This window comes from Neoarius graeffei, chromosome 13 (assembly GCF_027579695.1).
Source record: "Neoarius graeffei isolate fNeoGra1 chromosome 13, fNeoGra1.pri, whole genome shotgun sequence".
Taxonomy (NCBI): Eukaryota; Metazoa; Chordata; class Actinopteri; order Siluriformes; family Ariidae; genus Neoarius; species Neoarius graeffei.
Genome location: NC_083581.1, coordinates 55,785,362 through 55,916,003, shown reverse-complemented (window position 1 = coordinate 55,916,003; position 130,642 = coordinate 55,785,362). Strand labels below are relative to the sequence as shown.

Below are 130,642 nucleotides of genomic sequence, written 5' to 3'. Positions count from 1 at the left end.
CCCCCCCCCCATGCAAAAAAAAAAATTAGTATTGCAGATACCGAGATATGCCCGCCTTTTTAAATTTAATTTATAAGGTTTAAAAACATAAACAAAATATTTCTTTATGAGGGATTGAGCTGAAGAGTTTATGGTATAAATTTATATTTAATTCGAGGTCCTTGCTTAGGTTTTTTTGCTTGTGACATGAATGCAATAAAAAGCAAGCTGGGCAAGTCCTGTTGGATTTTAATAGGGTGCGGAAACTTCATGCATCTACATGATAACAGTGTGGGAAATAAGGCTGGACTGATGGACATTGACTGGTAATTTTTACATGTGTCCGTTTGTATTTCAAAAGCATTGGACTCGATGGCCGATAAAAAATAACTCAAATGTGTCTGTATTTAAAAAGCATCAAACCGGATGGCCCATGAAAAATTGTAAAGATATGGGTCTAATCTATTTCTAATTTTCTTCCAAATGTTACACTGGATGAATACATTATGTTGTAACATGGCCTATGATTGGCTGATCACAGACTCTCTCAATGAATGACAAGTCACCTCTCATCAGTGAGTAGGCGTGCATTCTGGCCTGACACCACACGATGCTGTTATCAGCTGGGTAGGTGTATCACTAACGTTAAAAGAAAAATAGACTACTACAGGTTTTGGACCCTAACTGTTTTTTCCATCATATATTAACCCTCTGGAGTCAAGAGCTTCTCTGGCGAGGCTTGGCAGGTTTAGAATGAGTAGGTCATGTATTTAGATAAATATTGCCGCTTTTCCACTACAAATGCGGCTGAGTCGGGCTGAGCCGTGCCGTGCTGAGTCGGGCTGAGCGGGGCTGTTGGAGTTGCATTTCGACTACAACCACGCTGAACCGTGCTGGCTGGAAGTGGGTGGACACATTGGGTGGAGTTAGCGAAAGTGGGTGGACGTCAGGTGATGTCGTTAAGCAGCGCAAACAGTGACATCAGTGAGCTTTTAAGCGGTAGTCTCACGACCCGAATAGTAAACAATAAACATGGAGGACATGGAGTCGTTAGTGTTGCTGGTCTTGGTGCTGTGGCTTGTTGTCACCGACAACGCGGACAGATACTGGCAAGAGCGTATAGATGAGGCGAGGCGCATAAGGCTTCAGAAATTCTCGTAATTCTTCTTCTTCTGGGTTTGTGGTGTTTACAGATCCCAGCGCGCTCGCGGGGCATGTGTGGGCATGTGAGGACACTCCTCCTCACCAATCAGTGCACAGGGGAGTGTCTGCTCACGCCCCCAACCTCACTCGGCTCGCTTTGGCTCGCTTCAGCCCTACTCCAAAACGGTGCGAGTTTTAGGGGCTAAGCAGGGCTGAAGCGAGCCGAGTCGTGCTGGTTTTTGGTAGTCGAAACGCGAGCCGTGTCGGGCTGAAGTGAGCTGAAGCGAGCTAAAGTGAGCTGAAAAAGGGTAGTGGAAAAGGGCCATATCTTTTTGTTTTTATGTGGCTGCATTTTTTTTATAATCTAGCCACTGGGGCTGCATAAGCATACTCTTGGTGCCGGTCCGAAGCCCAGATAAATTGGAGAGGGTTGCCTCAGGAAGGGCATCCGGCATAAAACTGTGCCAAATCTAACATGTGGATTGAAAAGAGAAATACCATACTGGATCGGTCGGGGCCCGGGTTAACAACAGCTGCCTCTGGTACTGTTGGTCAACAGGGTGCTGGTAGAAAGTATGCTACTGTTGCGCCAAAATGGAGAAGGAGAAAGAGAGGGGGGAGGCATGTTAGGAGAGAGCATGAAAGATGGAAGGGAAGGAGCTTAGAACTGAGGGTAGGAACACTGAATGTGGGAACACTGACTGGCAGAGCGAGAGAGTTAGCAGGTATGATGGAAAGAAGTTGGACATTTTGTGTGTGCAGGAGACAAGGTGGAAGGGAAGCAAGGCCAAGAACATTGGAGATGGATGCAAGTTGGTTCATTATGGAGTCGATGGAAAGAGAAATGGTGTTGGTATTGTTTTGAGGGGAGAGTTGGTCAGCAGTGTGATTGATGTGAAGAGGGTGTCAGATAGAATGATAGGCATGAAGTTGGAGATTCAAGGAGTGGTAATCAATGTTGTGTGTGCATATGCCCCACAGGTTGGATGTGAGAATGAAGAGAAAGAGTCTTTCTGGGAAAAGATGGATGAAGTGGTAGAAAGTATACCGAGGGAGGAGCGTGTGCTGATAGGAGCAGGTTTCAACAGACACGTTGGTGAGAGGGCTCTTGCTGTTGTTTGTGCCTACGGGCCAAATAGCAGTATAGAGTATCCGGCCTTCTTGGAGTCCCTGGGAGAGGTACTGAGGGGTGCTCAGACTGGGGACTCCATTGTGCTACTGGGGGACTTCAATGCTCATGTGGGCGACGACAGTGTCACCTGGAGGGGCGTGGTTGGGAGGAACGGCCTCCCCGATCTGAACCCGAGTGGTGTTTTGTTATTGGACTTCTGTGCTAGTCACGGTTTGTCCATAACGAACACCATGTTCGAGCATAGGGGTGTCCATAAGTGCACGTGGCACCAGGACACCTTAGGTCGGAGGTCGATGATCGACTTTGTAGTCGTTTCATCTGATCTCCGGCCCTATGTCTTGGACACTCGGGTGAAGAGAGGGGCTGAGCTGTCAACTGATCACCACCTGGTGGTGAGTTGGATCCGCTGGCAGAGGAGGAAGTTGGACAGACCTGGCAGGCCTAAACGTATGGTGAGGGTCTGCTGGGAACGTCTGGCCGAGCACTCTGTTGGGGAGGTCTTTAACTCCCACCTCCGGGAGAGCTTTTCCGAGCTTCCGAGGGAGGCGGGGGACATTGAGTCTGAGTGGACCATGTTCTCTACCTCCATTGTGGACGCAGCTGTTCGGAGCTGTGGCCGCAAGGTCTCCGGTGCCTGTCGTGGCGGCAATCCCCGAACCCGGTGGTGGACACCGGAAGTAAGGGATGCCGTCAAGCTGAAGAAGGAATCCTATCGGGCCATGTTGACCTCCGGGACTCCTGAGGCAGCCGACGGGTATTGGCAGGCCAGGCGTGCTGCAGCTCGGGCAGTTGCGGAGGCAAAAACTCGGAACTGGGAGGAGTTCGGGGAGGCCATGGAGAAGGACTATCGGTCGGCCTCGAAGAAATTCTGGCAAACCGTCCGGCGCCTCAGGAGGGGGAAGCAGTACTCTGCCAACACTGTTTACAGTGCGGGTGGGGAGCTGTTGACCTCGACTGGGGACATTGTCGGGCGGTGGAAGGAATACTTTGAGGATCTCCTCAATCCCACCATCATGTCTTCCACTGAGGAGACTGAGGCTGATGACTCAGAGGTGGACTCGTCCATTACCCAAGCCGAAGTCACTGAGGTGGTTTGCAAGCTCCTCGGTGGCAAGGCACCGGGGGTGGATGAGATCCGCCCTGAGTATCTCAAGTCTCTGGATGTTGTGGGGCTGTCTTGGTTGACACGCCTCTGCAACATCGCGTGGCGGTCGGGGACAGTGCCTCTGGAGTGGCAGACTGGGGTGGTGGTCCCTCTTTTTAAGAAAGGGGACCGGAGAGTGTGCTCCAATTATAGGGGAATCACACTTCTCAGCCTCCCAGGGAAAGTTTACTCCAGGGTACTGGAGAGGAGAATTCGACCAATAGTCGAACCTCGGATCCAGGAGGAACAATGCGGTTTTCGTCCTGGTCGCGGAACACTGGACCAGCTCTATACCCTTCATAGGGTGCTCGAGGGTTCATGGGAGTTTGCCCAACCAGTCCACATGTGCTTTGTGGATCTGGAGAAGGCATTCGACCGTGTCCCCCGTGGTATTCTGTGGGGGGTGCTTCGGGAGTATGGGGTTCGGGGCTCTTTGCTAAGGGCTGTCCGGTCCCTGTACGAACAGAGCAGGAGTCTGGTTCGCATTGCCGGCAGTAAGTCAGACCTGTTCCCAGTGCATGTTGGACTCCGGCAGGGCTGCCCTTTGTCACCGGTTCTGTTCATAATTTTTATGGACAGAATTTCTAGGCGCAGCCAGGGGCCGGAAGGAATCCTGTTTGGGAACCACAGGATTTCATCTCTGCTTTTTGCGGATGATGTTGTCCTGTTGGCTTCTTCAACCCAGGACCTTCAGCATGCACTGGGGCGGTTTGCAGTCGAGTGTGAAGCGGCTGGGATGAGAATCAGCACCTCCAAGTCCGAGGCCATGGTTCTCGACCGGAAAAGGGTGGCTTGCCCTCTCCAGGTTGGTGGAGAAGTCCTGCCTCAAGTGGAGGAGTTTAAGTATCTCGGGATCTTGTTCACGAGTGAGGGAAGGATGGAGCGTGAGATCAACAGGCGGATCGGTGCAGCCTCCGCAGTGATGCGGTCGCTTTACCGGTCCGTCGTGGTGAAGAAGGAGCTGAGCCAAAAGGCGAAGCTCTCAATTTACCGGTCGATCTACGTTCCGACTCTCACCTATGGTCATGAGCTTTGGGTAATGACAGAAAGAACAAGATCGCGGATACAAGCGGCTGAAATGAGTTTCCTTCGCAGGGTGGCTGGGCGCTCCCTTAGAGATAGGGTGAGGAGCACAGTCACTCGGGAGGAGCTCGGAGTAGAGCCGCTGCTCCTCCACATCGAGAGGAACCAGCTGAGGTGGCTCGGGCATCTTTTTCGGATGCCTCCTGGACGCCTCCCTGGGGAGGTGTTCCAGGCATGTCCCCCCGGGAGGAGGCCCCGGGGAAGACCCAGGACACGCTGGAGGGACTATGTCTCTCGGCTGGCCTGGGAACGCCTCGGTGTTCTTCCCGAGGAGCTGGCCGAGGTGTCTGGGGAAAGGGAAGTTTGGGCTTCCATGCTTAGACTGCTGCCTCCGCGACCCGGTCCCGGATAAGCGGAAGGAGACGAGACGAGACGAGACGTTGGTGAGGAAACGGAGGAGATGAGGATGTGATGGGCAGATATGGTGTAAGAGAGAGAAATGTGGAAGGGCAAATGGTGGTTGATTTTTCAAAGAGGATGAATTTGGTAATAGTCAATACATATTTCAAGAAGAAAGAGCAGCACAGGGTGACGTTTAAGAGTGGAGGAAGATCGACACAGGTGGACTACATACTCTGCAGAAGGGGTAACCTGAAGGAGATTGGAGACTGTAAAGTGATGGCAGGGGAGAGTGTAGCTAGACAACATCGAGTGGTTGTGTGCAGGATGAGCTTGAAAGTGAAAAAGAGGAAGCGTGAAATAGTGCAGCTGAAGATTAAATGGTGGAAACTAAAAGAAGTTGAACATCAGAAGGAGTTTAGGGAAGAAATGAGACGAGCATTGAGTGGTAATGGAAGTCTGCCAGAAGATTGGGATACTACTGCTATACTAGTAAGAGAGACAGCAAGGAAGGTGCTAGGGTGGTCATCGGGAAGGAGGAAGGAAGACAAGGAGACGTGGTGGAACAAAGAAGTGCAGGAAATTATAAAAGAGAAGAAGCTAGCAAAGAAGAATTGGGACGACCAGAGAGACGAGGAAAGCAGGCGGTTATACAGAGAGACGAGACAGAAGGCAAAAAGAGCAGTAGCGAAGGCGAAAGCAGATGCATACCAGGAGTTGTATGAAAGACTGGAGACCAAAGAAGGAGAGAAAGACCTGTACAGACTAGCTAGGCAGAGAAACAGGGAAGCGAGGGATGTACAGCAGGTAAGAGTGATGAAAGATGTAAATGGAAATGTGCTGACAAACAAAGAGAGTGTATTAAGAAGGTGGAAAGAGTACTTTGAGGATTTATTAAATGAGGAGAATCCAAGAGAGAAAAGGTCAGATTCGTTGGAGACAGCAAATCAGGAAGCAGAGTTGGTTAGTAAGGATGAGGTGAGGGCAGCCATGAAAAGAACAAAGACGGGGAAAGCAGTCGGACCAGATGGTATCCTGATTGGGGCTTGGAGATGTTTGGGTGAGACGTCTGTGGAGTTCCTAACGAGATTGTTTAATAAGATCCTAGAGAATGAGAAAATGCCGACTGAATGGAGAAAGAGTATGCTAGTCCCAATATACAAGAATAAGGGAGATGTACAGAGCTGCAGTAATTACGGAGAAATAAAATTGATGAGCCACACCATGAAGTTATGGGAAAGAGTATTGGAGGCGAGATTGAGAAGAGAGGTAGCAATCTGTGAACAGCAGCCAAGGAAGAGCATGTCAGATGCAAACTTTGCTTTAAGAATGTTAATGGAGAAGTACAGGAAAGGCCAGATGTAGCCCTATGAGAATTTGATATTCATTAATAATACTTTGAATAAATAGAGTTCATAATTAGAATAAATAAGGTCTAGTTAAAAGGTTAAAAAGGTTAAAAACATTTGAGAGCTTTGATAATGAGAGTTCATTACATTGAGTATGTGGTGACGTCATGTTTGAAACATGTAAGGTAATACAATATGCATGCAGGATTTCTGGACATGTATATTTTTGTTTGCTTAATTATTATTTTCTGGAGGATATGAATAGCGGAAACATTATTCTATTAATGTCAAGAAAGTTTCTGGAGAAGTATATATTTCGTTATGCTTTAATTTCTGTAACCAATCAGAAGCTTGAGAGTTGAGAGGTTGCAGGAAGTGAGTAGCAACTCGGGAGAAGACAAGGGAGAAAAACGCGAGACTGATGTGTGCGTGCAAAGTTGGAAACGGCGAAGATAAGTTAAAATAGAAATGTGTAACCCATGTATTTCTGACCTGTAAACATAGTAGTAACACAAGTGAACGACTAGTGAACTTATTTCGTTGCTACAATGACTTTGGGACTGTTTAAGAAGACCTACTGCTACTCGTGGTAAAAGTTCGGGCAGTCGCCATTCATGTGTATGTAAACTTTCATTGTGAGGTAGCTATGTCGAGTGCTTCAGAAAACGGACAGTGTTCGCCGGTCAGGAGAACAGAAATGTCGCGGAGGGAGTCAGAGGACAATGTCTAGCTACGGCTGAAGTTTACTCCGCTGAAAACAACGTTAGCTGACCAAAGGAGCCGAGGTGCTGTGGAACACGCGTTGTTCACACCTGCAGCTCGTGGATGCTGTGCTTGCTGGAGCGGGGAACTTTTCCTCTCTCATACATCATCTCGTCTTGACTCGCTCATCGCCTACTTGGACTGCTACGCACTCAAGCACTTCTACTTCGTCAAAAGCGCTGACTTTTGGGGTATTTGAAAGTAGTTTGCTGGCTTATAAGTTTCCTTTTCTATTTTTGAAAGAGTATTACTATGAAGGGATTATTTGAATGTGAATTGAAAGCTATACCAGGGGTATAGGATATTTTTTGTTGATAACTGAAAGAGTGAACAATTAATAATTCATTTAAATTTATGTGTGTATGTCTTAAGTGTGTGAATTTAAAGTAAACTAACATTTTGTTTTAAAACTGCCTGACCTATTACTTATTACTAGCCCATCTAATAACTAATAGTTATAAAGAACCTAGGGTAGCTAAACCCCTATGTAATTCCCTGAAAGGAGCAAAGGGGCCCTACATAAAATTGGAGGCACCGCTGGGATTAGATTAGGTTGGGATTAGGTAAACCTATAGTTATTTTTGTGCATTTTAGTGTAATTTAAGCTGCATTAAAGGTGCACTAGGTAAAATACTTTATCGCTTAAAAAATTGCAGTTTGCCTTATTACTGCTTTCTAATTATTTTATTAATAAGTATTTACTATGGACACTCAGTTCAGTCAGAGCTGATTACAGAGCTCAGAGAGTGGTGTCAAGGTGAGTTTCTCAATGAAGACAATGCCTTGCTTGTGCTGGTGCCAAAAGGCTATGAAGTTGACGAGATAGAGAAGACTCTTGAAACTGTGAAAGCTTTTGGACGTGTACGAGTAAGAGGAAGAAGATTTAACACCAAATTGAACAGATTGAGTGTGCTTTGTGAAACAAAAGAGAAAATTGACCCCACTAAGGTTCCTTCTGAAGTGAAAAGCCTGACAGTGGAAGAATATTGGCCTGTCATCATTGCAGGTGAGCGTCCTGTTCCTGATGCAGATAGCCAGACCCCATTGAAAGTTCTGCTTGATGCTTCAGCATCCAATGGCTCTGCAGAGTCCATTATTTGGGCTGTTGGGGAGGTGTTGTCGAAAATGGAGAAGCTTGAAGATAATTAGCTTAGAGAGCTAATTAGAGAGAAGGCAAAAAACCCCAAAGTTCTTAGAGCTTCTAGCTGAGATCCGGGCTGAAGAGGAGTACACTGCTGCTAGAGTCAAGCTTAGTACATCCGTCCACAAAGTTCATGCCAACAAGGAAGTGGACAGTCATCAGACGGAAATACTGACCTTGAAAGCAGAGATGAAGGAGCTTAAGTCATTGTTTGCCACTATGAACACCAAGCCGTGCCAAGAAGTGACTGATGATGACAATGAGCTTGTTCCAGTACCAGTTTCTGTGGCTGAGAGCAGTGGAAATGCTGAGGTTGCAGCGTTGAAGAAGCAGGTGCGCAGGTTGCAGAATAAATTGACCAAAGGCGCTAAAGTCTCTGATTCGCCAGCTAATGCATTGAGGGTACAACCCTCAAAACCTGCTCAGTACAGTCAAAAGCCACAGAAAGCCAAAGTCCCTGATGATAGCATCTGCTATCGTTGTGGCGAGCAGGGGCACTTCGCCAATAAGTGCCATAATGCAGAAAATCAGAGCAAAGTCATTCAAAAGCTCATACAGTCTCTCAAGAGAGCAAAGACAGGGCAATCACCTAGCCAAGGAGGTAAAAGCCCAGAGACTGTCTGTCTCAGTAACAAAAGTGAAGTTACTGAAGTAGGAGGTACACACCTGCCCAAAGGCCTTATAGGTCCCCCTTCTGTTGTACACGTGCATGTAAATGGCCATCCATGTGAAGCTGTCCTAGACAGTGGATCACAAGTGACCATTATTTTCGAGAAATGGTACAAGCAGCACTTGACAGACGTACCAATCAACCCTGTCTCAGGCCTGGCCATATGGGGGTTAAGTGAGAACAGCTATCCCTATCTGGGCTATGTTGTTGTAGACATGGAGTTCCCTGAATGTATCAGTGGTTCCAAAGAAACCATCTCTGTCTTAGCACTGATATGTCCTGGCCCTAGAACACCTGACCAGATTCCAGTCATCCTGGGGACCAACGCCAGTCTCTTCAAGCGTCTGGCCAAGATCTGCAAAGAGACTGCCGGCGTGGACATAGCCAAGACCCTGGGGATAAGAACTGAGGAAGCTGTCCAGTCCAGTCCAGTGACCAGTGAGGGAGAAGAAGACGTTGGATGCCTCCAATGGATGGGTCCCGGGCCCCTGACCTTACCTGCTGGCCGGGCGTGTCAAGCCATTTGCCAGGTGACTACAGAGAAGTCATTCAACCAAGAGGTGCTGATGGTGGACGCTTCACCCACAGTTCCACTTCCAGCTGGTGTGCTGCTGCAGCCAATGGTCGTACCTAGTTCAGAGGTGAACGTGAAACATTTCTGTGTGGTAGTACGCAACGAATCAGTAGGCGATACAGTCCTCCCTGTTGGAACAGTGATGGGGAATTTGTGTCCTGCTGATCTGGTGGTGCCTGCTCTGCAGTCAAAGAAGACGTCAAGCACTGAGGTGAAAGCAAAGTTTGACCCTAGCCTCATTGACTTTGGCGACTCACCCATCCCAGAGCGCTGGAAATCCAGACTCAGGAAAAAGCTGTCAGAACGAGCAAGCGCCTTCTCTTTGCACGAATGGGATGTGGGGCTGGCAAGAGGAGTAGAGCATCACATCAGGCTGTCTGACACCCGACCTTTCCAAGAAAGGTCACGGCGTTTAGCACCCGCAGACATTGAAGATGTACGCAGACATCTACAAGATCTTCTGAAAGCTGGCATTATCAAGGAGTCCCGTAGCCCATATGCTTCTCTGATAGTTGTCGCTAGGAAGAAGAATGGTAGTGTCAGAATGTGCATCGACTACAGAACATTGAATACCAGAACTGTACCTGACCAGTACACCACTCCTCGCATTGACGATGCGCTGGACTGCCTCACAGGAAGTAGGTGGTTCTCAGTGTTAGATCTACGGTCAGGGTACTATCAGATTGCAATGGCAGAACCTGATAAAGAGAAAACGGCATTCATCTGTCCGTTAGGGTTCTATGAGTTCGAAAGGATGGCGCAGGGTATCACCGGAGCCCCTGCGACATTCCAACAATTAATGGAACGTGCAGTAGGTGATATGAACCTGCTACAGGTACTAGTGTACCTAGATGATTTAATCGTGTTTGGGAAGTCCTTAGAGGAGCACGAAGAGCGGCTTCTCAAAGTGCTCGACCGACTCGAGGAAGTTGGACTTAAGCTTTCTCTTGACAAGTGCCAGTTTTGCCAACCCAAGGTGAAGTACGTTGGGCACATAATATCTGCAGATGGCATTGCCACAGATCCTGATAAGGTGCAGGCAGTCACCAACTGGCCTCGGCCGACAGACCTGAAATCCTTGAGGTCATTCTTAGGATTCTGCGGATATTATAGGAGGTTCATGGCCAACTATTCAGCAGTTGTCAGACCCCTCACTGAACTCACCAAAGGGTATGCACCAACTCAGAAAGGCAAGAGGCATGTCAAGGAGAAGGATAAGACCTACCTGAAAGAGTCAGAACTGTTTGGAGATCGATGGGACCGAGCATGTACCGATGCGTTCCATCGCATCATCCAATGCCTCACTCATGCACCAGTCCTTGCGTTTGCAGACGCCAACAAGCCATACATATTACACACCGATGCCAGCTTGAAAGGACTAGGTGCTGTGCTGTACCAAGAACACCCAGAAGGGCTCAGGCCAGTTGCCTTCGCAAGCAGAAGAGTGAGTGCTACTGAACAACGTTATCCCGTGCACCAACTTGAATTCTTAGCACTCAAGTGGGCGATTGTGGATAAATTCCATGATTACCTGTATGGAGCTAAATTCACAGTTCGAACACATAATAACCCCTTAACCTATGTGCTGATGACAGCTAAGCTAAATGCAACAGGACATCGCTGGCTGGCGGCCTTAGCCACATATGACTTTGACATCAAGTATTGGCCCGGCAAGACCAACATTGATGCCGACCTGCTTTCCCGAAACATGGCTAATGAGGCAGAGAGAGGAAAGGGGGTGGAGATACCCCAGAGTGGAGTGAAGTCCATCTGCCAAAGGGTTAGTGCGACCGAGGATGCTGGCTCACCACCCAGATATGTGGACCAGTTAGGTGCATCCCCTGAGTGTGTCCCTGAGGTGTTTGCGTTCCCCACTCACCTTAATCTGTGCTCATTGAAGCAGCTGTCCAAATCTGAACTGATGGAAGCTCAGCAGAAGGATGACATCATCCGCCGAGTGATGGAAGCCATGAGAGAAGGAAAATGGCCGAATGACAAGGAGAATGCTCCTGAAATGATATTGTTCAAGAGAGAGAGAGACCGTCTTGTGCTGAAAGATGGGCTGCTACAGAGAACAAGCAAGCGACCTTCCGGAGAACAGGTGACACAGCTTGTGCTGCCTGTTGAGTTCCGAGGGGCTGTCCTGCGATCCCTACATGATGACATGGGACATCTGGGAGTGGAGCGGACAATTGACTTGTTACGTAGTAGGTTCTATTGGCCCAAGATGGCAGCGGATGCTGAACAGTACGTCAAGGACTGTGGAGAGTGTGTCTTACGAAAAACACCTTGCAAGAAGGCGGCACCCCTACACCAGATCGTGAGCAGTGGGCCGATGGACCTTGTTTGCATAGATTTCCTCTCCATGGAACCAGACTCGAAAGGAATCAGTAATGTGTTGGTCGTGACAGATCATTTCACGCGGTACGCCCAGGCATTTCTGACGAGGAACCAGAAAGCCCTCACTGTTACCAAAATCCTGGTAGAGAAGTACTTTGTGCATTATGGCCTGCCATGCTGAATACATTCTGACCAAGGCAGGGACTTTGAAAGTAGGTTGATACGAGAGCTCCTGATGATCCTTGGGGTGAGGAAATCCAGGACTATGCCCTATCATCCTCAAGGGGATCCACAGCCCGAGAGGTTCAACCGAACTTTATTGTCTATGTTAGCGACCTTGGGGCATGAAAAGAAACGATCGTGGAGTCAGCACATTCCATACGTCGTCCATGCCTACAACAGTACGAAATGTGATTCAACTGGATTTTCACCGTATCTACTGATGTTCGGCCGAGAAGCTAGGTTGCCAGTAGATCTGTGTTTCGGTACTTCAGTTGATGGAGCTGGAGACAGACATCATTCCAGATACGTTGAGAAACTGAAGGAAGATCTACAGAAAGCCTACGAACTCGCGAGCAAGTCAGCTGACAAGACGCATCAAAGAAATAAAAGAGCGTATGATCAGAAAGTTCGTTTCCAGACTATTGACATTGGTGACAGAGTGCTTCTGAGAAACAGGGTTAAAAGGAAAACACAAACTCGAAAGCCGCTGGAACTCAGTGCCCTTTGTCGTGGTCGGGAGATTACCCAACTTACCCGTTTACAAAGTGAGGCCTGAAGATGGGAAAGGTGGCGTGAAGACCATGCACCGAGATCATCTCTTGCCCATAAGTCAGTCTCTGAGGATGCCAGATGTCGGAGGACATGAACCGTTGCCTGCCAGACCCAAGACAAGGCTACAGAGGACAAGAACCAAAGGCAGATCCAAAAGAAACGTGGAAAGAACACCGGACATGGATAATGATGACACGGATTCATCTTCAGACATGGAGTATGGACAGACTCGTAGATCCTACTGGAAAGGTCTGCGTGAGCTCTTACCAAGAGAGACCTACAGAGAGCCCAATGTAGCAGATACCGGAGGGGATGAGGAGCCGGAGGTCCAGGAATCCGTTGAAGAGGATGAAAGAGTCTCAAGTCACCATGAAGAGGAGACGTCAGTCAACGAATAGCCAGAGGAAGTCTCTGAACATGATGAATCTCCTAGACATGATCCAGACCAAGATGAGGAGTCATCTCAGGCAGAAGATGATGTCAGCGAACACACCTCTGATGCTGATCACTCTGACTCTGAGCCAGCTCAAGAAGTTAAAATACCTGTTAAAACTCCTAGAGGAAAATCTAGTACTCCATTTAAGATTGAGCATAATCTTAGGTCTAGCTCAAGATCTAAAAGACATGTGAAACCTGTAATTCGTTTGACTTACGATGAACCTGGAAAAGCTAGTGATAAGCCAATCACTATTGTCCATAAGGGCATTATTATTAAACTAGGTTGTTGAAGACAAAAGTAGTTAAATAATCTTTCCTTACTTTGTGTGTCTCATGAGGACATGCAGACAGTTAGAAGGGGGAGGATGTAGCCCTATGAGAATTTGATATTCATTAATAATAAATAGTTGGTATAATAAATACTTTGAATAAATAGAGTTCATAATTAGAATAAATAAGGTCTAGTTAAAAGGTTAAAAAGGTTAAAAACATTTGAGAGCTTTGATAATGAGAGTTCATTACATTGAGTATGTGGTGACATCATGTTAGAAACGTGTAAGGTAATACAATATGCATGCAGGATTTCTGGACATGTATATTTTTGTTTGCTTAATTATTATTTTCTGGAGGATATGAATAGCGGAAACATTATTCTATTAATGTCAAGAAAGTTTCTGGAGAAGTATATATTTCGTTATGCTTTAATGTCTGTAACCAATCAGAAGCTTGAGAGTTGAGAGGTCGCAGGAAGTGAGTAGCAACTCGGGAGAAGATGAGGGAGAAAAACGCGAGACTGATGTGTGCGTGCAAAGTTGGAAACGGCGAAGATAAGTTAAAATAGAAATGTGTAACCCATGTATTTCTGACCTGTAAACATAGTAGTAACACAAGCGAACGACTAGTGAACTTATTTCATTGCTACAATGACTTTGGGACTGTTTGAGAAGACCTACTGCTACTCGTGGTAAAAGTTCGGGCAGTCGCCATTCATGTGTATGTAAACTTTCATTGTGAGGTAGCTATGTCGAGTGCTTCGGAAAACGGACAGTGTTCGCCGGTCAGGAGAACAGAAATGTCGCGGAGGGAGTCAGAGGACAATGTCTAGCTACGGCTGAAGTTTACTCCGCTGAAAACAACGTTAGCTGACCAAAGGAGCCAAGGTGCTGTGGAACACGCGTTGTTCACGCCTGCAGCTCATGGATGCTGTGCTTGCTGGAGCGGGGAACTTTTCCTCTCTCATACATCATCTCGTCTTGACTCGCTCATCGCCTACTTGGACTGCTACGCACTCAAGCACTTCTACTTCGTCAAAAGCGCTGACTTTTGGGGTATTTGAAAGTAGTTTGCCAGCTTATAAGTTTCCTTTTCTATTTTTGAAAGAGTATTACTATGAAGGGATTATTTGAATGTGAATTGAAAGCTATACCAGGGGTATAGGATATTTTTTGTTGATAACTAAAAGAGTGAACAATTAATAATTCATTTAAATTTATGTGTGTATGTCTAAAGTGTGTGAATTTAAAGTAAACTAACATTTTGTTTTAAAACTGCCTGACCTATTACTTATTACTAGCCCATCTAATAACTAATAGTTATAAAGAACCTAGGGTAGCTAAACCCCTATGTAATTCCCTGAAAGGAGCAAAGGGGCCCTACACAGAGAAAGCTACATTGTGTGTTTGTAGACCTGGAGAAGGCATACGATAGAGTGCCGAGAGATGAGTTATGGTATTGTATGAGAAAGTGTGGAATGAATAGGAACTATATTAGAGTGGTGCAAGACATGTATGAGAACAGTGAAACAGAAATGAGATGTGCAGTTGGAATGACTGAATAATTCAAGGTGAAGGTGGGACTTCATCAAGGATCTGCTTTGAGTCCTTTCTTGTTTGCCATAGTGATGGATAGCTTGACGGATGAAGTGAGGCAAGAGTCATCATGGAACATGATGTTTGCGGATGATATTGTGATATGTGGTGAAAGTAGAAAGGAGGTTGAGTTGGGTTTGGAGAGATGGAGGTATGCATTGGAACGAAGAGGAATAAAGGTGAGCAGTAGCAAAACAGAATACATGCGCATCAATGAGAATGGGGATGAGAGTGTAATGAATATGCAAGGAGTAGACATAAAGAAAATTGGTGAATTCAAATACCTGGGGTCAACTGTGTAGGAAAATGGGGGCTGTGATAGTGAGGTGAGAAAGAGAGTGCAGGTAGGGTGGAGCAGTTGGGGAAGGATTTCGGGAGTCATTTGTGATCGGAAAGTCCCAGCAAAAGTGAAAGGTAAGATGTATAAGACAGTAGTGAGACCAGCTATGATGTATGGATTGGAGACCGTACCCTTAACGAAGGGACAGGAGGCAAAGTTGGAGGTGGCGGAGTTGAGGATGTTAAGGTTTGCGATGGGAGTGACAAGGTTGGACAGGATAAGGAACGAGCACATTAGAGGGACAGCACATGTGGAGAGCTTGGGAATTAAGCTAAGAGAGATGAGACTGAGATGGTATGGGCACATCCTGAGAAGAGATGCAGAGCATGTTGGAAGGAGAATGTTGAGGATGGAGCTGCCAGGCACACGAAAATGGGGAAAGCCAAAGAACAGATACATGGATGTGGTGAGAGAGGACATGAAAGTGGCAGGTGTGTTAGAGAAGGATGCGGAAGACAGGGAACAATGGAGACGAAAGATCCACTGTGGCAACCCCTAATCGGGAGCAGGCAAAAGAAGAAGAAGATCTTCAAGTTTTTATCGTGCAAGCATGATAAATATATTGACAAACTTTATACTTTACCCGTTCCTCTTTGCTCACTGCCAAATAGTATAATTTTTTTAAATTACCTAAATTCGGGTGGCACGGTGGTGTAGTGGTTAGCGCTGTCGCCTCACGGCAAGAAGGTCCTGGGTTCAAACCCCGTGGCCGCCGAGAGCCTTTCTGTGCAGAGTTTGCATGTTCTCCCCGTGTCCGTGTGGGTTTCCTCTGGGTGCTCCGGTTTCCCCCACAGTCCAAAGACATGCAGGTTAGGTTAACTGGTGACTCTAAATTGACTATAGGTGTGAATGTGAGTGTAAATGGTTGTCTGTGTCTATGTGTCAGCCCTGTGATGACCTGACGACTTGTCCAGGGTGTACCCCGCCTTTCGCCCGTAGTCAGCTGGGATAGGCTCCAGCTTTCCTGCGACCCTGTAGAAGGATAAAGCGGCTAGAGATAATGAGATGAATGAGACCTAAATTCGATGAAACATAAAACTTGTCACTTTACTCAGTCACACTGGAGATGGAGCGCTGAGCACGCACTTACACATTCATAAAAGACTATTCACACGATAATGACATGATAATCATGTTCACTCTTTCGGTTTTGATTGGTTTCTCTTTCATGGTCTTTTCTTCTATTTTCTAAGTTCTAGTTCAGCAGATTTTAGTCTGAGTACCATGTCTAGTTTTGAGTCATTTCAAAAGTCATTTTGTTACAAAGCTTCTTGGAATCTTGTATTCAAAATTTTAACTCTGTTATGTCAGAAGAGTTGTATTGTATTGACATGGAACTGGCCTGTGTGTACTACTGTTTTCTTGGCTATAACTTTAAATATATTTTTCTTGAATCTTCTGACATTTTCTTGTAAATTACAGTGGTGCTTGAAAGTTTGTGAACCCTTTAGAATTTTCGATATTTCTGCATAAATATGACCTAAAACATCATCAGATTTTCACACAAGTTCTAAAAGTAGATAAAGAAAACCCAGTTAAACAAATGAGACAAAAATATTATACTTGGCCATTTATTTACTGAGGAAAATGATCCAATATTACATATCTGTGAGTGGCAAAAGTATGTGAACCTCTAGGATTAGCAGTTAATTTGAAGGTGAAATTAGAGTCAGGTGTTTTCAATCAATGGGATGACAATCAGGTGTGAGTGGGCACCCTGTTTTATTTAAAGAACAGGGATCTATCAAAGTCTGATCTTCACCTCATGTTTGTGGAAGTGGATCATGGCACGAACAAAGGAGATTTCTGAGGACCTCAGAAAAAGTGTTGTTGATGCTCATCAGGCTGGAAAAGGTTACAAAACCATCTCTAAAGAGTTTGAACTCCACCAATCCACAGTCAGACATATTGTGTACAACTGGAGGAAATTCAAGACCATTGTTACCCTCCCCCAGGAGTGGTCGACCAACAAAGATCACTCCAAGAGCAAGGCATATAATAGTCAGCAAGGTCACAAAGGACCCCAGGATAACTTCTAAACAACTGAAGGCTTCTCTTACATTGGCTAATGTTAATGTTCATGAGTCCACCATCAGGAGAACACTGAACAACAAATGGTGTGCATGGCAGGGTTGCAAGGAGAAAGCCACTGCTCTCCAAAAAGAACATTGCTGCTCATCTGCAGTTTGCTAAAGATCACATGGACAGGCCAGAAGGCTATTGGAAAAATCTTTTGTGGACGGATGAGACCAAAATAGAACTTTTTGGTTTAAATGAGAAGTGTTATGTTTGGAGAAAGGAAAACACTGCATTCCAGTATAAAAACCTTATCCCATCTGTGAAACATGGTGGTGGTAGTATCATGGTTTGGGCCTGTTTTGCTGCATCTGGAACAGGACGGCTTGCTTGATGGAACAATGAATTCTGAATTATACCAGCGAATTCTAAAGGAAAATGTTAGGACATCTGTCCATGAACTGAGTCTCAAGAGAAGGTGGGTCATGCAGCAAGACAACCACCCTAAGCACACAAGTCGTTCTACCAAGGAATGGTTAAAGAAGAATAAAGTTAATGTTTTGGAATGGTCAAATCAATGCCCTGACCTTAATCCAATGGAAATGTTGTGGAAGAACCTGAAGTGAGCAGTTCATGTGAGGAAACCCACCAACATCCCAGAGTTGAAGCTGTTCTGTATGGAGGAATGGGCTAAAATTCCTCAAAGCCGGTGTGCAGGACTGATCAACAGTTACCGGAAATGTTTAGTTGCAGTTATTGCTGCACAAGGGGGTCACACCAGATTCTGAAAACAAAGGTTCACATACTTTTGCCACTCACAGATATGTAATATTGGATCATTTTCCTCAATAAATAAATGACCAAGTATAATATTTTTGTCTCATTTGTTTAACTGGGTTCTCTTTATCTACTTTTAGGACTTGTGTGAAAATATGATGTTTTAGGTCACATTTATGCAGAAATATAGAAAATTCAAAAGGGTTCACAAACTTTCAAGCACCACTGTATATTCAATTTATAGTGTAATTAGCAATTAATGTTGAGTGTAATTTGGCCTTTGAAGATCACAAAAATGTGCCTGGAAATAGCTGAGAAGCCATCTCCAGGCATCTCAAGCCATTCAGCTTCTGGAGCCCTAAGGCAGGCCCCGGACCTCTGGCCGCATTGCTCCAGGCCTTTAGCCCGTCATTCAGACAGGCTGAAATTTGGATTGATAGACAACATTTCAGACTTGTCTGTCCTGTGACAGTCTGCTTAAAATTCCCCAGTGAGCTCAGATTGCAGTTGCTAAAAACATTAATAATTTATTGATATAAGGTGTTTTGTTGTCAGTGTACTACACTGTAGTGTGTCATGTGGTAATGCATGATATGACAGTGCAACTTTCATAAACATTAACATATATCAGTTGTAATTATGTTCTGTGCATATACCTGCAACTCTGACAATATCATTTTCAGTGACTTATAAAATGGTTTTGAAAGTTCCTAGTTTTAAAACATTTTTGGTATGGTAATTTTCTTTTAGAGATTTCATTTACAACATGTCTCTGACAGCTTAAAATGCATATCTGGGCCTTTAAAAACTGCTGAGTTTCCAGGGGACTCTAGCGGCCTCCCAGACCCATGGCCTTACTGGGTTGAGCCCCCCCCCATTTTCTTGGATCTGCCCCTGCAAAGGTTAGTGTATTGTGTAACTATTCTGCTCTGAATATAGTACATTTTGTTTATACCAGAGCTCAGATTATATTCAAGATTACATTCAGTATTGTTTACCTACAAACAGAAGATGACCATAGAGAATTTATAATTTTTTAGTTTTAGTTTAGAACATGATGTTATCATAGAATACACTTGTAGGAAAAATTATTATTAGTTAAAAATTATTTAAAAAATAAAAAAAAATTCAAAATACAGAAAAAACTATGAATGAGTGGACGTGTCCAACACCAAAAAAGTTTTTACTCACATTTTAATGATATTTATGAACTCTGGACAAGACAAAATCATTAGAGATAATGAAATTCATCATGGCGGCACGGTGGTGTAGTGGTTAGCACTGTCGCCTCACAGCAAGAAGGTCCGGGTTCGAGCCCTGTGGCCGGCAAGGACCTTTCTGTGTGGAGTTTGCATTTTCTCCCCGTGTCCGCGTGGGTTTCCTCTGGCTGCTCCGGTTTCCCCCACAGTCCAAAGACATGCAGGTTAGGTTAACTGGCGACTCTAAATTGACTGTAGGTGTGAATGTGAGTGTGAATGATTGCCTGTGCCTATGTGTCAACCCTGTGATGACCTGGCGACTTGTCCAGGGTGTACCTTTCGCCTGTAGTCAGCTGGGATAGGCTCCAGCTCGCCTGCGACCCTGTAGAATAGGATAAAGCAGCTAGAGATAATGAGATGAGATGAGAAATTCATCATTTAGTATGAGAGATAAAAGATGGGACTAAAACTATGCACACCCATGTCTTGTAAAAGCCTCATTAAAGCATTGGCTGTTTCTAAAACCCTGGGAAGCCTGTGGCATAAAGGTCAATGTATTGTGTTCTGCTCTAATTATTTTGTTTACACCAAAGCTGGAATTTCATATGAAATTATATTCAGAAGTATTTCTGGACATACAGAAGGTGGAGAAATTGATCATACACAACATCACTTTGTTGCAGAATACACTTTGGAAAATCATGTAGAAATGTGACTGAAGTTAAATCTTGGACACTGTCACACATTCACAGCACTATTTGTATATTGTACTAGACTCCCAGGTAGTTTTATTTCCTAAATGATAATCAGCACAACAAATCAGTTTTCCTTCATTCTACTATCATACACTGGCTAAACTGGGTTTATATCAATACCTGGTGAATTGCTGCTTTGCTGCAGTATGTCAAAAGGACACATTATTTAGTTATTTTTTTTATTTGTTTATTTTTGCCTAAACCACAGCATGGTGGTGTAGTGGTTAGCACTGTCACCTCACAGCAAGAAGGTTCTGGGTTCGAGCCCAGCGGCCAACGGGGGCCTTTCTGTGTGGAGTTTGCATGTTCTCCCTGTGTCTGCATGGGTTTCCTCCGGGTGCTCTGGTTTCCCCCACAGTTCAAAGCTCAAAGACATGCGGCTAGGCTAACATGAGGCAGCCTTGGGCTGAAATGCCCTTGAGCAAAGCACCTAACCCCCAACTGCTCCCCGGGTGCTGTAGCATGGCTGCCCACTGCTCTGTGTTTGTGCTCATTGCTCACTTGTGTGTGTGTGTGCATGCGTGTGTTCACTGCTTCAGATGAGTTAAATGCAGAGGATAAATTTCACTGTGCTTGAGTGTGCATGTGACAAATAAAGCCTTCTTCTTCGTCTAAAGGTCTTGACAGCACAGATACAATATTTACAGCACAGACGCAATATTTATAGTAGTGGGGGGGGGGGGGACAAACCTGCAGTACATCTCTTCACAGGTTTGTGCTAGACTGGTGTCCTCCATGCCAAGGAGGCTTCAATATGTTATCAGCAAGAAAGGTGGGCACACAAAATGCTTGAAAAAAACAACAACTGAACTCTCATGGTGTAGGGTGTACTGACTTGTTTCAGTTTATTTTAATGTACAGACCTTTCATTACACTTTAAGCAGTTGAACATTTTTAAGATGTTCAACTGGCCACACACAGGCACCACAGACAGGCCATCATAAGCCTGGCCTGTGTGTGGTGGGTTTTTTTTTTTTGGTCGTCCTTGCACGTGTTTTCTTTTAAAGCTAGACGACCTTTTGATTTCATAAAATCAGTGAAATTTAGTTCCCTCTGAAATTTGGTCATTGTGATATATGTTTATTTCTCATCTCATCTCATTATCTCTAGCTGCTTTATCCTGTTCTACAGGGTCGCAGGCAAGCTGGAGCCTATCCCAGCTGACTACGGGCGAAAGGCGGGGTACACCCTGGACAAGTCGCCAGGTCATCACAGGGCTGACACATAGACACAGACAACCATTCATACTCACATTCACACCTATGGTCAATTTAGAGTCACCAGTTAACCTAACCTGCATGTCTTTGGATTGTGGGGGAAACCGGAGCACCCGGAGGAAACCCACGCGGACACGGGGAGAACATGCAAAACTCCACACAGAAAGGCCCTCGCCGGCCACGGGACTCGAACCCAGACCTTCTTGCTGTGAGGCGACAGCGCTAACCACTACACCACCGTCCCGCCCTTATGTTTATTTCTGTAATAACTAAAAAAAAAAAAAACTACAAAATAACCCCCAGGTCATTCTGTGGCTGGGAAGTTATTTAATTTGAGGGGATTCCCTAGCAAATAATGTGCATGAAATTGCTCACTTAACACAGTCAGGCAGACAGAGGAAGTCCGTGTACGCATGCACAGGTTTACCTCCTCCTTCTTCTTCTTCTTCTTTTGGGTTTTACAGCAGCTGGCATCCACAGTGTTGCATTACTGCCATCTACAGGTTTACCTTGACTGTACACTGACATTTACATCATTCTGTCGCTAAACGAACAGCTGATCACACCGAGGTGTTCACTGACCACCAATATTTATTAGTTTGGTCATGCATTTCCTTTCCTTTGCAACATAACATCTTTTCGCTTTCCATTACTGTAGTCAGTCTTTCATGTTTCATTCATACACTCATATCCTCCATTTTTCTCTCCTGTTTCAAATTTATAGCCCACAATGCCTTGCGCGAACGGGGAAAGCCCACCATGTGATGCATGACATAGTATCTTGAATTGGGTCATGGTGAAGCAGGAAAAAATAGTGGAGAATTTATGGCCACATGGCCCTAAATTCATTAATTGTTCTATTAAAAAAAACCTCATAAAATTGGAAGTATGTGATTCAAATTCAGTAGCTTTCAGTCCACTCAACAAAAATAATTGGGTATCAGGGAAAATTCTTTTCATGACCTACACTTGAAAAATCTGAAAGGCAGTCTACCTTTAAACTGTCCTTTGTTCTATCCAATTTTATTTTATGTAACTGTAATAATGGAGAAAAAAAGAATAGCATGGAAAATCAAAACACTTTTTTAGAATATGACAATATAAAATCCAATATCTATATTTGTATTATGACAGTAAAAATAAAGTTATGCCTTTGTTAATTAGGGTAACTGCTGTAAGCAGACATCCAAATGTTATGCATTCTTATCCTAGCAACTACCTGTTGTACCAACAAGAAAATCCCAGCAACACCACACCATCTAGAAACACATTAGCAACCACCGATAGACACCCCAGTACCCACTCAGTACATCCTAACAATCACCTAAACAGCCTAACAACCACCAGGAACATCCTAGTAACCACTCAGTACACCATAGCAACACATTAACAACCACCCAATATGCGATAGTAGCCAGCTAGAACACCCTAGCAATCACCTAGCAACAACGTCAGCCTCCACATACACATTGAAGTTGACTGTACTTCAAAATAAATGACAAATAAATTGGTTAAAACATTATATTGTTATAGAACTTTGAACCATATATAAAATCAGAATAACGTGTTGTTTAAATGATGTGGCAGCGGGGGCATGGTCAAGCGCCGGTCTGTGACAGGAGGGCGGAGTCAGGGAAGGTAAGTGGCAGAATCACTACACCTGACATCAATTAACCTGTGTTTGTGTGTCTTCCCAGTGACCGCACCCTATTTAAAGAGGGAGAGGTGAGAGCAGAGGAGAGCTCATCCCCGGAACAAGACGCCAGTCGTGTGTGTGTGTCTATTCGAGTTTCAATTGTTAAACTGAAAAGTGTAGCAATAAACACTATTTTGAACCTGATCTCTGTCCTGCCATCCTCTGTGCTCCACCCACCAATACTGACCCGCTACAGTGGTGCCGAAACCCAGGACATTGTGGAGCACAGCAGCCGATCAGCCCCATGGAGTCCTCCCCGTTCGCCGACCTGGTCCACGCCCTCGCCACGGCCCAGCAAAGCCAGCACCAGGCGCTAGTCACCCTCCGCAAGGAACAAGAACGGCGCTTCGAGGCCCTGGTGCTGACCCAGCAAGAAGATCAGGAGGCGTTCCGGCACCTCCTCGTGTCGACAGGGTCCACCAGCGCTCCCACCGCGGGCCCGTCCCCCCTCACCATAACCAAGATGGGTCCGCAGGACGACCCCGAGGCTTTTATTATGCTCTTCGAGCAAGTCGCAGAGGCCTCGAGGTGGCTGATGGAGCAGTGCGCGGCGCGCCTCCTCCCCCTGCTAACGGGAGAGGCGCAGCTGGCCGGGCTACAGCTCCCCGCCGACCGCCAGCTGGCCTACGCGGACCTCCGCCGGGCCGTCCTCCAGCGCGTGGGGCGCACCCCGGAACAGCAGCACCAGCGCTTCCGCGCCTTGCGCTTGGAGGAAGTCGGCCGGCTGTTCACGTTTGGCCAGCAACTCCGGGATGCCTGCTGGCGGTGGCTGAGGGCCAACAACCGCGACGCCGAGGAGATCGTCGATCAGGTGATGCTGGAGCAGTTTGTCGCGCGCTTGCCAGCAGGAACCGCGGAGTGGGTCCAGTGCCACCACCCGGCGTCGCTGGATCAGGCCATCGAGCTGGCGGAGGACCATTTGGCAGCTGTTCCGGCGGCAGGACAGCAGACAGACTCTTCTCTTCTCTCCTCTTCTCTCTCTCTCTCTCTCTCTCTCTTTCTCTCTCCCCCTCCTCCTGTTTCCCGTCCTCGCCCCATTCCCCCACCGCGGAGGCGGGGGCCGGCACCACCCCAGCCAGCCCACTGCACCCATGGTGCCCTCCCGTTTCTCCCTTCTGTGTCTGTCTCTTCCCCCCCTCAGGTGAGTGAGCCCCAGAACACCAGTGCAGAGAGGAAGCCCGGGCCAGTTTGCTGGCGCTGCGGGGAACCGGGCCACCTCCAACAGCAGTGCACGGCAATGGAAGTGGGCGCGGTGGTTCGGATCCCCGACGCGCCAGAGGCCGCCCTCGATCGGGCCGGAGCGTATCGCATACCGGTGAGTATTCAAGGGGATACATATCAGGCGTTGGTGAATTCTGGTTGTAATCAGACCTCAGTTCACCAAAGCCTGGTGCAAAACGAGGCATTGGGGGGAGCACAGGGGGTGAAGGTGTTGTGTGTGCATGGGGACGTTCACAGCTACCCTTTGGTGTCGGTCCACATTTTTTTCCGAGGGGAAAAAGTTATAGTGAAGGCGGCGGTTAATCCTCGCCTTACCCACTCTTTAATTTTGGGGACTGATTGGCCGGGATTTCGGGATTTAATGACACAGTTAGTAAAGAGTGGGTCCTGCCATTTAACCAGGGGAGGTCCCGGTGTCACTTTGGCAGGAGCAGCTGTCACAGAGCCGTCTACGTCATCTCTGCGTCAGAGTGAGGAGCCACCAGCCCCTCCTCTCTCTGTTGGGGAATCCCTCACAGATTTCCCATTAGAGCAGTCACGAGACGAGACTCTGCGACATGCGTTTGATCAAGTGAGAGTAATCGATGGTCAAACGCTCCAGCCGAACGCCACCCCGTCCTTCCCCTACTTCGCGTTTATGAAGGATAGATTATACCGAATGACGCAGGACACTCAAACTAAAGAGTGAGTCACGCAACTTTTAATTCCGAAGAGCCACCGGGAATTGGTATTCCAGGCGGCTCACTTTAATCCCATGGCTGGACACCTAGGGCAGGATAAGACACTAGCCCGAATAATGGCCCGATTCTATTGGCCGGGGATTCGCGGCGATGTTCGTAGGTGGTGTACAGCATGCCGCGAATGCCAGTTAGTAAATCCAGTGGCCATTCCAAAAGTGCCTTTGCGCCCTCTTCCATTAATCGAGACCCCGTTTGAAAGAATTGGGATGGATCTCATCGGGCCATTAGATCGGTCAGCACGAGGGTACCGCTTTATATTAGTTCTGGTGGACTATGCAATGCGATACCCGGAAGCAGTGCCTCTGCGCAATATCTGAGCACACAGTATTGCAGAGGTGCTCTTCCGCGTTATCTCCCGAGTTGGAATCCCGAGAGAGATTCTGACTGATCAAGGCACCACATTTATGTCACGGACACTGCACGAACTGTATGGGTTATTGGGGATTAAGCCGATCTGCACCAGCGTGTATCACCCACAAACGGACAGTTTCATGGAACGATTCAATCGCACCCTCAAGAATATCATTAAAAAATTCGTAAGTGAGGACGCACATAATTGGGATAAGTGGCTCAAGCCCTTGTTGTTTTCAGTGCGAGAGGTCCCCCAAGCCTCCACGGGGTTCTCCCCGTTCGAATTATTATATGGGCATAAGCGGCATCCTGGACATGCTGCGGGAAAATTGGGAGGAGGGACCTTCACAAAGTAAGAACGAAATTCAATATGTTATGGACCTGCGCGCAAAACTCCACACGCTCACCCACCTAACCCAGGAGAATTTGCGGCAGGCCCAAGAACGGCAAGCCCGCCTGTACAACAAGGGTACGTGCCTTAGGGAGTTCACACCGGGAGATAAGGTACTCGTACTGTTGCCCACGTTGAGCTCCAAATTGATCGCCAAGTGGCAAGGACCCTTTGAGGTCACACGGCGAGTCAGGGACGTCGACTATGAGGTGAGGCGAACGGACAGGGGTGGGGCGCTACAGATTTACCACCTCAATCTGCTTAAACTCTGGAATGAGGAGGTCCCCGTGGCGTTGGTGTCGGTGGTTCCGGAGAAGGCGGAGCTGGGGCCGGAGGTTCAAAAAGGGGCATTGGCATCACGTACCTCTCCGGTCCCCTGTGGAGACCACCTCTCCCTGACCCAACTCACGGAGGTCGCCCAGTTGCAGACCGAGTTTTCAGATGTGTTCTCGCCCCTGCCCAGTCGCACTAACCTCATAGAGCACCACATCGAGACGCCCCCGGGGGTGGTAGTGTGTAGCCGCCCTTACAGGCTACCTGAACACAAAAAAAAGGTGGTTCGGGAAGAACTTGAGACCATGCTCGAAATGGGCATCGTCGAGGAGTCCCACAGTGACTGGAGCAGCCCGGTGGTCTTGGTACCCAAGGCCGATGGGTTGGTCCGGTTCTGTGTGGACTATAGAAAAGTCAACGCGGTGTCTAAATTCGACGCATACCCAATGCCTCATATTGATGAGTTGCTCGATCGACTCGGCACGGCTCGCTTTTATTCAACACTGGATTTGACGAAGGGATATTGGCAGATCCCCTTGACTCCACTATCCCGAGAAAAAACGGCCTTTTCCACACCGTTTGGTTTACACCAATTCGTCACACTTCCGTTTGGACTGTTTGGGGCGCCCGCTACGTTTCAGTGACTGATGGACAGGGTCCTCCGCCCCCATGCCACCTATGCGGCCGCTTATCTCGACGACATCATCATTTATAGCAATGACTGGCCGAGGCACCTCGAACATCTAAGGGCCGTCCTTAGGTCGCTGAGGCGAGTGGGCCTCACAGCCAACCCGAAGAAGTGTGCAATTGGGCGGGTGGAAGTACGGTATCTGGGCTTCCACTTGGGCAATGGGCAGGTGCGTCCCCAAATTAACAAGACCGCAGCAATTGCGGCCTGCCCAAGGCCCAAGACCAAAAAGGGGGTGAGACAGTTCCTGGGGCTGGCTGGCAATTATCGTAGGTTTATACCTAATTATTCGGACGTCACCAGCCCACTGACTGATCTCACTAAAAAGGGGGCACCAGATCCAGTCCAGTGGACGGAGCAATGCCAGCAGGCTTTTTCTGAGGTAAAGGCTGCACTGTGTGGGGGGCCACTTTTACACTCTCCTGACTTTTCTCTCCCCTTTATGTTGCAGACCGATGCATCGGACAAGAGGGCTGGGGGCGGTTTTGTCCAAGGAGATGGAGGGGGAGGACCGACCCGTCCTGTATATCAGCAGGAAGCTGTCGGTGCATGAGGGGCGCTACAGCACCATAGAGAAAGAGTGTCTGGCCATCAAGTGGGCAGTCCTCGCCCTCCGGTACTACCTGCTGGGGCGCCCTTTCACCCTCTGTTCGGACCACGCGCCCCTCCAGTGGCTCCACTGCATGAAGGATGCCAACTCGTGGATCACCCGTTGGTATCTGGCACTCCAACCCTTTAATTTCAAGGTGGTCCACAGGCCGGGGGCGCAGATGGTCATGGCGGACTTCCTCTCCCGTCGGGGGGGAGTCGGCTGCAGGCCGGACGGCCACCCAGCCTGAGTCGGGCGGTGGGGGTATGTGGCAGCGGGGGCGTGGTCAAGCGCCGGTCTGTGACAGGAGGGCGGAGTCAGGGAAGGTAAGTGGCAGAATCACTACACCTGACATCAATTAACCTGTGTTTGTGTCTTCCCAGTGACCGCACCCTATTTAAAGAGGGAGAGCTGAGAGCAGAGGAGAGCTCATCCCCAGAACAAGACACCAGTTGTGTGTGTGTGTGTGTGTGTCTATTCGAGTTTCAATTGTTAAACTGAAAAGTGTAGCAATAAACGCTATTTTGAACCTGATCTCTGTCCTACCGTCCTCTGTGCTCCACCCACCAATACTGATCCGCTACAAATGATTATTATTTTAGTTAGCTCAGTATGGCCTTGGAAATATTGGAAGAGCCAAACCCGGAATGTATCTTTTTTTTTTTAATTATATCAGTGCCTGGCAGCACGGTGGTGTAGTGGTTAGCGCTGCCGCCTCACAGCAAGAAGGTCCAGGTTCGAGCCCTGTGGCCGACGAGGGCCTTTCTGTGCGGAGTTTGCATGTTCTCCCCGTGTCCGTGTGGGTTTCCTCCGGGTGCTCTGGTTTCCCCCACAGTCCAAAGACATGCAGGCTAGGTTAACTGGTGACTCTAAATTGACCATAGGCGTGAATGTGAGTGTGAATGGTTGTCTGTGTCTATGTGTCAGCCCTGTGATGACCTGGCGACTTGTCCAGGGTGTACCCCGCCTTTCGCCCCTAGTCAGCTGGGATAGGCTCCAGCTTGCCTGCGACCCTGTAGAACAGGATAAAGCGGCTAGAGATGATGAGATGAGATGAGATGAGATGAGATGAGATGAGATGAGATGAGATGAGATTTCAGTGCCATGCTGGAAATATTAGTGGAGACAAACTTGAAACTTAGAAGGTTTATATGGACCAATAGAAAATACTGGTGGAAATGAAGTCTAGTGAGATGTGTGAACCAGTCAGAATTCATTATACTTGGTAAAATTGTATCAAACTCTGTTAGAACACTATAAAAATGAACGCTTTGTACTTTGGGGTCAGATCACTCTGCAAACTGACTCAGCTTTTGTTAACTGAATTAATTAAAATCTAAACTTTTCTGCTAACTCTTTGAATTATTCTTGCTTGGGAGAGTTTCCACAACAGTGCACCCTTACAACCACCTACAAACACCCCAGCAACTGCCAAGAACACCCAAGGAACCTCCTACAAACACCTTAAAAACCACCTAGTACATGTTAGCAACTACCTTGTTTACCTTAGCAAACACAACACTTCAGCAGCCACACTGCGCATCTGAGTAACCATCTAAGAATACCTTACCAACCTAGACCACAGTAGCAACCATGACTACCGCCCTAGCAACCATCTAAAAATCCTCGCAACCACAAACGATTGTGAGAATTGCTACACAGAAATTACTTGGAGAAATCTTTAAGAAATGCATCATTCTTGTGATGTTTTAGTTTTTCACTGCATATAGAACATTGCATCTAACATTAGACCCATATTTACAAGGACATTACATAAAATGACACTAAATTACAGTATTTTTAAATGTTTTACATTGAAATCAACATTATTCAACATAAATATACCAAATTTTTAATATCTTGTTTTTGTAGAAATGAAGGTAAAGTTTTGCTGAATGATGAAAGGTTTTATATTGTAAATTTAAATGTACACATCAGCAAAGTCTATCATTTAGACAGAATAATACTCCTACTTTTAGGGTAATTACTTGCTTGTGACATTACAGAATTTTCCCACTCAATTTACCAAAGTTTTATATGTTCACAGTAAAATTGTGTGTTTTCTATATTATGACAGTAAAAATTAATGTTATGTACTGTTTCTTGATCTTGGGTAATTCAATGTATCTACCATATTTTTTTACTATTTTGGATTTTGGCAAATTATAATCATTATTGGCTAATGTTAGCTTTCTGAGCTAGTCTGCTTGCACAATTGCCAGCTAAGGAGCTAACTGATGAGCTTTTATTATTTTAGGTAGTGGCAATGTTTCATATTGTGTTGGAAATGGGCTTGATGGTATATTTATAGTACATATATGGACAGTGAATTGAAGCATTTGAAAAACCCTAACTCATTGGAAATGTTTCTTTTTCCATAGATAGATATGCAAATAAAAAAAAAAAACAGGTGAGAAAAAACAAAGAAATAAGTTCAGGTGAGAGTAATGTCAAAAAAACATTATTGCCCACAGCAACCAAATATACACCCTACAGTAGACCACCCAACTAAATAGGTTGCTTCTAACATTGTGTACTTAATTGAATTGGGGTTTGCCAAAGTCAAAGGGTTGAATACTTTTGCAAATACCATATTCCATTTTGTGGTGGAAAACTCATGTTACTTCCTAGTAATCCTTTAAAAGAATTATTGTTATAAATTAAAATATCAGAAAAAATAGTCATGTGTTAATTGTTATCCAGTGAAATTAGCAATTTAGTGACTTTTCCAGGGTGTACCCTGCCTCTCGCCCATAATCAGCTGGGATAAGTTACATCTTGCCTGCGACCCTGTACAGGATAAGCAGTTACAGATAATTGAAGTGGTCTCTTAATTTTTTTTTTCCAGAGCTAAAAGGGTGGCACAGTGGTGTAGTGGTTAGTGCCGTTGCTTCACAGCAAGAAAGTTCTGGGTTTGAGCCCAGTGGCTGATGGGGGCCTTTCTGTGTGGAGTTTGCATGTTCTCCCCATGTCTGCGTGGGTTTCCTCTGGGTGCTCCGGTTTCCCCCACAGTCCAAAGACATGCAGGTTAGGTTAATTGGTGTCTCTAAATTGACCGTAGGTGTAAGTGTGAATTGTTGTTTGTCTCTGTGTCAGCTCTGCGATGATTTGGTGACTTGTCCAGGGTGTACCATGCCTCTTGCCCATAGTCAACTGGAGTAGGCTCCAGCTTGCCTGTGACCCTGCACAGGATAAGAGGTCATGGAAAATGGATGGATGTATTTGCTGAACATGTAGACATGTCTATAGACACACAGATTAAAATGCCCCAGTACACACTATGGCATCACTGAAGACGAATGAAAAAGTTTTGGGTTTTGTATCATAATGTAATAAATTGTTGAGACAGCCCTTCAGAAAGGCTGTTTAATATTTAAAGTAGCATATATTGTATTTTGTATAACCCCAATTCCAAAAATTGGAAAACTGTGTCAAAAGTAATTAAAAACAGAATGTGATGATTTGCAAATCACTGAAACACTATATTCCATTGAAAATAGTATAAAGACAACATATACAATTTTTGAATGGAAAATTTAATTAATTCATTCATTTATTCATTCAATACAGTACCCATCAAAAGTTTGAACACATTTAATTCAATGTTTGCTCTTTAGTTTTATTAATTAAAAACCACTTCATGTCTTAAAGTAATGATGGATGTCGTTTCTCTTTACTTAGTTGAGCAGTTCTTGACATAATACGGATTACTACAGTTGATGAATTGGGATATTTACTGTATTTTTATTATTTACTATTTACTGTTTGATGATCTCAAACACATTAAGATGGTAATAAATTCCACTATTAAGTTTTGACAAGACACATCTGTTAATTGAAAAGAATTCCAGATGACTGCCTCATGAAGCTGGTTAAGATAATGTCAAAATGCAGAAAAAAAATATCCAAAGCTGGACAACTGAAGACTTGAAAAAGACCAGGTGATTCCTCCCCACCCCCTTCATCTATAACTGTCCAGTTTGGGTGAGTCTGTGCCCATGTTAGCCTCAGATTGCTGTTCTTGGTTGACAGGAGTGGAACCAAATGTGTTCTACTGCCACATGATTGGCTGATTAGATAATTGCATGAATGTGTGGGTGTACAGGTATTCCTAATAAAGTGGACAATGAGTGTATATATCTGCATTTTTGAACCCTTATTTGTTCAACTTTATATTTCCAATAACAAATATCAAAATAAAGACAAAATAAATATCTATTAGCTAACTGAAACACTCCAATACTAAATTAATTTTGTTAGCAGGGTTTGCATGAGGCGAATGATTTTCAGTGTACTGAATCGAGTCCCAAACTTTGGGGCTGAATCTTAGTTTCTGTGTCTGGAATCAGTGAATTGAGACTCTTTGGGATTGACTTCAAGCTATATGTGTAACTATGTTCAAGCAATGCTGTGCTGTTATATTATCTGTTACAAATGTATTTTAAAATCATGTCTACATCATGTGTTCAGTAAACTTGTGGCAGTTTATGGTTATTTGCAAAATTGGCAGTGCTTATTGTAGGTAGTGCCAGCTGGGCAGAGGTGTACAATTTCCCTGCGATCAACACACTGGATGAAAGATTGTTTGTTGAAAGGATTTTTATAGGTTCCATCTTTCTTGGCTTTACAGTACCTAGGTGGAACTGCAGGAGCAGGATCTGCAATAGGAGCTTCTGTAGGAGGAGCAGTAGGAGCTGCAGGAGGAGCTGCAGTAGGAGCTTCTGTAGGAGGAGCAGCAGGAGCTGCAGTAGGAGCTTCTGTAGGAGGAGCAGTAGGAGCTGCAGTAGGCGGAGCAGTAGGAGCTTCTGTAGGAGCTGCAGTAGGAGCTTCTGTAGGAGGAGCAGTAGGAGCTGCAGTAGGAGGAGCAGTAGAAGCTGCAGCAGGAGAAGTTGTAGATTTAAAATTTCAGTAATATATCAGTAGTTTAGAATGGCACATTGTAATTAATTTATATACCACTGGTTAGCTGTTTCTTGAGCTCGCTGATGAGAGGGTATTTTCCCAGTCCACAGAACTGTCCACTAAAATTGCCCAGATCAAGAGCCCACACAAAGGCCCCTCCCAACTTATTATCTTTGAGATAGGTCACCTAAAACAAAAACAATACAAAAATGGTAAGGTCTCTTTGGAAACTGAATAGAAATTAGATAACAGCTGTTGCTCCATTAATGGTGTTCCTTGTGTGTTGGCAATAGTTTTTTTTTTTTTCATTTTATTGATTAGCAATCAAATTGTCAGTAGTCACACATTAATGCCCTGCTGGTGTCATTAGCCTACATAGTTGTAGGTCTGTGAAAGGTGGGGGGTTTTTTTTGTTTTTTTTTTACCTTTATATTAAAGCTCTCTTTGGTGTCAAAGCCAACCCACCAATCACTCTTTGTGCCATAAGGTACTTTTTGATCTTGGATCCACTGTATGCTGGTTCCTTGAAGGAAGCTGCAGATCTGATGGGAAATAATCATTCACTGCAATCTCATTAACTTTCTTATAAAATAAAGTGGAGTTTGTGTGGCTTACAGAAGCTGTATACAAACCTCATAATAAGACCAGAAGCCTGCCTGTTTGGTGTAAGTGCCAGCGGAAGCAGGGCCACTTGTTGGAGCTCCCAAGCCACTTGCTGTAGATGACAGTTGGAATGTTCTGCCATATGTAGCAAAACCCATCCTCAGCTTCTCCACTGGAGCACCCTGATCCTTCCAGTATGTCACTGAATAATTCTGTATAATCAGAAACAAAAATATGTAGTGCATTTCTGATTGCCAGGCAAAGTCGTAAAGTATGAGCAAAGTTGTAGAAAGTATGTCTTTACAGTATTAAGGTAAATTCCATTTCCTGTTTCCTGAGACCATTGATACAGAGGACTGTTGTGACCAGTGATACTCTCCCAAGATCCATGAAAGTCATAAGTCATCACATTAATGAAGTCCAGGTACCTGTATATTTAATAAAGTAACCAGTTCAGTGACATTGTAAATCTTATTCCAATTAAAACATACCAGATATAAATGAGGCAACATTTCACTTTCAAAATTACAGCAATTGGTCTCCTTGTTTCCCAAGCATTTACAGAGTGTTGTTAAAAGAAGAGGAGATGCAACACAGTGGTAAACATGCACCTGTCCCAACTTTTTTGAAACATGTTGCTGGCATCAAATTCAAAATGATTTTTCAAGCAACAATAAAATTTCTCAGTTTCAACATTTGATATGTTGTCTTTGTACTATTTTCAATGAAATCTAGGGTTTCCATTATTTGCAAATCACCATATTCTGTTTTTATATATATATATTTTACACAGCATCTCCATTTGGAACCAAGGTTGAAAATAGAGGCTATTACACGGTGGCCCAAAGACATGAAGTTTATCTATTCTTGATAAATTTCATATCTTTGCCCCACCGTGTAATATTCTTTTTATTATATAGACACAGTCGCAAAAGAAAAGTTACTCAAAAGAATTTCAATTTTGAACCAGTTAGCCATTTTTACAACACGCATCAAGTCAGCAGGAAACACTGGAAGTGATGTCATCGATGTTCCTCACGAATGAAGATATGGAAACTGTTACTCAGGTCCCGGATGTAGTTTGTATGAAAAATACGAGTGGCGTATTTCCCAGTAAAACACTGCTATCTATATAATAATATATGGTATCTCATTAGTATATTATGCTGAAACAAATTATTAACCATATGTCTTGACATGTTTACTCATTTCAAGCTTAAAATAAGAATAAATGTGTAGAAACATGCTTGATAAACTAATTTTTCTTTATTTTTCTCATAATTAAAATATTAGATCAGTTCAACTGAATTTAAAATATTTTCACTTTGGCATTTTTACAGGGATTGAAATTCCATCAAACTGTGATGGTTCTCTCAATTTCTTTTATGTTATCCAAAATAACCTACTGGGCAATCTGAGGAATTTCATATGCACCATCTATAGCTGATTTCCCAGCAGCTACTACAGCTGTAACCATAAGCCGGGGACGTCCTGTAGCACTGCTTTCAGCCTCATAGGCCTGTCAAAGCTCCTATAGGGCAAAAACACACATTTATTAAAACTGGTACCATTATGAGAGAACAAGGTAAAAAAAGACTCCATGGAAAAATTGTTCTCTATCCAATTGTACACAATTGCCATGTAACCATATATTAGGTGCCACAATTACCCAAGAATAATTTCCCAAAAATGTTTACTTGTGGCAGGAAATTATTCTTCTTTTGTGACAGCAACAAAAATGGTTCTGCTATGACATGGGCTTGCAAACCTTTTGGCCAAATGACCGCAAATGGGCATTGATGCGTTTTCTCCAAACCCAAGCCTTGACTACCCTCCATTTTTTTTAATTCAAGAGATTACAGTAACATTTGAACATTTTCTTCTGTTATTAACATAATGTAGGTGATTAAACATCCATCCATACATCATTTGTAGCTGCTTATCCTGTACAGGGTCGCAGGCAAGCTGGAACCTATCCCAGCTGACTATGGGTGAGAGGCAGGGTACACCCTGGACAAGTCACCAGGTCATCGCAGGGCTGACACATAGAAACAAACAACTATTAACACTCTCATTCATACCTACAGTCAATTTAGAGCCACCAATTAACTTGGCCCTTATGTCTTTGGACTGTGGGGGAAACCAGAACACCTGGAGGAATCCCATGCAGACACAGGGAGAACATGCAAACTCCACACAGAAAGGCCCTTGTCAGCTGCTGGGCTCGAACCCAGAACCTTCTTGCTGTGAGGCAACAGTGTTAACCACTACACCACCATGCTGCCCGGTGACTAAACACCAAAGGAATATGACTTACCAATCTCGTGGGAAGTATACTGTTATCAGAAAATTCCACATGGGAGTGCTTTGATATGCATTATTTTGCATGTGTGTAAAGAAGCAGCTGTAGTGTGAGCAACATTGTTCCCACCTTTGCAGACATAGATGGACAGAGAAGTCTGTCTATTTTTACTGCAGATTTTCTTAGCTGGTACTGTCAGACCTTGCACAGTTCCTGGGGATCACTACTAGGTGGAGATACTCTTTTTGAACAGTTTTAGCTGAGCTTCTCATTTTGCCCAAGACTCTGAGTGGATACACCTGGTGGTCACGTGACTCATTTGCTAAGTATTTAAACTGAGCTGAGACTGGCCTCAGTGCTCAATCATGATCTTCTTGTGCATTGTGAAGCTCCTGTGGTGGATTCTACTCAGCCGCACTTCCTTGTGGATCACTTTTGTTTGATTACTCTTCATAAGTAGACTTACTTCTCTCTTTGTGGATATTTCTCTCATGGACTGTATTCTCTGAACCCTCTCTGTTTGTGGATTACCCTGAAAGTCCTGGACCTTTTATGTTTATGGACTCAACTCTCTGGTTTGGCAACTGTCTCAACTTTTGGATTCTCTTGTATGATTACTTCCCTGTGCTGTATGAACTTTGTAAATGCTGAATCTTAAGCCCGGTCTCTTGTGAACTGCTCATCCCTTTTACTATTTGCTCTGTTCAAGAATAGTGCCCTGTGCCTACTTATTGGATTAAAAGACTGTATTATCTGACTATTCTCTGTGTCTGCATCTGTGCTCAAAACCATATCCTGACAGCATGACTGAGCCAAAATCAAGCACAGCAGAGAGCGAGAGACTCCATCAGATTTTAGTTAACCATGGAATTTTGCTTGGCAAACAATAGGCTTTCCTCCAACACTTAAGTGACGATATGACCTGCATGGGGGAGACCATAAATGAACTAGGTGCTTGAACATTACCAGCACCTCCGGTCAATCCAATCCCAGAGGCCCCTTTCCCATCAGGGGAGCCCAAAGAGCCAACACCCACCCAACCCCTGGGCAGGGAAATCTGCCTCCTGGCCCTGCCAAGGTTTGATGGAATGCCAGTGGTATGCCGGGACTTTGTAACACACTGTAGTCTTGTCTTTGAGTTCCAGTTGGCTCAGTTTCCATCTGAACACCTCTGAACATGCTAAAGTAGCATATATTGTCTCTCTGCTTGTTGGGAGAGCTGTCTATCCCTTTTACTGTTTGCCCTGTTCAAGCATAGTGCCCGGTGCCTACTTATTGGATGAAAAGACTGTATTATCTGACTATTCTGTCTCTGTCTGTGCTCAAAACCACATCCTGACAGGTACAGTATACCAGGATAGCATAGATAGATAGATAGATAGATAGATAGATAGATAGATAGATAGATAGATAGCAAGCATGTGGCATGGCTTGGCTTCATGAATGAAGATCTAAGAAGGGTCCTGTCCACATCTACTGTAGGCTTGCTGATGGGTGAAGAGGCCAATTCAAGATAGGCAGGCCTGGCTGCAATGGCTGCAGGGAACTGTCTGTCCTGGGTTGGTTACTGCAATGTCACTGTGTTTCCTCCTTATCCTTTTCACCTCAAGACTGGCTCTGCAAGTGTTCTTAAAGGAGGAGACATCTTGGTGAACAGTGTGTCACCAGGCCTCACAATTGGCAGCTAAAGTGGACCACTGGGTATGGTCAGTGTGGCAGGCACCAAGAGATTTCTTCAAGGAGTCTTTAAATCTCTTCTTCCGTGCTCCTTTATCCTAGTGCCCAGTGGACAGTTCTCTGTACAGCACAATCTTGGGCAGGTGATAAACCTCCATCCTGGAGATGTGCCCTGCCCAGCATAGCTGTGTCTTCAACAGCATGGCCTCAATACTGGTGACCTTTGCCTGCTCAAGGACTTCAGTGTTGGCACCAAAGTCACTCCAATGGATGTCAAGGATTGTGCGGAGCCAGCGCAGGTGGAAGTGCTCAAGTAGATGCAGATGGTGCCAGTAAGTGATCCATGAATCCAAGCCATACAGGAGGGTGGTAAGTGCGATGGTGCTGGACATACTAATCTGGGTGCCTTTCTTCAAGTGTTTGTTGTTCCAGGCTCTTTTATACAGTCTACCAAAAGCACTGTTTGCCTTTGCCAGTTGATTGTCGATCTCCTTATCAATTTTGGCATCTGAGGAGATGGTGCATCCCAAGTAGCTGAGCTGGTGGACTGTCTTCAGCTCTGTCTCACTGATGATGATGATGATGATGATGATACTGGGAGGGTGGTATTTTTCCTGAGGTGCAGGCTGATGGAGAACTTCTGTCTTCTTCAGGCTGACTTCAAATCCAAATAGTTGCAAAACCTCTGTGAAGCAAGTTGTTATAGGCTGCAGGGATGTTTTTGAGTGGGCAAGAAGAACAGCATCACCAGCAAAGAGAAGCTCTCAGATGAGTTGCTCTAGGGTCTTAGTGTGGACCTTCAGACATCTCAAGTTGACCAAGCTTCCAATAGCGCGATAACGAATGTAGATGCTTCATTGTCATCAATGTATTCAGTGGCCTGTTGGGGCATCATGCTAAAGATAGTGAAATGCTATATCCTCTTGCCAACTTTGCTTCACTCCATTCTCAATTAGGAAAGGCTCTGAGTGGTCACCACTGTGTCTGACTTGGCCATGCTGATCTACATGAAGCTGGATGGCCATGCTGAGGAACTCTTGGGGGACATCCTAGTTGCAGCATGAGCAGCTACAGACTTTTCCTGCTCACAGTGTTGAAAGCCTTAGTAAGGTCGACAAGTCACATACAATCCCTTGTTTTGTTCCTGACATTTCTCTTGAATCTGTGTGAGAAAGAACACCATGTAAGTGGTGTTCCTGTTGGTTCTAAATCCACATTGACTCTCCGGGAGGTGTACTTCTGCAATGGTGGGTATCAGTCTGTTTAGGAGAACTCTTGCCAGGATTTTTCCTGCAACAGAGAGTAGAGTTCTCCTTTGATAGTTGGAGTAGTCTGACTTTTATTCCTATACAGGGTAATGATGACTGCATCACAGAGGTCCTGTGGTAGTTTTCCTTGTTCCTAGCAGAGTATGAAGAGCTCATGCAATTTGGCATACAAAGCTGGGCCTCCATGCTTCCAAATTTCTGGTGGTATTCCATCCACTCCATACAGGGAAGGCCAGAGAAAGCTACATTGTGTGTTTGTAGACCTGGAAAAGTCATACGATAGAGTGCCGAGAGATGAGTTATGGTACTGTATGAGAAAGTGTGGAGTGAATGAGAAGTATATCAGAGTGGTGCAAGACATGTACGGGTATGAGAACAGTGAAACAGCAGTGAGGTGTGCAGTTGGAATGACTGAATGGTTCAAGGTGAAGGTGGGACTTCATCAAGGATCTGCTTTGAGTCCTTTCTTGTTTGCCATAGTGATGGATAGCTTGACGGACGAAGTGAGGCAAGAGTCACCATGGAACATGATGTTTGTGGATGGTATTCTGATATGTGGTGAAAGTAGAAAGGAGGTTGAGTTCGGTTTGGAGAGATGGAGGTATGCATTGGAATGAAGAAGAATGAAGGTGAGCAGTAGTAAAACAGAATACATGTGCATTAATGAGAATAGGGATGAGAGTGTAGTTAAGATGCAAGGAGTAAACATAAAGAAACTTGGTGAATTCAAGTACCTGGGGTCAACTGTGCAGGAAAATGGGGGCTGCGATAGTGAGGTGAGAAAGAGAGTGCAGGCAGGGTGGAGCAGTTGGAGAAGGATTTCAGGAGTCATTTGTGATTGGAAAGTCCCAGCAAAAGTGAAATGTAAGATGTATAAGACAGTAGTGAGACCAGCTATGATGTATGGATTGGAGACAGTACCCTTAATGAAGAGACAGGAGGCAAAGTTGGAGGAGTTGAGGATGTTAAGGTTTGTAATGGGAGTGACAAGGTTGGACAGGATAAGGAATGAGCACATCAGAGGGACAGCACATGTGGAGAGCTTGGGAATTAAGCTAAGAGAGATGAGACTGAGATTGTATGGGCACATCCTGAGAAGAGATGCAGAGCATGTTGGAAGGAGAATGTTGAGGATGGAGCTGCCAGGCACACGAAAACAAGGAAGGCTAAAGAGGAGATACATGGATGCGGTGAGAGAGGACATGAAAGTGGCAGGTGTGGTAGAGAAGGATGCAGAAGACAGGGAGCAATGGGGATGAAAGATCCTCTGTGGCGACCCCTCATCAGGAGCAGCCCGAAGAAGAAGATTCCATCCACTCCTGCTGCCTCGCCAATTTTCATCTGCTTAATGGCCTTGATCATCTCTTTGAGGGTAGGGATGTCATCCAGCTCAGCTTTCACTGGCTGCTGTGGGATGCAGAGAATTGCTGAGTCATGGACTGTGCTGGTGGCATTGTAGAGAGCCTGGAAGTTTTCTGACCACCAATTTAGAATGGATACCTTGTCAGTGAGAAGTGTCTGGCCATCTGCACTGCACAGAGGACCCTGGACCTGGTACATAGGGCCAAATACTGCCTTTAGGGCTTCATGAAACCCTCTGTCGTCACCAGTGTCTGCACAAAGCTGAGTTCTCTTTGCAGGGTTGTTCCATCATGCGTTCTGAATTTCTTAAAGCTTGGGCTGGAGGATTCTGCATACAAGGTGGAAGACTGCTTTTTTTTTTCCAGGACAAGATGGTTGAGCAAGGTGGGCCAGGTAAGAGGATCTCTTCTTCACAAGCAATTCTTGGATCTCCTGGTTGTTTTAATCAAACCTGTCTTTGTTCTTCTTTGTACAGAACCTTCTGTACTAAGAACCTTCTGTACATCATCATTCACAAGACGGCGGCGTGTATACACGCAGCGGCTCATCTCCATCCCAACAGAATGGTGTTTTTGTGTTTTTTGTGTTTTAAAACAGCGTGTATCTGTTCATCTTTGTCGTGTCCATCAGCCTTAAGGCGCACATACTCCCGTGAGTTTCTGCTCAACATCCGCAGAACTATATTCACGGATATAAATCCAGCAGACACGGAAGTGCTATGTGACTACGGTTTGCTCTGGAGGCCTGCTCAACCACCGACCCCCACTCCTGCATCCAGCCCACAGTGGAAGCATCACAGGCAGAACATGCGGAAGCAGAAAAGGGGCAAACGCGGCGGTATCTGAGCTAGGCTAGCGGCTAGCCCTCACCGGCCGGCTATCCCTACCATCACTCTGGCCAACGTACGCTCGCTGGACAACAAGCTGGATTATGTCCGCCTACTCCACTGATCTTCTAAGTCTGTGAGTGAGTGTTGTGTCCTTGTGTTTGTGGAAACATGGCTTAACGACAATGTCCCGGACTGTGCCATTCAGCTAGCCTGGCTAACATGCTACCGGTCAGACAGAGCACTAGTCGAGTGGGGGGGAAGACTTACGGTGGAGGACTCTGTGTTTACATCAGTGATGCCTGGTGCCACGATGCTGTCATGGTCTGCAAACACTGCTCACCACTGGTGGAGTTTATGATTATTAAGTGCCGGCCATTCTACCTGCCAAGGGAATTTACAGCCATATTGCTGGTAGCAATATACATCCCTCCCAGCTCCAATAACAACAGGAGTGAAGCACTGAATGAACTCTATCAGCACATCAGTGAGCAGCAGACAGCCCACCCAGATGCTTTCCTCATCCTGGCTGGGGATTTCAACCATGCAAACCCCAAAAGCATGTTTCCAAAACTCTGTGGACATATCAACTTTCCCACACGTGGAAACAATACTCTGGACAATGCTTATACCATGCATAGAGGCTCCTACAAAGCCCTACCCCTCTCCCCCACCTTGGGGCCTCAGATCACTCCACCGTTATGCTAATGCTAGCATACAGGCCGCTGGTTAAAGTCACCAAACCAGCTACAAAGCAGGTACATGTATGGCCAGAGGGGTCCTCAGAGGCACTCCAGGACTGTTTTTCCACCACTGACTGGAGCATGTTCAGACAGGCGGCCACCTACAACAACACTACAGATCTCCAGGAGTACACGGAGACCGTCACTGCCTACATGAGGAAGTGCATGGATGACGTTACAGTCACCAGAACCATCTCCATTCAGGCAAATCAGAAGCCATGGCTGACAGAGGAAGTCCACAGGCTCCTGAGGGCTTGGAACGCTGCCTTCAGAGCTGGGGACGAGGTGGGCCTGAGGACAGCGAGGGCCAACCTGACACGAGGCATCAGGGTGGCCAAGAGACAGCATTCCAGGAACATTGCTGACTACTTCAACGACAGCAGAGACACCAGGAACCTGTGGCAGGGGATTCAGACCATCACAGACTACAAGCCCTCGCCACAAACCTGTGATAACTCCACCTCTCTGCTGAATCAGTTGAATGACTTCTTTGCTCGCTTTGAGGCAGACAACAGCACCACAGCACAGAAGACCCCACCACCTCCCGGCGACCAGGTGTTGATGCTGTCCCCAGACAGCATGAGGAGAGCTCTCAGGACGACCAATGCACGGAAAGCCCCGGGTCCTGATAATTCCTGGTCGTGCCCTGAGAGACTGTGCCAAGGAGCTCACAGATGTCTTTACAGACATCTTCAACATCTCGTTGAGCCAGGCTGTTGTCCCCATGTGCCTCAAAGCCACCACCATCACCCCGGTCTTGAAGAAGCCATCTCCGTCCTGCTTCAATGACTACCGCCCGGTCGCACTCACTCCCATCCTCATGAAGTGCTTCGAGCGGCTAGTCATGCAGCATATCAAGTCTGCCCTCCCCCCTGCCCTGGACCCTTTCCAGTTTGCATATCAGTCCAACCGATGATGCCATCTCCACTGCCCTCCACTTAGCCCTCACCCACCTGGAGACAAAAGACTCGTATGTCAGAATGCTGTTCATAGACTTTAGCTCAGCATTCAACACAATCATTCCTCAGCAGCTCATTCATAAACTGGACCAGCTGGGACTTAACACCTCCCTGTGCAACTGGCTGCCGGACTTCCTGATGGGGAGACCACAGGCTGTACGGGTCGGCAGCAACTCCTCCAGCACCATCACATTGAACACGGGGGCCCCCCAAGGATGTGTGCTGAGCTCCCTCCTCTTCACTCTGCTGACCCACGACTGCACACCAACATCCAGCTCCAACCTCTTCATTAAGTTTGTGGACGACACGACTGTGGTGGGTCTCATCAACAATGGCGATGAGACAATCTACAGGAGTGAGGTGAGCTGCTTGGCCATGTGGTGCAAGGACAACAATCTCCGTCTGAACGTGGAGAAGATGAAGGAGATTGTTGTGGACTTCAGGAGAGCGCACACCCAGCATGCTCCACTAACTATCGATGGTGCTGCAGTGGAGAGGGTGAGCAGCACCAAGTTTCTGAGTGTACACATCTCTGAAGACCTGTCCTGGAGCAACAACACCGCATCACTGGCCGAAAAAGCCCAACAGCGTCTGTACTTCCTCCGCAAACTGAGGAGAGCAAGAGCCCCGGCCCCCATCATGCACACATTCTACAGAGGCACCATCGAGAACATCCTGACCAGCCGCATCACCGTGTGGTACGGCGCCTGCACCGTGTCCTGCTGCAAGACTCTGCAGCGCATCGTGAGAGCAGCTGAGAGGATCATTGGTGTCTCTGTCCCTTCTCTTATGGATATCTATAACTCCCGCCTCACCCGCAAAGCCATCAGGATTGCAGGTGACCCCACCCACCCATCTCACAGCCTCTTCAGCCTGCTGCTGTTGGGGAGGAGACTGCGGAGTCTCCAGGCCAAAACCAGCAGGCTCAAGGACAGTTTCTTTCACCAGGCGGTCAGGAGGCTCAACTCCCTCCCTGTTCTGCCCCTCCTCCCCCCTCTGCCCCCTGCCACAGATTCTGCCCGTACACCCCCCTGCCCCCCCTTTCAGCATCTGACATCATGTCACCGTCACAGTTCCCCCCCCCAACACACACACACACACACACACACACACATACTCTCAACATTCATTCGCACACTGAACTCCGGAACTCAGGGACTGCTCATTTCACTTTACCTCGCTCATTTGCACTATTCTGCACTACCTCACCTTAACAGCTATTAGTTTGTTTATACTACTTATTTCATGTTACCTGCTATACCTCAAGTGTCCTTGACTGTTATTTTATGTCCCTTTGCTCCAATTTATATGTATGTGTATGTATGTGTGTGTGCGTGTGTGTGTATGTATGTATGTATGTATATATACCTGTGAGTGTTTAGACTATGTCTATTTCTTATCTAGAGTGTTTATACTGTTTATATTGTTTATTTCAGTTATTCTATTTTTATTTATTGCTTTGCCTGTTTGCACCGTGGGTCAGAGAGGACTGAAATTTCATCTGTGCTGTATGTCGAGCATGTATAGCATAATTGACAATAAAGTTGACTTGACTTGACTTGACAGTTCATGCACAACTAGCACAGAATGTCGTCCTGGACAACCACTGTCTGCTGTATCCAATATGCTTCTGATGTTCCAGCATGCAAGCTTGAGTCCTTGTGCACATCTTTTCTTCATTATTGTTGTTTGACCACATTGAAAGATTCCCACTGGCCATGGCTGGTCAACTGGGGGTAAGGAAACAAGTTTTGTTTAGACCACCTTTTCTAGGCCCATCGTCATTTGGAGCAAGCAGTGCTATCCCTTAAAAAAAACCCTGCTTGGTCAATCAAGCTACTGCTGAATGATGTCGTTGTTTCCAGGGTCAACATCGGATGACCAGTGCCCTGACATGCCTACATGCAGGATTGAAGCTGTAGCTTCCAGTGGCATCTTCCACCTGCCATTTTCACCCCTTTCCAATTGCTGCAGGACTTGAAATGGTTGTGGTTGGAAGTTGGGGGAATGAGGTTGGCTGTAAATTGGGTGTGTCCTTCAGCCTGCGCAAAGGATGTTTCTTTTTTTGGTGGAGTTCAGTTCGTATAGCACTGACCCCACCCTTTACATCTGTGGTTCTTCTGCCATAGCCTAGCTAACTGGGACAGCGAGGTTCTTGAGTTGTCAGTTTTACATCAGACTGTCCTTGTCCTAGCCTCAACAACTTTCCTCGAAGGCATGGGGGCAGTAGGTTACTTTTAGTCTGGCCTCTATCCATTCGACCTCTCTGGCTTGGGTGACCCTACCAGGAGCTTAAACTCCTACCAGCATAGCTCTCGGGGTCATTGAGGCACAGAATCCCCATCACCACAATAAGATAGTAACCCGCAAAGTGACAAATTAAGTGTGGTTTGTCTGAATGTGACTCCCAGTGATATTTCAAAATAATAGCACATAAAAATTTGTTTTGAATATGGATAATATTAATTTGTAAAATAAATGAATGTGACCTTCACTTGTGACCCTGTTTGTAAATCAAGTGACCCCACATGGGGTCATGATCCCTTGTTTAGGACCCCCTGTTCTATGGGATTGTTCTTGTACCTTAAATTTTTAAGATTGTGTTTGATAAAGTTAGTCTAGTATTAGTAGTAGTCCAGTATTACACTTGTTGTGCGTTATCCAGTAAATCCAAACAATATTTTAAAATTTTATGAGAACTCAAATGCCACTTAAATTAATACATTAAATGTAATTAATAACAAATTTCATCAAGTTGGTTTTAGACATAGAAAAGTCAGAATAAAAAGGCTTAATTGACCAGTTGATTAGGTTCATTGTTCCCTGAAGCTGAGGCAAGTTAAGACCCATGATTATTTAATCACACAATTATTTAGACACATGATAGTCCTTTGGGCATACACCTTTCTTATCATTTCAATTGATAAAAATTGATAAGAGATGCCCTTCCCTCCTGCCTTATTTTTGTATACCCTATTTTACCCTAACACAAGCGGACAACAAATCACAGGTTTTCATATCATTCCCAATACCTTGAATCTTTTATCTACCTGCATAACATTGTAAGCAGCCTGCCATCTAAGTGAAATATTGCAAGTAAGTCAAATGATAATAACATTAATGGTCCTAAATGAAGAACGACATGGCCTGCATGAAAAAATGCAAAGTGGACCAGGAAAACCATCAGTTCAAATCTGACTGGACTTATTTTACTGGACCACACCAATGCTAAACTGACATGCTTGATATGCATGTAGACCGTAGCTGTCTGCAAAGTATCCATCCATCCATTATCTGTAACCGCTTATCTTGTTCAGGGTTGCAGGCAAGCTGGAGCCTATCCCAGCTAACTATGGGCGAGAGGCGGGGTACACCCTGGACAAGTCACCAGGTCATCGCAGGGCTGCCACCTGGAGACAAACAGCCACTCACACCGACGGTCAATTTAGAGCCACCAATTAACTTAGCCCGTATGTCTTTGGACTGTGGGGGCGCACCCGAAGGAAACCCACACAGATATGGGGAGAACATGAAAACTCCATACAGAAAGGCCCCCGTCAGCCACTGGGCTCAAACCCAGAACCTTCTTGCTGTGAGGCGACAGTGCTAACCACTACACCACCGTGCCGGCCTGTCTTCAAAGCAGATAATCTAAAATGGCACTTCAACACGATGCATGCTGCCAGTTTCAATGCCAACTACCCTGCAAAATCAGATCAATGCAAACAAGAAATAGCAATGATATGTAGTGATATGTAAAGTATATGTTGATATGTAGAAAGGTTGACACACTTATCTTTGCCTTTTCCTGCTGTGTGCCATTTGCTGTAGTGCTGTTATTGTGTTTTTGCTATTGGGATTATCAGAATACATTCCACACCTGGGACCTTTTGAACTACTGCTCCTTTCTAATTGTCTTCTCTATATTTGGTCTTTATATGGCCGATATAAATTAAAATGCTTTTAGCTTGAGTCAGATATAAAACAATGTTTATGTGCCAGGATGTTCATTTTTCATTGCTGGTGGCTGTGCAAATGTATATAAGGACATTTAAATAGTTAAATGGTTGTCTTTGGACTTATTTTGTTTTCAAGAGTGCTTTTTCTTTTCTTGTGTAACCCTTTGAGAAGCCCAGACCTAAATTATTACTTTAACAAACTACTACTACTACTACTACTAATAATAATAATAATAATAATAATAATAATAATAATTGCAGCAGCAGCAACAACATCATCTGCACATAAATCAACTTTTACTGGCACAATAGAAAAAAATCCTGGATGTTTTGGCCCTTGGCTTGGTGCACTTCACATACTTTGGCCCTTGAGAAAAACTAATTGGGGAACCCTGCTGTAGTGTATGATAACAATACCCACAATAAACATGCAATATTAGGGCTCAACATTAACTTTTTAATCCACTTTTCCAGTCGGACAAGCAGCAAGATTATTAACTTGTCCTGACCATAACCTTTTTATTCCTACGTATTTACTAGTTCAGTGAAATGAAAGTGGTTAACAAAGTTTATTAAAAAGCAGGTATAGTCATGATAATCATTATGCTTTAATGGGTTATAATTTTTCAATAAAACTCAAACTTTAACTGTAACAATAAGCAAAAACTATCCAATGTCCCATTATTGTGCATGTGTTGTAACCCAACCTGATATGCAATTTTAAGAGTTAGACTCACCCAAATTCAAAGCTTCTGGAGGAAATAAAGTTAAATCTTGATTAATCCAGTAAAACTTGAAGTATAAATTAATTTAAAGAAATTAAACTGAAATAAAACAAATTGGACATGATAAGGGTGACAATCACATTGTGAATGAAAACAAACTGGTAGTGAGTTCAGCACTGTCATAAAATTCCCGTGAAATATTTTATGACCTTTGTGATCATTAATGTGGTGAAGATTCACCACAGATAATTATTTTATTGAGGTATTTGATCGCCATTTCTCCGATTTCAATGGATACAAAGTGTAATAATCTATAATTAGATATTACAACATGGTTATTTTTACACACGCACCTGCTATACTCGGCTACCCTGGAATTTTGTAAACAATAATACAGCCGGATTAAGGTGATTGAAATAGTTTTGTTGGAACTTTATTGATGAAACTCTTGAATAATTACTATAAAAATGGTGATTTTCAACAAATGTCCAATTTATCCTGTCAGATAGGCAAATGCGGATTTGACTTGTCCAGACCAAACATTTGGTTGTCCCTGACAATTGAACTACCATTAATATCAAGCCCTGAATATACTGACCTGACAGAGCAGAGTGAATCTTTGCTTGTCCTCTGGAGGACTGCCGCGGGCTCCCGGATATGCCAAGTCTAGATCCAGACCATCAAATCATACTTTCTGAGAAAGCTGATGGAGGACTGGATGAATGTATTTCTGTTTGCTTGTGTGGACATCATTTCAGAGAATCTGGACACAAAGAATTCAGTCCAGTCTCTGTCTTTCTTTTTTTTTAACTTTTGAAGAGATTTAACAAAATATTTTACAGCAGAACAATGAAAAAAAAAAAACTTACTGAGTTGAACCAAAGTCACCAAAGTTCCATCCTTCAACAGCCAAAAGTGTCGTCAAGCTTGGATTACTGTTAAATGAATTCGTATCTAGGATTAGCAAATCAGTTTTAAATCAGAGTATAAAATAATGTACCTAAAAGAAGAAAACCTCACCTTTGCTTCAGACTATTGAATGATTGGTAGAGAGTCTCATCATTCCACTCAGAGGTGGCCAGCTGATTTGAAGAGTTAATCTTGGAAAATGCATAGATCAGATGTGTGCACAGGAAGGGATCAATGTTGGTAGGCACATACTTTGCCGGATCAAATCTGTACTGCGCCCAGTTGGTGAAGTAGCATATTAGCTGATAGGTTGAACCTAAATTTTAAACAAAATGCTTCAGTATGTTGAGTTTGATTTGATAAGAAACAGTGAAACAAATATCTGAAATAATCCATAGGAAAAACTCACCAAGATGAATAAATAACAGGAAAGTGCCTGGAAAATAAAACAAATATAAAATTCACTATTCAAACACACAGCATACAAATATCAGATAACATAACCACCAAATGTTAATGAATAACACGATAAATAACATCTATCTGTGAGGAGAATCAAGCTTGTCATTGTGGCTGCAGTTCTACATTGCACACCTTTCCAGTGGAAGCACAATTAGAAGTATACTGATTTTTATTATAGTGATGTACCTGAATGTTTGAGCAGTAACCAATCAGCAGTGTCCTATTTACATAATCTGTTTGCATAGGAGGAACTGATAAGGTAAGCTCATTATCTTGCAGACTTTATGACTTTCAATTTATAGGCAGGGACAACTTTGTTCTTTTGGGTTTTATTTGCAATGTTGAAATAAACATTGCAAAAATAATAAACAAATGTTATTTGCAACGTGTCCTCTGAGCACATCATCAGAAATTAAAATGACGCAAGCGCAAATTGCAGTACTGGCAAAAATTGGGGTGGCAGTCAGGGCCGTAGCCAGGATTTTTCAAATACTGAGGTCAAACATGGCTGACAGCACCGAAGCCCCCCGGCACAACTTAAATAAATAAATAAATAAATAAATAAAAAAACAAGGATAGATTTGGTGGTGGACGCATTTATTTTAACAATTCTAAAACTGTGGCACCATAACTGTGGTGTTTTATCTGACATGAAAGTAGAAAAGTAGTGAACTCTTGAACTGAGTATACATACCTAAAGTACCAGTTACCTAAAGTATTGGCATTATTTACATTGCAGCATACACATGACAGAAAGGGTGTGAACTGCTGAATTGTAAGCTTTAGTATACACCTTATAATAATAGTGAGTGTGTGTGTGTGTGTGAGAGAGAGAGAGTTTGTGTGTTATTTGTGGGTGTCTGTATGTGTAGAGACATTCTGAGCAGTAATGTAAAGGCATCAGTCTATCTGGCTGTCTTGAATTGAGATCCATTTGCATGCATTCTCTGAAACAGAGTGTTCTCACCATTGCCTGTAATGTAAGTTTGGCTCACAACACATTTACTTTAACAATTCTAAAACTGTGCCATCATAACTGTGGAGTTTTGTCTGACATAAAAGTCAAAACTGAACTGAGTGTATTGCTCAGCTACCTGAAGTATTGTCATTATTTACATTTCATTATCTTAAATTACATTAGAATGTAGAGCTATTAGTTCTGTGTGAAGACTATGTATTAGAGAGAGTGTGTGAGAGTGTATTATTTGTATGTGTGCGTGTCTGTATTTGTGTGTCTGTGTGTGTGTGAGTGAGTGAGAGAGAGTTATGAGAGAAAAAGAGAGAGAGTTACTCAAACAAGCCCGTTTAGTCAGCCCTACACAGGGCTGCCTGTGACAACGTAGTTTTGAATGTTTCTCTAAATGCTAACTAAAATGTAATAGGCAATGACAATGAAATGTTTCCTCTTGGAAAGTTGGCATGACACCGCTGAACGGTCTGCCACTGCACTGACAATATTTTCTCACCTTCCCTCCTTCTCTTTCCCTGCTCTTCTGTTGGCTGTCCAAACCTTAATTTAGTTTGTTGCAACTTTTTCATTTTGCACTCGGGTAAAGCCCTATAATGCGATGTGACTATTAGCCTACATTAGGTTAGGCAGGCATATGTGATAGAGCGTAGACTACACCCTGCCTGTTTTATCCAAAACCCAACTTCCCTGGCCGACACTAGTATAGGCTACGTCGCGTGACGCTGCGTTAGACATGGCAACGATAGAGATAGAGGCTAAGAGATTTCAGATGACATTAGACAAATGTGAATTTTATTGGGGGGAAGATGACATGTGGATGTGGACGCTGCGTTTTACATTGATCACTGCTCGAATTCAACGTAGACCAATTTGAAATTTCTGAAAAAAATACCGAGGACATGACCTCGGTGTCCTCAATGGTAGTTACGGCCATGGTGGCAGTGTATTCATGTTTTAGTACATGATGTCAGCATGGTTGTTTACTAGTGGAGTTATCAACATGGCTGAATGCTTTGAGGAAGAGCTGATAGAGCAGGTTAGAAATTATCGCCTTTTTTGTACTTTTGCAACAGAATGCAAAGAATTTTCAGGACATGGGAATGTACTCTGGCTTAGACTCTGACTTTGGCATGAATATCGGCTTAGATGTGGGCTTGGATGCAAGCGTGGACATGGACCTGGGCTTGGATTCTGACCTTGGCATGGGCTCTGGCATTAGCACAGGCATGAACTTGGACATGGGCATGGATTCAGACATGGACATCGGTTTGTGCACAGACATGTGCTCAGAGACAAGCATAGGCTTGGGTATGGGCACGGGCTTTGGCATTCTGGCACAGGCACACTCTGAACAGGACAAGACATGGTTATGTACATCAAGGAGCATGTGGAGCCACCAGTAACTTATCCTGAGCAGCTGGTATGTACCCCTAATGCCCGAGTGGTCCATGGATGGTGTGGTGTGGGCCCATGCAATGAAACCATCCCTGTTGGCATCTAGTGCTGGCTCTGGAGCAGAGGCCACCCTGTCAGCCTCTGGAGCTAGCAGTGGAATAGAGGCCACCCTGTGAGCCTCTGGATCAAGCTGTGGAGCAGAGACCTCCCCTCTGCTGCTGTGTCAGCCTCATGGGTATCAGCCCCCCCAAGTGAAGAACAATACACATCACTTTTTTACAATGTTTGCAATACTTATCACTTGCACAATGTTTGTTTGTTTTGTTTGTTTGTTTATTTAACATATTGCTACCTCAAAACACACTCAAACCTTCCATACATTATCAGTGATGGATACTATCCCATCTATCTGGTTTCTCCAGTGGCTCGGGCTGGTAGGCTGCATGATATTCTGGCTCACTGGGCCAGCATGCTGATGGCCTGAGAGCCAATTCACAGTAGAGCATCCATGCCTTCACAGCTCCAAGTCATTCGGGGCAATGCTCAAATCCTGGTTCCACATGGTATGTGTGTGTGTTTACAACTTCTACCTTATCTCTTTACCTTGTGTAAAACTGATTTACATGTACACATCTATAGTAAATGGGGACTGATGAAATCTGCATTGATAAAATCAGAGCTAATAGAATGCTTTTTTAGTATATGAGACAATTGTTGGGTGTCAGTCACGTGACTTTTCTTAGTGGTTTTACTGGAAGTGAAATAGCTAGTGGTCTAAATGGCTGCCGCAGTGCAAACAACTAGCGATAACTTATCAGAGTATGCTCGTAATCTAGAAACCATTGCTCGCTTTAGATATATTCAGAAGATTGCTGTGTGCAATGGAATAGACCCCTACAGTCTAGGAAAGAAGGATTTGTCATACGATCTCAAAAACTACCCTTCAGTCAAGTTCTCTGACATCTCGAACTATCTGGTGTTGCAGACATCCTTGTACACTGCAAAACAGATGAAGAGTATGGAGGCTTACAACTTTTTTGTATGTGGCTGGGTAAGACCTCGTATCAAGTTGCTGCCAAATGAATCCTGTATTGTTTTTGCCAGTGTAATTATGTTTTTTTAATCTTTTCATTTGCCTCTTTACAACAAAGCGCTGCAAGTTGAAGTGTAAACAAACAACCATTCGCTTGATTCTCACTTGTGTTGGCTCTTATCTCTCAGGTAAATCATTCACAAAGATCATCAGAAACCCCTTTAAAGACCTGGATCCTAGTTAAACAAGAAGGAGAAGTGACCACAGTGCATTGTAACTGTACTGTCTGGCTGGGTAAGAATTTTGTCGCGACCTTCATGCGTATGTACTTTGTGAAGAGTGAGAAGTGAACAAAGAAACAGCTGGGGACTTTAATGCTTCGTGACTAAAAAAAAAGTATGGAAAATAATGACACACAGCAAGAAAAGTACTTGAAAAACACTAGGGACATAGCTGAGAGGGATATACAAACCTTTCACGAAGTGATCACTGCAAACTTGAGCATGCTTCGACTTGGCTCCCTTCGATTTCAGTGAGAGGTTCAAAAGCCACCTTTCTCAACATCTTTTTGTGAAATCCTGTGTTCATTCACACTTTTTTATTAGTTCACAGGGAACCCTGAAGAAACTTTTATCAGTTTCATTGTTTGATCAATTTGAACAACCTAAAACAATGCAAGCATAAGGCATTTTACATGTGAGCATTGCACCTTCTCTGTACAAACGCTTTGTCAACTGAGCTTTGGTAGACCACCAGCTAAAGTTTTGAATAACTAATGAGGCAACGTGTAACCCAGCAATAGATGGGACCAAAACAGTGCACACCCATTTCCTCTCTTGTAAAAGCCACATTAAAGTAGTGGCTGTTTCTTAAACCTTGGGAAACTTGTCACACAAAGCTGATGGGGATTTAAGGGGGGGCACCCCCCATGCAAAAAAAAAAATTAGTATTGCAGATACCGAGATATGCCCGCCGTTTTTTATTTAATTTATAAGGTTTAAAAACATAAACAAAATATTTCATTATGTGGGATTGAGCTGAAGAGTTTATGGTATAAATTTATATTTAATTAGAGATCCTAGCTTAGTTTTTTTCGCTTGTGACATGAATGCAGTGAAAAGCAAGCTGGGCAAGTCCTGTTGGACTTTAATAGGGTGCGGGAACTTCATGCATCTACATGATAACAGTGTGGGAAATAAGGCTGGACCGATGGACATTGACTGGTAATTTTCACGTGTCCATCTGTATTTCAAAAGCATCGGACTGGATGGCCGATAAAAAAATAACTCAAATGTGTCTGTCTGTATTTGAAAAGCATCAAACCATATGGCCCATGAAAAATTGTAAAGATATGGGTCTAATCTACTTCTAATTTTCTTCCAAATGTTACACTGGATGAATACATTATGTTGTAACATGGCCTATGATTGGCCGATCACAGACTCTCTCGATGAATGACAAGTCACCTCTCATCAGTGAGTAGGAGTGCATTCTTGCCTGACACCGCACGATGCTGTTATCAGCTGGGTAGGTGTACCACTAACTTTAAAAGAAAAATAGATTACTACAGGTTTTGGACCCTGACTAAGTGTTTTTTCCATCATATATTAACCCTCTGGAGTCAAGAGCTTCTCTGGCGAGGCTTGGCAGGTTTAGAATGAGTAGGTCATGTATTTAGATAAATATCTTCGAGTTTTTATGGTATTTTTTTGGTTGGTATTTTTTTTATAATCCAGCCACTGGGGCTGCATAAGCGTACTCTTGGTGCCGGTCTCAAGCCCAGATAAATTGGAGACGGTTGCATCAGGAAGGGCATCCGGCGTAAAACTGTGCCAAATCTAACATGTGGATTGAAAAGAGAAATACCATACTGGATTGGTCGGGGCCTGGGTTAACAACAGCTGCCTCCGGTACTGTTGGTCAACAGGGTGCCGGTGGAAAGTATGCTACTGTTGCACCAAAACGGAGAAGGAGAAAGAGAGGGGGGAGGTGTGTTAGGAGAGAGCATGAAAGATGGAAGGGAAAGAGCTTAGAATTGAGGGTAGGAACACTGAATATGGGAACACTGACTGGCAGAGCAAAAGAGTTAGCAGGTATGATGGAAAGAAGTTGGACATTTTGTGTGTGCAGGAGACAAGGTGGAAGGGAAGCAAGGCCAAGAACATTGGAGGTGGATGGAAGTTGGTTCATTATGGAGTCAATGGAAAGAGAAATGGTGTTGGTATTGTTTTGAGGGGAGAGTTGGTCAGCAGTGTGATTGATGTGAAGAGGGTGTCAGATAGAGTGATGGGCATAAAGTTGGAGATTCAAGGAGTGGTAATCAATGTTGTGTGTGCATACGCCCCACAGGTTGGATGTGAGAATGAAGAGAAAGAGTCTTTCTGGGAAAAGATGGATGAAGTGGTAAAAAGGATACCGAAGGAGGAGCGCATGCTGATAGGAGCAGATTTCAACAGACATGTTGGCAAGGGAAACAGAGGAGATGAGGACGTGATGGGCAGATATGGTGTAAGAGAGAGAAATGTGGAAGGGCAAATGGTGGTTGATTTTTCAAAGAGGATGAATTTGGTAATAGTCAATACATACTTCGAGAAGAAAGAGCAGCACAGGGTGACATTTAAGAATGGAGGAAGAGCTACACAGGTGGACTACATACTCTGCAGAAGGGGTAACCTGAAGGAGATTGGGGACTGTAAAGTGATGGCAGGGAAAAGTGTAGCTAGACAACATCGAGTGGTTGTGTGCAGGATGAGCTTGAAAGTGAAAAAGAGGAAGCATGAAATAGTGGAGCTGAAGATTAAATGGTGGAAACTAAAAGAAGTTGAACATCAGAAGGAGTTTAGGGAAGAAATGAGATGAGCATTGAGTGGTAATGGAAGGCTGCCAGAAGACTGGGATACTACTGTGTGAAAGCGGTGAGCCATCCGACTCACTCTTTCACGACAGGGTGGTCACCTAACAAATAAAGAAGCGCAACTAGGGCATACGGTACAAATAAGGAGGCGCAACTTTATTTACAATGCTCAAACCAAAAAGTGCAATAACAAAGAAACATTTCAAAATACAAACAAAAATCAACATAAGGGTTGAAAAACAATAACTAAAGATACAACGAGCAAAATAGTAACCATTACCACAAGCACAATTTCTCATCACCACCTACATCAACCTCCTGAACTCCCACACCTAGACTGAGAAAACTGGTGTTTAAATACAAACAGCCTGATGGGTAAATTGAATGATTGAATCATTAGATAACAGTAAAATTGGTTGAGACCATTACAACATGCAAAAGGTGAGATAAGAACATTACACTACTCCTTACATCCATATCAAAATACATACATACAATGTTAACATTTCAACATACATACATTCATACACAGACTAAAATACATTTCTTACTAAACCATCATTATGACACAAAATACCATTAACCCCACACATTATATTTTAAACCCCCCCCCCCCTACACACACACACACAGTTAATCAATGTCTCTGATTGGCTGAATGAGAAATAAAGTATTTGGCTTGCCATAGCTCGTGTTTCCCAGGGAACGCAAAATTTGGGAACCGAAAAGTGTATGCAAATGTTTGTGTATGCATGTGCAACATGTGAATAAACGGAGCAGTGTGGATTATGGAACGATATCGGCGGGTACCTCACCGAACGCTGGGCTGGCTAGTCACTCAGGTGAGTACGGAAAGTTTTTGAAATGTTGACGTGACACAGGACTCCAAACGCGGTTGCCGGCTCCGTGAGTGGAAGTCCAATCCTAGCGTGTACACGTGTGTGTGTATGCAGGTGTCTGTGTGTGTGCCTGTCAGAAAACGGTATCCGCTTAAAGGGGGAGAGGATCTAATGCATCTGTGAAAAGGGAGGGCTGCCTTTTCACATACTGCTATACTAGTAAGAGAGACAGCAAGGAAGGTGCTAGGGTGGTCATTGGGAAGGAGGAAGGAAGACAAGGAGACATGGTGGTGGAACAAAGAAGTGCAGGAAATTGGTTAGTAAGGATGAGGTGAGGGCAGCCATGAAAAGAACAAAGACTGGGAAAGCAGTCGGACCAGATGGTATCCTGATTGGGGCTTGGAGATGTTTGGGTGAGACGGCTGTGGAGTTCCTAACGAGATTGTTTAATAAGATCCTAGAGAATGAGAAAATGCCGAATGAATGGAGAAAGAGTATGCTAGTCCCAATATACAAGAATAAGGGAGATGTACAGAGCTGCAGTAATTACAGAGGGATAAAATTGATGAGCCACACCATGAAGTTATGGGGAAGGGTATTAGAGGTGAGATTGAGAAGAGAGGTAGCAATCTGTGAACAGCAGCCAAGGAAGAACACGTCAGATGCAAATTTTGCTTTAAGAATGTTAATGGAGAAGTACAGGGAAGGCCAGAGATAGACCTGGAAAAGGCATACAATAGAGTGCCGAGAGATGAGTTATGGTATTATATAAGAAAGTGTGGAGTGAATGAGAACTATATTAGAGTGGTGCAAGACATGTATGAGAACAGTGAAACAGCAGTGAGGTGTGCAGTTGGAATGATTGAATGGTTCAAGGTGAAGGTGGGACTTCATCAAGGATCTGCTTTGAGTCCTTTCTTGTTTGCCATAGTGATGGATAGCTTGATGGACGAAGTGAGGCAAGAGTCACCATGGAACATGATGTTTGCGGATGATATTGTGATATGTGTTGAAAATAGAAAGGAGGTTGAGTTGGGTTTGGAGAGATGGAGGTATGCATTGGAATGAAGAGGAATGAAGGTGAGCAGTAGCAAAACAGAATACATGTGCATCAATGAGAATGGGGATGAGAGTGTAGTGAAGATGCAAGGAGTAGACGTAAAGAAAGTTGGTGAATTCAAGTACCTGGGGTCAACTGTGCAGGAAAATGGGGGCTGCAATAGTGAGGTGAGAAAGAGAGTGCAGGCAGGGTGGAGCAGTTGGAGAAGGATTTCGGAAGTAATTTGTGATAGGAAAGTCCCAGCCAAAGTGAAAGGTAAGATGTATAAGACAGTAGTGAGACCAGCTATGATGTACGGATTGGAGACAGTACCCTTAATGAAGAGACAGGAGGCAAAGTTGGAGGTGGTGGATGTTATGGTTTGCGATGGGAGTGACAAGGTTAGACAGGATAAGTTATGAGCACATTAGAGGGACATCACATGTGGAGAGCTTGGGAATTAAGCTAAGAGAGATGAGACTGAGATGGTATGGGCACATCCTGAGAAGAGATGCAGAGCATGTTGGAAGGAGAATGTTGAGGATGGAGCTGCCAGGCACACGGAAACGAGGAAGGCCAAAGAGGAGATACATGGATGTGGTGAGAGAGGACATGAAAGTGGCAGGTGTGGTAGAGAACGATGCGGAAGACAGGGAGCAATGGAGACGAAACATCCGCTGTGGCGACCCCTAATAGGGAGCAGCCAAAAGAAGATGATGATCTTCGAGTTTTTATCATACAAGCATGATAAACATATTGACAAACTTTATACTTTACCCTTTCCTCTTTGCCCACTGCCAAATAATATTATTTTTTAAATTACCTAAATTCAATGAAACAGGCGGCACGGTGGTGTAGTGGTTAGCGCTGTCACCTCACAGCAAGAAGGTCCGGGTTCGAGCCCCATGGCCAGCGAGGGCCTTTCTGTGCGGAGTTTGCATGTTCTCCCTGTGTCCACGTGGGTTTCCTCCGGGTGCTCCGGTTTCCCCCACAGTCCAAAGACATGCAGGTTAGGTTAACTGGTGACTCTAAATTGACCGTAGGTGTGAATGTGAGTGTGAATGGTTGTCTGTGTCTATGTGTCAGCCCTGTGATGACCTGGCGACTTGTCCAGGGTGTACCCCGCCTTTCGCCCATAGTCAGCTGGGATAGACTCCAGCTTGCCTGCGACCCTGTAGAAGGATAAAGCGGCTAGAGATAATGAGATGAGATGAAATTCGATGAAACATAAAACTTGTCACTTTACTCAGTCACACTCGAGACGGAGCGCTGAGCACGGACTTACACATTCATAAAAGACTATTCACACGATAATGACATGATAATCACGTTCACTCTTTCAGTTTTGATTGGTTTCTCTTTCATGGTCTTTTCTTCTATTTTCTAAGTTCTAGTTCAGCAGATTTTAGTCTGAATACCATGTCTAGTTCTGAGTCATTTTAAAAGTTATTTTGTTACAAAGCTTCTTGGAATCTTGTATTCAAAATTTTAACTCTGTTATGTCAGAAGAGTTGTATTGTATTGACATGGAACTGACCTGTGTGTACTACTGTTTTCTTGGCTATAACTTTACATATGTTTTTCTTGAATCTTCTGACATTTTCTTGTAAATTATATTCAATTTGTAGTGTAATTTGCAATTAATGTCGAGTGTAATTTGGCCTTTGAAGATCACAAAAATGTGCCTGGAATTAGCTGAGAAGCCATCTCCAGGCCTCTAAAGCCCTTCAGCTTCCGGGGCCCTGAGGCAGGCCCCGGAGCCCCGGCTGCATTGTTCCAGGCCTTTAGCCCGTCATACAGACAGGCTGAAATTTGGATGAACAGACAACATTTCAGACTTGTCTGTCCTGTGACAGTCTGCTTAAAATTCTCCAGTGAGCTCAGATTGCAGTTGCTAAAAACATTAATAATTTATTGATATAAGGTGTTTTGTGGTCAGTGTACTACACTGTAGTGTGTCATGTGGTAATGCATGATATGACAGTGCAACTTTCATAAACATTAACATATCAGTTGTAATTATGTTCTGCGCATATACCTGCAACTCTGACAATATAATTTTCAGTGGCTTACCGGTATAAAATGGTTTTGAAAGTTCCTAGTTTTAAAACATTTTTGGTATGGTAATTTTCTTTCAGAGATTTAATTTGCAACATGTCTCTGACAGCTCAAAATGCATATCTGGGCCTTTAAAAACTGCTGAGTTTCCAGGGGACTCTAGCGGCCCCCCAGACCCCCCCATTTTCCTGGATCTGCCCCTGCAAAGGTTAGTGTATTGTGTAATTATTCTGCTCTGAATATAGTACATTTTGTTTATACTAGAGCTCAGATTATATTCAAAATTACATTCAGTATTGTTTACCTACAGTGGTATGCAAAAGTTTGGGCACCCCTGGTCAAAACTGCTGTTACTGTGAACAGTTAAGCAAGTTGAAGATGAAATGATCTCCAAAAGGCATAAAGTTAAAGATGACTCATTCCCTTTATATTTTAAGCAAAAACAATTTTTTATTTTCATCTTTTACATTTTCAAAATGACAAAAAAGGAAAAGGGCCTGAAGCAAAAGTGTGGGCACCCTGCATGGTTAGTACCTAATAACACCCCCTTTGGCAAGTATCAAAGTTTGTAAACACTTTTTGTAGCCAGCTAATAATCTTTCAGTTTTTACCTGGGGGATTTTCACACATTCGTCCTTGCAAAAGGCTTTCAGTTCTACAAGTTTCTTGGGCTGTCTTGTATGCACTGCTCTTTTAATATCTATCCACAGATTTTCAATGATGTTTAGGTCAGGGGACTGTGAGGGCCATGGCAAAACCTTCAGCTTGTGCCTCTTGAGGTATTCCATTGTAGATTTTGAGGTGTGTTTTGGATCATCATTTTATTGTAGGACCCATCTTCTTTTTAACTTCAACTTTTTTACAGATGGTGTGATGTTTCCTTCCAGAATTTGCTGGTATTTATTTGAATCCATGCTTCCCTCGACCAATTAAATGTGCCCTGTGCCACTGGCTGCAACACAACCCCAAGCATGATCAATCCACACCCATGCTTCAGAGTTGGAGAGGTGTTCTTTTCCTGGAATTTGGCACCCTTTTTCTCCAAACATACCTTTGCACATTGTGCACAGTTCTTTCAGAAAGTTTTCATCTTCCAGACCTCACCTTGATCTCCACTGTTTCTGTTAACTGCCATTTCTTAATAACATTGCAATCTGAGGAAACAGCTACCTGAAAACACTTTGCTACCTTCTTGTAGCCTTCTCCTGCTTTGTGAGCATCAATTATTTTATTATTCAGAATGCGAGGGAGTTGCTTAGAGGAGCCCATGGCTGTTGATTTTAAGGACAAGTTTGAGGAGTCACAGAATTTATACAGCTTTGAAATCTGCATCATCTGACCTTTCCTAACAAAGAATTTGAACAAGCCACAGCTCAATAAACTAATTAAGGTCTGGAACCTTGGTGAAAGTTACCTGAGAACTCAAATGTATTGGGGTGCCCAAACTTTTGCATGGTGTTCCTTTTCTTTTTTCACTCTCCAATTGTACAAAACAAAAATAATACACAAATGTTGCAGAAAACACTGAAAAGAAATGTCATCTTTACCTTTATGCCTTTTGATGATCAGTTCATCTTCTGCTCACTTAACTATTCACAGTAACAGACATTTTAAGTAAGGGTGCCCAAACTTTTGCATGCCACTGTACAAACAGATGACTATAGAGAACATGATGTTATCATAGAATACACTTGCAGGAATGTGACTGCAGCACAAATTCCTGATTCCATGCAAATTACAAACAAATATAGGTACATAAAGCACAAAGGGAATTCAGGGATGTTGTATATAATAACCTTACTCCTGACCATGTGGAAGTTGTGTAATGTATCACGTTCAATCAATGTCATGATGATATATCATTTTGAACAATTTAGACATCTTTGGAGTTCTTCCATTTGAACCTCTCTGTAATAAAAATTTAATCCTTTAATTTTTAATCCTTTTGATATACTTAAAAATCCTTTATATATATATATATATATATATATATATATATATATATATATATATATATATATATATATAGGGGCAGTCTATCAAATATCACACTTCTTACTTAGTACAGTAGCTTACTAATGCAATTAGTAAAATTAGAGGAGAAATGCACAAAAGATAAAGGTATGCAGCTGTGTCATCTCTTTATTAGTGTAATATTATGCATGTAATGAAATAGGCTAGTATAACACAAATGTTTGTTAGCCTGTTGCTTGCTATGCTATTCCACATAGGGTGACAGTATTCCGTTTTCTATACAACTGGCTTACATAACATTAGATATAATTTCACACAGTTTCATGAGCACGTTATTGATTTGGTTAAGTTTCATTGACGTGGCATCATAAAGGTTTTCTGTGTTTGTGTTGACTAGGTCCTGAGCCCAGTAAGGGCAATTTACAACGCTGACTTAAAAGGCACCTATATTATGATGATGTTTTGTGTTTTTTGTGATGTACTGACTCTCTTTTGGAGTGTCTTATGCATAGAATTAGGTTGTATGGTTCATTTGGTTGTTTGAAAGTTTGATAAATTGTACATAATGACATAAATGCACAACAAATGTATTTAGGGTGTCATGCTCATATAGTGTATCACAATATTTCAATGTGAATTCTGGGGCACTTCTGAAATATTTTGGAGCACCCTGTATGTATTATTTTTGTATATAGTTTTGAATCTTATGATTAGTTTTTGTGGCATATGTTGTTTTGAAAGTCTCACTAAATCATCTAATAGTGTTTTGTGACAGTGTGTGTGTGTGTGTGTGTATATGTGTGTATATATATATATATATATATATATATATATATATATATATATATATATATAATTTTTTTTTTATTTAAAATCATTGAATGGCTTGGCATAAGGGTATTACAGCATGGATAAAAATTTCAGTATTTATAGTCGTTAAAAGTGGGACAGAACAAAACTCCATTCAGTTCAAATTATATGGCTAAAGAAGAATACAAAAAATATTCTGTACATGCCAGACAAACTTAATAAAGACAAATTGTTACATGGTCTGGCTATGCATTATGCACCTGTGATGACAGATACAGACAATGATTAATAATGATAATGTCACTGGTGCATCAGTTAATTTTTGCATACTACACACATACTTTCCCTTTTTGCATGTTTTGCACTTCATGTTAACATGCAGGCAAGTACATATGTAAATCATAAAGATAAAAATCCATTGTCATAATCTGATCATCTCACTTATTAATATCCATGTCCAAACCATAACCTTTTATCAACAATATAAAACAGACACATATCCTATATGCTGTCAGTAGCTTCTGTCCATTCCATTCATAAACATGAGAAATCTGATTGATGTACAAAAAAAAAATTCTGCTTGAGTCAGCAAAACACAGTTACCAAAATAACACAGTTCTTCCAAAACATGCCCTCAAAAAACTGATGTTCCTCAAGGGCTCTTTAGAAAGTTAAGTGTCCTTCGCTACTTGAAGGTGTTTTACATAGAATCACCATGAATACACAAAACAGGAACAGGAAGGAACCACTCTGCATTTTCAGAGGGCCACACCAAAGAACCTTTAAGGGTTACATATTTCAGCTTTGCAAAGATATCCTGATCCTAAAAGAGATAATTACAGTATGTGTTGTAAATGTATTGTTTGTGCTCTTTTTTTGTTGTTGTTGTTGACATGCATATTATCGTGACAATATTTCAATGCACTGTGATGTCATTCTCAACTTTAACAATGACTTGCATTGATAAAGAACATTATAATAGCTGAATTGCACAAACATCAAATGGCACAATAAAATAAAACCAAACTGGCACAAACAATAACTTTTATGGAACAAAGCCAGCACATACACAAAAGTTTCTTTTCATATGGATGGATAGAAGTGTATAGAACACGTTTGGACACAACACTTTATGAAAATAAACATGATTTCAAAGCCTCTGACAAAGGTCTACAGTACTGTTGTACAACTACTGTACTCTCTTTATTCTTGTTTGCATTTTATTGATTTTTTTTATTAAATTTAGAAATCTCTTTCAGCATATCCTTATACACTTTTGAGAGGCTCCGGAAGTTGGTAAATTAGGAAACTATAATAATCAGTGAAGGGACTGTTTTAAACAAAGGATGTAAAGACTTTTCTCATATAATTTTTTATAGTAAGTCTGCAGTGTAAACGGTAATCAATTAAATATTCTGGAAAAAAAATCTTTAATAAATACACAGATCATTGTTGATTATTAAAAACCCACAGCTTACATCCATACTTTTGACTAGTAGTGTACTGCTTCTGCCATAATTCAGGCTGAATTGCTACATAATGTGGCCATTGGCACAGGAGTTGTCTTTGGCCAGTTTGGTCATCCATCAGTGCTTAGCAGTATTTGAGGTAAAATTGGGGTTTCGCAGGGACTAGTGGGTACCATGTATTTTGCATTCTCTTGCCATGTTTAGGAGTTGCTTTATGCAAAAGAGTCTCTGTCTCTCTTACTGGTGCCGGTATATTCACCAATGAAAGAGCCATCTTCGTTGAACTCGATCTCATCACCTTCAGTATATTCCATCAGGCTGTCATCACTGTTTGTCTTCTTTTGCATGTGTCCGTGACTTCGACCCTGGCGGCTTTCTTCTTCTCTGGAGACAGACATATAGACAGCATATATGCACAGTACATATTTGGATAATTTAAGTTAAAGTTTGAGAAATACGTACCGCCTGGAGTAGGGTAGGGTGGGTACACGTGTTATCCTACAGTAAAACAACATGGAGTGTGAAAAACTTCATGACATAATAAGCAACAGAGCTTCACAAACATCAACAAAAAATGAGGTTTTTGTAATTGTGAAGCCATCATGCATGACTGAGTTTATTTGAACATGTACAGTATTTTGTTGTTGGTTAGTATGCGATATAAAATATCAATCAAAGAACCTTATAAACAGGTTATTATTTATGACATACATCATACCTTTCAAGAGACCTTCAGGGGCCCGATGGGAAAAATAAGAAAGAATGACCAGGGATGAGAGACATTTGAGGGATGAAATGATGAATTTACAGGAAAGAGAGGGACAGTTATTATGGTGCATATTCTCTACATAATGTGGTGTGACAGGGTTAAATCATGACATGGAAAAGGTACAAAACTGCTTTTTTTTTCTTCATACATTTGTATTTCTCATTGCGAAGATAACAAACTCTGGGTTCAGAAACTGTAACATTACTGGATTTTCTACAGAATAAAAGCCCAAGTTGTTCGACTTATTTACCTGTATTCAAAAGACCCCTCATCCTTCTCATCCATGGAATCAAGTGCAAAATCCCTCTTGTCTCTCACTTGAGAAGAAAAGCAAACATTACATTTTGTTTATTTTAGATCATGCAAGTTTACTTTTCTCTGTAATGGCGCATTTATTTACCCAAGAGGTTTACTTAATGATTATGTGTAACAGTGTGCATATAATACCTAAGGGGTTTACACTGAAGAATTCGTGTAATTGTGTATTTTACCAAAAGGGTTTACTTCCATGAAAGGTTCATTTGTAACTATAAACATCCTGCAAGATGGTGTGTTCATTATACCTGGGTACTTCCCTCCACGTGTTTTTTTAATGAAGAAGACTGTAAGCATGATGAGAACTAAAAGTGCAATAGCGCACATCAACCCGATGAACCATCCCTGCGTTACTATGTCGACTTGTTCCCGGGTATATTCTGCTCAAACACAAACAAAGACATTGTATGAGCATTTATAGTATTCAGTGTTTTTTTTTTTTCTTCAAGATAAAATATGCACAATTCTTATGAGAAATCAATTATCCCCAGTTTTGAACAGTGTAGTCATGGCTGCATCAATGCCCGCTGCCCTTGAGAATTCTGAGAACTCTGTCACCTCTCAGTTCAGATGATTGCATGTAAACATTCACCGGACTCTGTCAATCTGTTTACATTCACATTCACCTTACTTCTAGTTATACACACATGTTCCCAGTTGCAACCCCAAATCATAAAAAATGGGATATTACATTAAAATTGAAATTAAAACTGAAAACAATGATTTGTAAATAATCTTTGATCTGTATTGCACTCAAAATCTGATTTTTTTAATTCATGATTTTTTTTAAAATAAACCCATTTCAATTTTAATTCTTGCAACACATTTCAAAAAAATTGGGACAGTGAAGCTGTGGCAGCGGGGGCGTGGTCTAGCATCGGTCTGTGACAGGAGGGCGGAGTCAGGGAAGTTAAGTGGCAGAATCACTACACCTGTTGTTAATTGATGTTTGTGTGTCTTCCCAGTGACCGCGCCCTTCTTAAGGAGAGAGAGTGAGAGCAGAAGGACACTCTCCACAACCAGACCGCTGATGTGTGTGCGTGTGTCTGAGTTTGCATCTGAAAAGAGCAAAATAAAAGAGAGTTTTGTTAAACAGTTCTGTCCTGCCGTCCTTCTGTGCTCGGTTCCCGGGTTTCGGCACCACTGTAACAGTCCACGTAGGTGGGTGGAGCACAGAAGGACGGCAGGACAGAACTGTTTAACAAAACTCTCTTTTATTTTGCTCTTTTCAGATGCAAACTCAGACACACGCACACACATCAGCCGTCTGGTTGTGGAGAGAGTCCTTCTGCTCTCACTCTCTCTCCTTAAGAAGGGCGCGGTCACTGGGAAGACACACAAACACATCAATTAACAACAGGTGTAGTGATTCTGCCACTTAACTTCCCTGACTCCGCCCTCCTGTCACAGACCGATGCTAGACCACGCCCCCGCTGCCACAGAAGCATTTACCACTTTGTAATGTTGCAATTCCTTCCCACAACACCTGAAAGATGTTAAGGGGCTGAAGATACCAGGTGATGAAGCATTTCAGATCTTATTTTGTCCCATTCTTCCTGCAAACAGATCTGAAGGTGTGTAATAGTACAGGGTCATCATTATCATATTTTGCATTTCAAAATTCACCATACATTCTCTATTTGGGACAGAGGACACAGACACCCTCATCTTCCACAGCCATGCCTTTGCAATCTGTGCAGAATGTGGTTTTGCATTGTTTTTTTTTAAATGTCCCTGGAAAAGATGTAATCCTGAAGGCATCATATGTTGCTCCAAAATCTCAAAGTACTTTTCTCCATTAATGCTGCCATCACAGAAGTGTAAGTTACCTTTCCCAAGGCCACTGACACAACCCTATAATCATGACTGACCCTGACTTTTTGGCCCAATCCCAATTCTAATTTCTACCCCTCCCCCTTCCCCTCCCCCTACCCCTTGGCCCTTCCCCTTGAAACTGAGCTACAAGGGATAGGGCTTGAAATTCAACCCTTACGTATTGGGATAGCCCTTCAACGATCGCATACGTCATCGCGTACCTCCGTCAGCGTTTACGTTAGCAAAACGCGACCAAATGCGTCATTGGCTGCGACCAGCCGCTACAGTCAGAGCCAGAACAGAAATCTCTGCTGGCAGGGTGTGATTTGTTAACTAACACCACTGAATGGGATATCTTTGGCGCTTCGTGCACCACATCCGACAGAATGAGGTGTCAGAACACTCATGTAAACAATAAAAGCGAGAATAACAGAACAAAACGTACGCAGTAAAGCAACCGAAAACAATACTCACTCCCAAAGCTTTTTAGCAGCAGCTTGGATTTCAGAAATCGCTGCTCATTCTCAGCTCGAAAGCGAATCAAGCGGCGTGTTTCCTCTGGATAACAACTTAAAACACGTAAATAATGGAGAAAATACATTTATGACAATCTTTCGCCGCGGGAACCGCCATCTTTATGAAATCCGCATGAAATCTCGCTGAAATCCGCATGGCATTGTGGGAAATCACTCAAACCCCTTCGTTCGGAGTCAGCTCCAGGAAAATCTCCGTTTGGAGGGGTACAGAAGCCCTCCCCCTTCCCCTACCCCTCCGCGTTAACTGGGATTGGGATACCCCTACCCCTTCACGTGAACGCGCAAAATGGAGGGGAAGGGCCAAGGGGTTGGTCCAAGGGGTGAAATGGGATTCGGCCTTTGACTTGTTGCTGGTAACAGTCTGGATGGTCCTTTTTGTCTTTGGTCTGGAGCACACAGCATCCATTTCTTCCAAAAAAGGCCTGGAATACTGATTCATCTGACCACAATGCACATTTCCACTGTGTGATGGTTCATCCCAGATGCCTCTGAGCCCAGAGATGACGACGGCGCTTTTGGACACAGTTAACATAAAACTTCCTTTTTGCACAGTAAAGTTTTAACTGGCGTTTGTGGATGTAGCTCTGTATTGTAGTGTTGACAAAGGTTTGCCAAAGTAATCCTGAGCCCATGTGGTTAAATCAGCTATAGATGAATGACGGTTCTTGACACAGTACTGTCTGAGGGATCAGAGATCATGGATGTTCAGTTTAGGCTTGCACCCTTGCCCTTTACACGCCAAAATTCCTCCAGATCTTTGTTCCTCAAAGACAAGTCCTTTCCTGGATACTGATTTTGTACCAAATCATGATTACAATCACCTGTTGATATCACATCATTTATTTAATTATTTTCCCTCAATACTTGTCTTAAATTGCCCCCATCCCAACTTTTTTTAGAATGTGTTGAAGGCCTGAAATGCAGGAATAGATGTATGTTAACAAATGAAATGAATTCGACCAGACAAAACATGAAATATCTTGGGTTCATACTGTCTACAGTGAAATACAAGTCAAAGTAAATTTAGAAATCACTGCTTTCTTTCCTTTATTTGCACTTTCAATACAGTCCCAACTTTTTCTGATTTGGGGTTGCATGTCCAAATATACCTTGAACTATGCACTCTATTTTTGAAAAGTCTTATCTCCAGATACAGACACAACCAGAAAGATCTTTGATTCATGATTCAGTAATCATGCAGTGAATATTGAATAATCACGCAGTGCACTATGTTACTTCACACTGACAGCAGGGTCCTGCACAGTGAGAAAATAACTGGCTTATGAATTCTTCTATCTGTCCATTATGTACCATTGACCAGGGAGGTCTTTGTTGACACATTGACTATTGGGTACTTAATTAGATCACTGTAAAGTATTAATATCCATTGTCACTTTTGCCTGTATCTTCACCAAATTGGATCACTCTGATTATACCCTGGTCCATTTGAGAAAGGTTTATTATGATAGCTGGACACTATGAATATTTGGTAATGCCATATGTCTTGTTAAATGCCCCCTCAGTAGTATTCCAAGCCTTCATGTAGTCAGTGATATGTTCAAAAGGTCTGTCATAGTTTATTTTGATGATATTGCAGTCCACTCCAGCACCATAAGAAGCATATCCAATGTGTTTAATTAGTCATCCAGAGATGATTAGACAATACTTTATTTGAAACTGCTGGGATTTTTAAGTGATCAAAATTGAAGTAATCAGCCAATGAGCTACTTTGACTCTGATTGCACTACAATCCCACCCAAGTTTTATTTATGCACTGAGATATCCTTTGAAGAAGGAGATATCTCATCAGAACTTTTGTTACAACAACAAGTCCATTAGTTCCGCACATCCCCATCCCCTAAAAACCTTATAGCATTCTGCTTAGGTTCTGCTCCCACTAGCCATCTCAGATTTGCTCTGTTCAATGGGTGCTCTCTCAATAAGAAGACCCTACTAATCCACAATCTCGTTGAAGGGTGGAAGATAGATTTTTTTTTCGTGTGTCTCCCTGAGACCTGGCACCAGCCTAATGATTTTTTCAGTTAAACCAAACAGTTCTACATGGCTATGTTTACATCAGCAAACCTCACACTTCCAATCACAGGAGCAGGCTGATATATCATTATAAAATCAAAGCAACATCAGTCATGGTCATTCTTTAATTGAAGTGCTGGTAATGCAATTAATGGCCCTGAACCACAGGTGATTGCTTTAGAATTATGTATAAAGCATGACTTTCCCTAAAATTTCCTTGAAATGTGGCAATAAAAAATGTTTCTATATTACATGTAGAACTGTGTCTATATTATTCATCATGCTTGGTGAAATTAAATATTTTAGTGAATCAGATTATCAAATATCTCTTTGCAGCATTGCACTGTTTGTTTATTTAATGGAAAATGTTTTCGGTGGACAGCAAAGCCTGTGTGAAAATCTCCTTGATGCCTCTGATACAACCCTGGTAGAAGTCCAGTAAAATATGGTTTCTATGGGCTCCTTTAGTAGATTTAAGTACAATGTGTTTTCATGAGCACAAAATGAATGCTCATTGGAAAACAAGCTTTTAGTACCTCATTTTGGGACCACCCCAGTTGAACAGTGTCTCTGGGTTGGACTGGGAGTGTGGGCTGTAAATAAATTTTAAGCATAATGTTTGCTTTTTTATAGATCTAGATTTCTTGCTGTCACCATGTTCTTCAGTTAAATTGAGCTAGCTAGTTAGTAGCTTAGCTAATTTTTACACAACATGACAGACACTCAGGGCCGTTGACAGCTTTGGCTGGGCCCGGGACAAAATAATCTGAGTGGGCCCCCCCCACAATCTGAGTGCCCCCCCCACACACACACACGCGCACGCACATCGCCACACAGCAACCACCCACACCCAACCCCTCTTTTCACACAGTCTCCATTCACTCCAACCCTTAAATAACAGGTATTCCAAGCCCATAATAACAGTCAACCATTTTATTTCAACATTTCAACATATTTACAGTTTGAACATTTCCTTAGTCTGCAACTATTCAGGTGCGAAATGCAATGCGCCGGACTTTTGCTGTGGCAAAGTCATCAATAAGGTCATTGAAGTCCAGCTTCTTTGCAAGTTCGCGCTCTATAGAGAGCATAGCCAGCCCATTGAGCCTCTCCTGTGACATGTTTGAGCGCAGGTAGTTGATAAACCAAAATGATTGTTTACGGGATGGAACTGGGCCTCAATGAGAACGGAGTTATGGCTTTCCCGAAATCTGAACATAGAAGCATCACCACTAGTGATGTGTACAGTGAGTTTTTCAGTGTATTTTTTTGTCTTGTTTTTCATAAACGTCCTTTCCGTACTCGATTTAGAATGTTACAAAAAAAATTGACACCCTCCCAACCACGTAACATTAGCCTATCTGACCTGGGGGCTGACACGTTTATTACGGATAAACCAAAAGGATTACAACGTTCCCTGGATATAGAACTGGACCGAGAAGATTTCAAAATCTTAACGTGTAAGCAACAACAATAAAACAGAGGTTGTTTTATTCATTTAGGGCTTATTAGGCTACTTTCATTAATTGCGCTTTTCATACAGGCCTATCATTTTTCACTTGAGCAAGGGAATTGTTTGAAGAGTATCCAGTCTAAGCGAAAGTTTAATGTTTTGCAACAGACTAACCTCAAAACACCCCATTTATAGCCCATTCGTTACATTAAACTCTATCTAGCTGGCAATTTCACATGCCGTCGTATCTACACGGGATGATTTCCAACAAAATAAGGTTTAATTAACAAGAGGCAGCGTTCCACGGGCTTTCAGCTAACCGGAGTCCAGCTCAGCGCAGCTCAGCAAGCGTGCCTAAAACATTTGGATATGATTGCCACATACATATACACATACAAACAGCCACTCAAATCTCCACTGCCAAGCCTCTACCTCTCCAATGCCAGATCCATGTAAACAACATGGACGATTTGGAATTACCTTATTCTATTCTATAATCGGCTGGTCAGTGCTATACTCAATACTTAAGTGACTTACCCATCCAATGAGGATTATTTTGTTTACAAGATGCCACATCTGAGTCGCTGACGAATCCTGAATTTCTGTAAAGATAACTGTGCAGAGGTTTATAAGCACGCAGTGCTTCACCACTGAACAGCGAGGGAAAGTTTATGAGGTAATCATACACGTCCGGGTATTCCGCTGGCAGTTCAACATCCGGTCGTGAAAACTCCGTCCGGAAAGCCATAAGGGTCACAAATCTGTAGATCGTTTATTTTAGACATATATCTAGTTATCTGTTCATTAGAAAAATGAGCCGTGTAGTCCGTCGGTTGAAATTGATCCATTCTGTACACGAGTGCAGCAGTATTCAGCGGTGTTTTTGACCGACAAGATGGCGGTTGTGTACTTTCCGGTCACGTGACTGCAAGATCTCTATAGCGCCGTGTTATTTGGCGCCTTAATCAAAGACCAAACCATTTCTGCATTAGGGGTGGTACGTGGGTTCTTGAATCTATTTTCGAAGACAATAAAGGCAAAAGAACCAGAAATCATTCATTGAATGCAAATATAGCACATTTTTCTCCCCCAAATCAACACATTTTGAAATGAAACAGAATGATTAATGGCATCTTCATGAGGGACCAGTTCTGGGCCCCCCCTCATGCCTGGGCCCGGGACAAAATACCCGGTTGTCCCCCCCTGTCGACGGCCCTGCAGACACTACTAATTTTGTCAACCCGATTTTGGAAAAGTCACATGCTCCAAGTTGTCTGTGCATTTGCAGTTTTATGGAGTTTTGTGGAAATCACTAAATGCATATGAACTGTCTTGGGAATGTGCTTTGCATTTTACAAGTGATCAATATATGCACATGAGTATGAAGAAAATCAGCATTTCAGAAATGTTTGAAAATCCAAAATGCTGCTGCTCCAGGTTTACATCTCTTCTCGCACCCTGCCATCCTCCTCTGTTGGCCTACCAACTGTTTCAATGTCCCATCTCAATACTATGGGTGTTGGAGCTTTCAGCTGCACTGCTCCCAAACTTGGAAACACTCTTCCTCATACATCCATCAACTTGACTCCATTTAAATCCCACCTAAAACTCTTTTTTTTTTAGTTGCCCTTCTCGGATATTATTTTTAATTTTTGCTTTGATTTTTGCCTTGTGAGGTGACCTTGAGTATCTTGAAAGGTTTCCACAAACAAACAAAAAAGCTCCCATACTCTGATATTCAGAGCACTCACTTCATTGTTGAAGTAGATTTCTCAGAAACTGGATGGGAGCGTACTGTCCCAGCATCCTAGATCTTACTTGGTAACCAGTTTTCATGCAAGTTTGTGTCCACAGAAAGATTAAATGACAACCAAATACCTCACAGCCAACAGGACAGATCAGCCCTGCTTTTCTCACAGTTTCATTCCTATGGTGCAGGGCCCAAGAACATGTCAATGCCAAATCAATGTTGTGGCAGCGGGGGCATGGCTGAGCGTCAGTTTGTGAATGGAGGGCAGGGTCAGGGAAGGTGAGTGGCCAAGTCATTACAACTGTAGTCAATTGATGTGTGTGTGTGTGTGTGTGTGTGTGTGTGTGTGTGTGTGTGTGTGTGTATGCACATACGTGTCCTAGAGTGCCCGAGTGAGAAGCTGAAAAGTGAGTGATAAACGTGTGTCTGAACATTAGCTTCCACCTGCTTCTGTACTCCAACCACGTCAGGTAAACTATTACAGTGGTGCCAAAACCCGGGAGTACAGAAGGGCAGGGCCGTCGACAGGGGGGGACAACCAGGTATTTTGTCCCGGGCCCAGGCATGAGGGGGGGCCCAGAACTGGTCCCTCATGAAGATGCCATTAATCATTCTGTTTCATTTCAAAATGTGTTGATTTGGGGGAGAAAAATGTGCTATATTTGCATTCAATGAATGATTTCTGGTTCTTTTGCCTTTATTGTCTTCGAAAATAGATTCAAGAACCCACGTACCACCCCTAATGCAGAAATGGTTTGGTCTTTGATTAAGGCGCCAAATAACACGGCACTATAGAGATCTTGCAGTCACGTGACCGGAAAGTACACAACCGCCATCTTGTCAGTCAAAAACACCGCTGAATACTGCTGCACTCGTGTACAGAATGGATCAATTTCAACCGACGGACTACATGGCTCATTTTTCTAATGAACAGATAACTAGATACATGTCTAAAATAAACGATCTACAGATTTGTGACCCTTATGGCTTTCCGGACGGAGTTTTCACGACCGGATGTTGAACTGCCAGCGGAATACCCGGACGTGTATGATTACCTCATAAACTTTCCCTCGCTGTTCAGTGGTGAAGCACTGCGTGCTTATAAACCTCTGCACAGTTATCTTTACAGAAATTCAGGATTTGTCAGCGACTCAGATGTGGCATCTTGTAAACAAAATAATCCTCATTGGATGGGTAAGTCACTTAAGTATTGAGTATAGCACTGACCAGCCGATTATAGAATAGAATAAGGTAATTCCAAATCGTCCGTGTTGTTTACATGGATCTGGCGTTGGAGAGGTAGAGGCTTGGCAGTGGAGATTTGAGTGGCTGTTTGTATGTGTATATGTATGTGGCAATCATATCCAAATGTTTTAGGCACGCTTGCTGAGCTGCGCTGAGCTGGACTCCGGTTAGCTGAAAGCCCGTGGAACGCTGCCTCTTGTTAATTAAACCTTATTTTGTTGGAAATCATCCCGTGTAGATACGACGGCATGTGAAATTGCCAGCTAGATAGAGTTTAATGTAACGAATGGGCTATAAATGGGGTGTTTTGAGGTTAGTCTGTTGCAAAACATTAAACTTTCGCTTAGACTGGATACTCTTCAAACAATTCCCTTGCTCAAGTGAAAAATGATAGGCCTGTATGAAAAGCACAATTAATGAAAGTAGCCTAATAAGCCCTAAATGAATAAAACAACCTCTGTTTTATTGTTGTTGCTTACACGTTAAGATTTTGAAATCTTCTCGGTCCAGTTCTATATCCAGGGAACGTTGTAATCCTTTTGGTTTATCCGTAATAAACGTGTCAGCCCCCAGGTCAGATAGGCTAATGTTACGTGGTTGGGAGGGTGTCAATTTTTTTTGTAACATTCTAAATCGAGTACGGAAAGGACGTTTATGAAAAACAAGACAAAAAAATACACTGAAAAACTCACTGTACACATCACTAGTGGTGATGCTTCTATGTTCAGATTTTGGGAAAGCCATAACTCCGTTCTCATTGAGGCCCAGTTCCATCCCGTAAACAATCATTTTGGTTTATCAACTACCTGCGTTCAAACATGTCACAGGAGAGGCTCAATGGGCTGGCTATGCTCTCTATAGAGCGCGAACTTGCAAAGAAGCTGGACTTCAATGACCTTATTGATGACTTTGCCACAGCAAAAGTCCGGCGCATTGCATTTCGCACCTGAATAGTTGCAGACTAAGGAAATGTTCAAACTGTAAATATGTTGAAATGTTGAAATAAAATGGTTGACTGTTATTATGGGCTTGGAATACCTGTTATTTAAGGGTTGGAGTGAATGGAGACTGTGTGAAAAGAGGGGTTGGGTGTGGGTGGTTGCTGTGTGGCGATGCGCGTGCGTGTGTGTGGGGGGGGCACTCAGATTGTGGGGGGGGGCCCACTCAGATTATTTTGTCCCGGGCCCAGCCAAAGCTGTCAACGGCCCTGCAGAAGGGAGTCCGCCCATGGAGTCCTCATCATTCAAGGACTCATTCATGCCCTCGCTACCACTTAGCAGAACCAGCATCAAGCGCTGATCGCCTTCTGGAAGGAGCAGGAACAATGCTTCGAGGCCTTGATGCTGGCCCAGCAAGAAGATCGCCAGGCATTCCGGCACCTGCTTGTGTCAGCAGGGTCCTCGACCACCACTGCAGCGGACCCTCCCCACCTCACCCTAATGAAGATGGGTCCGCACAATGATCCGGAAGCCTTCCTCGCACTCTTCAAGCAAGCAGCTGAAGCATGGGGGTAGCTGGTCAAGCAGTGCGCAGTGCACCTACTTCCATTGCTGACTGGCGAGGCGCAGCTCGCTGCGCTGCACCTCCTCGCCAACAGCCGGCTCATATATGCCGACTTAAAGTGAGCCATTCTATAGCGTGTTGCCCATTCCCTGGAAAAACAGTGTCAGCACTTCTGGGCGCTGAAATTGGAGGAGGTCGGCCAGCTGTTCACGTTCGGCCAACAGCTCTGGGACGCCTGCCGGCAGTGGCTGGGGGCAGATGACCATGACGCCGAGGGAATTATTGACCTAGTGACACTGGAACAGTTCATCACGCCACTTCCGGAACAAACGGTGGAGTGGGTCCAGTGTCACTGCCCGGTGTCGCTGGAACAAGCCATTGAACTGGCGGAGAACCACCTGGCGGCGGTTCCGATGGCAGGAGGACGTCACCTCTTCTCCTCTTTTCTCTCTCTGTCTCTCTCCCTCTCTGCTTCCCGTCCCTGCCCTTTTCCTCCACTGCGGAGGCAGGGGCCGGCTCCCCCCCAGCCAGCCCGACGCACCCGTGGTGTCCTCCTGTTTTCCCCTTCCGTGTCTGTGTCTTCTTCCGGCTGTAACCAGGCCTCAATCCACCAAAGCCTGGTGCAAGGTGAGGCATTGGGGAGAGCACAAGTGGTGAAGGTACTGTGTGCACAGGAATGTTCACAACTACCCATTAGTGTCCGTCCACATTCTATTTCGGGGAGAGAAACATAGAATAAAGGCAGCGGTTAATCCTCGTCTCACCCACTCGCTTATTTTGGGGACTGATTGGCCAGGGTTTAAAGAACTGATGGAACACACAGTAAGAGGTGGGTCCTGCATTAATATGTCACGGGAAGGTCCCGGTGTGGCATTTGCTGGGGAAGCTGTCACAGAGCCGTGTACGTCAGCACTGCGTCAGGGTGATACAAGGAGTGAGGAGCAGCCTGCCCCTCCTCCCTCTCTTGGGGAATCCCTTGAGGATTTCCCATTAGAGCAGTTGTGAAACGAGACTCTGCGTCATGCATTTGACCAAGTGCGAGTAATTGATGGTCAAACTCTTCAGCCGAGCATGACACCAGCCTTCCCCTATTTCGCTATTATGAAGGATAGGTTGTACTGAGTGATGCAGGACACTCAAACCGGTGAACAAATAACCCAGTTGTTGATCTCAAAGAGCCATAGGGAACTCATATTCCATGTGGCTCACTTTAACCCCATGGCCAGACACTTAGGCTAGGATAAAACACTAGCCCAAATAATGGCCCAGTTCTATTGGCCAGGGATTCATGGGCATGTCCGTCGGTGGTGTGCGGCATGCTGCAAATGCCAATTAGTAAATCCCACGGCCACTCCAAAAGCACCTTTGTGCCCTCTCCCTCTGATCGAGACCCCTTTTGAGAGAATTGGGATGGATCTCATTGGGCCATTAGATTGGTCAGCATGAGGATATCGCTTCATTTTAGTTCTGGTGGACTATGCAACATGATATCCAAAAGCAGTGCCTCTCTGCAATATCTCAGGATGCAGTATTGTGGAAGCGCTCTTCAGTGTTATCTCCTAGGTTGGGATACTGAAAGAAATCCTGACAGACCAAGGCACTACATTTATGTCACACACACTGCATGAACTGTATGGGTTATTGGGAAGTAAGTCTATCTGCACCAGTGTTTATCACCCACAAATGGATGGCTTAGTGGAATGGTTTAATCAAATCCTCAAAAGCTTAATTTGGAAATTTGAAAGTGAGGATGCACATAATGAGGATAAATGGCTCGAGCCCCTGCTATTTGCAGTTCGAGAGGTCCCGCAAGCCTCCACAGGTTTTTCACCATTCTAGTTATTATATGGGCGTAAGCTGCATGGCATTTTGGACGTGCTATGAGGGAATTGGGAGGAGGGACCTTGACCTAGCAAGAACGAAATTCAATATGTTCTTGATCTGTGTGCAAAACTCCACACACTCACTCACTTAACCCAGAAGAATTTGCGGCAGGCACAAGAACATCAAGTCCGACTGTATGACAGGGGCACGCGCCTTAGAGACTTCACACCAGGAGACAAAGTGCTCGTATTATTGCCCACATCGAGCTCCAAATTAATCACCAAGTGGCAAGGGCCCTTCGAGGTCATGCGGCGAATCAGGGACGTCGACTATGAGGTGAGGTGAACAGATAGGGGTGGGGCATTACAAATTTACCACCTCAACCTGTTAAAACATTGAAACGAGGGGGTCCCCATGGCGTTGGTGTCGGCAGTCCCCGAAAAGGCGGAGCTGGGGCCGGAGGTACAAAAGAAAAAAAAACGCCTCAAGCCACTCCAGTCCCTTGTGGAGACCACCTCTCGCCAGCCCATCTCACAGAGGTAGCCAAGTTGCAGAAGCAATTTTTTGATGCGTTCTCTCCCCTGCCCAGCCGCACCCACCTCACAGAACACCACATTGAGACGCCCCCAGGGGTGGTGGTGCATAGCCGCCCTTACCACTTGCCCAAACACAAAAAAAAGGTGGTCCAGGATGAGCTCAAGGCCATGCTCAAAATGGGCATAATCGAGGAGTCCCACAGTGACTGGAGCAGCCCAGAAGTCCTGGTTCCCAAGACCGACAGGTTGGTCCGGTTCTGTGTGGACTATAGAAAGGTCAGTGTGGTATCTAAATTTGATGCATACCCAATGCCTTGCATTGATGAGTTGTTTAATTAATTAGGAGCAGCTCACTTTTATTCGACATTGGATCTAATGAAGGGATATTGGCAGATCCCCTTGACTCCTCTATCCCGAGAAAAAACAGCCTTTTCCACATCATTTGGGTTACACCAATTTGTCACACTTCCTTTTGGGTTATTTGGGGCTCCCACGATGTTCCAGCGGCTCATGGACGATCCTCCGCCCTCATACCGCCTATGTGGCCATGTACCTCGACGACATCATTATCTATAGCAATGATTGGCCGCGGCACCTGGGACACCTTAGGGCCGTCCTAAAGTCACTGAGGCATGCAGGTCTCACAGCTAACCTGAAAAAGTGTGCAATTGGGCGGGTGTAAGTACAGTGTCTGGGTTTCCACTTGGGTCATGGGCAGGTGCATCCCCAAATTAACAAGACTGCAGCAATTGCAGCCTGCCTGAGGCCCAAGACCAAAAAGGGAGTGAGACAATTCCTGGGGCTGGCTGGCTACTATTATAGGTTCATACCTAATTCATTACCTAATTATTTGGATGTCACGGGATAACTGATCTCACTAAAAAGGGAGCATAAGATCCGGTCCAGTAGACGGAGCAATGCCAACAGGCTTTTTCTAAGGTAAAAGCTGCACTGTGTGGGGGGCCACTTTTACACTCCCTTGACTTCTCTCTCCCCCTTTGTTTTACAGACAGATGCATCAGACAGGGGGCCGTTCTGTCCCAGAAGGTGGAGGGCGAGGAATGACCCGTGCTGTACATCAGCTGCAAGCTCTCGATGCATGAAAGCAAGTACAGCACTATTGAGAAGGAGTGTCTGGCCATCAAGTGGGCAGTCCTCACCCTCCAATACTACCTGTTGGGACGCCCTTTCACCCTCTGCTTGGCCCACGTGCCCCTCCAGTGGCTCCACCACATGAAGGATGTCAACATGCGGATCACCCGTTAGTATCTTGCCCTCCAGCCATTTAAATTCGAGGTGGTCCACAGACCGAGGGTCACAGATGGTGGTGGCAGACTTCCTGTCCTGTCGGGGGGGGGGGAATCTGCTGCAGGCTGGACGGCTCCCTGGCCTGAGTCAGGTGGTGGCCGAGCATCAGTTTGTGAATGGAGGGCGGGGTCAGGGAAGGTGAGTGGCCAAGTCATTATATCTGTTGTCAATTGATGTGTGTGTATGCACATACATGTCCTAGAGTGCCCGAGTGAGAAGCTGAAAAGCTAGTAATAAACATGTCTGAACATTAGCTCCCGCCTGCCATGCTTCTGTACTCCACTCACATCAGAGAAACTATCACAAATGTCCTTATATGTCTTCATCAGATTAGTGACTGTAGCAGCAGGGGCATGGTCAAAACCCAGGACACTGAAGGGAACTGCCAATGTGGAGTCTTCACCCTTTAAGGAATTCATCCATGCCCTCACCACCACCCAACAGAACCAGCACCAGGCATTGGTTGCTTTGCACAATGAGCAGGAGCAGCTCTTTGAAGCCTTGCTACAGGCCCAGCAGGAGAATTGCCAGGTGTTCCAGAACCTGCTGGTGTCAGCAGGCACCTCAGCTGCTGTGTCCCTTGGGCTTCCCCCACAGTTTTCTGACAAAAATGGAGCCTCATGCTGACCTGGAGGCCTTCCTGGCACTCTTTGAGCAAGCTGCAAAGTGTGGGGGTGGCCGGTCAAGCAGCAAGCGGTTCACCTATTGCTGCTCCTAATCAGAAAGGCCCAGTTCACTGCTCAACAACTACCCACTGACAACAGGCTAGAGTATGTGGACTTAATGCGAGCCATCCTGCAATGCCTCAGCCACATCCCTGAGCAACACTGTCAGCACTTCCACACACTGACCTTGGAGGAGGTCAGTTGGCATTGCATTCAGCCAGAAGCTCCGGGACGCCTGCCAGTGGTGGTTGAGGGTGGAAGACTGTGACACCGAGGGGATCATCGATGCAGTCACACCATCTATCACCTACCGAGATGATGCCTATCTAGACAGCATCATTATATATAGCAATGATTGGCCACAGCATGTAAACCACTTCAGTGCTGTTCTTGAGTTGGTGAGACAGTTTCTGGGCCTGGCTGGCTATTATCATAGGTTTGTGCCTAACTATTCGGACATCACCAGCCCCCCGACTGATCTCACTAAAAAGGAGTGCTAGATCCGGGCCAGTGGACAGAGCAGTGCCAATGGGCCTTCACCCAGGTAAAGGCTGCACTGTGTGGTGGGCCATTGTTAGACTCCACTGACTTCTTTCTCCCCTTTGTTTTGCAGACTGATACGTCATACAGAGTGCTGGGGGCTGGTTTGTCCCAGATGGTGGAGGAGGAGGAGCACCTGGTGCTGTACATCAGCCACAAGCTCTTGGTGCAAGAGACTAAGTGACTAAGTACAGCACCATTGAAAAGGAATGTCTGGCCATCAAGTGGGCGGTCCTCACCATCTGGTATTACTTGTTGGGATGCCCTTTGACCATCTGTTTGGCTCATGCCCCGCTGCGGTGGCTCCACCACATAAAGGATGCCAACTTGCAGATCACTTGTTGGTATCGAGCTCTGGAGCCCTTTAAGCTCAAGGTGGTCCACAGGCCAGTGGCACAGATGGTGGTGGCAGACTATCTTTCCAGTTGGGGGGTCAACTACAGGCCGAATAGCTCCCTGACCTCAGGTAGGTGGTGGGAGTATGTGGCAGCGGGGGAGTGATCAAGTACCAGTTTGTGAATTGAGAGTGAGGCCGGGGAAGGTGAGAGGCAAAAGGATCACACCTGTGTCTAATTAATGTTGTGTGTGTGTGTGTGTGTGTGTGAGCGCGTATGCCTTTTAGTAATGGCCGAGGTCTAATAAGGGGAGAGAGAGCAGCGAGGAGAAAGTTCTCCCAACCAGAGCGTTCTTGTGTGTGTGTGTGTGTGTGTGTGTGTGTGTTTCACTCTAAACAGCTAAAAAGCAGTTAAGTTGATAAGAAATGACACTGAATGAAAACCTGCCTGTCCCCACTCACTATACTCGGGGACTGTCACAGTGACAAAATCAAAACTGTTGACACAATCCTGCCAGAATCTTGTTTCACTACAGCTATAGGAGAAAGAGAGACCTACCTAATAATCCCAGTCGTTTAACATCTCTGGTAACACATTGTCATAGGCTTTACTGACCTGCCTGATTTCAAAGCATGACCACAATTCTACTTGTGATAGACAGTTTTTTCAAGGTTTCTCTGCCTGACCCCTCTTCCATCCCTACCTACAGCGTTTGTAATAGCATAATTATTATTTCAGAAGTATTCAAACACTAGAAAAGGCAAATAGAAAGAGTAAACCAGGAGACTGTCAGGTTCTTATGGACTTTCTGTGCAAACCATCCAGAAAAATGGTCACACTTCTTCGCTCAAGTAGCTGCAAAATTCACTCACCACTCAACTCTCACACTACTCAGAATCCTCAATTTCCAGGTCAATTGATAAGCTCCAATCAAGTCAAGTCAAGTTTATTTGTACAGCACTTTTAACAACCGACATTGTCACAAAGCAGCTTTACAGAAAATTAAAGACTTTAAACATGAGCTAATTTTATCCCTAATTTATCCCCAGCCTGTAAATGGACACTGGACTCTTAGTGTTGATCTATATATTATTTTTGCGACCATACTCAGCCTGCATGCTCATCAGTCTGTTTTTCATCTTGTTTCTATCTAGTTTGCTGGTCTTTGGATTTGCCAAGTATACTACTGTTTGAGCAACAGTATCCCCAACCCTTTGTCCGATTATTTACTGTAGCCTCAGATTTTTGTTTTTATTGCCTTTATTTTACATAAAATAAGCCCTGCTCTTGCATCCCTTTACTTGTCATGCATTATTAATAAACAGGTATTACTCAGTACAGCTCTGATCACCAGGGAAATCTAATGAAAACCTCTTTTGGATGGCATTGCTTAAGTTCTTACCCTCTGTTGTGAAATGGGGCGACTCCTCTGTGAATGCTTCTCCCACTCCCACCTGTGTCTGAGCAGCCAGACTGAACTTGTAACGAGTGTAGCGGTCAAAGCGGCGCAATGAGAATTGTGTAGTGTTGGGGGGGAGTTCTTCCACCAGCATCCGCTCTCCTGCTGAGGCATTCACTACACAGGAAATCAAATCACAGGTAAAACAACTGATCCAGAGCAGAGGCAGAGAAAAGGTAGGCTAAATTGATACCTCTTACAACCCCGAGTCCAAAAAAGTTGGGACAAAGTACAAATTGTAAATAAAAACGGAATGCAATGATGTGGAAGTTTCAAAATGCCATATTTTATTCAGAATAGAACATAGATGACATATCAAATGTTTAAACTGAGAAAATGTATCATCTCATCTCATTATCTCAAGCCGCTTTATCCTTCTACAGGGTCGCAGGCAAGCTGGAGCCTATCCCAGCTGACTACGGGCGAAAGGCGGGGTACACCCTGGACAAGTCGCCAGGTCATCACAGGGCTGACACAGACAACCATTCACACTCACATTCACACCTACGGTCAATTTAGAGTCACCAGTTAACCTAACCTGCATGTCTTTGGACTGTGGGGGAAACCGGAGCACCCGGAGGAAACCCACGCGGACACGGGGAGAACATGCAAACTCCACACAGAAAGGCCCTCGTCGGCCCCAGGGCTCGAACCCAGGACTGTCTTGCTGTGAGGCGACAGCGCTAACCACTACACCACCGTGCCGCCCAGAAAATGTATCATTTAAAGAGAAAAATTAGGTGATTTTAAATTTCATGACAACAACACATCTCAAAAAAGTTCGGACAAGGCCAGGTTTACCACTGTGATACATCCCCTTTTCTCTTTACAACAGTCTGTAAATGTCTGGGGACTGAGGAGACAAGTTGCTCAAGTTTAGGGATAGGAATGTTAACCCATTCTTGTCTAATGTAGGATTCTAGTTGCTCAACTGTCTTAGGTCTTTTTTGTTGTATCTTCTGTTTTATGATGCGCCAAATGTTTTCTATGGGTGAAAGATCTGGACTGCAGGCTGGCCAGTTCAGTACCTGGACCCTTCTTCTACACAGCCATGATGCTGTAATCGATGCAGTATGTGGTTTGGCATTGTCATGTTGGAAAATGCAAGGTCTTCCCTGAAAGAGACGTCGTCTGGATGGGAGCATATGTTGCTCTAGAACAGGGGTGTCCAAACTGATCCATAAAGGGCCGTGTGGCTGCAGGTTTTCATTCCAGCCATGCAGCAGCACACCTGATTTGGCTTATTCAATCAACTGACACACCCACCCTTTAATCAAGGGTGGGTGTGGCTGCAAGTATTTGACTGTGTGAAGACAGTTCACTTGATTGAATGAGCCAAGTCAGGTGTGCTGCTGCATGGCTGGAATGAAAACCTGCAGCCACACGGCCCTTTATGGATCAGTTTGGACACCCCTGCTCTAGAACCTGGATATACCTTTCAGCATTGATGGTGTCTTTCCAGATGTGTAAGCTGCCCATGCCACATCCACTAATGCAACCCCATACCATCAGAGATGCAGGCTTCTGAACTGAGCGCTAATAACAACTTGGGTCGTCCTTCTCCTCTTTAGTCCGAATGACACAGCGTCCCTGATTTCCATAAAGAACTTCAAATTTTGATTCGTCTGACCACAGAACAGTTTTCCACTTTTCCACAGTCCATTATAAATGAGCCTTGGCCCAGAGAAGACGTCTGTGCTTCTGGATCATGTTTAGATACAGCTTCTTCTTTGAACTATAGAGTTTTAGCTGGCAACGGCGGATGGCACGGTGAATTGTGTTCACAGATAATGTTATCTGGAAATATTCCTGAGCCCATTTTGTGATTTCCAATACAGAAGCATGTCTGTATGTGATGCAGTGCCGTTTAAGGTGCCGAAGATCACGGGCACCCAGTATGGTTTTCCAGCCTTGACCCTTACGCACAGAGATTTTTCCAGATTCTCTGAATCTTTTGATGATATTATGCACTGTAGATGATGATATGTTCAAACTCTTTGCAATTTTACACTGTTGAACTCCTTTCTGATATTGCTCCACTATTTGTCGGTGCAGAATTAGGGGGATTGGTGATCCTCTTCCCATCTTTACTTCTGAGAGCCGCTGCCACTCCAAGATGCTCTTTTTATACCCAGTCATGTTAATGACCTATTGCCAATTGACCTAATGAGTTGCAATTTGGTCTTCCAGCTGTTCCTTTTTTGTACCTTTAACTTTTCCAGCCTCTTATTGCCCCTGTCCCAACTTTTTTGAGACGTGTTGCTGTCATGAAATTTCAAATGAGCCAATATTTGGCATGAAATTTCAAAATGTCTCACTTTCGACATTTGATATGTTGTCTATGTTCTATTGTGAATACAATATCAGTTTTTGAGATTTGTAGATTATTGCATTCCGTTTTTATTTACAATTTGTACTTTGTCCCAACTTTTTTGGAATAGGGTTTTATTTTTAGCCATTCCTTTTTACTGTTAATTATGCAGAGATATGCTTACATGTCTGGTATTTGAGGATGTACCCAGTCAGGATGCCATTGGGTTCTGCAGGTTCCTCCCAGTCCAGATAGATGGTGTCATAATGCCTGTGCATGATCCTGAAGGATCTGGGTATTGATGGCACTGCAGATGAGAAATACGTAATAGCTAAAAATGACAGTGTATTAGTACTTTGTGTAAGTAAATGGCATATTATTTGCAATACAAGTTATTATCATACTGCAATTTTTCCTGGAACCTCTCACTGAGCAAATGCAAAGGAACCCAGTTATCCAGAGTTCATAAAAACAGATACATATGTAACTAGCATTTTATTTCAACCATCCTAATTTCCAGGGGTGGTGAGAATCACCTGGATAACATATGCCAACAGTGTCAAATAGAACAGGATTCAGCTTAAGATGCCTCCACTTCCACCCCAAGGAAGGGCAGTATTAAACTTTAGAAGTATTTGCTGGCCTGACAAGTGACAGTTGGCTTTTGTTTCTGAGAGGTCAAGCTTATCATTTGGGAACTCTACTGGTGTGTGGGGAGCAGACAACTTCCACAGCACACCATGCCCAGTCAAAAATATCAATAAATATTTTTATACAAAAATCACTGCTTGGTTCCAAGCCATCAAAACCTTTGCCAACTCATACAGTCCTCTATGCATCATGACATGTCATCAGTAAATATTAATTATACAGTGAATAACATCACTTTCATTTTTCTATTGTCTGATCTCTCATTATCTCTAACTGCTTTATCCTGTTCTACAGGGTCGCAGGCAAGCTGGAGCCTATCCCAGCTGACTACGGGCGAAAGGTGGGGTACACCCTGGACAAGTCGCCAGGTCATCACAGGGCTGACACATAGACACAGACAACCATTCACACTCACATTCACACCTATGGTCAATTTAGAGTCACCAGTTAACCTAACCTGCATGTCTTTGGACTGTGGGGGAAATCGGAGCACCCGGAGGAAACCCATGTGGACACGGGGAGAACATGCAAACTCCGCACAGAAAGGCCCTCGTCGGCCATGGGGCTCGAACCCGGACCTTCTTGCTGTGAGACGACAGCGCTAACCACTACAGCACCGTGCCACCCTTTTTCTATTATTATTATTATTATTATTGATTTTCAGGAAAAGTAATTACAGGAACAGGAAATTAAGTATCATATTGTGTATTGCGGGCGGCACGGTGGTGTAGTGGTTAGCGCTGTTGCCTCACAGCAAGAAGGTCTGGGTTCGAGCCCCGTGGCCGGCGAGGGCCTTTCTGTGTGGAGTTTGCATGTTCTCCCCGTGTCTGCGTGGGTTTCCTCTGGGTGCTCCGGTTTCCCCCACAGTCCAAAGACATGCAGGTTAGGTTAACTGGTGACTCTAAATTGACCGTAGGTGTGAATGTGATTGTGAATGGTTGTCTGTGTCTATGTGTCAGCCCTGTGATGACCTGGCGACTTGTCCAGGGTGTACCCCACCTTTCGCCCATAGTCAGCTGGGATAGGCTCCAGCTTGCCTGCGACCCTGTAGAACAGGATAAAGTGGCTAGAGATAATGAGATGAGATGAGATTGTGTATTGCTTGATTAACTGAATTAAGAAGTTGTCAGTACCTCCCTCAAGGGTTTGAAACTCAATTGTGTTGCTTGGTGGACCCTCATAGCGGTTATTGGCCACTACTATGTACATCTTGTAGTTGCTGTAGGGGATGAGGCCAGTTAAGGTGCCAGAAAGCCGCGGCCCATTTGCTTTAAAGCTCTTAGATTTGATCCTTGTGGTGACACTGTGATGGGGCAGGCGGCTGCTCTCTCGCCAGTAATACGCCTGAGTAACACAAACAACAATGCAAAGAATCTCAGAATACCATCATTGTAGTTATACTTATGTTTACCAGTTTAAATCTCATTAATGTTGTATATACTATGCAATTTGATTAAGGTTATAGAAGCAAATCACAGGTCAATTTGACTAGTACTTTACATTTTAGTTCTGTGTCACTGATTGAAACACTGAAATACTGTATGTGATCAGTCAGATTTAAGAGAAAATATTATGTACAGTTTAAATAAAATATTAAGCTTCTCATCAAACATATAATTAAATAAAAAAAAAAACCCTGAAAAATGCTGCTTGACTGGTGAGGCAAGCCACAGTGAGGCCAATAGTCAACTGTTTCACACCAGAAGCTGCACCATTTCGAGTTCTGCATAATTGAGGACTGTATGGAAAATTTCTAGAAAACAACCAATGATCCAGAAGAGCCATATGAATGTATGAGAATGACCCAGGGCGGCACGGTGGTGTAGTGGTTAGCGCTGTCGCCTCACAGCAAGAAGGTCCTGGGTTCGAGCCCCGGGGCCGGCGAGGGCCTTTCTGTGTGGAGTTTGCATGTTCTCCCCGTGTCTGCATGGGTTTCCTCCGGGTGCTCCGGTTTCCCCCACAGTCCAAAGACATGCAGGTTAGGTTAACTGGTGACTCTAAATTGACCGTAGGTGTGAATGTGAGTGTGAATGGTTGTCTGTGTCTATGTGTCAGCCCTGTGATGACCTGGCGACTTGTCCAGGGTGTACCCCACCTTTCGCCCGTAGTCAGCTGGGATAGGCTCCAGCTTGCCTGCGACCCTGTAGAAGGATAAAGCGGCTTGAGATAATGAGATGAGATGAGAATGACCCAGTGAATATGGTGGTGGGGGTTGGTGTAATGAGACCAAGTTCAAGGTAATGTATTTGGAAAAGTGCTATATGTGGTGCAAACCTAAAGCCGGTCATATCTTAATTGACACCATCGCTAAAGTGAAATATGGTAGTGGCAGCATCTTGCACTGGGGATGCCATTCATCCTCAGATCCTGGGCTTTGTGTCAAAATAGAAGGGAGAATGGACGGATGGATATTACAAAAGAACCTGCTTCAGTCTACTTTAAAAAAAAAATAAACTAAAGCTTGGGAGAAACTTAATTTCCACTTTCAGTAGGACAGTGGTCCCCAAAGACAAGATAAAAGCAATGCAGGAATGGTTAAAAACAAAAAGGTCAAAGTCCCGACCTGAATCTGACTGAGAATCTGTGGCACTGTTTGAAAATTGCAAACAAACAACATCCAACCAACTTGTACAACCTAGAACAAATCTGATAGAAAGAATGAGTGAAAATCTCTCCCAGTTTGCACAGCTGGTAGGACTTTACCCTACTAGACTTCTACTGGTTCTACAAAGTACTACTCTAAAGGGGTTGAATACTTATGTGAGCAGCATTTTTCAGTTTTCACTTTAAGATCTGCTGACAAATAATGAATTTTGACTTTCAAAATTTACTTTAAGACATACTGGTTTACAAAAAAAAAGTACTAGTTGGAACTATCTGTGTGTCAGTTGTAGTCCAGATGAATCTGATGGGTTTTTTTCCAAGATTTAATACTTTTCCAAGACAGTGTATTTGGCATTCATGAAAAAAATATACCCCAATGTAACACGTGTTCTAGGTGAGTGGAGCACAGAAGCATGGCAGGCCAGAACTGAGTTCTCAAAAACTCTTTTATTTAGCTTTTCAGCTTAAATCACGCACACAAGTATCCAGGTTGGGGAGAAGCTCTCTTCCTCCACTCTCCCTCTCCTCTTTATAGGGCGCAGTCACTGGGGAAGACACACAAACACAGGTTAATTCCCATCCGGTGCAGTGATTTCCGCCACTTACCTTCCCTGACTCTGCCCTCCATTCACAGACCGACGCTTGACCACACCCCCACTGCCACATATCCCCATCGCCCGACTCAGGCCGGGCAGCAGTCCGGCCTGCAGCCAACTCCCCCCCCCTTGACGGGAGAGGAAGTCCACCACAACCATCTGCGCCCCTGGCCTGTGGACCACCTCAAACTTAAACGGCTGGAGTGCCAGATACCAACGGGTGATCCGTGCGTTGGCATCCTTCATGCGGTGGAGCCACTGCAGGGGCGTGTGGTCCGACCAGAGGGTGAAAGGGCACCCCAGCAGATAGTAGTGGAGGGTGAGGACCACCCACTTGATGGCGAGGCATCCTTCTTTATGATGCTGTACCTGCCCTCGTGCACTGACAGCTTACGGCTGATGTACAGCACTGGACGGTCCTCCCCCTCCACCTCCTGGGACAAAACTGCCCCCAGCCCTCTGTCCGATGCATCCATCTGTAAAACAAAGGGGAGAGAAAAGTCAGGGGAGTGTAACAGTGGCCCCCCACACAGTGCAGCCTTTACCTTAGAAAAAGCCCGCTGGCATTGCTCCGTCCACTGGACCAGATCTGGTGCCCCCTTTTTAGTGAGATCAGTCAGCGGGCTGGTGACGTCCAAATAATTAGGTATAAACCTACAATAGTAGCCAGCCAGCCCCAGGAACTGCCTAACCCCCTTTTTGGTCTTGGGCCTCGGGCAGGCTGTAATCGCTGCTGTCTTATTGATTTGGGGACACACCTGCCCATTGCCCAAGTGGAAGCCCAGATACCGTACTTCCACCCGCCCAATCGCACAGTTCTTTGGGTTGGCCGTGAGCCCCGCTTGCCTCAGCGACCCCAGGGCGGCCCTCAGGTGTTTTAGGTGCCACGGCCAGTTATTACTATAAATAATAATGTCATCTAGGTATGCGGCCGCATAGGTGGCATGGGGGCGGAGGACCCTATCCATAAGCCGCTGGAACGTAGCGGGCGCCCCAAACAACCCAAATGGAAGTGTGACAAACTGGTGTAAGCCAAACGGTGTGGAAAAGGCCGTTTTCTCTTGGGATAGTGGAGTCAAGGGGATCTGCCAATATCCCTTTGTCAAATCCAGTGTTGAATAAAAACGAGCCGTGCCTAGTCGATTGAGCAACTCGTCAATACGAGGCATTGGGTACGTGTCAAATTTAGACACTGCATTGACTTTTCTATAGTCCACACAGAACCGGACCGAACCATCAGCCTTGGGAACCAAGACCACCGGACTGCTCCAGTCACTGTGGGACTCCTCGATGATGCCCATTTCGAGCATGGCCTCGAGTTCTTCCCGAACCACCTTTTTCTTGTATTCGGGCAGTCTGTAAGGGTGGCTGTGCACTACCACCCCTGGGGGCATCTCAATGTGGTGCTCTGTGAGGTCGGTGCAGCCGGGCAGGGGCGAGAACACGTCAGAAAATTCTGTTTGCAACCGGGCGACCTCCACGAGCTGGGTCAGGGAGAGGTGGGCTCCACAGGGGACCAGAGCGGTGGGTGATGCCGATGTTCCCTTTTGAACCTCTGGCCCCAGCTCCACCTTCTCTGGAACCACCGACACCAGCTCCACAGGGACCTCCTCGCTCCAACGTTTTAACAGATTGAGGTGGTATACCTGTAACCCGCCCCTGTCCGTTCGCCTCACCTCATAGTCGACGTCCCCGACTCGCCGTGTGATCTCAAAGGGTCCTTGCCACCTGGCGATTAATTTAGAGCTCGACGTGGGCAATAACACGAGTACTTTGTCTCCCGGTGTGAATTCCCTAAGGTGCATGCCCCTGTTGTACAGGTGGACTTGATGTTCTTGAGTCTGCTGCAAATTCTCCTGGGTTAGGTGTGTGAGTGTGTGGAGTTTTGTGCGCAGGTCAATAACGTATTGAATTTCATTTTTGCTTGGGGAAGGTCCCTCCTCCCAATTTTCCCGCAGCACATCTAGGATGCCACGCGGCTTACGCCCATATAATAATTCGAATGGGGAGAACCCCATGGAGGCTTGTGGGACCTCTCGCACTGAGAAAAGCAGGGGCTCGAGCCACTTATCCCAGTTACATGCATCCTCACTTACAATTTTTTTAATTATATTTTTGAGGGTGCGATTAAACAGTTCTACTAAACCGTCCGTTTGTGGGCGATAAACGCTGGTGCGGATCGGCTTGATTCCCAATAACCCCTACAGTTCACGCAGTGTGTGTGACATAAATGTAGTGCCTTGATCAGTCAGAATCTCTTTGGGGATTCCGACTCGGGAGATGATGTGGAAGAGCGCTTCCGCAATACTACGTGTGGAGATATTGCAGAGCGGCACTGCTTCCGGGTATCGCGTTGGATAGTCCACGAGAACTAAAATAAAGCGATACCCTCGTGTTGACCGATCTAATGGCCCGACGAGATCCATCCCAATTCTTTCGAACAGGGTCTCGATTAATGGTAGAGGGCGCAAAGGCGCTTTTGGAATGGCCGCTGGATTTACTAACTGGCATTCATGGCACGCCGTACACCACCTACAGACATCGCCGTGAATCCCTGGCCAATAGAACCGGGCCATTATTCGGGCTTGTGTCTTATCCTGCCCTAAGTGTCCAGCCATGGGATTAAAGTGAGCCGCCTGGAATACCAATTCCTGGCGGCTCTTTGGGATCAAAGGTTGGGTTACTTGTTCCTTAGTTTGAGTGTCCTGCGTCACTCTGTATAACCTATCCTTAATAATGGAAAAACAGGGGAAGGACTGGGTGGCGTTTGGCTGGAGCATTTGACCATCGATTACTCTCACTTGGTCAAACGCATGCTGCAGAGTCTCGTCTTGCGATTGCTCTAACGGAAAATCCGTGAGGGATTCCCCGAGAGAGGGAGGAGGAGCCTGCTGCTCCTCACTCTGATGCGGTGATGATGTAGACGGCTCTGTGACAGTTGCTCCCGCCAATGCCACACCGGGACCTCCCCCCGCTGAACTACAGCAGGACCCACTCTTCACTAAATGAGTCATTAAATCCCGAAATCCCAGCCAATCAGTCCCCAAAATTATAGAGTGGGTAAGGCGAGGATTAACTGCTGCCTGTACTCTAAATTTCTCCCCTCGAAACAGAATGTGGACTGACACTAAAGGGTAGTTGTAAACATCCCCATGCACACACAACACCTTCACCAACTGTGCTCTATCCAATGCCTCGTCTTGCACCAGGCTTTGGTGGATTGAGGTCTGATTACAGCCGGAGTCCACCAAAGCCTGATACGTATCCCCTTGGATACTCACCGGTATGCGATACGCTCTGGCCCGATTGAGGACGGTTCCTGGCGCGTCGGGGATCCGGACCACCACGCCCACCTCCATCGCCAAGCACTGATGCTGGATGTGCCCTGGCTCCCCACAGCGCCAGCACACCGGCCCAGGCTCTCTCTCTGCAGCGGTGTTCCGGATATCACTCACCTGAGGGGGGGGACACGGAAGTAGGAAACGGTAGGACACCGCGGGTGCGGCGGGCCAGCTGGGGTGGAGCCAGCCCCCACCTCCGTGGTGGGGGAATGGGGCGAGGGCAAGGAACAGGAGGGGAGAAAGAAGGGAGGGGAGAAGGGGAGACACGCTGTCCTGCCGTTGGAACGGCCGCCATATGGTCCTCTGCCAGCTTAATGGCCTGATCCAGCGACGCCGGGCGATGGCACTGGACCCACTCCGTGGTCCCTTCCGGAAGTCGAGTGACGAACTGCTCCAGCGCCACCAGATCGATGATTTCCTCTGTGTCGCGGTTGTCGGCCCTAAGCCACCGACGGCAGGCATCCCGAAGTTGCTGGCCAAACGCGAACGGCCAGCCAACCTCCTCCAGGCGCAGCGCACGGAAGCACTGCCGCTGCTGCTCCGGAGTGCGACCCACGCGCTGGAGGATGGCCCTGCGGAGGTCCGCGTAGACCAGCCAGCTGTCGGCGGGGAGCTGTAGCGCGGTCAGCTGCGCCTCGCCTGTGAGCAGGGGGAGGAGGCACGCCGCGCGCTGTTCCACCGGCCAACCCCACGCCTCTGCTGCCTGCTCAAAAAGGGCGAGGAAGGCCTCGGGGTCATCGTGCGGGCCCATCTTCGTAAGGGTGAGGTGGGGAGGGCCCACGGCAGTGGAGGTGGTGGACCCCGCCGACACGAGTAGGTGCCAGAACGCCTGGCGGTCTTCCTGCTGCGCCAACACCAGGACCTTGAACCTTTGCTCCTGTTCTTTCCAAAGGGTGACCAGCGCCGGGTGCTGGCTCTGTTGGGCCGTAGCGAGGGCATGGATCAAGTCCTTGAAGGGGGAGGACTCCATGGGGCTGTTCACTCCTGCGCTCCTTCCCAGGTTTTGGCACCACTGTAACACGTGTTCTAGGTGGGTGGAGCACAGAAGCACGGCAGGCCAGAACTGAGTTCTCAAAAACTCTTTATTTAGCTTTTCAGCTTAAAACACGCACACAAGTATCCAGGTTGGGGAGAAGCTCTCTTCCTCCACTCTCCCTCTCCTCTCCTCTCCTCTCCTCTCCTCTTTATAGGGCGCAGTCACTGGGGAAGACACACAAACACAGGTTAATTCCCATCAGGTGCAGTGATTCCACCACTTACCTTCCCTGACTCTGCCCTCCATTCACAGACCAACGCTTGACCACGCCCCCACTGCCACACCCAAAAAAACCCATCTCGTTACCAATAACTGTGGAAATTTTTAATTGAATTCTGATATAGATTTATTTGAAATAAAATCATATAGTATCACTCTGACTGACTAATGATTGATTCCAGGTCTCACCGTGTACTCTTTAATCTGCCCCATGATGGTGGCTTGGGGAACAGGCTGCCAGTGGACTGTCAGCTTCATGCTCTCAACATCTGAGACATGCAGGTCAGCTGGAGCAGCAGTTGGACCTGTTAAATCATGCCATGTTTGAGAACTTCATTAACTGTGTGAATGTGTAAATGAAATTCTTGTAATACTTGTCATGGCCTGTACCAACGTAGTGCACATGTGTGGAAGCGTGAACATGTAGGCATGAATGTTGTGCATCACTCACGGTCCTCTCCTGAGTATCCAATGATCACAGGAGATTCTGGTCCAAGACCAAAGTAATTGATGGCCTGTACTTTAATCTCATAGGGCGTGAAGGTGTCCGTCTCATAGATGATGTGACTGCACCACCAGTAGGTTGTGTAATTTTTCCACTCCTCTCTGGAATCTCTTCTTCGCCACCACACCATGTAGCCGAGCTTTGGCCCGTTCCACTCTCTATACTCCAATGGCTTCACACACAACACCCCAGCAACAGAGCCGAATTATGAAATTAACATCAATTACAGTTAGACAACACAAACAGTTCTGTCTATCTAATCTCCCTAGCTAGATAATGCTATGATACTTTATCTTTGTTGCCAAAATGTAATGTCATGATTTGTCCAACAGTTGCAACAAGATGCTTTTAAAAAAAAAATGGATATCGGGTGCTCTTTCACAAATAAGCCCAATAAATGTGTAAGTTAGAAACTGGTTAGCTTGGTTTTTCAGTGAAAACATAGAGACTTTGGTACTAGCTAGACAAATAATTCTAGTTTTAAAAAAAATTGCAGAAAAAAATATTACAGTTAGCTAACATCAGTAAATGTGTAATACAGGTTACCAGCAGTGAATTTTATTAGAAACAGAGAGAGAGAAGAAAGGGAACACCGTAATAAAATACACTAAAGAAAAAGTTGATGAAGTTGTACTGTATTAAATTAGGTTTTATGTGACTTAGTGATTAGGCCTATAGTGAAACTAACTGAAATCATACAGTGTGCATTAATTGTAACCATTGGTTTGAGTTCAGCAATAGAAATGTATAAAACTGTTCAATATTAGTTTTGGAATTTATACTGTATAATTGTAGCCATTGGTAAATACAGAATACATAAAATTGCTGTTATGCTACATTTTGACACTATAAGCATTTTGTATGAAAGTAAGTATAAATGACTATTAATTTGTTTCATGCACCATTTTGTCAGGAAAAATATGGTACAAGCAATAGAATAGTGAATTAGATTATACTAAGTGGTTCCAGGTAATGCTTCATGATCAATTGTTTTTCAAAAGCATTTTGGGCCAGCAGGCATTTAGTGCTTCACACTAATGTTAAAACAAAACCGTAAGCCTTATTTTAAATTTGTGGTGGCCTAAGACACACACACACAAAAAGAGTAATACATTTATCCATGCACAAATCCAAGTAGCTGCACTCATCCACACATTCTGCATCCATCCATCCATTCATCACCTCCCAGCTGATCTCCATGTTATTTCTGAACACTCCAGTCCCCATTCCTTTGATGTTTCTTGGGATAGCATCTGGCACTAAAATGTTTGACACAGACAGTTACTACTAGTACCCCACAGAGTAACTGCTTTAATTAATTCCAGTAATAAAGACAGCATAAAGGCTGTGTAAGATGTAAAGCTGTGTAATGCTACATTCAAAACATCTAACCACAGCATAAATGATGACAAACTGACCAGCTCCACCAGTCTGGTAACGCACAGAGGGCTTGCTGGGTTTGCTGGGACCGATCATATTGATACCCACAATGCGGAACTGGTACTCAACAAACGGTGTCAGCTGCAACACCACAGAGTTCAGGTGGCCAGGGTAACTCGTCAGGTTCTTCCAGCCACTCGGCAGTAGCCAATAATCAGCAAGCAGATCTTCCGTGTATTGCACCAAATACTCTAAAAGAAAGATTTCACTTTAATTTACTGTATGCATTAAAAGAAAATTATGCATAAAAGTAATAAGGAGTGAAATTAAATATTGTCTGGAAAAATATATGAATGTAAAGTCTACAATTAATAACTCATTAGTGTGTGTGTGTGTGTATGTGTGTATGTGTGTGTGTGTGTGTGCCTTTGATAGGGCTGTGGTTGCTTAGTCCTGGCACCCAGGTGAGTCTAACATTTCGTTCTGATGGATCTGACACTTCCAAGTCAGTTGGTGGGTCAGGACGATCTAGTAGACAGAGAAGGAAAAAGGATTGATACATCATTTCCATTAACCCATTCTGCAGGTAATAAATGTGCAAGTCTCTCTCTCTCTCTCTCTCTCTCTCTCTCTCTCTCTCTCTGTGTGTACCCATCACAGTGAGTTTGGCTGATGCACTGATTTCCTCCACTTCAGTCTTCAGTCTGCAGGTATAAATTCCCTCATCTCTTCTATACACATCAGCAATGCTCATAGAGTCCTCATTCTTTGTCATTCTGTACAAATACACACAAACTTACACATAAGCCACAGATATATTTTGAACTGAATTATTCAAATTGTTTGCACTTGGCTTACCTTCTTCCAAAGATCAAGAATTTGTTGTCCTTGAGCCAGGTGACCTTCACCTCCAAGGTTGGGTCAGACTGGATCTTACAGTCAAATTGTGCCAAACTCCCTTTTCTCACAATGACATTATGTGGGGCACGAATGATTTTAGTGGGTTCTGGGGAAAATTAATGTGTGTCAATTCATAAATATTTACAAACAATGCAACCATGCAATCACAATGCACCATCTTCTTCTTCTTCTTCTTCTTCTTCTTCCTTCAGCTGTTCCCATTAGGGGTTGTCACAATGGATAATGTCCCTCCATCTCCTGTCCTCCATATCTTTTTCTGTTGCACCAATTGTCCTCATGTCCTCCTTGACCACGTCTATAAATCTTATCTTTGGTCTTCCTCTTTTCCTTCTATCTGGCAACTTTATCTCTAATATTCTTTTCCCCATATACCCTGGATCTCTCCTCTGTACGTGTCCAAACCATCTCAGTCTCGCCTCTCTCACTTTGTCTCCAAGTCATCCGACATGTGCTGTCCCTTTAGTATGCTCATTTCTAATCCTGTCCAACTCTGTCACTCCCAATGAAAATCTCGACATCTTCAACTCTGCTACCTCCAGTTCAGCCTCCTGTCTTTTTGTCAGTGCCACTGCCTCCAAACCATACAACATAGCTGGTCTTGCTACTGTCTTGTACACTTTCCCTTTCACTCTTGCTGGCAACCTTTTGTCACAAATCGCTCATGGCACTCTCCTCCATCCATTCCAACCTGTGTGCACTCTCTTCTTCACTTCTCTTCCGCACTCATCATTACTTTGTACAATTGACCCCAGATATTTGAACCCATCTGATTTGATCACCTCTGTCCCTTGTAGCTGTACCATTCCACTGTCCTCCCTCTAATTTATGGACATGTACTCTGTCTTGCTCCTACTGACTTTCATTCCCCTTCTCTCTAGTGCATACCTCCATGTCTCTAAGTTTTCTTCCACTTGCCCCCTGTTCTCACTACAGATAACAATATCATCTGCAAACATCGTTGTCCATGGGGCCTCTTGCCTGGTGTCGTTTGTCAACCTGTCCATTACCATTGCAAACAAGAGGCTTAGGGCCAATCCCTGGTGAAATCCAACATCCACCTTAAATGCCTCTGTCATTCCCACCACACATCGCACTGCTGTCACACTGTCCTCATACATATCCTGCACCAATCTCACATACTTCTCCGCCACTCCTGATTTCCTCATGCAGTACCAGAACTCTCTTGGCACCCTGCTATATGCCTTCTCTAAATCCACAAACACACAATGCAGCTCCTTCTGGCCTTCTCTATACTTTTCCATCAACATTCTCAAAGCAAATATTGCATCTGTAGGACTCTTTCCTGGCATGAAACCATAATGCTGCTCACATATCTCCACCTCTCCTCTTAGCTGAGCTTCCACTACTCTTTCCGATAACTTCTTGCTGTGGCTGGTCAACTTTATGCCTCTATAGTTACTGCAGCACTGAACATCACCCTTGTTCTTGAATATTGGTAGCAGTATACAGTGGGGCAAAAAAGTATTTAGTCAGTCACCAATTGTGCAAGTTCTCCCACTTAAAAAGATGAGAGAGGCCTGTAATTTTCATCATAGGTACACTTCAACTATGAGAGACAAAATGAGAAAAAAAAATCCAGAAAATCACATTGTCTGTCTGATTTTTAAAGAATTTATTTGCAAATTATGGTGGAAAATAAGTATTTGGTCAATAACAAAAGTTCATCTCAATACTTTGTTATATACCCTTTGTTGGCAATGACAGAGATCAAACGTTTTCTGTAAGTCTTCACAAGGTTTTCACACATTGTTGCTGGTATTTTGGCCCATTCCTCCATGCAGATCTCCTCTAGAGCAGTGATGTTTTGGGGCTGTCGCTGGGCAACACGGACTTGTAACTGCCTCCAAAGATTTTCTATGGGGTTGAGATCTGGAGACTGGCTAGGCCACTCCAGGACCTTGAAATGGTTCTTACGAAGCCACTCCTTCGTTGCCCGGGCGGTGTGTTTGGGATCATTGTCATGCTGAAAGACCCAGCCACGTTTCATCTTCAATGCCCTTGCTGATGGAAGGAGGTTTTCACTCAAAATCTCACGATACATGGCCCCATTCATTCTTTCCTTTACACGGATCAGTCGTCCTGGTCCCTTTGCAGAAAAACAGCCCCAAAGCATGAAGTTTCCACCCCCACGCTTCACAATAGGTATGGTGTTCTTTGGATGCAACTCAGCATTCTTTCTCCTCCAAACACGACAAGTTGAGTTTTTACCAAAAAGTTCTATTTTGGTTTCATCTGACCATATGACATTCTCCCAATCCTCTTCTGGATCATCCAAATGCTCTCTAGCAAACTTCAGATGGGCCTGGACATGCACTGGCTTAAGCAGGAGGACACGTCTGGCACTACAGGATTTGAGTCCCTGGCGGCGTAGTGTGTTACTGATGGTAGCCTTTCTTACTTTGGTCCCAGCTCTTTGCAGGTCATTCACTAGGTCCCCCCATGTGGTTCTGGGATTTTTGCTCACCATTCTTGTGATCATTTTGACCCCACGGGGTGAGATCTTGTGTGGAGCCCCAGTTCGAGGGAGATTATCAGTGCTCTTGTATGTCTTCCATTTTCTAATAATTGCTCCCACAGTTGATTTCTTCACACCAAGCTGCTTACCTATTGCAGATTCAGTCTTCCCAGCCTGCTGCAGGTCTACAATTTTGTTTCTGATGTCCTTTGACAGCTCTTTGGTCTTGGCCATAGTGGAGTTTGGAGTGTGACTGTTTGAGGTTGTGGACAGGTGTCTTTTATACCGATAACGAGTTCAAACAGGTGCCATTAATACAGGTAACAAGTGGAGGACAGAGGAGCCTCTTAAAGAAGTTGTTACAGGTCTGTGAGAGCCAGAAATCTTGTTTGTTTGTAGGTGACCAAATACTTATTTTACTGAGGAATTTACCAATTAATTCATTAAAAATCCTACAATGTGATTTCCTGGATTCTTTCCCTCCATTCTGTCTCTCATAGTTGAAGTGTACCTATGATGAAAATTACAGGCCTCTCTCATCTTTTTAAGTGGGAGAACTTGCACAATTGGTGGCTGACTAAATACTTTTTTGCCCCACTGTACTTCTTTTCCACTCATCAGGCATCCTCTCACTTTCCAAGATCTTATTAAACAGTCTAGTCAAAAAGTCAATTGCCATCTCTCCTAAGCATCTCCATGCCTCCACTGGTATATCATCTGGGCCAACTGCCTTACCACTTTTCATTTTCTTCATAGCTCTCCTTACTTTCTCCTTGCTAATCTGTTGTTCATCCTGATTCACTATCTCCACCTCGGCCAACCTTCTCTCTCTTTCATTTTCTTCATTCATCAGCTTTTCAAAGTACTCCATCCACCTTCTCAACACACACTCTTCACCTGTCAGCACATTTCCATCTGCATCTTTTATCAGTCTAACCTGCTGCACATCCTTCCCAGCTTGATCTCGTTGTCTTGCTAATCAGTACAGGACCTCTTCTCCATCCTTAGTGTCTAACTTTTCATATAGTTCATCATACGCCTTTTCCTTCACCTTTGCCACTACTCTTTTTGCTTTCCTCGCATCTCCTTATATTCTTGTCTGCTCTCTTGATTTCTCTTTTTTTTGTGCAATCACAATGCACCATAATTAATGAAAACAGTGAATTGTTAATAACATTCACAGTACCTTGCATAAATATTTCACATAAACTTGTGTCCATAGCAGTAGAAAAAAAGTTAAACTGGAATGCAGCTCGAAAGTCTAAAATTTGGATTTCTTTTATCTGGCTGATTAGGAAAAAGGACAATGTACAGGTATGCATGTTTACCATGTACTTGATATGTTGATTAGAAATTCCCCTAAAAATTATATTTCAGACACTCACCTTTGACCTCCAGTTGTACATCCATCTCGTCTCGTCCAATGACATTGCTAGCAATGCAGACATATGTCCCCTGGTCCTGCAGTTTGGTGCGCTTTATTTCCAGTGTTCCATTAGAAAGAATGCTATATCGATTTCCCTCTAATAAACCCACTCCACCTTTAGACCTAAAAGCAAATGCACAAAATCTTAATCATGCACATTCATACAGTGGTGCTTGAAAGTTTGTGAACCCTTTTGAATTTTCTATATTTTTGCATGAATATGACCTAAAACATCATATTTTCACACAAGTCCTAAAAGTAGATAAAGAGAACCCAGTTAAACAAATGAGACAAAAATATTATACTTGGTCATTTATTTATTGAGGAAAATTATCCAATATTACATATCTGTGAGTGGCAAAAGTATGTGAACCTTTGCTTTCAGTATCTGGTGTGACCCCCTTGTGCAGCAATAACTGCAACTAAACATTTCCGGTAACTGTTGATCAGTCCTGCACACTGACTTGGAGGAATTTTAGCCCATTCCTCCATACAGAACAGCTTCAACTCTGGGATGTTGGTGGGTTTCCTCACATGAACTGCTCGCTTCAGGTCCTTCCACAACATTTCCATTGGATTAAGGTCAGGACTTGGCCAGTCCAAAACATTAACTTTTATTCTTCTTTAACCATTCCTTGGTAGAACGACTTGTGTGCTTAGGGTCGTTGTCTTGCTGCATGACCCACCTTCTCTTGAGATTCAGTTCATGGACAGATGTCCTGACATTTTCCTTTAGAATTCACTGGTATAATTCAGAATTCATTGTTCCATCAATGATGACAAGCTGTCCTGGTCCAGATGCAGCAAAACAGGCCCAAACCATGATGCTACCACCACCATGTTTCATAGACGGGATAAGGTTCTTATGCTGGAATGCAGTGTTTTCCTTTCTCCAAACATGACACTTCTCATTTAAACCAAAAAGTTCTATTTTGGTCTCATCTGTCCCCAAACCATTTTTCCAATAGCCTTCTGGTTTGTTCACATGATCTTTAGCAAACTGCAGATGAGTAGCAATGTTCTTTTTGGAGAGCAGTGGCTTTCTCATTGCAACCCTGCCATACGCACCATTGCTGTTCAGTGTTCTCCTGATGGTGGACTCATGAACATTAACATTTGCCAATGTGAGAGAGGCCTTCAGTTGCTTAGAAGTTATCCTGGGGTCCTTTGTGACTTCGCCGACTATTACATGCCTTGCTCTTGGAGTGATCTTTGTTGGTCGACCACTCCTGGGGGAGAGTAACAATGGTCTTAAATTTCCTCCACTTGTACACAATATGTCTGACTGTGGATTGGTGGAGTCCAAACTCTTTAGAGATAGTTTTGTAACCTTTTCCAGCCTGATGAGCATCAACAACGCTTTTTCTGAGGTCCTCAGAAATCTCCTTTGTTCGTGCCATGATACACTTCCACAAACATATGTTGTGAAGATCAGACTTTGATAGATCCCTGTTCTTTAAATAAAACAGGGTGCCCACTCACACCTGATTGTCATCCCATTGATTGAAAACACCTGACTCTAATTTCACCTTCAAATTAACTGCTAATCCTCAAGGTTCACATACTTTTGCCACTCACAGATATGTAATATTGGATCATTTTCCTCAATAAATAAATGACCAAGTATAATATTTTTGTCTCATTTGTTTAACTGGGTTCTCTTTATCTACTTTTAGGACTTCTGTGAAAATCTGATGATGTTTTAGGTCATATTTATGCAGAAATATAGAAAATTCTAAAGAGTTCACAAACTTTCAAGCACCACTGTATATCTGAATTCATATATTCAATTATATCTGTATACTTGGTCATTTTTGCACTACCAGCGCAGGGCAGGTTTTGGTGATCCAAAATATGGGCAGTGCAGAAGTGTCCGAGTCCCTTCAATTACCTTTACCAGGTCATCTCTAATGCCCAGCAATCGTGGTCTCATATCTACAAAAGAAACATGGACTTATTAGGACAGTGACATGTATTTAGAAAATTTTGTTGTTATTCTGAATTCTGCATATTTTACCCATTACTGCAAGGAAGGCATTGGCTAGGATGTAGCCATATTGGTTGGAGGCATTACACTGAAATACAGCTGTGCTATCAGGTACCACAGCACGAAATATCAATGTATCACCTGATACTTGTCTGCCAGGACTCTTAGGAGCATCTGTGATTTACAAAAAAAAAAAAACACAAAAAAAAGAAAGCTATACATGTGTTTTGGGGAAGTTGGACTTTTTTTTTTATTATATTTGTCAGTGAGTGTGGTCAGAAATCATGATTACTCATATGGCATGTGATGTTTCTGACCCTCAATAGGTTCTCCATTAACTAGCCACCGTATCTGGGGTCTGGGAATTCCATCAGCTTGACACACTATCTGCCCACTATCATCTCGAGACAGAATAAGACTCTGTGGTTTCTCGACCCAAAATGGGGTTGCTGTAGAAAATAAGAAGAGAAAGGATGAGAAAAATGAAAACTTTCAACACTGTAATAACAACCTTATTCTTCTACTTCAGATAATTAATGGCATCTATTGTGATGCTACTTTACATTTAACTTTAACTGTGATTATGTGGTCCACGCTGCCCATCCTGTTGGTGGCAGTGCAGATGTAGTCGCCTCCAGCATCCATAGAGATTTTTTTAATGTGCAGAGTTTTATTGAAGTTTTCCAGCTTCATGCCTTCCATGGACAAGCTTTCCCAATCTTTAGTCCATTTAATGGTAGGAGCTGGACTGAGGCAACAGAGAGAGGATCACTTGAGTGGTTACTGTTACTTTTGTGTATGTTTCATAGCCGCAGAAAGGTTTTGATCATTCATAACCTTCAAAATGATCTAAAACAATATGGCAAAGCATGCACCCCTATCTCTTACTGCACTACTGATTTAGTCTGTAAAAGTTTTATATGTACAGTGCTCAGCATAAATAAGTACACCCCCTTTGAAAAGTAACATTTTAAACAATATCTCAATGAACACAAACAATTTCCAAAATGTTGACAAGACAAAGTTTAAAATAACATCTGTTTAACTTATAACATGAAAGTAAGGTTAATAATATAAACTTGGATTACACATTTTTCAGTTTTACTCAAATTAAGGTGGTGCAAAAATGAGTACACCCCACAACAAAAACTACAACCCCGATTCCAAAAAAGTTGGGACAAAGTACAAATTGTAAATAAAAACAGAATGCAATGATATGGAAGTTTCAAAATTCCATATTTTATTCAGAATAGAACATAGATGACATATCAAATGTTTAAACTGAGAAAATGTATCATTTAAAGAGACAAATTAGGTGATTTTTAAATTTCATGACAACAACACATCTCAAAAAAGTTAGGACAAGGCCATGTTTACTACTGTGAGACATCCCCTTTTCTCTTTACAACAGTCTGTAAACGTCTGGGGACTGAGGAGACAAGTTGCTCAAGTTTAGGGATAGGAATGTTAACCCATTCTTGTCTAATGTAGGATTCTAGTTGCTCAACTGTCTTAGGTCTTTTTTGTCGTATCTTCCGTTTTATGATGCGCCAAATGTTTTCTATGGGTGAAAAACCTGGACTGCAGGTTGGCCAGTTCAGTACCCGGACCTTTCTTCTACGCAGCCATGATGCTGTAATTGATGCAGTATGTGGTTTGGCATCGTCATGTTGGAAAATGCAAGGCCTTCCCTGAAAGAGACGTCATCTGGATGGAAGCATATTTTGCTCTAGAACCTGGATATACTTTTCAGCATTGATGGTGTCTTTCCAGATGTGTAAGCTGCCCATGCCACACACACTAATGCAACCCCATACCATCAGAGATGCAGGCTTCTGAACTGAGCGCTGATAACAACTTGGGCCATCCTTCTCCTCTTTAGTCCGAATGACATGGCGTCCCTGATTTCCATAAAGAACTTCAAATTTTGATTCGTCTGACCACAGAACAGTTTTCCACTTTGCCACAGTCCATTTTAAATGAGCCTTGGCCCAGAGAAGACGTCTGCGCTTCTGGATCATGTTTAGATACGGCTTCTTCTTTGAACTATAGAGTTTTAGCTGGCAACAGCGGATGGCACAGTGAATTGTGTTCACAGATAATGTTCTCTGGAAATATTCCTGAGCCGATTTTGTAATTTCCAATACAGAAGCATGCCTGTATGTGATACAGTGCTGTCTAAGGGCCCGAAGATCACGGGCACCCAGTATGGTTTTCCGGCCTTGACCCTTACACACAGAGATTCTTCCAGATTCTTTGAATCTTTTGATGATATTATGCACTGTAGATGATGATATGTTCAAACTCTGCAATTTTACACTGTCGAACTCCTTTCTGATATTGCTCCACTATTTGTCGGCGCAGAATTAGGGGGATTGGTGATCCTCTTCCCAGCTTTACTTCTGAGAGCCGCTGCCACTCCAAGATGCTCTTTTTATACCCAGTCATGTTAATGACCTATTGCCAATTGACCAAATGAGTTGCAATTTGGTCCTCCAGCTGTTCCTTTTTTGTACCTTTAACTTTTCCAGCCTCTTATTGCCCCTGTCCCAACTTTTTTGAGATGTGTTGCTGTCATGAAATTTCAAATGAGCCAATATTTGGCATGAAATTTCAAAATGTCTCACTTTCGACATTTGATATGTTGTCTATGTTCTATTGTGAATACAATATCAGTTTTTGAGATTTGTAAATTATTGCATTCCATTTTTATTTACAATTTGTACTTTGTCCCAACTTTTCTGGAATCGGGGTTGTACAACATCTAGTACTTTGTATGGCCTCCATGATTTTTAATGACAGCACGAAGTCTTCTAGGCATGGAATGAACAAGTCGGCGACATTTTGCAACATCAATCTTTTTCCATTCTTCAACAATGACCTCTTTTAGTGACTGGATGCTGGATTGAGAGTGATGCTAGCATCTTCTCTTTCAGTATAGAGCAATACATCTGTGAATTCATGATGCTATCAATGAAATGCAGCTCCCTGACACCAGCAGCACTCATGCAGCCCCACATAAGGACACTGCCACCACCATGTTTCACTGTAGGCACCATGCATTTTTCTTTGTATTCCTCACCTTTGCGACGCCATACAGTTTTGAAGCCATCAGTTCCAAAAACATTTATCTTGGTCTCATCAGTCCAGAGTATAGAGTCCCAGTAGTCTTCATCTTTGTCAACATGGGCCCTGGCAAACTCTAGGTGGGCTTTTTTGTGCCTGGGCTTTAGGAGAGGCTTCTTTCGTGGACGGCATCCATGTATGCCATTCCTCTGCAGTGTATGCCGTATTGTGTCACGGGAAATAGTCACCCCAGTTTGGCTTTCTACTTCTTTAGATAACTGCAGTGAACTTGCATGCCGATTTTCTTCAACACTTCTCATCAGAAGACGCTCCTGTCGAGGTGTTAACTTCCGTGGACGACCTGGACGTCTCTGTGAGATGGTTGCAGTTCCATCTTTCTTAAATTTTTGTACCACTTTTGCTACAGTATTCTGACTGATAAGTAAAGCTTTGCTGATCTTCTTGTAGCCTTCACCTTTGTGGTGTAAGGAAATTATTTTCTTTGGGGAATTCTGAAGAGACAAGTTGAGCATCACTCTCGATCCAGCATCCAGTCACTAAAAGAGGTCATTGTTGAAGAATGAAAAAAGATTGATGTTGCAAAATGTCGCCAACTTGTTTATTCCATGCCTAGAAGACTTGGTGCTGTCATTAAAAATCATGGAGGCCATACAAAGTACTAGATGTAGTAGTTTTTGTTGTGGGGTGTACTCATTTTTGCACCACCCTAATTTGAGTAAAACTGAAAAATGTGTAATCCAAGTTATATTATTAACCTTACTTTCATGTTATAAGTTAAACAGATGTTATATTAAACTTTGTCTTTTCAACATTTTGGAAATTGTTTGTGTTCATTGAGATATTGTTTAAATTGTTACTTTTCAAAGGGGGTGTACTCATTTACGCTGAGCACTCTGTGTGTGTGTGTGTGTGTGTGTGTGTGTGTGTGTGTGTGTGTGTGTGTGTGGATGGATGGATGGATGGATGGATGGGTATAGCACACAACATAGGAAATAGGGGGCATTTTGGTTTCACCAATTCTGTGCTAAAAAATGTCACCATTTACAGCAATAGTGTGAGGTGAGAAGAGCTCTTGTTGTCACTCCTAGCTAGACTCCAGACCTGCCTCCAGCTCTGATCATTCTCACAGAAAAAAATAATGCTTTTATTGTCATGTGTCCTTTTGGCTAATATAATGCTAGATGTCAGAAACTAGTGATATGTCACTTGATTTAAAAAAGGAGTTAAAATAATAAAACTTTTCATGAACTGAAACTGTTCTAGTTTTAAACTTTCCATTTTGGTTAACTACAGTTATTGTAGTCTTTGGAAACTACAACTACACTAAAACCAACAATAATTAAACAATTAAAATATGACTGAGACTAATATCTATTTTTAACAAAAGATTGAGACAAAAACTATGCCTGAAGAACTCACACTCCAGAAGCAAAACACTCCAAAATAAGCTCCTCTCCTAGCATTGCAATCTGAGTGCTGGCTTGTCCTTTGGGCTTCAAGAACTTGGGAGCGGTCCGAGCTGCCATACGCGCTGATGGATACAAAAAAAAAGGATGCAGTTAAAACATTCAATAAGAAAGATCAACCAAACACTCACTGCTATACTGCTATAATGCTATAACTTAATGGATCATTGCCAACATGGACAGGAATTTGTGAGGTAGTGTTGGAAACAAAGAGGGATTAATTGTCTTCAAACATATATATATATATATTATCTCTAGCCGCTTTATCCTTCTACAGGGTCGCAGGCAAGCTGGAGCCTATCCCAGCTGACTACGGGCGAAAGGCGGGGTACACCCTGGACAAGTCGCCAGGTCATCACAGGGCTGACACATAGACACACAACCATTCACACTCACATTCACACCTACAGTCAATTTAGAGTCACCAGTTAACCTAACCTGCAAGTCTTTGGACTGTGGGGGAAACCAGAGCACCCGGAGGAAACCCACACAGACATGGGGAGAACATGCAACCTCCGCACAGAAAAGCCCTCGCCGGCCACGGGGCTCGAACCCGGACCTTCTTGCTGTGAGGCGACAGCGCTAACCATATATATATATATATATATATATATATATATATATATATATATATATATATACACACACACATACAGTACTTACACACTTACTCATTCATAGGTTTTTCTGTATTTTCTACATTGTAGAACAATACTGAAGACATAAACTGTGAAATAACATATGGAACATATATGGATATGTGTAGTAAATAAAGTGTTAGAAAAAAACAGAATATGTTTCATATTTTAGATTCTTCAAAGTAGCCAACATTTACCTTGATGATGCTTTACACACTATTGCCATTACCTTAACCAGCTTCATGAGGTAGTCACAGCGTGGGAAATAAGGAATTTTAAGGAGACTATCACAGGACAGACGAGTCTGAAATGTTGTATGTCCATCCAAATTTCATCCAGTCCAAATGACAGGCCAAAGGCCCGGAACAATGTGGCCGGGGGTCTAAGGCAGGCCCTGGAAGCTGAAGTGCTTTAGATGCCTAGAGATGGCTTCTCAGCTATTTCAATGCACATTTTTGTGATCTTCAAAGGCCAAATTACACTAAACCATAGTTGCTAATTACACTACAAATTGAATATAATTTACAAGAAAATGTCAGAAAATTCAAGAAAAACATGCTTAAAGTTGTAGCCAAGAAAACAGTAGTACACACAGGCCAGTTCCATGTCTAGAAAAAAGTATGGGGAGCAAAGATGTTCCAGTTGGTTACAACTTACTGGTACTCATATATAGGTACTCTAATAACACTCATGAAACATTATGTCAACAATGACTATTTTCTCATACTATGTTTATAATAAGTCTATAAGAAATTTAGTAATAAACAATACAACTATTCTTACAGAATAGAGTTAAAAATTTGAGTATGAGATTCCAAGTAACTTTGTAACAAAATGACTTTTAAAATGACTCAAAACTAGACATGGTCATATCATTTGGCATTCAGACTAAAATCTGCCGGACTAGAACTTAGAAAATAAAAACTCTATTAAAATATAAATCTACATCTTCCAAAGCCTATGACTATGACTGTCATTCTTATTATGAATGAAAAAAAAATGCACATAATAATAACAACATAACACTGATTGGCAGTTTGGCAATTAACATAATACTGTACTGAAAAGTTTCATGTAAACTGAACTCTTAATCAACTGACTGGATCAATCAGATACTGTCAACCCTAAAACACTAGTTCAGCTGCATCATACAATAAAAACAATAGTGAATACTGAGTGTATTATTATTGTCTTATTTAGTGTGCCACTTGGGGAGAGGGAGATGCCTGTAAATTTTGGCGGGGTGAGGACCTTTGGTGGCCAAGTTATGAATTTTTAAATCCCAGCGCGTGCGAGTGCCTGGAGCAAAGGCTCGTGCTAAAGCTTTCCACAGCCCGCGCTCGCTCCTGACATCAGATCAAGCTGAGCCTGGCTGATTCAAAAGATCTCGGGGAGAGGGAGGTGCTTGTACAGTTTGGCAGGGCTAGGACCATCAGTGACCAAGTTAGGAATTTTTAAAGGCTGGCTCAAGCCAGGACTCAAATTAAAGTTTTCGGTGAGCAGCGGTAGCGCAGGGGGTTTTGGGGGTGAATAACAGGCAGGGTGAGATCATAGCAGGCCGTGCCTGTGCTGGTTTGAAAGTGCTCAGGGAGCAGGAGGTGCCTGTAAATTTTGGTGGGGTTAGGACCATCAGTGGCTAAGTTATGAATTTTTAAAGTCGGGCCCGTGGAGGCTCCTGACATACAGTAGCTTGGCTGGAAGTAAGAACTTGGAGGGAGTTTGAGCATATGTTCCTTGTTGCCTTTTTAGCCAAAGACTATCATGATGAGCTAGCTGAAAGAGTGAGAACCCGAGTTCAACAGGCTGGTGAGAGCATTCGAGACTTTACATATATGTGTATCGAGCTTTGTGCAAATGTTGGAAACCAGAGATAACGGAGAATGAAGTTATTAAGCTAATATTGAAGAATATCAACCTTCAGTTAGCAAGTCCGCTGTGGAGCAGTGTAGTGACCTCCATGGATGCTCTAGTTCGTCTGGGGCAGCAATTGGAAAAGGACAGACTCAAAGACAATACGAACATAATAAACAGGTCTACCAATTTCCACAGGCTAAAAAACAGTTTTTCTCAGAAAAACGATGCATTAATAACTCCATTTTCTGCCTTACTGGCCAATACTGAGTATAATCCACAGCTCTTTTGTTGGCAGTGTAAGGGCTCTCATTTTCCAGCTAGTTGTCCCCAACTTAATACTGGCAAAAACAAGCAAAAGTCTTCCCACATTCACGCTGGGCCTAATAACCCCAATCAGAATGATCAACCCACTGTGAGTATAGTTAGTGAGGTTCATCCAGTTCAGTATCTTCAGTTTTTCTCTCAAACCCTTCCTCAGCAGTTGACTGTTCCTGTCCGTGTTGATACATGGAAGGGGTATGCACTTGTGGATACTGGTTCCTCTTACACCCTGATAAATGAAAAACTATGGCTAAGCCTGGGGAAGCCAGCACTCAACTCATGGACTGCTTGCCCCATTTATTTGGCAGCTGGTGGGGCACATAAGCCCTTGGGATGGGGAGAAGTTGAAATCTCTGTTCAGACAGTCACTCTTCACATTTCAGTGGCAGTCCTGGCACCTCACATGCTTGCTTTTCAGGTTGTTTTTGGTCTTGATTACCTTTTTCTAAGTGGTTTCCAGATTGATGTTCAGAACCAAGCTTACTGGTTTCAGGCTGATGATCTGGTTTTCTTTTCAAAGAAATACCACTGACCTTCACGATTGGTAAACACCAATGGCACTCTTCACCTCTTTAGATCATTTATGTGAGGACAGATACAGTGGTGCTTGAAAGTTTGTGAACCCTTTAGAATTTTCTGTATTTCTGCATAAATATGACCAAAAACATCATCAGATTTTCACACAAGTCCTAAAAGTAGATAAAGAGAACCCAGTTAAACAAATGAGTCAAAAATATTATACTTGGTCATTTATTTATTGAGGAAAATGATCCAATATTACATATCTGTGAGTGGCAAAAGTATGTGAACCTCTAGGATTAGCAGTTAATTTGAAGGTGAAATTAGAGTCAGGTGTTTTCAATCAATGGGATGACAATCAGGTGTGAGTGGGCACCATGTTTTATTTATCTATCAAAGTCTGATCTTCACAGCATGTGTTTGTGGAAGTGTATCATGGCACGAACAAAGGAGATTTCTGAGGACCTCAGAAAAAGCGTTGTTGATGCTCATCAAGCTGGAAAAGGTTACAAAACCATCTCTAAAGAGTTTGGACTCCACCAATCCACAGTCAGACAGATTATGTACAAATGGAGGAAATTCAAAATCATTGTTACCCTCCCCAGGAGTGCTCGACCAACAAAGATCACTCCAAGAGCAAGGTGTGCAATAGTCGGCGAGGTCACAAAGACCCCCAGGGTAACTTCTAAGCAACTGAAGGCCTCTCTCACATTGGCTAATGTTAATGTTCATGAGTCCACCATCAGGAGAACACTGAACAACAATGGTGTGCATGGTAGGGTTGCAAGGAGAAAGCCACTGCTCTCCAAAAAGAACATTGCTACTCATCTGCAGTTTGCTAAAGATCACGTGGACAAACCAGAAAGCTATTGGAAAAATGTTTTGTGGACGGATGAGACCAGAATAGAACTCTTTTGGTTTAAATGAGAAGCGTTATGTTTGGAGAAAGGAAAACACTGCATTCCAGCATAATAACCTTATCCCATCTGTGAAACATGGTGGTATCATGGTTTGGGCCTGTTTTGCTGCATCTGCGCCAGGATGGCTTGCCATCATTGATGGAACAATGGATTTTGAATTATACCAGTAAATTCTATAGGAAAATGTCAGGACATCTGTCCATGAACTGAATCTCAAGAGAAGGTGGGTCATGCAGCAAGACAACGACCCTAAGCACACAAGTCGTTCTTCCAAAGAATGGTTAAAGAAGAATAAAGTTAATGTTTTGGAATGGCCAATTCAAAGTCCTGACCTTAATCCAATCGAAATGTTGTGGAAGGACCTGAAGTGAGCAGTTCATATGAAGAAACCCACCAACATCCCAGAGTTGAAGCTGTTCTGTACAGAGGAATGGGCTAAAATTCCTCCAAGCCAGCGTGCACGACTGATCAACAGTTACCGGAAACATTCAGTTGCAGTTATTGCTGCACAAGGGGGTCACACCAGATACTGAAAGCAAAGGTTCACATACTTTTGCCACTCACAGATATGTAATATTGGATCATTTTCCTCAATAAATAAATGACCAAGTATAATATTTTTGACTCATTTGTTTAACTGGGTTCTCTTTATCTACTTTTAGGACTTGTGTGAAAATCTAATGATGTTTTAGGTCTTATTTATGCAGAAATATAGAAAATTCTAAAAGGTTCACAAACTTTCAAGCACCACTGTAGCCTTTGACTAGCTTAGAATTTTTACAGTTAACTTGCCAAGATGCTTGTTTGGATGAACAGGAAAAGAAGCATTTCTTTGCACAGCTACAGAAAACTGCTGATGTATGTACTATGTCTTTGGGAGAAATGAACATCTTGACCCATAAAATTTCTTTCTCAAGAGATGTCTATCAAGCAGAAGCCATACCAGTTGTCTCCGACCAAACAAAAAGTGATGAAGGACCTCATTGATGAGATGTTGGCTGCTGAGGTCATTGAATCACCTTCTTCGGCTTGGGCTTCTCCAGTCGTGTTGATACCAAAGAAAACTGGTGGATACTGTTTTGTGTGCATTACCGCAAGGTAAGCTCAATCACTCACTCAGATGCTTACCCAGTACACACTGTGCAGGAGATCCTGGAGTCTCTTGGTGGTGCAAAAGTGTCCTCCACACTCGACTTGAATAGTGGATACTGGCAAGTTAGGATGAGTGAAGACAGTAAGGACAAGACCGCTTTTATTTGTTATCAAGGACTTTTCCAGTTCAAGGTCATGCCTTTTGGGCTTAAAAATGCTCCTGCTACTTTTCAAAGGTTAATGGAGAGTGTTCTGGGAAAGCTGCAAGGAAAGGTTTGTTGTGTTTACTTGGACGACATCATCTATTTGTCAGTCAAACAACAATACTTCCATGACATTGAAGCGGTTCTTGACAAATTGAGGCAAGCTAATCTCATAGTCAACATGAAGAAAACTCATCCAGATATCTTTCAAGTTTCTGGGTTATACTGTCTCAGCAGCTGGGATTGAGGCCGATCCAGATGAGATTCAGGCTGTGCAGAATTTCTCAATTCCCAGAAACCTTAAAGAGCTTCAGAGATTTCTGGAAATGGCAAGCTGGTATCACCAGTTTGTTTCACACTTTTCCATGGTTGTTGAGCCTTTTAATGCTCTTAAGAGAAAAGGAGTGAAATTCCTTTGGACCTCTGAATGTCAATCCTCTTTTGATACCTTGAAGGCTCATTTAACTTCTCCACGTATTCTTGGACATCCAAATTTCTATCTCCCATTTTTGGTATATGGATGCAAGTGATGTGGGCCTAGGAGCTGTATTGGTGCAACAAACTGGCCTTAGAACTGAGGAGGTTTTGGCCTTTGTAAGCCCAACGCTTAACTCTGCTGAAAGAAATTACACCACTACAGAGAAAGAATGTCTCGCCATTGTATGGGCCCTAGAGAAGTGGAGATACTACCTTGAAGGGAATTTTTTTTACAATAGTTACTGACCATTCTTCCTTGGTCTGGCTTTTTAAAACCCAGAAACCTAATACCCGCCGAATCAGGTGGGTTCTTCAACTCCAAGAATTTACCTTTGCGGTGGAATATAGCAAAGGGGAAATACAACACTGTTCCCGATGCTCTCTCTCGAGCCCCCTGTGACCAGTTGAGCTCTTTGATTCCTACTTGTTCTGCCTTCCTTTCTGAGAAACCAGATGATCATCTGCACTTGTCCATCACAGATGAAGCTGTATGGAAGGCCCAGCAAGCAGATGATCAGATCCAACAGCTGTATCAGTCTATAGTGGAATCAGGAGAGGTCATTATCAATTCCACATCAAAGTTCACCATCTTGGAGGACAAAATTTTCAGAGTGGTCAGATTTCCATTTAAGACCATTTACCAGGTGTATATTCCTACTTCTCTGCGTCCCCAGCTCCTGAAAATCTTTCATGAGGACCCAATGGCTGGCCATCTTGGACAGTTTAAGACCTCTCAGAGGCTGCAGAGTTTGGTTTACTGGCCTAAGCTTAATCAGGAGGTCAATCAATATGTTCAAGCCTGTCAAGTGTGCCAATGTAATAAACCTGAGAGTTGACAAATGTCTGGTAGACTGGAGCAAACTGTGGTCCATAGAACCTGGGAGATGCTCGGTGTGGATCTGATGGGTACATTCCCCAAGAGTTCATCTGGGAATAAAATATATATGCGCACTGGTCTTTTGTTGACTGTTATTCAAGGTGGGTGGAATTATTTGCCCTGAAGAAGGCCACAGTAGGGTCAGTCGCCCAGGTACTCGTTCAAGAAATTTTGACTCGATGGGGTGTGCCTGATTACATTTTATCTGATCGTGGCAGTCAGTTTGTCTCCTCTGTGTTTCAGAGAATGTGCAAGAAGTGGGGTGTAACTCAAAAGTTGACCTCCACTTATCCACAGACCAACCTCACTGAGAGGATCAACCACACTCTTAAGACAATGATGGCCTTTTATGTAGGTGACAATCACAAGCATTGGGATAAACATCTCCCTGAATTTCAATTTGCCTCAAGTTCAGCAGTCCATGAGTCCACTGGGGTGACTCCAGCGGAGTTGAACCTCCTTCGTCCCCTCTGTGGACCAATGGATGTACTGCTTTGACCTAGAATGGTGACCCCCGACAATCCATCCTATGAAACAGCAGCAGAGTTAAGTGATCTGAAAGACTATGTGATGGAGAAGTTAACTAAGGCTTGGCAAAGACAGAAGAAAAACTATGATAAAAGGAGGAGGGACTGCCAGTATGTAAACAAAGAACAAGTTTGGTTGAGAAGTCACCCATATTCCAAAGCTTAGAAGGCTTTCTCTGCCAAACTGGCACCAAAATGGCAAGGCCATATCGAATAGTGAGGAGTTTGGGCCCTCTCAACTATAAAATTGTCTGAGAGGATACTGGGGAAGATCTCAGAGTTGTTCATGTTTGTAACATCAAACCTTGTTACTCTTCCACCCAACAGCTTGATGCAGAAGAACATCGAAAAATAATGAATATTTTCAAAGAAGACTGACGACGAGAAATTTCATGACTTTCTTCCAGAAGACCTGGAAGATGACATGATGGACAAAGGAAGTCAACCACCAGATCTTAACAGTAAAGAGGGAGGAGATTCTTCTGCAGTTGATGCCTCACTTAATATTGCCGCAGACCAGAGGAAGCGCTTGTTGGAGATCTCTACTGCCGACAGTGATGAGGATGAATTCTTGGGATTTCCAGAGCATGAGTAGCTGCTAGTTCAGTTCCCATGATTACGTCTCCCCTGTAGGTCAGCTTGTTGTAGGAGGGAGAGAGTGTAGTGATGCAATTTTTTTTAATTTTTCCCCCCTTCCTTCCTCTTATATTGTCACATACACTCTGTCTTGTCCAACCCATGTTTCAATGTGCCAATCACATTGCAACAAAGGCTACCCCTTTTGTTCTTTGGCAATGACATGATCCCATTTAAAAGGAAGATGGCGCATGCTGTAAGGTCGGTCGGTCTGCTACTCTTCATGAGTTCCTGTTGCTGTGTGCCTTCATGTTTTCCTGCTAGCAAAAATATCCATAGTCATACCGTATGTTCAAACCAAAGGAGTCTTCTATGGTCATCAGCAGGAGAAAGGAACTGACAAACCCCTGGTTGTTGAAATGAGAAGGAAAGAAGGTTTACCTGTTTCTCGCTGCTTGTCTGCAACTGGGAAAAAATGGAAGTGTCACTAGTGCTAATTTCACCATGCTAAGGCAGATCCCCTTCTCCAGCGTCTTCGAAACTTTGTTCCGGATCACATCCTCCTTGTTAAAAACCCTCACCAGCCGGTGACAACACCAACAGAAGTGGAAGAGCTTGGGGGATAACTGGAACTGGATCTATTATCACGATGAGTCCGCGATTGTTTGGGGGAGTGTCAGGGTTGTGAGTAATGAAACAAAACAGACTGACTTGACTAAAATTTTGGTTATTTTGTTTAAAGGCGTGTTGTTTTTTTTAAACTTCTGATAAGATCATGGAAAGAGGTTGCAAACTGGTGAACTACATTGCTGGATTTGAATAGAGCAGAACTGTAGTGTGGGTTTTCTGAACTGAACTGTGATTATGGGTGTTGGACTGATCTGGTGGAGAACAATATATTTATGAAACGTACAAATTACTGATTTTGTGAATTATTATTATTTGGGCTCTTTCATTGTGTGATGTGGTGGATGCTGGTAATAATTTAATTATTGCCTATGATTTCAGTACTAAACCTTCTTAAGTGTCTCCTAGATTAAAAGTAAGTATACTACACTAGTTAACCATTGAAACTATGGATTCATGTGATACTTGAAGTTGATGCATGAGTTCTTGTGCATTTCTCTTTTTTTTTTTTTTTTACTTAACCTGCATAATCCCTGACAAATGTGGCAGTGTTCTACTGCCTGGCACCCCAGCTTATTAGTAGATAAGAGAGAAGTGTGTTTAAAAAAAAAAACTTTTACACACACACACACTAGTATTTTGCCTCACTTAAAGCTAAAGACTTTGGAAATTTTTCCAGCTTGATTCTCATTCAATCAATCAGCTGGTCTTAGCCATGTGAAAGGCTCAGTCATTCAAGGGAACAAATTTTAACAAATTTCAATGTAAACACATTGTTGTTGTGGTCTTCACACCTGTGTGCACCTGGAGAATTAGTGGAGGTTTCTGGTGGATGATGTTGGAGTTGGGGAAGCGAGCTGTGCACACATAGTTTGTAAGTGCATCATCAGATATGATGCTGGAGAAGTACAAGTCTCCATTCTCTGCCATTGAGACTCTTCGATCCTGACGAATTGGTACCATAGCTGCAGGGAAAGAACAAGAAAAGGAAGTTGAGTGCACTTTAAGATACCTGTTTTTAATTCTCCTTAGCTTCTGGAGTGCTATATAAATTAACCTGGCAGTATTATTTTGAAGTAAATTCAATTGATGCTCACAGCTGTTCATCCAGTAGGTCTGAGGTTTGGGTGGACCCACTGGAGGATTACAGGGCAGAATCAAAGGAAGACCCACAAACACAGATACCGGCTCCAAATATTCCTTCAGCCACGTATGAGCCTCTGGTCACAACATGTGAGTGATGAAGACGATGCACAAAGATAATGACATTTAATTTAATGTTACTTTTAATTTAATGTTAGAATTTGGGGGCAGCTGTATATGGAGATGTGTTGATAAGACTTACTGGAGACACGCAAATGAATATGACTGGATAGAGCTGAACCAAACTCATTAGTAGCAGTGCATTGGTATATGCCCTCATAATCTTCCGGACGTCCCCAGAAAAATATCACCAGTGTGCCAGAGCGCCTCTTCATCGTGACCTGAGGGTCACGTGCAACATTCAGGTACACTCCATTGCGTGTCCAAGTGAAGCTACAGAGGAAGGCAAAGCATGGGAGAGGGTAAATTTACATGAACCCGAACCATCCTGTGTTTAAATTCTGTCTTTTCAGAAGTGTGAATTTAGAATAGCATTATGCGCTTTAAAAACTTCACAAATATTACACTAAAAATATTTGTAAACAGCAGGAAGGAATTAAAAATACAATTTTGCAGTGGTCAGGTTATGTTTCGTACACTGGGGGAGGGTTTCCAGTGGCCTCACACTCCACTGTGATGGGGTCCTTTGGCTCCACTATATAGTCTTGGACACTCTGCTTAATTATCATAGGAGGCTGTCTCACTGTAATTTGAGTTTACACACATGTATACACATCATCAAATAATGTCACTAATGGACATGGACAGTATATCCATTTTCATATGGTATAGTATACAAGTATACAGAAAGAGAGAGTACAGAGATAATCAGTAGAAACTGACTCACCATCAGGTGGGATTTCCATTGCAGATATCTGTTTACATATCAGTAACAGGAGTATGAACACAGTCAGAATCTCCCACAATCTTTCAGCCTTCATCTTTGAAACAGCTATCAGCAATATGTCACCAATATTCTACTCGGACAAAAAGAGAACAAAACATTCTTCATCTTGCACAAAAAGTACTGGACCATAAACAGACAAAAGGGTCTTGTCCTGGTGTTGCTTAGTCATGTGTTTGTCATGTGTTAACAGTGAATAAACGTGATTGATATAGCTACACACTCTTTTGTGGGTCATGAGAGTCGTACACTTTCATAGTTTACATCATCTGGAGGCTGGAGCCAACAATGCGGCCCACAAATCAGTCAGCACAAAACATTAGCAACCCTGTCCTTTGTGTCAGAACTCCGTTCACTGCTATTATCCATAAACCAAATGAGCTTTAAGGGTCATTGTTGTGAACATGTGTATATTGCCTGTCGTTCTCCTGTTTAATATCTCAACCTGGATTGAATAATCCACTCAGTATGTGTTCTTCTTGTTTCCCATTCGTCTAAATTATTTCCACTGCCCATCAGTACTGCACAGTCACCACAAGGGCTCAATGAAGATTTTTATTTATTTATTTATTTATTTATTTATTTATTTATTTTAAATAAGACTGATCTACAGTGAAACTCTGTTGCACTTCTACTTTTATTCCAAAATGCCATATAAATATAATTACTTTGAGTTTTGGGTCACTTTTATAAAGCATTCATAACACATACATCAGTCTAACTCGTTCTATAATTCCTTTGTGTTACGTCTCTACTGTCATCATATTTATAGGAAGTCAGTATTCAAATGAAATTCCTGCTTCAATTACATTGACGCAGTTTCCTTCTTCCTGGATGCAAAGCTTTTATGTGTATTAAGTTTCTTCTCAGTTATTTGATTTTATCTTCATAGCGTGGTAAAGGTCTTTGCTTGGATCTAAGGCTGTAAAAATTTCCATTTATTGCCTACATACAAGGAGTGCATAACCAAGGACTAAATGTGAAGATGAATTGTTTAATTTACAACCTCTCCATAAGACACGTGTGTCATTTTTTGTAGAGGTAATCTGGAGAAGGAACAAACTGACTGACATGAATCGTGCTACAAATCCTGACTTGAGTATAATTTCTTAAACTGTTTCTTAGTGAAGGGAGACCACTATACTAGTGTATCCCAAACAATCAGAATATTGTGAAAAGTTCACTTTTTCATAATTTAATTCAAAAAGGTAAACTTTCATGTATTCATTACATGTAAAGTGAAATATTTCAAGCCTTTTTTTAAATTATAGTTTATATCTCATGAAAATCAGAAATCCAGATTTTGGAACACGTGTTGATTTGCCCATTCAGCCACAATAACATTCGTGAGGTCAGGCAATAATGTCAGGCAAGAAAGCCTGGTATACAGTTAATACTTCAGTTCATCCTAGAGTAGGATGTATTCAGTGGGGTTGAGGTCAGGGCTCTGTACAGGCCACTCAAGTTCTTCTACTCCAACCTTGGCATTGCCATGCTGGAACAGATTTGGGCTACTTAGTTCCAGTGAAGGGAAACTGTAATGCTGCAGCATACAAAGTCATTCTATACAATTGTGTACTTACAAATTTGTGGCAACAGTTTGGGGAAGAACCACACGTGTGTGATGATCAGGCATCCATGTACTGCAAAGTAGTTAAAGCATTATATTGATTTATTCTATTCACGTCTCTCTTGATTCCATAGCAATTCAATTGTATAGTTGTAAAATCAATCAAATTCCCAGTATATCTTGCCCTCATCTCCATTATTATCAATACAATATTTCTGAAATAGACACACAAATGTGATGGCAGGTGTATGTGCAAGTAAAAGTTGGAAGTCCAGTGAATATTACATATTTACAAAGAGTAATAATTTTTAAACATATTTCACCCTGTTATCTATAGGACAAAACGAACTAAACATAATCTCTGTAATATAAATACACTGTGTAATAATGATTTGTCTTGTCTGGTCAAATCCAAGTCATACAGTTTCATGGTGTAAAAATATTTTTTAGAATTGTGATTGTTTTTGATATGAACAGAAAATAACTTTTGAGGTAAAAAAAAAAAAATCCTACACATTTATGGGGTTCACATGTCAGTATGGTTATTTTTTGATAAGTAAATAAATATGGATATTGCAGGCCTACCAGCTTAGACTGAAGCCATCAGAACTCAGAGCTTCCTGCTCATTTCAATACTGAAGAGAAGAAAACAAATTATTGTCATCAGAATACCAAGAATAAGACAGATGTGCAAGTTCAAATTCTTGTTTAAACTTACCTCTGATGTCATCTGGTTTAAATATAAATTTGCAGTTGTCCTCATATCATAATAGTCCAGTCATAGATTGGTGCACATATAGTCCTAATTGCAGCACCAGTAGAATAAAAAAATATGCCCAGAGTATCTGTTGAATATCTCAACAGATGTTTCCTTGACTGTAAGCCACTCAAACCAATGTGATCTATTTGCAGCTGTCTCTCGACTGCTATCCACCCTATTCATGTAGCATGAATGACATATCTCACCCACCCCCCATGAACATCTGGCTGAGTGACAATGAGATGGCTGATTTACATACAGTATTGTATTATTTATTTACTTGTTTGTTTGATTGATTGATTTTCTGTTCCCTTGTAAAATACTCAGTTGTGTTAAATAATTTATGTAAAATATAATATGTTAAAGGGTTACAGGAGCAAGAGCTAACTTTTGAGTTACAATCTTTGAAATTCAAGACCTGGGAATCACCGGGTCAAGTGAACAAAGGTGAATAAAAATCTTGAGTAATTTTCAAATTAGTTAAACAGTGTTGACAACATGTAACACAGCACAAAAAATGTACCAACATTGCTCATGACATCAATGTGTGGGTCTCATTGTTTGGTTTTGAAAACTGGAGCTGGCTCAGTGAATGAAATGTCTGTTTCTCTTGGGAAATTAAAATGCAAAAAAAAAAAAAATCCCATGACTCCTCCAAAAAAGCAGTGATATTTTTCTTTAGATTAAGATATTTTAAATGAGAAGACTGTATACACTGACTGTCCAGTTACAATGTTTGATGAAATCCTCATTGGAACCTAAATAGGTGATGATTGAATGCCGGAACTGGTTAATTTCTGGGTGGCTCTGTGGCTCAGGAGAGATAGAAACTGTGGGTGATACATTCCTATCCCACACACTGTGAGAAAAAGAGAGAACAATTTGCTGTACTCTCAGATATGGGCTTACTGTACATGAATGTTCTGTAAATGCTGCCAAATGGCAGGCAAAACTTTTTGAATCATGACCATTTCAAATATCAGCAATGCCCAGTGTGTATTATTAAAGACAATGAAATATCAATGTCATGACAGAACAGAAAATGGGCCTTTGCTCACTATTGATGATATGATCTAACCCTGCTAATGGTCCCAGACCCGACATGATCCCCAAGAGTGGGCATGACATCAGCGACTGGTCAGTGCCATGCACTGGAAGGTACAGTGCTGAGCACGAGCACTCAGTATGCCATTTCCTTCAAGAGCAGGACAACAACACTACTGTTCTATCAGATGCAGCCAGTTCTGCCCCTGCAACGAATCTCTGAAATGACTTAGCCTGACCTTATCATAAATGTAATGACAGAGTTAAATGTAGCAACACAGCATTTCTGTTATTTACACTGCACTTTTTTAGTTACATATAATAGGCCTATTCTATATAGCACTGATAACAGATAACTACAAATGACTACATATGAGGCAGGATTCCTGATTCATTATTACACTCCTAATCCTTCATTCAGCTCACAGCTACTCTGAAACTGGTTCTTGTGAGACTGCAAATTAGTTAATTTAGACTGAGTTTACACATTAATAAAATGGTCAAATAAAAGATGTACTACTTTTATATGATTTCACTAAAGAAAGGTGCTGCTTTGATCATTTAAACAATGTCATGCAATTAGGTATATTGTTAAAATGAATATTACCATGAACATTTAATTAGGTTTAAGTCAAAGGTCATGACAAAAATGTTATCATCTTTCACTGAATCAGTTATAATTCCCGAAACAGGATCAACCCTCTCCCTCCTTCTACAATTCATACAAAGCAGCTGGCTCACAAAAACCTCTCTGCAAAAGCTAGAAAAGACCATGACCTCAGCACACACACAACACATGCTATATATGATGGTCCCTCCCAGCTCTCCGTTTACACATACCTACAGTGCCACATCAGAGCTTATCTTTTAAAGTTCTCAAATCTGACCTATCCTGTTTTCTTTGTTTTTAAATAATAAATGAAACTAAAGTCAAATTTCAGAATTTGCTTCTCTTACCAGAGTTGATGCTTTAGTTGCCATTCATTAACTCAGACTCTGTCTAGTTGCTCTTCCAGGATAGTAAGAACGGCAATGAGCTAGAGAAGTTAATGTGTCTTCCATCTATTGCACTGGAATCCTACGATGGAATATGAGCAGAAGTTACACAGGTCAGAGTCTGAGATAGAGATCAAGACAGCTCTGTCCCCTCTGCCAGCAACTCTCCCACTACATAATGCGTGCGTACACACACACACACACACACGTTCCACTAATACCATAATTGCTACTGAAACAATCAGTTGGTAGAAGTGGCAGCATTGTAAGCCTTACTTTAATCAGTCGCAAGCAGACCTTCCATAATTAAAAAAAACTAAATACATAAAACACAATTACTCTACAAATATTTAACAGTAGTCAATATTGAATTTGTTATTTTATTGAATGCAATTAAAAACAGTCTTCTGTATTTTTAGTAGTCCCAGAAATTTTGCCACCTCTTCTTCATCCCATAGCCAGCAAGGGCACCACTGAGGATATTTTAACCATCCATCATTGGTATGTCTAGGGTATTTAAACTTGGCAGAACCCATCCCTCTCCAAGCTTGATCACTGGACAATGTAGAGTAGCCAGTTAACCTAACCACATGTATTTGGACTGTGGGGGAAACCGGAGCACCCAGAGGAAACCCACGCAGACATGGGGAGAACATGCAAACTCCACACAGAGAGGCCCCCATTGGCCACTGGGCTCAAACCCAGAACCTTCTTGCTGTGAGGCGACAGTGCTAACCACTACACAACCGTGCTGCCCCCATTTTGCCACATGCAGTCTGATAAATCAAAAAGTCTTTCTGGAAGCTTGAAACCATTGCAGTTATAGGTCTGAGTACATGTGTTTGAAAATTATCCATATAGTCCCTGAAATTACATTAACATTTTAATTCCTGACATCTTGCAAATCTGAGCGGCACGGTGGTGTAGTGGTTAGCACTGTCGCCTCACAGCAAGAAGGTCCGGGTTCGAGCCCCGTGACCGGTGAGGGCCTTTCTGTGTGGAGTTTGCATGTTCTCCCCGTGTCCACGTGGGTTTCCTCCGGGTGCTCCATTTTCCCCCACAGTCCAAAGACATGCAGGTTAGGTTAACTGGTGACTCTAAATTGACTGTAGGTGTGAATGTGAGTGTGAATGGTTGTCTGTGTCTATGTATCAGCCCTGTGATGACCTGGCGACTTGTCCAGGGTGTACCCCGCCTTTCGCCTGTAGTCAGCTGGGATAGGCTCCAGCTTGCCTGCAACCCTGTAGAACAGGATAAAGCGGCTAGAGATAATGAGATGAGATGAGATGAGATGAGATGAGATGAGATGAGATGAGATGAGATGAGATCTCGCAAATCTTTCATGTAATTGAGGGTCACTAGGATGCAGTGGAAAAACCAAGACACAACACATCCATGTAGACTAATTAGGCCGATTCTATAAAAGGTTTGGGAAGCACCTACTTCAGGTTTCATGTTAATTGTTTGTGTGTGAAACTGGGGTTCTGTGTAAGATGGGTAAGATGCAATATTTTAATAGATGTATATTTGTGTGTATTTGCATTTTAGCTGTTGTTGTAATGCTTACTTGACATGCATGTTTGGTACTTTGTAGGAACACTGGAATGTGATGCAAGCTTACTTACTTAGACTTATTAGGGGCTCCTGCATCTTAAGACACACGAGGCAGCCAAGGTTGTCCAGCTGTTTCTGTCTGTGGCTAGCCACAACGCATCTCTCCATCCCTTGTTGACTGACCGGAGGTCCCTCTCGACCGTCTGACACCAGTTCATCTTTGGACGTCCCCTTCACCACTGCCCATGGGGGTTCCATTGGAGAACTTGGCTGGCAAGTCTTTCTGACGGAAGTCTGATGATATGTCCCAGCCAGCTTAGCCGATGTTTGCATATGATTGTTGACACTGGCTGTTGATCTTGCTTCCTTGTTTGAGATAAAGTCATGCCATCTAATACCCAGGAATTTTAGGATGCATTTGGTGTTGAAAACATCAAGTTTCCTTTCTTGGCTGGTCTTCAAGTGCCAGGTCTTGCAGCCATACAAGAGGGTGGACAGCACATTGCTGTTGTACGTAGAATTGCATCACACGATTCCTATACATTCAAAAGCATGCAAGCAGCGACCTATTAATGTGATTGCTGAATGTATGTAGTCTGACGATTGTCAGCAAAGCTCATGATCTGCTGGGTAAACAAGCTCACATGACCAGTGTGGTGTTGTTTGTGGCTGAGAACCTACAGGTTCTTTACAAAAGGTACAGCACATTTAATAGGAATATTTGCTCTCGTTCTTAAATATTATGATTATTCATTGCTATTTGTTTCACTTTAAGGTCATAGCAACTATTGTTGTTTACTTTAGGTTTTAAACAACTATAGGTTTTTAAAAATTGTTCAGGTATTAAAATGTAGTCATGGGAGGAATACAGGTTCCAAGCTTACTAGATACTGGCTCTATGGTCAGTACAATCACTGAGAGGGTGTTGTTGTTGTTGTTGTTGTTTTAACTTTTACAGGCATTTTGAATGTATAGGACCTGAAAAGCTAAAAAAAAATTGCAAGTAGCTGAAGTTAAAGACTGCAAATGTATTAGAGAGCAAGGTTTCTTCCTCGTGTCATCTGAGGGAATTTTTCCTTGTCATTGTTGCCTCAAGCTTGTTAATCAGGGATAATTAACAGTTATTCCATCAAATCGAGTTGTACATGAGCTGGTAGCTATAAGCCATGTATGACAAGATTGAGTGAAATAACTGTTTTATTATATGCACATTCACTGGATTTTGAGAAACAGAGCATTTTTATTTTTATTTTTTTGCAAATTCAATAAATAAAAACTTTATACAAAATGTCCAACAAAATAATTTCCACTTAGAATGTACAACCCCGATTCCAAAAAAGTTGGGACAAAGTACAAATTGTAAATAAAAATGGAATGCAATATTTTACAAATCTCAAAAACTAATATTGTATTCACAATAGAACATAGACAACATATCAATTGTCGAAAGTGAGACATTTTGAAATTTCATGCCAAATATTGACTCATTTGAAATTTCATGACAGCAACACATCTCAAAAAAGTTGGGACAGGAGCAATAAGAGGCTGGAAAAGTTAAAGGTACAAAAAAGGAACAGCTGGAGGACCAAATTGCAACTCATTAGGTCAATTGGCAATAGGTCATTAACATGACTGGGTATAAAAAGAGCATCTTGGAGTGGCAGCGGCTCTCAGAAGTAAAGATGGGATGAAGATCACCAATCCCCCTAATTCTGCGCTGACAAATAGTGGAGCAATATCAGAAAGGAGTTCGACAGTGTAAAATTGCAAAGAGTTTGAACATATCATCATCTGCAGTGCATAATATCATCAAAAGATTCAGAGAATCTGGAAGAATCTCTGTGCATAAGGGTTAAGGCCGGAAAACCATACTGGGTGCCCGTGATCTTCGGGCCCTTAGACGGCACTGCATCACATACAGGCATGCTTCTGTATTGGAAATCACAAAATGGGCTCAGGAATATTTCCAGAGAACATTATCTGTGAACACAATTCACCGTGCCATCCGCCGTTGCCAGCTAAAACTCTATAGTTCAAAGAAGAAGCCATATCTAAACATGATCCAGAAGCGCAGACGTCTTCTCTGGGCCAAGGCTCATTTAAAATGGACTGTGGCAAAGTGGAAAACTGTTCTGTGGTCAGATGAATGAAAATTTGAAGTTCTTTATGGAAATCAGGGACGCCGTGTCATTCTGACTAAAGAGGAGAAGGACGACCCAAGTTATCAGCGCTCAGTTCAGAAGCTTGCATCTCTGATGGTATGGGGTTGCATTAGTGCGTGTGGCATGGGCAGCTTACACATCTGGAAAGACACCATCAATGCTGAAAGGTATATCCAGGTTCTAGAGCAACATATGCTCCCATCCAGATGACATCTCTTTCAGGGAAGACCTTGCATTTTCCAACATGACAATGCCAAACCACATACTGCATCAATTACAGCATCATGGCTGCGTAGAAGAAGGGTCCGGGTACTGAACTGGCCAGCCTGCAGTCCAGATCTTTCACCCATAGAAAACATTTGGCGCATCATAAAACGGAAGATACGACAAAAAAGACCTAAGACAGTTGAGCAACAAGAATCCTACATTAGACAAGAATGGGTTAACATTCCTATCCCTAAACTCGAGCAACTTGTCTCCTCAGTCCCCAGATGTTTACAGACTGTTGTAAAGAGAAAAGGGGATGTCTCACAGTGGTAAACATGGCCTTGTCCCAACTTTTTTGAGATGTGTTGTTGTCATGAAATTTAAAATCACCTAATTTGTCTCTTTAAATGATACATTTTCTCAGTTTAAACATTTGATATGTCATCTATGTTCTATTCTGAATAAAATATGGAATTTTGAAACTTCCACATCATTGCATTCCATTTTTATTTACAATTTGTACTTTGTCCCAACTTTTTTGGAATCGGGGTTGTAAACAAACTGGTGAAATGACTGTAGCAATTTGTGAAAAATGCTATAATAATAATAATAATAATAATAATAATAATTCTTGAAAATTAAGAAAAAAGATATGTTCTTACCATCAAATACTTTTATTCCATATTTTGTTGCTTTCTTTTATTTTTGGGGGGTTTTGTTTTTTAGCTTTTATTTCCTCCTTGGTTGGTTCAGCAACATGCTCTGCCATTTTGTTTTTCTCTATTCACGGTATATGAGCTGATAGCCTAGTAGTAGAGTAGCCAATCAGAGTGAGTGATTGCTCATCTCCAGTGAATGTGGATAGAATAAATAAATTTATTAGGGATAAAATTACTCAATATGTTAAGTCTGTATTTTTCTGTAAATCTGCTTTGCGACAATGTCTGTATTTAAAAGCGCTATGCAACTAAACTGACTTGACTTGACATCCTGTATATTGGGTGTGTTGCTGTGGTGTGTTAGTAACAAAAGATTCTCCAAATGCAACCATTTTAAGACAAAAGGATTTGCCTTGGATCATGCTTGGGCATGGTGTGGCCTTGTTTTCTGTTGTCTCTGAAACACACGGAAACACTACCTGGAAAGAAGCCATATTAAAGTGTCAGCAATTTGAGTGTGAGCCATCTTCCATTTGTGTTGGAAGGATCCATGTGCAGACTCCTGTTCAGATCCCAGATGGTTCAATGGTGTTGATAGCTGATATTGGCTGACAGGTAACCCCAGTGAGACTTTTGTAACACTTTTTGAACCTGCAGATTCTGACAAAGCACGTTTACCACTAAGAGTTTTGTTATCCCCCGCTTTATTGGAAATAGAAAAAGGGTTAATGTTACAGTTGTCATTGTGGGAACACATGTAACTTACCTGCAGCCCAGAACCTTGCTGGGTGCTGTATAATCTGCGCATATGATTGAAGCCTCTGACCCAATGACTGATTTCAGGGAAGTGATTACAAATGAGGGTTGCATAGCTTGTGGTCAGAAACATGAAGTTGTAATTGAGCCTAATGTACAAACCTGTTTTGAGCTGGTTGAGTTATCTAATTTGACTTTTGAAGAACAAGCAACTGCCAAAGCATTGTTGTACAAGTATCACAATGTGTTTTCTAGAAATAATACTGATTTAGGATGTACAGCATTAATTTTATCCCTTTAATTGATATCAGGCAATGCTACAGGTGCATACCACCTTTGCAATATTTTGCACATTATAAGTACACATGGGCGGCATGGTGGTGTAGTGGTTAGCGCTGTCGCCTCACAGCAAGAAGGTCCGGGTTCGATCCCCGTGGCTGACGAGGGCCTTTCTGTGCGGAGTTTGCATGTTCTCCCCGTGTCCGCGTGGGTTTCCTCTGGGTGCTCCGGTTTCCCCCACAGTCCAAAGACATGCAGGTTAGGTTAACTGGTGACTCTAAATTGACCGTAGGTGTGAATGTGAGTGTGAATGGTTGTCTGTGTCTATGTGTCAGCTCTGTGATGACCTGGCGACTTGTCCAGGGTGTACCCCGCCTTTCGCCCGTAGTCAGCTGGGATAGGCTCCAGCTTGCCTGCGACCCTGTAGAAGGATAAAGCGGCTAGAGATAATGAGATGAGATGAGGTTATTAGGGAGAGCTGCAGTCCTCATGCACCCCCTATAGTGCTTGTGCAGAAGAAGGATGACACTGTAAGGATCTGTGTAGTCGCCAGGTAACTCAGTTCTAGGACAGAAAAGGATGCCTACCCCCTCCCCAGGGCTGATGAGTCACTGGATTCCCTATGTGATGCCAAGTGGTTTTTCCACCCTTGACTTGGCTAGGGGTTATAACCAGGTGCCAGTGGCTGAAGTTGACCAATAAAAGACAGCATTCTGTACACCATTTGGGCTTTTTAAATTTAATAGAATGCCCTTTGGTCTTTGTAATCCCTTCAAAGTCAAGTCAAAGTCCCTTTCATGCTAGAATCTGACTGCCTGTCTTTCCAGGCAGTCTCCTGTCCTAGTACAAACCAATTCTTTAAGGCATATGGGTGCAGTGTCGATCTGCATTTCGATAGCCCTTGGCTTCTCACCTGTACATCTAGGGTTATAGTGTCTGGTAACACTCACATCTGTATTGCAGTGTGCCTTGCCAGATGGTAGTAAGTACCATTTTTATGATGGTCTTTTGTATGACCCGACCCCGAGTAGAACTCGCGATTGAGAGGCAGATAAACTAACCATTAGGCCAACTTATGGTCTTGTAATCCCTTAGTCCTTTTCAAAGGCTCATGGAGTATATCTTTGGTGACCAAAATTTCCAATTACTGCTGTTTTTATCTTTTGTTTTGAACAGCAGTTGCAGAGATTAAAATAGCAGCATTTGCAGAAGGAACACAGTTTCAGAACATCTAAGAGCTAAGATCATTCTTAAGGTTTACCAGCTATTCCTGTCTTTTTGTTGAAGGTTTTTCTAAAATTACAGCCCCATTAAATGCTCTTATTGCAGGTTCATTGCCAAAGGATGCCTGTGTAACCCGATTAAAAACATGTAGGATCGTTAAGTATTATAAGCACATAAATATTGAAGATTAAAAAAGGTTGAAATTCCTTAAATCTCATCTCATCTTCTTCCACTTTATCTGGGACCGGGTCGCGGAGGCAGCAGTCTAAGCAGGGAAGCCCAAACTTCCCTTTCCCCAGACACCTCGGCCAGCTCCTCGGGAAGAACACCGAGGCGTTCCCAGGCCAGCCGAGAGACATAGTCCCTCCAGCGTGTCCTGGGTCTTCCCCGGGGCCTCCTCCCGGGGGGGGGGGGGGGGGGGGGGGGGCATGCCTGGAACACCTCCCCAGGGAGGCGTCCAGGAGGCATCCGAAAAAGATGCCCGAGCCACCTCAGCTGATTCCTCTTGATGTGGAGGAGCAGCGGCTCTACTCCGAGCTCCTCCCGAGTGACTGTGCTTCTCACCCTATCTCTAAGGGAGCGCCCAGCCACCCTGCGAAGGAAACTCATTTTGGCCACTTGTATCTGCGATCTTGTTCTTTCGGTCATTACCCAAAGCTCATGACCATAGGTGAGAGTCGGAACGTAGATCGACCGGTAAATTGAGGGCTTCGCCTTTTGGCTCAGCTCCTTCTTCACCACGACAGACTGGTAAAGCGACCGCATCACTGCGGAGGCTGCACCGATTCGCCTGTCGATCTCACGCTCCATCCTTCCCTCACTCGTGAACAAGATCCCAAGATACTTAAACTCCTCCACTTGAGGCAGGACTTCTCCACCAACCTGGAGAGGACAAGCCACTCTTTTCCAGTTGAGAACCATGGCCTCAGACTTGGAGGTGCTGATTTTCATCCCAGCCGCTTCACACTCGACTGCAAACTGCCCCAGTGCATGCTGAAGGTCCTGGTTTGAAGAAGCCAACAGGACAACATCATCTGCAAAAAGCAGAGATGAAATCCTGTGGTTCCCAAACAGGATTCCTTCCGGCCCCTGGCTGCGCCTACAAATTCTGTCTATAAAAATTATGAACAGAACCGGTGACAAAGGGCAGCCCTGCCGGAGTCCAACATGAACTGGGAACAGGTCTGACTTACTGCCGGCAATGCAAACCAGACTCCTGCTCCGTTCGTACAGGGACCGGACAGCCCTTAGCAAAGAGCCCCGAACCCCGTACTCCCGAAGCACCCCCCACAGAATACCATGGGGGACACGGTCGAATGCCTTCTCCAGATCCACAAAGCACATGTGGACTGGTTGGGCAAACTCCCATGAACCCTCGAGCACCCTATGAAGGGTATAGAGCTGGTCTAGTGTTCCACGACCAGGACGAAAACCGCATTGTTCCTCCTGGATCCGAGGTTCGACTATTGGTCGAATTCTCCTCTCCAGTACCCTGGAGTAAACCTTCCCTGGGAGGCTGAGAAGTGTGATTCCCCTATAATTGGAGCACACTCTCCGGTCCCCTTTCTTAAAAAGAGGGACCACCACCCCAGTCTGCCACTCCAGAGGCACTGTCCCCGACCGCCACGCGATGTTGCAGAGGCGTGTCAACCAAGACAGCCCCACAACATCCAGAGATTTGAGATACTCAGGGCAGATCTCATCCACCCCTGGTGCCTTGCCACCGAGGAGCTTGCAAACCACCTCAGTGACTTTGGCTTGTGTAATGGACGAGTCCACCTCTGAGTCATCAGCCTCAGTCTCCTCAGTGGAAGACATGACGGTGGGATTGAGGAGATCCTCAAAGTATTCCTTCCACCGCCCGACAATGTCCCCAGTCGAGGTCAACAGCTCCCCACCCGCACTGTAAACAGTGTTGGCAGAGTACTGCTTCCCCCTCCTGAGGCGCCGGACGGTTTGCCAGAATTTCTTCGAGGCCGACCGATAGTCCTTCTCCATGGCCTCCCCGAACTCCTCCCAGTTCCGAGTTTTTGCCTCTGCAACTGCCCGAGCTGCAGCACGCCTGGCCTGCCGATACCTGTCAGCTGCCTCAGGAGTCCTGGAGGTCAACATGGCCCAATAGGACTCCTTCTTCAGCTTGACGGCATCCCTTACTTCCGGTGTCCACCACCAGGTTCGGGGATTGCCGCCACGACAGGCATCGGAGACCTTGTGGCCACAGCTCCGAACAGCTGCGTCCACAATGGAGGTAGAGAACATGGTCCACTCAGACTCAATGTCCCCCACCTCCCTCGGAAGCTGGGAAAAGCTCTCCCGGAGGTGGGAGTTAAAGACCTCCCCAACAGAGTGCTCAGCCAGACGTTCCCAGTAGACCCTCACCATATGTTTGGGCCTGCCAGGTCTGTCCAGCTTCCTCCTCCGCCAGCGGATCCAACTCACCACCAGGTGGTGATCAGTTGACAGCTCAGCCCCTCTCTTCACCCGAGTGTCCAAGACATAGGGCCAGAGATCAGATGAAACGACTACAAAGTCTATCATCGACCTCCGACCTAAGGTGTCCTGGTGCCACGTGCACTTATGGACACCCCTATGCTCGAACATGGTGTTTGTTATGGACAAACCGTGACTAGCACAGAAGTCCAATAACAAAACACCACTCGGGTTCAGATCGGGGAGGCCGTTCCTCCCAACCACGCCCCTCCAGGTGTCACTGTCGTCGCCCACATGAGCACTGAAGTCCCCCAGTAGCACAATGGAGTCCCCAGTCTGAGCACCCCTCAGTACCTCTCCCAGGGACTCCAAGAAGGCCGGATACTCTACACTGCTATTTGAGCCGTAGGCACAAACAACAGCAAGAGCCCTCTCCCCAATCCGAAGGCGCAGAGAGGCGACCCTCTCATTCACTGGGGTAAACTCCAACACATGGCGGCTGAGCTGGGGAGCTATAACCAAGCCCACACCAGCCCGCCGCCGCTCACCACGGGCGACTCCAAAGAAGTGGAGAGTCCAGCCCCTCTCGAGGAGCTGGGTTCCAGAGCCCAAGCTGTGCGTGGAGGTGAGCCCGACTATCTCTAGCCGGTACCTCTCAACCTCCCACACAAGCTCAGGCTCTTTCCCCCCCAGCGAAGTGACATTCCATGTCCCAACAGCCAGCCGCTGTGTCCGGGGATCAGGTCGTCGAGGCCCCTGCCTTCGACTGCCACCCAATCCACACTGCACCAGTCCCCTACTGCTGCCTCTGTGGGTGGTGAACCCACAGGAGGTCGGGCCCGCGTCACCTCTTTGGACTGAGCCTGGCTGGGCCCCATGGGCAAAGGCCCGGCCACCAAGCGCTCACATACGAGCCCCAACCCCGGGCCTGGCTCCAGGGTGGGGCCCTGGCTGTGTCATACTGGGCGACGTCACGGTCCTCGGTTTTTTCTCCATAGGGGTTTTGGTGAATTGCTCTTGGTCTGCCCTGTCACCTAGGACCTGTCTGCCTTGGGAAACCCTGACAGGGGCATAATGCCCCCGACAACATAGCTCCTAGGATCATTCAAGCACACAAACCCCTCCACCACAATAAGGTGGCAGTTTTAGGAGGGGATTCCTTAAAACACTATGATAAAAATCTTAAGGTTAAAATTCATTAAAATTATATTAAAAGGTTGTTAAAAGCAGTTTAAAAATTATTACATGTTTATTGCTTTATTTAAAAGACAATGTATCTGTGAAAACTCTCATAACCAGCATTTATGGGGTTAATGTCAATTGGCTGGAATGCCAGATCCGGGGGTTTTCTGCACGGACAGGTAGAGGGAGACACAAGGAGGAGAGAGCGGCCAGAGTAAGCTAGAAAGTGAGCGTGACTCTGAGATTTTCAGAGTTAATTAGTGAGTAACAGTGCACAAACCAGTGTTTAGCTCGTTATCTTGTGATTGTTTGCACAACAACCAAAGAGAAGGGTGACGGACTGCATTGGGAGAAACAGGAAGGATTTCTACCCAAAGTTCAAAGACTGTTTAAGTTTGTGCTACTGCTCATGCTAACGCTTAGCTACCTGGAAGTATAGGCCCGTGTCAGTTCATTACCACTGAACGGACATTTTCAAGTTAAAGTGTGACTTCCTCAGTTGAACTGTTTAAGGGTTTTAGCTGCTGTTTCTGACTGGGAAACAGAGAAGAGACTCAGACAGAGCGTGGAGCAACAAAGACTTTCACTCATGAGTGTTCTGGCAACGTGGAGGGAAAAAGAGAGACAGACGGATTCCGTGTGGAAAAGCTGATTGGATGTTGAGTCTGCGACTGTGAGAGAAAGGACGGGACAGACACACAAACTCAGGTATTATTTATTTATTTTGCTCACTGAAGAGTGAAGCGGTCATTAAGTTTTGGGCCTCAACGAACACAAGCATCACCTCAGGCCTGCTACGGTACATTTTAGTTTACAGTAATTTTAGTTGCCGGCTTTAGTACAGTGCTTTAAGGCATGCGTGGGCCCACATATTGGTTTAAGTGATTTTGAAGTGAAATTAAGGTTTTCTGAATTAATCCA

At 43.8% G+C, this 130,642-nt stretch overlaps 2 protein-coding genes across 4 annotated transcripts; both read right to left on the bottom strand.

The window, feature by feature from the left end:
- Nucleotides 1–30,572: 30,572 nt before the first annotated feature.
- Nucleotides 30,573–47,810, bottom strand: LOC132896914 (acidic mammalian chitinase-like). Of its 3 annotated transcripts, XM_060938076.1 has the most exons (10): nucleotides 47,634–47,810; nucleotides 47,336–47,540; nucleotides 47,185–47,250; nucleotides 46,914–47,078; nucleotides 33,901–34,025; nucleotides 32,799–32,922; nucleotides 32,524–32,706; nucleotides 32,317–32,433; nucleotides 31,946–32,078; nucleotides 30,573–31,863 (listed from the first exon to the last, which is right to left on the bottom strand). In XM_060938076.1, the coding sequence occupies exons 5-10, from the start codon at nucleotides 33,969–33,971 to the stop codon at nucleotides 31,481–31,483; spliced, it is 1,011 nt and encodes a 336-aa protein (XP_060794059.1). In that variant the 5' UTR covers nucleotides 33,972–34,025; nucleotides 46,914–47,078; nucleotides 47,185–47,250; nucleotides 47,336–47,540; nucleotides 47,634–47,810; the 3' UTR covers nucleotides 30,573–31,480. The 3 variants fall into 3 exon arrangements, with proteins under 3 accessions (XP_060794059.1, XP_060794061.1, XP_060794060.1); XM_060938078.1 differs by lacking the exon at nucleotides 33,901–34,025; XM_060938077.1 differs by lacking the exons at nucleotides 46,914–47,078; nucleotides 47,185–47,250; nucleotides 47,336–47,540; nucleotides 47,634–47,810 and having other exon boundaries at nucleotides 33,901–34,142.
- Nucleotides 47,811–61,950: 14,140 nt separating this feature from the next.
- nfascb (neurofascin homolog (chicken) b) lies at nucleotides 61,951–114,935 on the bottom strand. The gene is made up of 26 exons (XM_060938075.1): nucleotides 114,842–114,935; nucleotides 114,592–114,697; nucleotides 114,197–114,387; nucleotides 113,949–114,071; nucleotides 113,646–113,816; nucleotides 104,174–104,285; nucleotides 100,231–100,415; nucleotides 99,985–100,116; nucleotides 99,698–99,841; nucleotides 99,504–99,615; nucleotides 97,640–97,803; nucleotides 93,716–93,863; nucleotides 93,509–93,633; nucleotides 93,284–93,385; nucleotides 92,896–93,108; nucleotides 92,660–92,736; nucleotides 91,424–91,649; nucleotides 91,162–91,277; nucleotides 84,310–84,520; nucleotides 82,710–82,832; nucleotides 80,158–80,331; nucleotides 63,460–63,591; nucleotides 63,147–63,213; nucleotides 62,846–62,857; nucleotides 62,590–62,625; nucleotides 61,951–62,511 (listed from the first exon to the last, which is right to left on the bottom strand). The coding sequence occupies exons 1-26, from the start codon at nucleotides 114,933–114,935 to the stop codon at nucleotides 62,340–62,342; spliced, it is 3,468 nt and encodes a 1,155-aa protein (XP_060794058.1). The 3' UTR covers nucleotides 61,951–62,339.
- Between the last annotated feature and the right edge of the window lie 15,707 nt (nucleotides 114,936–130,642).

Excerpts from the sequence above, each read along its gene's own strand:
- LOC132896914 (XM_060938076.1), bottom strand. The coding sequence starts at position 33,971 with ATGGTTACAGCTGTAGTAGCTGCTGGGAAATCAGCTATAGATGGTGCA. Across the intron at positions 32,923-33,900 it reads GAAATTCCTCAGATTGCCCA|GTACCTGGACTTCATTAATG; the intron begins GTAGGTTATTTT and ends TTAAATATACAG. Across the intron at positions 32,079-32,316 it reads AAGAGAGCTTTAATATAAAG|GTGACCTATCTCAAAGATAA; the intron begins GTAAAAAAAAAA and ends TTTTTGTTTTAG.
- nfascb (XM_060938075.1), bottom strand. The coding sequence starts at position 114,935 with ATGAAGGCTGAAAGATTGTGGGAGATTCTGACTGTGTTCATACTCCTG. Across the intron at positions 114,388-114,591 it reads ACTGGAAACCCTCCCCCAGT|CTTCACTTGGACACGCAATG; the intron begins GTACGAAACATA and ends CTTCCTCTGTAG. Across the intron at positions 92,737-92,895 it reads TTACCAGACTGGTGGAGCTG|TGCCAGATGCTATCCCAAGA; the intron begins GTCAGTTTGTCA and ends CAAACATTTTAG.